The sequence below is a fragment of the Cinclus cinclus genome, chromosome 12 (genome assembly GCF_963662255.1).
Source record: "Cinclus cinclus chromosome 12, bCinCin1.1, whole genome shotgun sequence".
Classification (NCBI taxonomy): Eukaryota; Metazoa; Chordata; class Aves; order Passeriformes; family Cinclidae; genus Cinclus; species Cinclus cinclus.
In genome coordinates, this window is record NC_085057.1 from 15,316,679 (window position 1) to 15,460,857 (window position 144,179).

General features: G+C 42.2%; 2 protein-coding genes across 2 annotated transcripts; both read right to left on the minus strand.

The window, feature by feature from the left end:
- Positions 1-2,077: 2,077 nt before the first annotated feature.
- Positions 2,078-37,780, minus strand: STIMATE (STIM activating enhancer). Its single transcript, XM_062500689.1, has 8 exons — positions 37,612-37,780; positions 19,276-19,324; positions 17,364-17,459; positions 15,107-15,228; positions 8,808-8,920; positions 7,841-7,918; positions 6,942-7,091; positions 2,078-6,074 (listed from the first exon to the last, which is right to left on the minus strand). The coding sequence occupies exons 1-8, from the start codon at positions 37,778-37,780 to the stop codon at positions 5,958-5,960; spliced, it is 894 nt and encodes a 297-aa protein (XP_062356673.1). The 3' UTR covers positions 2,078-5,957.
- A 7,108-nt stretch (positions 37,781-44,888) lies between these two features.
- On the minus strand, positions 44,889-75,734 carry SFMBT1 (Scm like with four mbt domains 1). The gene is made up of 20 exons (XM_062500656.1): positions 75,707-75,734; positions 69,500-69,594; positions 64,801-65,041; positions 64,336-64,424; positions 62,701-62,947; positions 61,905-62,002; positions 61,038-61,139; positions 60,063-60,213; positions 58,224-58,306; positions 56,226-56,352; positions 55,444-55,557; positions 54,022-54,064; positions 53,101-53,165; positions 51,517-51,656; positions 49,552-49,661; positions 47,714-47,889; positions 46,811-46,989; positions 46,437-46,682; positions 46,083-46,211; positions 44,889-45,397 (listed from the first exon to the last, which is right to left on the minus strand). Exons 1-20 carry the CDS (start codon positions 75,732-75,734, stop codon positions 45,257-45,259), a joined length of 2,604 nt encoding a protein of 867 aa, XP_062356640.1. The 3' UTR covers positions 44,889-45,256.
- Positions 75,735-144,179: the final 68,445 nt, after the last annotated feature.

Sequence of the window (144,179 nt, forward strand, 5' to 3'; positions counted from 1 at the left end):
AACGTGGTGTTATCCACTGCACTGGCCAGCAGCAGTAAAACCTTTTCCAGAACTTTTAATATTTGTTCTCTAAACAATTTTTTGTATTAAGTAAAGCCCTGCCATCTCTGAGCATGAATTTTATTTTTCATTACTGGGAGAGGTTTGAGTGGGAGATTGTTTCCCTTTTGGTTTTTTACATTAAACCTTTACCAAAAAAACCAAACCAAACCAAAAAACCAAAAATAAAACAAAACAAAAAAAAACCCAACAAAAACAAACAACCCCCCCCCAAAAAAAACCCCAAAAACAAAAAAAACCCCAAACAAACATAAAAAAACCCCACCCCAGCTTCTGTGCCCGCACTCAACACTTACAAAGAACCAAGATTCCAGACAGGTTGGTTAATATGAGAAGGGGAGGCATGGCAGACCTCCAAACACTCTCCCCTAGTGAGAAAACTGTTGTAGTGGTAGAAATCTGCTATGGCCTTTCCTCAGCCTCTGCCAGTGCTTTTAGGATATGGAGAAGCACAAGAGGTCACTAAAAAATTCACAATGAAAACATGACATCAAACCACAGCTCCAGCACTGCATGAGAAGGACTGTGGGATCTGTCAGCGGTGAACTATGTCCCAGGCCTCCCAGTGCCCAAATTTTCAGCCTTTAAGCTGAAATCTTTCCAGGCCTGAGATCTTCTCCTTTATTGGGGGAATTATTTGTAGGCTAAGAAGCAATTTGGACGTTATGTCTTTAGCTATTCCTTAGGCTGATTTTCTATTTTAAACCCATGTCTTAGTAACCAGAGGAAGCATTTCTGCAGAGCAGCAGTGCCCTTAGTAGGCCAACAAAACAGAATAAAACACTGACTTCAGAATAAACAGATTTTTTTTTTTCCTATTGTACAAAGTAACAGTTCTCTACCAAGACTTTTCTCTACGGTCCCACAAGTATCACTATTCTGATTGGCAGGAAAATAACATTCTGCGTGTTTAGAGCAAATATTTAGAATTCAAGACACTGAACTATTATTTTCCCTTCAGGTTTCAAAATTGCTTCAGTTAATTGGTACTCCATATTCCTCACTCAAAAGCAACAGAGTTGTGCTTTCATAGCAATTTAATCTATACAAACAAAATCAAGCCACTCAAACCTTGCTTGCCATCTGGGGCAGGTGAAACACTTAGAGGCAGGCAGCACATCCTGAGGCTTCTAGAACATCCCCAAAGGCTGGAGAGTTCTGTTCTCTTTAATTACATTTCCTATACCAGCAATTCAACAAGGGGCACAATAATTTTCTTGCACAGATTATGGGCTGTTTTTCCTCACAAAGGAAACCCATCCTAAATCTAGTTACCTGTATTTTAGACTAGAAATCCTGTTCACCTGGTGAGGTCCTTGAGATCTGTTAAATGGACATGAATGACAGTGGAACAAGATGGCTCATTTATCCAACAGTGACTATTAAAAAAGCAAGTTTTAATCTTCTACTGCAACAGGAATTATGGAAAACTCCTTTGCTGGAGGAATGGTTCCAACTAAAATATGGCAATGACCACAGAGAATTTAGTGAATGTACACACGGCTGACATTGTGGCCTCCAAATCTCAGGGAAGATTTGACTTCCCCTCCAGCAAAGTGCTAACAACCTCTCAGGGGACTGACACTTGGTTGAGTGAAGATTATACTCTGATTTTCCCTGTAAGGGTGCAGTGGGTATGGGACTGCTTGGATGTGGTAGGTGGAAAGTATGAAAGCAATAGGAGAATGTTAAAGAGGAGTTACAGAGGCAGGATTGGGTCCATCCTGTGGAGCTCCAGTCCTGAAAAAAAAGCCTTCCCCAGGGAATGGATCTGAGAGGAGCCTGCAAGGATTCTTAAACTTGTAAACAAAACTTGCAGCTTAAGAACAGTGACTCTTCCTGATCACAGGGGCCTTTCCATTAAGGTAAAATGAATACACTGAAATGAAAATCAACAGAACAGTGCACACAATTAGAGGTGAAGTTAAACTTAAGCAGCAGAACCTGCTTCCCACAAGAGCACACCACAAACACTGAAACACAGCCACCTTGAAACAGAACAAGTATAAAACAAGTGTACAAATCTGTAATAAGTCAAAACTTTATTGTAAACCATTATACAATGTAATTACATCAGATACCCTTTTTTTTTTAAGTTTAAGGTAACACCACTGATTAAACAATATGGTCCAAACAGAGGGCAGCAGAATACAGCTGTTGGTTTTGCTCACATTGGCTATACTCTGAATTTACTTACAAACAAACCCCACATTCAGTTGGAGACGGATATCCACACAAGACAAAAACACCTACAAAAGAGTCCCTTTTTTAAAGATACTGTAGTTTTACTTTGTAAAACCATAGTAGTCATTTTCAGTAATTGAACTGGAAACTTCACCTAAAAAAGTTTGCACGCCTATGCTGTAGATGTACTCTGACTTGGTGTGGCTGAATTTATTCGCTTTTGCTACTGGTTTCTCCTGTAAAAAGCACAGCAAAGTTGCAAACGCTAGTTAGTCAAGCACAGTGGCAGAGATTCCTTGTGATGCTCAGCTCTGAGCAGAGCAGGAAAGCCCAGTCCCCCCTACCCGGGCTCGGCAGGGATCAGAGCAGACACCTGCCCGAGGGGATCACTTTGCATTGCTCTAATTTGCAACTCAGTTTCTGAGTTTTCCCTGAAGAAAAGCTATAGTACATTTTAGTTAGCAACATTAACAGACAGCATTCACCTACTTAAAGTAAGACAAGGGGATCTGAACATATTGAAGCCAGAACTTGGAAACCACATATTAGACAACACCAGTGTCTTAAGTTTATGCAGATGTGTCACAGGTCGGATACGAGGAAGAGCTAATGCATTGACCACTCGTGGTAAATTCCATCTCCACCAATATTTCTGTTTCTTCTCTAAGTTACAGTCCCTTTCTCTTACTTTGGCATTCACTACATAGCTTATTTTCATTAAATAGAATCCTATTTTCTAAACACAGCCTGAATTAAACCTTTGCTATGAGTTGTCCTGAAGTACATTTGCCAGGCAGAAATCTGAGTGACAACTGGAGGATAATGCAAATGTGATGTTGCAGTAACACTACTGGATCAACTCTTTATGAAAAGTCCATTTCAGACTGTACTGCCAATACATTTTAACAAGTGGTAAGACATAGTGAAGCACTAAGCACACGCTCCCTTCTCACACATGCAAGCCTGTCAGACAAAAGGATTTATCCTACTCACAATTATTGCAAGTATTCCAATTTTTGTCTTACAGAGAGGAAAACTGCCAGTTTTACATTTTCCATCTCTTTCACAATGATAACAAAGAATGTATAGAAAAAACAGCCAGATTTTGTTATTTAGCTAAAATTCTGAATAAAATTATTGTCTTGGTAGAGAAAGTAATCTTTTCCCCTCTGAAGGTTGTTCCTCCTATTACTACTGTGGTATTTAAAATACTTCTGTCTCTTTGGATCATAGTGCTTTACTACATCATCTTACTAGACATATCTAGATCTCACATCAAGTGACATTTACGCACTTAAGACATGAAAAATTAGGCATTCAGAACCTTTGCTACAGCCACCAAGAAACTGCTCTGTAGCGCTTTATACTGTTTTGTACTTGGTCAATAAGCTTGAGGTCTGCTCAAAACAAATATTTTTACATGATTAAGGCCATAGATTTATACTGACACTTCACAGACTAAATGTAAAACTAGCATAATTTAGATAATTGAAGTAACTGGAGGAGGGAAACGGAAGATAAGATGCAAGCCTGTACAGTTACATTTGTGTGCGCTGCTCAGTTACCTCAGCTGGCAAGGACAGCCATGGCTCTGCACTGGGACATTGCACATGGTCAGTAGCTTTAGTTCACTGTCTGAAATAGAACAAATCCTATGCTAAAAAAATAAATGCTGATGATTGTGACAAGAGCCGGTCCTAGCTCTTAAATCCCTTTGGAAAAGTGAGCTGTAGGAGACTAACCTGTTGATGAATTCCTTGAAGCAGTGTGCTTTTGGAGATCTGCACCCACCCAGTAGTCAAGTCAAGAGAAGATGTGAGTCACACAATCAATCAAAAAACCCCAAAGCCCCCAAACCAGAGGCAACACTGATTAGGGACATTTTCCTATCCCCATCCCCCATGTCAAAACAACTCAGGTAAGCTTCCACTGTCATTAGTTTCTACATTTAGTCTAAAGGAAAACACTAGTACTGTTATTTTTGCAGTTCTTACGTTTCAGTGCACAGTAGCAAAGGTCAGTAGCTCAACTAAAACCTCAGGTTTGGTAAATGTCCCTTTGAGCTGGCTGGACACCCTGAGGTGTCAGAGCATCATGTCCCCTTGGCAGCCCCTGGGAAAAGGGATGCTGGAATAGTGACAGTAAGCACAGGAGTGCATGGTTCAGTATTTACTAAGGCCCAGTTAAGTGGTCTGGATAATAAATCACATTAAGACCTAGTAAATTTATAAAAAAATGTAAAAAATCTTAAAAAGTTCTGAGCAGTTTTCCAATGAAACTGGTTTAAGGCTTGGAATTTTTCTGGTGTCCAGACACTACAACAGATTTGCATTTAAGGTCTGTTGTCACCTCTTTGACACATTGCCTTGTCCTGCACAAGGTTTAGCTAAGCAAGGAAAGCTGTCAGAAAGAATCATTTAGAAAATACACAAAGCAAAAGGATGTCACTGAAAACATGTCTGCTAGGTTTCAGATCACCACGTGTTCTCAATTATCAGAAGAGACACTGAAGATCCCACAAATGCTGTGGTAACAACTGCACTGTACCCCTTGGGGTTGTTCTTTTACTACTGAAGTATAATGAGACTATGAAAATTAAACAGGAGAAATTTTGTTGTTGTTGCTGTTAAGCACATTAACTAAAAGACTGCTTTTCCAACAAAAAACAAGGGACAGAATTGTATCTGCAATATTGTAGCACAAGTGCTTCAATGAGATCACAGTCCTGTAGTGCAGGCCCTGTAATAGAAAAAGTATCAGAAACGTTCCATCTCTTTTGGGTCATTTGAGAGGTATGCACAAGAGACTTGCAGAAACAGAAATAATCAGAGTCATCCATAGATACTCATTTCACAAATAACTTATCACAATGGATTTTTGTTATAGACTAAAGTGCACCTTTGTCAAATACGCAAACACCACCTCCTACTGAAAAAGGTATTTTCAAATTATGTGGTCAAAAACACACACAGGACTGCATTTTTTAGTGATATTTGATGACTTCAGCAGTGACAGAGAGCTTTTCCCTTTGCAATCCCTTTGTCTTAAATCAGGAGACAAGGATAAATAAGATTTTCACTACAAATCTTTTGACCTGTTCTGCACAAAAAAGGGAACTGTACCCTTTTCTGTGATAAAGAGAATCTTTAAATACAACTGTATGAAAATATAACTTAAATATAAAATAGTCAGATAGATTTGAGAAGACTTGGAAAAAAATCTTTGTTCCACCTATTAGTTCCATAGGTACCCGGTAGCAAGTAAACATTTGTACTTAAAAAAATAATGTTAAGTTACAGTTTGTAACCATAAACTATTCTGCTCTAGGAATTATGCTGCAAAAGCCAGTTTTAGTAATAAAACACACTCCTTTAACTTGGTCAACTTTGACGCCTTTTAGAGAACTCCTTACACTGTCCCATCAGTAACTGAAAGATTCTGTATCTGTTCTCTCTGATCTTCTCTGACACCTCCCACACGAATCCTTAGTGACTCATCCATTTTCCACACATGATGAGGAGACATTCTTGCATAATTGGTCAGTGTGTTTGTAGTGCAACTGAACTGGAAGTCTTCCAACTGCTCTGCCTTCCGTTGGTAGACCTTGCTTCTAAGTCAGTTTGTATGAAAAGGGAGATGCAATTGCAACATTAAACCCCACTGACAGAAGTTTTTTGCCACGAAACCTGCAAGTCCACAGGCTGAGGAATGTGTCATACGGGCAGACCGAAGCGATGCTTCTTCTTCTTGATGGGCTTTAAGTTGGTCAGTCTGCGCAGGTCCTCCTCGGCATCCGACTCCTCCATCTCATCATCTGCTGAAATAAGGATCTAAAAACAAATTACAGCTTCTGAGCACGTGGAACAGTCACACTCCCTCTTTATACTTCTGCACTTTTACTTTTTTTTTATGCCTGCAAAGCACCTTATTATTTGCTCAGGAAAGAGCTTACAAAACACATTTAGGATTTACTGCCACACTATCAAACATCACTGCAGATCCTATCAGAAACCTCCAGAAGTTTTGAAGAAGGATGGGTGCATACTAATCTAACTACAGCCACTACCTCTGAACCCAAAGAATGATGCCAGAACAGCAGAGGCAGCTTGAGAGAATATTTGAGGTCTTGATCCACACTGGTAACAAGGCAGTCACATTACATGGCAAACTCCATATAAGTAGCACTGTTTAACACACAGAGAAGTTACATTAACTTACTAAAGCCAAATCAACTCACCTTCAAAGAAATTACCCATCTTTCAACTGAACTAAAAACTGCTCACTTAATGTAATTTAGAATAATGTTATGCTAAGGCAACTATGTAAATAATTCTCAAAAATCAGGTCAGTTGCCTCCACCAGTTTCCTCTCACTTTAAGCTATTAACCTCTCTTTGAATTAGAATTGCCTATTAGTTTTGTATTCCCTGTGAGGTTTTTGTTGCAAGCACTTGCAGCACAGCTCACCTGTGGTATTTACATATATTATTGTACCTTTCTGCCCATCTGGAAGGAAATTAACTACCAGAGCAATACAACAATGACTAAACTGGCTCTCAACTGCCAGTGCTGGGAGCTACTGCTGGAGGTACGCACTCAGAGAATGAAACCCAAGTTGACAGGGCTACAATGAAATCAATGTCAGAAGGGATGAACTGGATTGATATTGCATTAATTGCAATAATTAACTCTACATACTTCTGATTCTGACTCCTCATGTGATGCTGCTCTCCTGTATCGGACTTTACTTCCATTTCTTGAATCTTGTCCTGCTTCCTTTTCTTCAAGTTTAGCTTTTGTCTTTCCTTTCTTCATGAGGAAATTATCTACTACCCAGAACATTAACGCCTGTTAAAAAGAAGGGGAAAGAGACAGTTCAGCTTTCTTCAGAGTAGAAGAATGGTCCAAATACTGACCAAATGAACTTGACAATAATTCTGAACTGGCCAAAAGCTAAATCTTGTCTAGGCATGGTGTCACACATCTTATTACACTTTTCAGGAATGCTCTAGAACACAGCTACTTTATCCCTTAGTGGAAGAGAGGCAAATAAGAAAAGTAGTGACTATTCACAGTGACTGTATATTAACTCTTCATGTAGCAAGGCTTTACCAGCAGTTATTACATGCAAGGACACCCACTGTCTCTGGCTCTAATCCCTAAATCCCAGACTGCTGCAAGAGTGTACTTTGGGAAGCATGACTGCACACTTGCCCTTTTCCTCTGCTCCACCACAGGCCAGCTGCTATTAGCTATGGTCAGACACAGGATACTTCACAAGAGTCTGTCCTTACACCAACTGCTTCCTGAAGTAAATTTCACTGTAATTTTATAATCTCTATGTCAGTCAATCTACTGAAGTCATCAGGCCAAAGGGGTCTATGAGGCATTTCTGCTCCTCTCCTGAACGTGGTTCTTTAGCTCCATATGGATTGCAGCTTTGTAAAATCTACATATCCAGACAATTTACCCATTCTTTAGAAGCCCTTAAATTAACTTAAGTACCAAGGTTCACTGTGTTTCAAGGACTAATGTTAATTAATGAGCACATGGCAGAAGGATATCCAAGTAAACATCTCAGAGTGAGTTGCACTAACGTTAACAAAGAAGGGAACTATCAGCATGACGATTGCCAGCTCCAGCTGGGGGTTCTCTATGGGATTCAATAAAGCCACCTGTGAAAAGAAAAGGATCAAGTTCAGCTCATGGCAGTACGTGCACACAACTGGCTTAGGCAGGGCAATGCTCGTGTACAAGCTAATGTGACAGAAATAACTCAGGTGAACCAAAAAAGGGCAGTTCTGAGAAAAGCAAAGTATTTAGGACAGCTCATAAATTACCACAGATAAGTAAGTGAGGCTGACAAGAAACTTATCTCTGTCATTTTTGTTTACAGAAGTCTGAGGAGCTGCCTTAGAATCATCTTGAACATTTTAGAGCTGCTCCCTAGGAACATGTTGTAGATTCCATCTTTAGGAAATTTAAACAGAGCAGAGTTTTACAAAATACACAGTAATGAGAAGAGAGTTCCCAAAGTAGTCCAGAGCATACAACAGAGCTAATTGGTTTTAATGGGCAGTAACAGCACCACTTTGAATATCTGGTTGCACAGAGTCCATCAAAATTAAGATTAATCCAGTTAGCATCAGTGGATTCACTAATCCACCACAAATTTCTAAAAGTCTACAGTTAAAACCTATCAACAAGGTCAGGTAAAGAAAATTCTTTGAAATACTACAAGAATACAAAATAGCTGTAAACAAGAATTAGAGGTAAGAAAAGAAAGAACCACTTAGTAATTTCAAGGGTACTTTAGACTAGGAAATAGAATTAAATTTTGGATACTTCAGTTTACAAAAACCCCTCAAAATATGGTATGATATACCTGGCAGTAGATAAAGATCTCATCCCAATTAAACTAAAAAACATACCACTACCACAGAGTTAATTGGCAGTGAGTGTAGACAATCACAATGCTTGAGCCAAACCAATAAACACTGCTGGAAGTCTTTACAGTTTCCACCTAAAATTCACTTGTCTGTAAAACGCTGTAAAAACACAAACCTCTTTCCACTGAGGTATAAGCAGCACTATGATGATGATGGTTTTCTCAAATGTCATAATCATGATGTACAGAGCACATTGGCCCATCCAAGCACTGCACTGCAGGGGGTCACCTGCAAGAAAGAAGAAAGGTTCAATAAATGCATAGGTTTGATTTACTTCATAATAAACATCCTTATAAGGCAGCAGGGCAGCTAAAGCTTCCAGAAGTGCCTTCTCCAATTCTTTTAGTGCTGTTCCTTCCCCTTCCTCTGCCTCACCCCAGCTTTCAAAAAGTACCATAAACTGAATCTAACAGGACTTTGCTCCATTCAGCAGTACCTGTGATATGCTCATAATGTTTATATAATCTGATGAAAGCAAGACAAACTTTCACTGTGTTTCTCCTCATATTGTTAATTTTTATCCTCTATCAAGACATATTAAGTATCTTAAAGAGGAAAATTTGAGGGAAACCTGGCTGGGTTTCACACATTTTTCCCTTCAGTCTAAGTGGAGCTTATATTTCCACCATTGTCCCTAGGCTTTCCTCTCTACAAAGTTAGTTAACCAATTGAAGCAACAGGTGCAAGAGCTGCTATGAAAAATTTAACTGAATAAAAGCCTAGGATCATATTTTAGTTCCAGTGTGAAAAGGTGTGAAAGGGTGTTGCACCTCGAGGGTAGAGTGAGAACCTGAATGCATGAAGTTATCTGCTAGGACAGAAGGAAGATCACAGATATTTCAATACAAAAACTTATGCACACTATTAGAATCTTTGAAAGAAGGCAGAGAAAGAAAAAGAAGACAAGAAAATGGAAAAAGGAGGACTGGTAAGCCTAATGAACTTTGCAGGTGAGCTTGAAGCTGCACTTCACTGGAAAAGTTCTGGAAGGGAATGACACATCTTTAGTCTTTGCAGCAGCCTCTGCAATCTCTTCAAAGTCAGCTCCAAAGTCCTAGCTTGGGGATGAATAATGGGCAGTGGAAAATCAGATGCCTTTATGTGTTCGTAATGCATAATGGACAGTTGCTGGTTCCTTTTCTGGAACACTCCTGAAAGGCTTTCAGTACTAATACTTGGTAATAGTCTGAGACTTAGTGTTTGCTGCTGAAATGCTACACAGAGAAACTGATAAGTCAGACTGGAGTCCAAAACAACAAATACTCCCTAACCAAGTTGTACAGGATGAGCTTTACAATTACATACTGCAGTTACAGCTTCTCTTGTAAAAACCCAAAGAGTTAGAAATTTGAAAGGGAAAACATCAGCAAGTCAAAGTCGAGCAACTGTGATTCTTCTGAGGATACAAGGCCTGAATTAGATTTGAGAAGCAAATTTTAGCAATTTATTTCTATACTCCACATTTTTATTAACATTCTCTAGCTCTTCTGACTAATCAGCAAATATTAAAAAAATTCTAGCTTTAGCTACAGCCTTACTATTGAAACTAACAGTTTACTCTAATCTCTTTTCCTATCTTTATTTAATTCCTAAAGCAAAGACAGTGAAAACCATTTTGCATCTTTTGCAACTCTCAGGAGATTCTGTATATCCAGAAACTGTGAAACTCTGTATTAAAAGTATTGTGCACTCTCATCAATGAATGTTTTGTTCCACAATGTTTTTGTGGGGACTGGTGCTGGTTTCTTTGGGGATTTCTTTGGCTGATGACTGAAATTAGAAGTTGTGCATATTAAATTCTACTTGAGGATTTTTGTGTGCCCTACTGCACCTGCAAAATTATCACTCACCTATAATTACAAGTGGGGACAACAGGAATGCTGCCTACTTTGAATTTAGCAAGTGTTTTGGCAGTGTCCCAGTAGCATCCTTGAAGAAAGGTGGGAAGATACAGACTGGGTGGGTGAAGATACAATTCTGATATGAAGAAAAAAAGCTTTCACAGTGAGAGTGGTTAAATCTACTGGAGTAGGCTCTTCAGATAAAGGGGTTCTTAAATACTAAACCATGGATAAATTAAAAACTGACTGGTCCATGCCCTGAGCATCCCACTTCAGCTTTGAAGTCAATCCTGATTTGAGCAAGAGATTGGATTATATGACCCCTGTAGATCCTTTCTAACCAATTTTTTCTATGGTTCTATGACCCATGAAATTCAAGTTAAAAACACCACCACACCCAGAAGGTGCTCCAAAGAATATTTTGGACATTTGTACATTCAGAGAGTCTGTACACAAACCCAAATTAGAACTTTAAAGTTAATGCTGAAGCCATAAAGCTCTAATTTAATTTCCAAAGTATACCTGTCGTGTATAGAATAATTCAGCAAATTAGTGGAAATCTTGCTACTGCAAGAAAAGCAAATAAAGAACAAAAATGAAAAAGTTTGAATCCTCTGCAGTGACAACTGTAGCAGCATTTTTGGAGAATGCTGGGCAATGCCAAATTAGTCTATACTTGTATCTGCCACTGCCATCAGCTGCTTTGTAGAAGTATATTTAGAGACAATTCTTGAACCAAATACCTGTTATTCCTCTATCCTGTAACTTCCTTCTGTTTTTCAGATCTGGAAATCTTTTCTTAAGAAAATGCCAACTCATAGAACTACTCCAAAATAAATTTTAAATCGTTTTGAAGTCAGTGCCATCTACCCCACATGGCTATAAGTAAGTTGCTCTGCAAGTGGCAAATTATGAGCTGGAGGGAAAAGATGCATCAAATACAATTTCTGAGCTCTGCCATGCAGAGGCAGAGCCAAGCAAAGAGGCCACAGCACGATTCAGTTGCCAGTGGAGTTTATAATCACTAGGAGGGATTTATCACCTGTTTTCTACTCACAGCAGCTACAGCAGCTCAAGACAAGAAGGGAAGGAGAACGCAGGGAACATTCTTTTCAGTACAGGTCATGACTGCTTTTCTCCTTCTTACACACTCAAACATACTAACAGATTCTGCACTTCTATTAAAATCCAACTGCTAATGTAATGAATTTGAAAATATAAAACCATAGATATGAAGACAAATCCAATAAATTTTAAAATTCTGATGTAAAAAGCCCTCGAGGGAGCGTCATGGCCCTTTGTTCATAAATCAGACTGCAGTGCTGTTTTGCTGTACAAACAGCCACCAGATATAAATGCTGGTATTTTGGTATCCATTCCTTCCTTGAGGCATTTACGCTTCAAAACCATCCTCCATATAAAGAAGAGGCTTTTAAAACCAGCAGGACACTGCTATTTTTGTGACAGCTTCAAGTAATAAATCACCAGGGATCAAGTAATAGAGCTAAGAAGGGAAATGAGCTCACTGTGAGAACTAACATGAGACAAATGATTATTTAGGCTCTAGAAACACAAACATCACTCAGTCACAAGAAGAGACTTGTCTGGGGGTGGGAGGAGGGCTCCTGTTTGTTTTCCCACACTTACAAACAAACTGAAATCACACTGATCTCCAATCTGAAGACTTGGTTTTACTACTCCAGCTAAAATGCCCCAAGACTCTGATACTTTTCAGTGAGTCATGGGATGGAGAGGAGACGTGTGGAGAAAAGAAGGCTCCAGGATGACCTTATTGCAGCATTTCAGTACCTGAAGGGGCTCCAAGAGAGCTGGAGAGGGATTGTGGAAAAGGCTGTGGAGTAAGAGGACAATGGGGAATGGCTGCCCACTGCCAAAAAGCAGCAGGGTTAGATGGGATATTGGGAAGGAATTGTTCCCTGTGAAGGTGGTGGGGCCCTGGCACTGGGTGCCCAGAGAAGCTGTGGCTGTTCTATCCCAGGAAGTGTCCAAGGTCAGGCTGGATGGGACTTGGAGCAGCCTGGGATAGTGGAAGGTCCCATAGCAAGAGGTGAAATGAGATGAGCTTTGAGTTCTCCCCCAAACCAAGCTGCTCTGTGATTATATACTAAATATCCATATTTAACTTCAAAATCCCAAGTTCTAAACACACTTGCAACCCCAGAGAACTGCATTTTAGTCCCCACTTCTACCCTAAATTAAAAATTTTAAAATTTACTTTAAAAAAATCTTAGAAAAAATAAGAGTATTCTTTGGGTTAAACTGAAAAAAATTAAATTAACTGGTGATAAGAGGGCTTTCACTTCAGGAACAGGGCCACTTATCAGAAGATGACAGCAAGTGAATGCAACTTGTCCTTATAGATGGGATTTCTTACAGAGGGCCTAACCTTACTGCACAGCCAAAACAAATAACTTTCCATCTGCTCTCTAATTCTCTTTATACCAGAAGTGTCTCCCACATGATTAATGGAAGCACAGCTTTGCATTATGCTTTAAAATAGTCCCTACAATAGCTTGATTAAAAACCTAACACACAAAGGGTAGGGCAGCACATTAATAAAGATAGAAAGGTAGAAAAGAAAGTCAGTGACTAATAAAATGATCTGGTACTAGAGAGAACAACTAATTAAAGAAGGTTTATGTAATTTCATACATATACACACACACAGGAGAATACTCAATAAAAAAGTTCAGGTGTTTCAGATTTCCTGATTCAAAGTGATCATACTGAAGCAGCCACAGACCACCTCCACAGCAGAACACAAGTTCATTTGTTGATTTTAAGAGCTTAATCACTGCAGTCAGAAATGCCTCATAACTAAGATAAACTGGGGCTCATTTTGAAAGTCAGTAAGAAATAGAGAAATTTCAGGGGAGTGAACTCCCCACATCTCCCCATCCACACAGACTGCTTACTCTCAAAAGAACATTAAAATGGGAAAGGACAACAGATTACACACAAAAAAAATTCCAAATGTTATTAGAAAGAAATAAAATCTAATATCTAACATGATTACAATTACCTACATATGGAAACTCAAGTTTTATATGGGCTGAAAGCTGCTCAAAAATCTTTAAATGGCTTCAAGCCAAACCAACAATCAGAAATGGGGCTCTGGGCAAGAGGTCTCAGCTCTTTCCTTGCCCCTTTGCCTTCCCTGGGCATTGGTGCTAACCTAATCCCTCAGAGACAAGTCTGGGGACTAATCTGGAGGAACTACTTACTTTTTTTACATCTAGTGAATTTTTGATGGTTTAGCTCACTTGGTCAATTCCCTGAAGAGTCAGATATGCACCAGTCCAAGGAAATGCTGGACTGTGGCATGTGGGATAAATGCAGACAAACAGTGTAGTGGCAGTGCTGATTTAAACAGCTTAAGTGGCCATAAACTGTACCCTGAAAGATACACATTAAATCTCTATAAATCTAACATGCCCTAATGGTATAGGTAATCATTCCTCCTAAGTTGCTTGTCATCATCTCTTAACCTCTGACATTAAAGCAAATACCAAGTAATGCTATTTGATTGCAAACTTAAGCTTTTAAAGTGCTCCAAATTCACAAGCCCTTTATTTATTCTTAGTTCTGTCAGTTACTTAGGATCATTAAAACCAAAGAAATCTACAAAACCAAAACCTCTACCAATAATAATTATAAAACTGCTATGAAAGTTCTTTCTTTGTTAGGCAAACATTTTTTACTTTCTTAAATATCCCCCCCCTCCCAAACCACTGGGGTTGTTGTTTTTCTCTCTGATGAAGAGTCACAGCTCACTTATAAGGCAACATCTCCTCCTATTTCTGTCTCAAGGAGCTTCATATGTGATTTTTAGGCATGCATACAAAATTTCCATTTTCAGCAATCGGAGAATAACACACTGAACAAAATTAAATGTTGATGCTGAGTATTTGTTATATTCAACTGCAGCTGCAAATCCACAACTTCTGCACATCAGTGGACTTCTGTGTAATGCAATGGAAGATAAACTCTGAACTTCACCTGAAAGTGATTTCACACTCTGTCCCTCACACATTTTTCACCAGTGATACAGGCCCAACGTGCACAAGCTCCAGTGATCATTACTTGAGGAGCAGTACAGGCCATCTTGCCATTCCTTTCTCTGAAGGGATGTGGCTTTTTTAAGAGGGCTGGCAGAACTCTTGGTCTGTGTCTTCAGACAGTGGCACATGGTTCAGTGGAAGTTTTAGTTGGAAATGACCTTCCAGCAATCATTTTTTTAGAAGTGTTTCAGAGTAAATTTATCATGCTGGTATTTTTTCCATGAGATTATCCAATATCATAATTTGTTGAATCACTCCTTAAAAAAAAAAATAAATATTCAAGCAGTCATTCCAAACTTGGTAAATGCTCAGAGACTTGTTGAACTTTCTAAGACAGAAGCTCTACATTTAGATATAGAACTTAAAAGAACCCTTGTGACAAGTGAAATACTCAAATGACTACAACAATTTTAGGATGAGTTAACCTCTTGCTGAAATACTCAGGGATTGTACCCTGAGATTCACTTCAGTGCCAGAACAGAAACATTTACCATATTCCCCAAAGCGGAGGGACTCCCACTGCTGCCATTCCACAATACTGCTCACAGCACGAATCCCAATGTAGATCAGCAGCATTCCTAAGGTGGCATCCAGCAAGAAGTTGATAAGGTACCTGAAAGGAAAAACAGAAAGGAAAACAAGGAATCAGAGTCCATTTTCTACAGGTTACGATTGAAAAAAAAAATCTGAAAGTATGTTGAGAAGCCAGAGTACTGAGAACAATCATTTACCCACTTCTGTAATTACACCGAGAGCCTAAAATTTAAATAGTTTTAGCAGTCTCAGTAATTTTGTTCTGTCCTTCAAGTTCCCAAAACTTTTTAAAAATAGCTATTGTCTAATAACTACCCGCCAAACCCGAGTTTGAATTAACGTTGCATTAGCCAAATACGAAAATCAAGGCTGAATGTTTGCAGAGGAACGCTGGCAATCCCGAGCCTGCACTAGTCCCGCCGAGGCCACAAGAGGCTGCTGTAAGCCCGCAGCAGGAAGGCAGCAGCAGGAGCAGGGAAAACCGAGGTGCCAGCACTTCGGCACAGCCAGGGAAGGCTCCCGGCACAGCAGGGAGACGTGCCCGACATTCCCAGGAACACCGACATTCCCAGGAACACCGACATTCCCAGGAACACCGACATTCCCAAGCACGCCAGGTGCTTGGGATTCCTGTCACCCCAGGTGCTCGCCCCAGGATGTGCCCTTAACCTGCCCAGCACCTGCACAGGAGCTGCTGTGATGACAGGCAAGTCTGGACCCTCTTTCAAAAATATTTTTCCTAAGACGGATTTTGATTAATGCTATGTGATATTTCTCCTGCTATCAAGCACCTGCACCTTTGTCTGAGGAATTATCCAGCTCCACACTGTAATTTCGCTTATCCTAAGAACACTGAATAACCTCACTCCCTTATTTGTTTTGTGTCATGCTACACTTACATTAAAAGTGGGCTTTGAAAAGAAAAACATATAGATGCAGGAGAGAGCACACATGTCAGTAAACCCTTTTGAAAACACAGAACAAAGTTATTTTTTATTTAAAATACTGTAACGCACTATTGTGCATTAGCCTCAAGCACTGACAATTTCTGACGTGCTTTTGTTACCTCACTTGAATATATACTTTGAGTTATAAAAATGGAATAAAATTAATTTGCACCTGCCAGGTTTTAGACCTATCAGGAAATTCTTAAATCTCTAAGCAAGGAAAATCCTACAATGATGCCTGGTATTATTGGAACTGTCATAATTATAACTCAAATTTTACAGTTAATGTGCTAAAATAAATGCATTTTTCCTAACAAAATGCTTTGTGGTGGGAAGAGAAAAGCCAGTGCTCTTGCATAGTTCTACCATGCAGGAGCACAGAAGGAACCAAGGAGGAATAAGGGATATAGAAGTGGCTTGTGCAGCAACACAAGCATGTTCCCTGAGCTGTGTGTCTCCTTTGTTTGCCCAAGAACAAGATAGCAGATGCCATCGAAAGGAACTGGATTGGCTCTAAAAGACAAATTACTGGGCTTTTAAAAGTAATTTCACAGCTTCCATTACCCGCATTGTGTAAGCTACTTTGAGCAGGAGCCTTATCAAGAACAAACCCAAACAATTACCATTTACTTCAGGAGCTCCTGTAAACAGCCTGTCGGGTCTTAGTCATAAAATCTTCAGGTTTAATACACTACAGAGAAATGTTTATCTATTTAGTCACACTGCTCCAAGCGTGACATTGCAGAATTAATTTCTGCACTAACTGCCTGGCTACTGAGCAAGATTTCCCATTTTTAACAAAATGAAAATAATACTGCAACAACCAATGTAGGTTTTAGAAGCAAATACAAACACAAATGATTTTTGCTAAATCACCCTGAAAGCAGCCTCACAGCCTTGCTTTACTACAGTGAAAACAACTGGACATCCATTTCCTTTGGTCCCAGCACCTTCAGTAAATAAACTTGAACTGCAGTGTGCATCCCAAGTTCTCATTCATTCACTGGAGAGGGAAAAGTAGCAAGGCTTTGCCCTTTAGGTTTAAAATAGTCCAGATTACACAAAGTCCAGACTCCTGCCAGCCATGAACTGTAAGAGAAGAATCCCGATCCTTGATTAACTAAGCTTAAACCACAGGATTTTTAAAGTGACTGATTTTTACCATGAAAACTGTCTTCTCAGCTGTATCTTGCCTTACCATCCACATACACCAAACTCAGCTACAGAACTTCCATAAAGATCAGTTATTCCGAAATCAAACACTCACAGTGAACAAGGATCTTCTTCTGTAAGATCTGATAAATAGACATTTGCAAAGTGGATGAACAACATCCCTATGGCTTGCTTGGAAGTATCTAAAAACCTGTATAAAGTAAAAACAGTTTTTAAGACACACAAAACTGTTTACAACACAGCCAGACATTGCAGATTTCTGTTAATTAAAACTCCGTCTCTATTAATTGTTTTCCTCCAAATGAAAACACCAGAATAATAAAAGTATCATGGTATTTGGCTTTTATTTTAGCTTTATTTATTTTAGCTTTAGCTTATTTAACAATGTTCCATTTTAACTTCTCCCCCTATTTTTTCTAACAATAACCCAAATCATATTAACTTGAAACCTACCACTGTAAATGTAAAGTCTATGGATATCCTCTTGGTATCATATGCATTATCCAAGAGCTAATCCTGACTAACTCTAGCTAAGTCTTTAATAACCTCCTGGAAACAATGAGTATCCCAGCCCTGATAAGTATTTTGGACCTTTTATGTTTATGCATTTTTAGCAAGCTTATGGCAGAGACAAAAATAAAATCCTCACCGTGTGCTTGTGGGTGAGCAACTTAAAGGACTAATGAGTCGTTTATCTACAGTATTTCCTTTAAAAGCCAGCATATTTTTCACCTGAAAGCATGAAGTGGTTTCACTGGATTTTTATCTACAGTGCAGGGCTTAGAACACACTGCAAAAAAAAATTCCAGCCTTGACAGTATTATCTCCAAAGCAGATGATAAAGTCAGAGAGAAAACTGTTTGTTACTCAAGGGGAAAATATAAATCCCCACTTAGACAGTGATTCAGTAATGACTCCAGCCCTTACCATTCTTTTTTCATCATCCTTTGCACAAAACCAAAACTTTCAGTGCATGTTTTATTAAATGTAAAACATCAGAATCATAACAAGAGTATTCTGCAGACAGGAGTGTGTTCCTTGTATTATACAGGAAAACAATAATTTTGCCTGTTTTGTTTCCACGCCTAAAAAAATCTAAATACCCCAACAGATCCAAATGACATTTTATGCCTGAATTCATCTACCCTCCCTGATAACTGTCTTGAACTTTTATCTCTTTATTCACTGCATGGCACAGAGAGCACCAGAGTGTTGGAGATGAGGCAAGAAGCCAGTGAGTTACTTATCTAATCAGTACACCCTGCTATAAATAACAATACTTGAGTTCCAGAACAAGATTCTTTGCTTAAAACCTAAGGGCTATCAGCTCACTTGTCAGAATTTCAGACTGAGGCAGACTGAGTACACAAAGATTTTGTACTTATTTTTTCAATAAAATAAAGGTCAGTGTTAATTTTGAGAAGCAGCACTGTAAGAGAGGGATTTAAACCACTGAAGTCTTGAACAAGTGGAATGGCAGCCTAACACTTACACCAGTCTCAAAATTGATTCAGGTTATGTTGGCATTATTAAATTTTAAAAATTACTGGATTGAAGCAAACACAAATACATTTAATGGTTGATGTACTTGCATCTTTTATCATCCTGTTTTCTATTTTATAGTAGGATACCAACAAAACATGGAATTTTATTTGTGCCCAGCTGAGATCTTCTTTTAAGCTTGTGCAAGTTTGTAGATGTTTAGATGCATCTTAGGGCTACTCTAAGCTGCCATCTTTAGGAAGAAGCGCAACCTGAAGCCTTATGACTAAATGCACATCTTTACAGATTCCTAGAAGAGTTCAGTAAGAAATGACTACCCAGGAAACACACAGAAGGTAACCTGACTCATGTATTTTGGTAACATTTTTGGCTCCTCACTGACAGTTACCAATTTCTTGTCATCACTTTTCTTTATTTTAATCATCATACACGAACATCATCCCCTCAATTTCTATAACATGCAAAATGAAAAGAAGTTAAGAATAAATCATGCAGGAACTTACCATATCCTCCAGGGACGTCTTTCATGCTTTGGTTCTCTGAAGCGTTTTACTAGGGAGAAAAAAAATAAAAATAATTGAAGACAATCAGCAACTTCCAAAGCAACAAAAAATATAGAAAAGTGAAAGCAAATCATCTTGCAGAAACGTGACATCCATCAATGAAATGGATCTTTCTCTACTGCACTTCACTATCAAACTCCAAGGATCCATTTTTAAAGAAACTCCCTTCTGTCACCTCTAAGTTCCTAGAGCTCCATTATCTGACTGCCAATATCTCTCACACAAAACAATAATCCACATCTAACCACCATTGGTCCAAGCTTTTATGACTGCCCATCCAGAAAATTTAATTTCCAACAGGAAAGCAGGTATTAGAAAGAGCTGTTTCTTTTCCTCACTGGAGACCCAAACCCAAACTGGAAAGTATTCTCATAACATGGGGCAGGTCCATAATATCAGAATTAAATCAAGTGACTCAGTAGCAAGACAAATACATTCTCTGACAAGTTGTCTCTATTTTGCTGGCAAACTGAATTCCAAAAGGAAAGGAGGACAGATTTATTTTTTTTTTAGTCTGATAATCTCTTCACAAAAAGTTTGACAACTGTTAATTGAAAACAAACCAAAAAAATCAGTATTAAAATTCATTACAACTATACACAAAGGCAAAAAAAGTAGGCAAGCTTGTCTATTGCAGTTTCAATGCAGTTTATTACACAGACTGTTTGGGAGTCTGATAGAAAGCTCCTCTCATACCCTGCCCAGCTACTTCCATGTACTTCCAACCCATCCCAGGTCCATCTGGAAGGCTCAAGATGACTTCTGAAGAACAAGTGTGGGAAAATAGAGGGACAGGGGCATAAAAGCAGTTGCTGATGTGCAAACAGTGGCTGCTCCATACATCTGTTCCGTCTGGTCTGCAGTTTGTCCTGTCTTCTTAGGAAATTCCATTTCTAACTCCTTCTGGGTCAGAAAAGCTTTTTTTCCTGCTGGGAACACACACTCAGCCCTGCCACAGGTCAGACCTGGGGCAGGAGCTGTGGCAGCCTCACCTCTGTGAGATCTGGCCTCATATCCTAACACAGATTTATTCTTTGTTTCAGCTGCAGGATACTAAATCCTTACACATCCCAAAGACAGACAAACACAACAAAGTAATGTGAAACTTTTCCACTAAGAATGGGGCTTACATATAGGTTTTACTTCCTTCTGCCAAAAATACCACTCACCTGTTCCTTCAACATAGGTTCTTGAAAAACAACTATTTAGGCTCTTATTCCAGAAATGGTTCTTTTAAAAAAAAAAAAAAAAAAATGTAAGCCTTTATTCCCTTCCACCCCTTCAAATTGCAGAGATTCCAATTCAAGAGGCACAAACAGTAGCAGGTATAGTCAGGCAAAATATCAACAGGTATTTTAACCTGCTTCTCCAGTTATTAGTAATGAATTTCAGTTTAACACAGGATGCTCTGTGTACATCATACTTGTCCATATGACAAGCCTTTAAACCACATTCTGGTTTCTGAACCAGCCATAACTTTTTCACAAGTAAGGCAATTTCCCCCAAAGTCAACTGTCCTCATAAAACAATTAAATAAATCACTTCCAAGGTGGAGGGGCAGCACATTCATGGAACACCAAGCTGCCAACCTGCCATCTCACTGTCTGTCACTGCTTCTGACATTGATTCACCCCCATGAGAAACTAAAAAGTGACAAGATGAAAAGTCTGCACATTTACACCAAAGATAAAGTTGTAATAGCAACATTTGCCAGCAGTTTTCCCTGTGAACAGCATGACATAAATATAAAACTTCTGTTAAAAAGGAGCAACACTCAGCCAAGTAAACCAGTTTGTTATTTATGACAAGTCCTCCCCAGTCACACTATGGATTACTTTAATTAGTGGCACTTTCGTGTAACAACAGGAAGCCACAAAGCATCACAAAACAAATGCAAGAAACAGAAGTTTCAACTTACTGTGGAGTTAGTGCAAGATGCTTTTCTGCAGACAAAATGGCATTAAAATGCTACAGTGTGCATGCTTTGAGCAGGGGTGAATTCCAAGCTTAGGCTTTTGTCTGTTATTGCTATGAAGTTGTGTAATGCCCCTGAATTCATTAATTTCTTTTAAAAAAATCACAAAAAAAATCATTTTGGATATTCAAAAGCAATTCCACTAATAGCATTTCAAATTTTATCTGTACTGGGAAACAGCCTCGATAAGGTTTGTGTTTCTCTGGCCAGTTCTAGAAACGCATTTCATTTGAGTTAACATTAAACAGGACAGCAAGCTTGGAAAGCCTCTGTAGTTGTCTTTTGGGAATGTACTGACTGGCTAATCAAACCACAAAAATGTACACCCCCAAATTAAATGAGTAAAATCTTTAGGAGGTGCAACCTAATGAACATGTACCTGTACACTTGAAAGCCCAGCAGGTCCATATGAAAGTGCTGTTTGCCCAGCCCAGCTCCCTGCAGCAGTGTCTGTGAGCATCAGCTGGTTTCTGACAGATGCAGATATTGCCAGGTACTTCCCAACACACCCCCGATGCAGAATTTGAGCTTTCCCAGTAACTAAACTGAGCAAAAATCCAACAGGCTGTAGACAACCACACTGCTCAGATCAGGGTCCTCGGCACGCTCGCTACTAATACATTCATTTTGGAACCAAAAGCCAGCACGCCTTTTACAGAATCTTCACTGGCACTTTCTGAGAACCTAGCAAACTGGGGAGGGGAAAGTAATTTTTCCCCTCGCCCTCCCCCAAAAGAAGTGAGGATTGCTGCTGCCAGTCCCAGTTTCTCTTGGCAGTCTCAGCACAAAGCAGGGCTGGTGTCAGCTGACAGATGGATCTCGGTGTGCCGGCTCCTGGCTGCGGGGACGCGGCGCTGCACCAGCAGCCAGCACCAGCAACCATCCATCCACCAGAGGTAATATTCATTAACTAATAACGTGCACAACTTCCTGCTGAATTATAAATGGAGAAAGAAGCGCTTGCTTGTTTATACATCCGGTGCCAGAATTTTTCAGGAAAGGAAATAAAAGTACTTCTGCCAACAAGCGTGCGAGCTGCCAGACGGACACATAATAGATAAGCATGTAAGACACAGTATTGCTAATGCAAAATTCAAGATCATTGAATTGTCTTCCCACTTCATTGAAATTCTAGGAATAATTAATGCCAGAGTACTGTGGAAGGGTTTCTAACGTGTACTTTAATGTGGGAGTTTTGCAATCAGAATTTCAGAAGATTCATAGGGAAGACTAAAGGCCAGAATGGAGACAAGAAATGAGATAAAATATCTCCAAGTTGTCGATATGTAAAGCAACACTTGAAATCCAGCCTCTCTCTGTCTCCTGCATCTCCTCAAGAAGTCCCATGGGAACTATTTTGCTGATGGAAGTAACTTCAATACAGATCCAAGAACTCCAAATTTCTGGATGGTTGCTCTTGTAGCAGCACAAACCTGGCTCATCTCACCTTTGAAGTGTTTCTACATATCCATGCACTACTGCATCTTATATGCAGGTTCTATCAGTTCTCAATAAGAATCTTTCTGACCCCAGTAAAGATCAAAGATTTCTCCAGCTCATTAATTTGAAATTTTTTTTAAAAAAAGTAAGATCAACATCTTCAGTGTCCTCTGCAACTACACTATGACAATACTGCTCTTCTGAGGAGAGAGCTAGGAATTTCACCTGTGTTTCCAGTGCTTCTCAAAACTCTTTCAAAGATGGGTCACAGACAAAGCATGTTTGTGACTAAATGTTTTATTTAATAAACCCCCCACATATTTCTGCCAGCAGAGCTCAGCAAAGGGACAGCTGAGCTGGCCAAAGAGAAAAGGAGGAAAGGCTGGTGAGGATCACGTTTGCACACCACATTCACATTTCCTCATGTGTGTGAGCAGTTTTAGCTGGGGCAGAATTGGATCCTTCTCACAAGTGCACGGGCCACAGGAAACAGCCACAAGTTGGAGCCAGGGAAATTCCAGGGTGAAAGAAGTAAAAATTTCCAGGGAGAGCAATTAAATTCTGCAACAAGTTGCCCAAAGAACACACAATGACTGCAGTCTGACAGACCTTGAAAATTACCCTGGACAATGCTCAAAGCAAGGGGACGTGGGCCGGCCCTGCTCTGAGCAGGAGGTGGGAGCAGGTGACATTTGGAGTCCTTCCAAGAAAAATTGGTGAGTAAGTCTAGAACTCATTTTTTCTGTGCTCTGACACTTAAGAAGTTCCAGGATTTGAACCAATTATCAAAGGACTAAATTATGGCTAACTGAAAAATCACACACACACATATGTGGAGGGACAGAATGTCACACTGAGAAATCTGCTGCAGTGTGAGCTTCCCAAATAAGGTGTTTGCAACCAGACAGATCCTCCAACACAGCCCTCACAGTGCAAGACTGCTGGGATCTGCAGGCTACTTTGGTATTGATTCACACAATTTCCAGCATTCCTGACAAGTATTACAAGCTTCCTGTACAAGACTGTTTGATGCTCACAGTGTGTGGAGTAACAGCTGAAGTTACACCAAGCAGTAGCACCCAAGCTCACAATCAGATGCAGATTTTCAGATGGCCGCTCTCAGAGAATGGCACTATTTTCAGAACATTTGGTTATCAGACCATATGCCTCACAAATTTGGACCTACAATTTCCAACCCTGTAAAAAACTTGTAAACTCAACTACGTATGCAGGCCAGATTTTAATTTGTTTTTTAAAATTCTATTCAGGAAGATGTGGTGGTTTGTATTAATTTATTTTTTTTTGGTAAGGTAGGAAAGGGACCAGTTACAGAAAATAATTCCCTGTAAGGACCCTGGTAGCTTCCTTTACACCTGACACCCATAACTTAACAGGGCCCACGAGTTCAGCTGGGGGAAGGCTGAAAAAATGGGAGGGGCTTCATGATAGCAGATTTCTGTGCAGCTATTTGTGAAAATTAAAAGCCACGAGAGAACTGTTTTCTTGTAGAGAAGTCTCCATAGACTGAGAGAGACTCCTCTCCCTAAGCAAACTGGAGAAAGACTATTTTAGAGGTGGTAAACTGGTTTGTTTCTGTACCTTGTCAGTGTGAAAGAAAAGAGGGTCTGGGGGGAGGAGAAAGTGTTTTGAAGGTTTTATCATGATTCTTACAATTTTTTCTTTTTGTTTCTGTTAATAAGGTTCTTCTTTATACCCTTCAAAGTTTGGGCCTGTTTGGCCTTCCTCCTAATTCTATCTCACAGCTGGAAATGATTCAATAATTCTAGAGGGTGCACTGGCAATTTGGCCAGCAGTAAACCTACCACATAAATTGGTGCACTGGTTTGGAAATCTCAAATTGGCAAACTAAAACCACTACAAGAAATGGGAGTTTCTGCCCAGTTGAACTGAAACCACCACAGACGACTTTGAAAAACACTGTTCCACTTGTTAGTATCAACACTTTTCCCACAACAGTGGGAACCATGTCTGTTCTGAACAAGCACATGCATGATAATAAATCCTGAAAATTGACATGACTACGGAATAACAACTATCAGTGAATTTACATGTTATTTGTGATCTTTATCATTAATTTGAACTTACCTCCCTTTACTGTTAAAGCAAAGCCTTTAAGAGGCTGGCCTTGCCATTTCACTTTGTCCCTTTCCCATTATTTTCTCGGTAGCAGCACAGTGAGAATAAGTAATTACATGAAATTACATAAAAGATTTCCCCAAAATAGAATTTTTCTTTTTAAAATTCACTGTGCAAGAAACAACATGTCCAATGAGAACTGGCTACAAGGATGCCTTATAAAAGATATATCGGTGTGTAAACTATACATCACGAAATTGCCAAAAGCTTTTGTGACACTTATTAGCAGGGCATCTCCCCATACTCAGTTTAAAAAATTAAAGGAATTCTCTGTGCATATGTTTTAAAAGAGGTAATAAATGAGATTGCAAAAAGCCACCAAAAGAGCCAGTGTTTTCTGTGTGCTACTCATTTCTCCAGCCCCAAAATGCACTATGCCCTTGGCAATTCAAATTTTGCCCTACTGCAAATTCTTCCTTCTGTTCCTATGTCCCGTTAGCTACGTGCTCAAATGCAGGACACCCTGAAAGACTGCTGCTTATTTACCTGCATAAGGGCCCCAGAATTCTACATCGTATTTTTGCTTAAAGACCCAGACTTCTCCACACTTGAGACATCCATGATACTAAAGCAGAAATTATATTGGACTAGAACTGCTTTTCAGTGATATTGCTGCACTGGAGAAACACAGGAACCATGGTTTCTTCATGATGCAAGAAATTATGGAATAACTCACACAAAGGAAAATTTTGTTCTAGTCAGTATTAGACTGACACACTATGAAGTGGATGAGCTCCCAACTTTGCTGCCCAGCAAAAGGGGTTTTTAAAACCTCTGTAAGAGAGAAAACAGTATTAGCCATGCAAGTACACAACCCCTTTTTAAATTCCACTGTACCCTTGGCCTTAATGAATCTGTAGTGTAATTAAGAATTGGTCCATTAAAGAAGGTCACCCAGGGAGAAACTTTATAGAAAGCTGGACACAATAAAGTTTAACGACCCAGCCAGTTGGTTATTCAGGGACACATCACACTAAAGATGCAGAGTCTGCACAGCCACGAGGTACCTGCAAACCACAGATCTTATCCCAGTCTCTGTTCCACTGGCCACAGTGATGATAATGTTGTGGTTAAGGCAGCAAAACCTTTGTGGCCTGACTGGCACTTCTGTCAGAGCAGAGAACAAGGGGCTCTGTTTCACTGCAAAGTTAAACACACCAGTGCCAAGCATCCATCAAGCCCAGCTATCTCATGACCTGGGCTCCTTTGTCTCAACACAGATGACCTGACTGAAAAACAAGATGTCAGCACTGGATTTCACATTATTTATCAAACGGGCAAAAGTGTTTGCTGGATAAATGCTGGTGAAATACAGTAACTGAAAGCTACCTGTGTAAAAGCATTTACTTCCTACCTGCTTTCACAGCCAGCTAAAAACCTACCTGTAAATTTTGTCCCTTTAAAGGTTTAGTGAGAGCTAAAACTTTATAGTCATTCTGCAGGGAATGGCTATCACAAAGTAAAGCTCCCCTTCACAGTGCAGGGGAGGAGAGGACAAATCATTATCAGGAAAAGAACCCTAAATACTGCTGTCTGAGCTTTGGAATAAATCAGATGATTCTGCTGCCTCAGGAAAGGAAGCCAAATGCATTACATGAGGCTGGCGAGTTTTTTATTCCTAACATGTACGTACTTCAAGCTCCTAAAAACTTTCCTAAACCCTTAGCTTGAATAGATTGGCTGTGGGAGACACAAATAAATCATATTACCTGCATACAACTCAGCCTAAGACAATTTCAGCAAGACTTATCCTGGTAGCACATGACACTGTGGCTCTGACAGAGGCATTAACTCGGCTGTCAATAAAGGAAACAAACAAATCTTAGCAGAGCCAGCAGCCCAGACACACCACATCAATAGCCATTGTCATGGAGCTTTGTTCCCTTTTTTCCTTTTTGTTTTTTCTTTAAAGGTAAAGCTTACTTGTAAAACAGCTAAACAATCTTAGCAGAGAGAGAATTGCACACAACTCCTCACTTTTGATTACTAACCTATTTGCTGTCTCCCCAGAGAGGAGCACTTTAGAAGTCATAAAATGCATCTACAACACACCCTGCAAACAGAAGCATCCAGCCCTGAGCTCCCAAAGGCCATGGCAATACTAAAAATAAAGGGCTGCAAGTAACTGCTTCAAGGTAAATAGCACAAGAAGCTTAGGAAATATTTATCCAAATAATAAAGATAAAAGCCACGATTCAGTCTTAAGAGACAGGTATTTGTTACCTTTGCATTTAGCATACACAGCACTGTTAGGTCAAGGTGTGCTCTGCTTGAAAGTCATCATAAATCAGTTTCCCAGCACTTTCAGAGACAGATGTATTTGCTATTCTGTTTCTTCAACAGGTATGATAGCTAAAGCAAAGCAAAATTAAGCTTCCAGTGAAAATGCCTGTGAGATTGGCTTTAGAAAGTTGATACAAATCTCTTCTGCAAATACTTTTATACTCTGAACCAGGTATCATTAAACAACTACCAAATGAAAAAGCAAGGTTTCTAGAAAAACACCTGTCATGCTACAAAAGCACCCAGTGAAGACTGAAAAATACAGTCTGCTGTGTTCCAGTGGATTTTTTTTCTCTGTTAGAAATCAGAACCATTTGAGAAACATGAATTATTTAGTACAAAACAAATAGAATCAATCCATATTAATGTGCACTAAGCAGCAATTTACGATTCACAACACCATTTTCACATACAGCATGCACAAGATCACTCAATAATACATGAGGCTTTCTGAACGTTATTAGTATGACAACAGATATCAATGAACTTTAAGTCATTCAAGCTGCTTGTTTTAAATCAGCTCTTGGGAATGGGCAGAATTGCCAAAGCACAGCTCCAAACTCAATCACCATTCATTAAAATACTCAGCAAGGCAGAAACCGTAGCAGTTTTAAAAGCAGAAAGCAAACCTGAAGTGTAAGTTCAGATACAAAAAAGGATGTAAAAGGAAAACTAAAAACTTTGTAAAAAATAATAAAACTGCAAATATGTTAAATCAAGGAGGCCAAAGGTAGATGTAAACTGCATGTTCAGAGGCCATTTAAATTCTAAAGAGATTCAGTCTTTCCAGGCTGGAACTATCAGAGCATTGAATTGCAAGGCAGACATTTCATACACCACCAAGTGTTTTAAAAAGAACAAAAGATACACAGCCTACTTTCCTAGATTCTCTTTGCACATGATCAAGTACCATGAAAGTACAGTAAGAGTCCAATTATGCAGACTTCTTTGATATAATGTATCTAACAACTAGGTATACACTTCATAAATTAAATTTATGAAATCAGGATGAAATCATGTAACAATTGCCACCTGCAAAAGGCTTCTTACTCCTTAACACCAAAACCTAATGCCAACACTGAAAACATACTGCCACAAGCAACTCAAGGTTGTAAGATTAGATTGAGGAGGGTGGGGTTCCCCCCCACCCCCCAAAATTTTAGAGCTCTTTAGACTATTTAATCTTCTAACATTACAATTGCCTTCCAAAGAATGCATTTAAGTCCTGTGTATATAAAATAGCACAGGCTGTTAGTCACACCACCTGCCTCAAAGCAAGGAAGGTGTGCTGGAAGATATTGAATAGCAGCTTCTCCAGTACCAGGAAAGAAGTAGAAGCAATTAATCTAAAAACTAAATAAATTTTAGAGCGTGGTATCTTTCAAAATTATTAGAGACAGAGGATATATGCTGGTAGTTGTAAATAGCTGCTTGTAATTAAAAAGTAATCTTTGTTCCATGGAAAAATCCTGTATTTATGAGAAACAGAAAAAAAAACCATAGTGAAACAAGAAAGAGCAAGCAAAGGTTGTTTCTGTAAGTAAAGAACTTACTCAAGGGGACTGGCTAGTCTGTCCAAGACTGCTGTAGTGAACCTTATTTGTAGTTACTTCCATTGGCTCATCCCTTTCACAATGTCAGTGGAGCAATGGAGAAACCTCTCAAACAGAAGCAGCACCCAAATAAACTCCTTGTCACAAATCTTCACAACCTGAGCACTCTGCCACACCCAGCCCAGCTGCTCCCAAGCCTGTTACTGTCCCACCACCAGACAAAACAAGGAACTGTGGCATGACCGTGGGAGGAGGTATTAGTGGTTTTTTGGGCGTTTTTTGCTTTTAGTTAGAGTTGGGGTTGAAGCATGAGAGGCCGAGTTTTGTGTTTGGACTTAGTAGTTTATTAATTTTTACTTATAGTACAGTGAGTGCTACAGCATTTCCAGCTAACAAGCTAAAAATGAAAAAAATGGAGCTGTATTTTACTTGTTACAAGGTCTTTTAAGGCCTAACTGTCCAATTAAAAACTAACATTTATACTATTTATACTTTTGACCCAAATGATTAGACACCTGCGACCCACAGTGCAGTACTTTCTATCCAATCATAAAAATACCACCTAAAACTAAGAAGAAGAAGGAACGAGAAGGAAGAAGTCAATGCCCCAGAACCTCCATCTTGTCCCATACCTATTACTATATTCTAAAACCCCAAATTCCAATCCCTTCACCATGTGATATGACACACTTCTATTCAAACTACACACCCATGATTCTAACTCCATCACTCAATTTTGGAAGCCTTCTCCAAGACCTCAAGACAAAAACAGTGCTGTTTTGGGGGTCAGAGCCAGAGAGCACAGAAAGTTCAAAACTCCCAGGCTTCAGGGTTCCAACAAGGAGGAATGCTTGGTGTTAGAAAGTGGGGTAGCCAAAAATGAGATGTCAGCCAAAATGACCCAAACCATATCAAAATGTATGGAAGTGTGAGAGCTAGAGCTGGTCTATGGCTGCACAGACTATGTTTATTATTAAAAAAAAAGAGGTGCAACATTTAGAGGAAAAAACCCAGAAAAAAACAAGTTTAGTAACTTCCTTGACACGACTTTGCCCTGCTGTAGCTCTGCATGTCTGTAAACTAACTCACATCTGAACTATGCATCTGAACCTTGAACAGTGAGCTATGAGGAATTTGAACTGTAAATCCATTTTAACTCATTTTCATTCTCAACCTTCCTTGCATATGACAACATATGTAGGAGGTTATGACAACAAATACATATAAAATGTGTGATTCAGGGTACGTGGCAGAAAAACAGGTCTTCAGGATCATGACCATCACTGTGAATAGGTTTAGTTATTCCTCACTAAACCCTAAAGCCTTATGCCCACACCACCCCACCTTGCAAAGGCAGACTCATGCAAGCTCTGAGCTTGTATTCAGTCTGCCAGAGATTTAAAAAACTGAGTTTCACAGGGAATAAATTTTGCTGAGATCCAGAAATATTTGAGAATGCAAAGCATTTCCTACCAGCAGGCATGAGAAAGCAGACCTGATTTTTCACTTCAATAACAAAATCCACACAGATAAGACTTTATTAAATACCACTTTAAGAATACAAACTTCATTAATCATGAAATTAATATCACCACAGAATGGAAAACTGCACCCTGTGTGTCTGTACAAATCAGCTCCTTAAAGATTTAATTATAAAACAACAGTCAAGAAGACATTCACTATGCACTTTAGAGTTAAACACCAGCCTAGCTAACAGTCCAGAAGTTCATTCTAATTAAACACAGCTTCAGACTTCCTGGATAATTTATCATTTTAATAGTTTACAAATGTCAACATAACTTATCCTTTTTCTTAAACATTTCATAATGTGAATGACATGTGCAATTATACTTAGAACAATCTTATTAAGGGGCCTACAACTACATCCAGCAATCAGCTGAGTAATAAGAAAAATGTAACACTTTCTGAGCCAGCAAGGCAAAGTAGGGCATCAGACCTCATGAAAAGAGACTTAGAGATTGCAGATTATTTGTCTAAATTGGTGCCTTATTTTCCTTGTCTTAACTTTTACTGGCATGGTGTTTCAAGGATAGTTAGTGGCACTAAAATATTAATAACCTGACATGATCAGAACATGGGGACCAATAAAGTGCTATTTACAACCTATGGAAGCTAAGAATTTGGCATCTTGTAAGCACTTAATAAAATACCAGGTTATTTCCTTCACTTAAAGATGATCAGCTGAGCAGTTCCCAACTCTATTATTACATGCTTTTGTACAGCACGAAATTTGTCAGCAAGATTTGCCGTTTTCTGAAAAGTTCACGATGGACAGAATTTATCCCACATAGATGTTTCATATGTTAAAGAGTAATACGATATTAGCATGGTAAAAGAAAGTAATTTACTTTGCTAATTTAGCCAGGGCTGGATTTCTTTTTTCTGCTACAGCTTGTAGTGCATCTCTCCTATTTGTCTCAAACACGGCTCAGGATGTCACAGAGGCAGTGGAAGGGCTGATGATTTATTTAAAACAAACAGAGCAATGCTACATGGCTGCAAGCGATACTTCACCATCTGGGGATAAGGAAACACTGGATCATTGTAAGACACAATTTACTTGGCCATGACCAAAGTGACCTCACAGGGCTTTTCCAAGTCCTGCAGCTACAAGCAGACACTTAACCTACACAACAGCTACTGCAGTGCACTGCGATACCAATCGTCACTAATTGCCGTGGAATGGGCCCGAAGGAGGCAGAGAACAGCACATTTCTATTACCATCACCCCATCCTGTTTCCTCCCTGGCCCGCAGCCAGACGGGAGGGAGCTGCCTCAGCCCTTCACTGCCAAACCCACCGCACACTGTGGGTCAGGGAACCGCGTCCCTCCCTCCCTCCGCACCGACAGCGCTGCCGAGGGCCGGGCTCTGTCCCCTCCAGGGCAGGGCTCTGTCCCCACCAGGGCAGGGCTCTGTCCCCCACCAGGGCAGGCTCTGTCCCCTCCAGGGCAGGGCTCTGTCCCCTCCAGGGCAGGCTCTGTCCCCCTCCAGGGCAGGGCTCTGTCCCCTCCAGGGCAGGGCTCTGTCCCCCACCAGGGCAGGGCTCTGTCCCCCACCAGGGCAGGCTCTGTCCCCTCCAGGGCAGGCTCTGTCCCCCACCAGGGCAGGGCTCTGTCCCCCACCAGGGCAGGGCTCTGTCCCCCACCAGGGCAGGCTCTGTCCCCCACCAGGGCAGGGCTCTGTCCGCAGCCCCGGAGCTGTCCAGGGTCCTGCCCCGACCCCGCCACCCGTGATTCCCGCTGCTGCCAGGGGAGCTTTTGTCACTTCATACTTTTAAAAAATGCTCTCCCAAACCTCGCCTTTTATCACAGTTCAGCAGCATTTCTTGCAGATCTTCTTCTACCTGCAGAGGCATTGATCCCCGCTGCTGCGATACCCCAGAGTGCTCCTTAAAGTCATTCCCAAGCACACATTGGAATGCCAGCTCTGCACTTAGCTGGCAAGTCACTAGGAGCTTGCACTTGACAGTTCTAGGAAAATGAAAAAAAACAGCTTTGCATCGTGTCTGCGATTTGAAAGCACAATGCTGTTCATATTTTCATACCTAGGAAAGCTCCAATTTGTGATTTGACTTTTGTACAAGACAAGTTTTAACACCAGACACACAAAGGACCCTGCTGGGGCGTCCCCAGGAATACACGTGAACATGAACTGCATCACTCAGAGCAAATACATTCAAGGGTGCAGTATTAGCAAGTCAAAATAATATAAAATCTTTTGAAGAAATGAATTTTTAAATAAAGCTAGCAGGCCACTGCCCAGCATCTCAGGAAACTCCATGCAGAATAAACTAGTTGCTGTTACCCAGAGGTCTGTATTCCACTGCTGATGTTCCAGGCTATCAAATTTTCATATTTTCTAAGCCTGCTCAAGCAGAAAGAAAACTGCTACAGAAAACAGCTAGATCATATGGTTTAGACCTTTTGTATCCAATAGCTTATTTTATGCTTTTTTGTTAAAGGCAACTGGAATTACCTTTAATTCCTTCTCCCCAGAACATTATTTCCATAAAATTACTCCCTTAGCTTCATACAAATATGAAAAAATTCCTCTGAAATGCATATTTTTACTAAGGCATTTCAAATCCTACTAAATTACCTACAAATACAGGGGTTTTTAATGTGAAAAAGCCTTCCTTCTCCTTGGACAGCTTTTTAAGTGGGAAAACCTTGCTGTAAAGATAAGTGGCATTAAGAATGTAGTTTTTAAGGTATTTCCTTTAAGCTATGTAAGCAAAAGAGAGCACCTTACAATATATATATTATTTTCTATTTGAATGGTTTCTTCTTGTTTCATCTGTGAGCCTCAACAGCAAACCCACCTACTCAATTATTCACTGCACCTGTACTCAATCATTCCACTTTTGTAAACCCTTCTCAGCCCTTACAGACACAAACTGTAACAAGGCCATAAAGAAGGAACAGACTCCCACACTCTGGTCTCCTCTCCAGCATATAAATATGCTGGAAAATATAAATATTTTCCCCACAGACAGACACAAACCTTCTACCTGCAGAGAACCAACTAACTCCTCTATTTCATAATTCATCAATACAACTCACATCTGATTTCTCAGCCATTCCTAAGTAGCCCAAAACAAACACTGCCACATCAGATAAGGTACCAATCTTCTGACAAACTCAGTAAATAAACTACTTTAAACAGTTTGTTGGTAAGGGGATGGGCAGTGGATTTTCCCCTTTGCCTTTCCCAGGTTTGGGTAATAAAAATGTGAGTTATTTATACCTACACCTAACGTCATACATGTGTGGGAATACCATGCCAACACCCCGCTCTTATCATTTACTACCAATGAAAGCCCAGCCACAGAATGCTCAGGTGTTTGTAATTACAGACAGAACATACAGTATCACACTAAAGTATTTAAAACCTCCTTTGTGGCATCAGGAAATAAACACCAATATTGCACCAAGGAACTTCAAACACCTAAGGAGCAAAGCCATAATTTTAAATCAAGATCCTATGAAATAAGATACAAATATGATGGCAGCAAACTTTAAAAAAAATATTATCTTCGGCTTAGACCTGTGACCTGTAGCATAAACATGCATTTCTTCCATCAAAGGAAACTCATTAAGACTTCCTCTTATGAAGTGTCTTGGCTTAAATAAACCAAGGTGGAAAACAAATCCAAACGTAAGGCAGGAGGGACAAGAACAAAACCAAGCAATACATTTAAAACCATCAGGCTAACAGGCTTGAGAGTTAGTGACCAGAGTCCAAGAGGGCTGCCAGTCCAAGCAGACTTGCCAAAATGAGGTGTTTTTTCATCAGTCAGTACCCTTGGATAGGGAGTGAGAGCCTGTGGTCAGGAGAGACCCAACAGAAGTTCTCAACCAAGTTCAGTTCAGCTTTTCCTGTACTGGAACTTCTCTAGCATCTGGGTGAAACTGTTTCACACATCTCACAGCTGAGCAGTAAAATTCATTCACAGTAATTAAACACAACATAGGTGGGCTCCGATATTAAGTAAATTCACTACTGATTCAGAAATCAGAAAAGGCCTGCACGTGTTTCACATCAAGAACAGCAGGGTACAATTTGGAATCAGAGAGACTAAGGAATGGATTTGTGAGGCCTTAATTGACAACAGTAAAAACCACATGCAAACTTCTACTCTTCTTAGGGGAGATAGGGAAACTCCCATATAAACTCAGCATAGATGATCACTAGCTAAAGCACCTTCCACAAGAAAAAGGTTAGGGGGTTGTGACAGGTCGTATCTGAATCTGGAAAAACCTAGAAGGAAGTAATTCATTTTAAATGCTAAGGTGGGGTGAGTAAGTGAAACTGATCCTCATTTCCTGTGTCAGAGCAGGGACTCAAGAGCTACAAAGAAAAGGAAACCTAGGAATTCATTTCAAATAAACATTTTGTGGGCTCAAAGCGTGAAATGCACCATTCCTGTCAGTTCTTGGTTGTGCCCATTCAGCAGTGAGGGTGAACACAAGGTAGGCTGATGATGTGCCTGGGGTAAAAGCCTTTCCTATCAGTATCAGAGGACAGACACAGCAGGGCAGATCCCATACTCGCCCTGGCGGAGAGCCAGCACATCTCCCACAAACTAAAAACCTGATACTTGACACATTTTAGCCCTTCAAATAGGAAGTTTGAATGATGTCACTGGAAGGTCAGCTGACAGCACAGCTTTACAGCATCTGAACAGGGACATGAACAAACAGGTGGCACACTGGAGTGTCAGATCTTAAATAACTTTGCTTTCAGAACAGGCCTTCAGTTCTTTGTAGATGAACATCCAGCAGTGAGGCACAGAAAAGGTCCTTCTTCTCTTACAGCTTACGTCTAAAAATATTTTCTTTTTTCCACTGAATGTAAGCATGGTAAAATTTGTCTAGAAAAGGGGCGTGTCTGGGTCAGCCTTTGATTAAGCCACTTACCAAAATTTCCCATTCTTTACATGTCAAATGGAGTATTTTTCAAAGAAAGACAGTTTCTGTGCATAAAGAGCAATTGTGCAATGTATCTCTGGTGCCATTACTTTAATTTCTTTTACTACAGAGGGTTCACTGCCATTAATCACAACTGAAGTATTAGAACATCTCCTTCTAGTGTTTCCTTTAAAAAAAAAACAACTAGTGAAAGACAAGTGACTTCCTCTTTATTAAATTTAAATACCAGACAGTCCTGAGTAAGACAAGAGCTGGAGAAATGATACAGCTGCACACAGAGAATTACTGCTGTTCCAAAGGGGCCTGACTGCAGTCACAAATCTCACACAGCTCCTGCAAACAGCCACTTGTCAGTGCCTCAGTGTCTCACTCCTGCACTCCCTCAGTGCCTCTCTTGTACCAGACAGCTCTAGGACCAGAGCTACTCCAGCTAAAATGTAACCAGTTCTGTGATGCAGCTCCAGCAGCTGTGTCATCCCTCCTGCCCCAGCAGCCTGGGGACAGGAACAGATGTGTAGGTGCCCAGATGTTTGCTGAGGTCATCTCTCCCTCTGTTCTCAGCCACAAGTTCCTGCTTTTCTGTCACATCTTATCTGTCGCAAAAAGCCCCATTTGTTGAGGAAACTTTAAAGGGTTTGGAACAACACATAAGGTGTTTTGCATATGACATAAAAAGGTGTCCTGGGGTGACTTCATGATGCCAGTGGATAGAAACATTCAGCAAAGCAAACAGACAAACAGGATTTTTGCACAAAACAGCATCTAACAGAGAGAGAGAGCTGCTCTTGTACCAGTGTAACAGGCCCAGCTTCTCCTCCTCCTCTGGGAGAGGCACAAAATACTCTGGAGAGAGATGGGAGAGAATGTGGCTGGCAAAGCTGGGACAAACAAACCTATCCTCTGTTTTTCAATATATGTGCTTTTAAGAGTGGTAAGTTGCTATGTTTTTGCTCTAGTCTGCTTTGGACATAAACTCCTTTTCTCACCAGTCCACAGAAAGGACTGGCTGCCTTCCTTCCACTCCCTTCTGCCACAACTGTATCAAGAAACTCCTCACAGTTCATGGTTTAACAGTACTTAATCAAGTTAGAAAGTCAACAGAAGATTTTCATTTTTCTAGTCCTTACTTTTTATATTCACTTTTTCTTGCCTTCACTTAGTCCATTATTACTATAATATGCATAAAGATACCATTTCCAGAGAAAAAGATAACACCCTGACAACTAACATCTGTAGTTCTTAATCTTTTGATGCCCAATCCAAAGGAATTACCTATCTGTATCCCTTAAATCTAAAACCAACACTATGTACCCATCACCTCCTTACACAGAGGCACTTCTGTTTGGAAACTGCTAAAACTTCTAATTATGAGGCTCCTGTCACTGACCAAATGCTACACTGCTGATTACTGCTGCCCTTCAGCCACAGGACGACAGCTACACACATAGTTTCTAGAAGAGCAATATAATTGTTAATAGTGACTGAGACACTAAGGCATGTAAATATAACGTGCTAGCAAATGTCTGAGTTAACCATAATAGTATGACAGCAGGATGAAAAGGCATCAATGCAATTCCAATGTAAACAGGATCTTCCTCTTTAGATACAGCTATAAAACATGTCCTTGATGTTCTCTAGTTCCTCTCCCACTTTTTGCTACCAGCAAGGTCACAGTCAGCTGAGTAATGGAACTGGGTTTCTTTTCCACTCCTGCACCCCAAGGATACTAACTAGACCATGGGATAGAGACAAATGCACCAGAATTGTTTCACGTTGTTGTGACTCCCTCACCACAGGACTGGAGCCACAGACCGTCCTTGCCTTTACACTGCTCTTTGACTGTGGTGGAAGGAGCCACACAGCTCTCGGGCTGCTCCAGCTCCAGGTACGGCCCTCCAGGGAAGCGAGGCACAACTGGAACAAGTGTGACTTTGCTGCTGGTGACATGACAAGGTGCACCTGCAGTAAAACTGATCAGCCAAACCCGTGACTTCTGTACATCCCAAACCCGAGCGGCTCAGCACACACCACCTCCTCCTGCTGGAAGTATTCCAAGCAGAACACACACACACACACACACACACACATACACACACACAATTCTATCAGCACGGGTACGAGCATTAGGAAGGCAAGTTTAAGAAAACGAAAGGACTTGTGCCAGCGCCTCTGAGGCCTCCCCGCACGGCCCCGCTCCAGCTCACCCGGCACCCACAAAGCGGCGCCGGCGGCTGCGCCCCCCGAGGCCGCCGCGGCCCTTCCGAGCCCTGCCCGGCCGGGAGCCCGGGACAGCCCGGTCCTTCCCGGGACGGCCTCGGCCCGGCGCGGCGGCGGCGCCGCTACCGAGCCCGACCCGTCCCGGGGCCGCCCCGCCCGCTCCCCGCCAGGCCGGAGGCCGCGGCCCCGCCACTCACGCATGAGGGTGCTGAAGGCCACGACGCCCAGGAGCCCCTGCAGGAAGATGCCGAATTTGTCCATGAGGGCGCCGTTCTCGCAGCCGCGGTCCCCGGGCCCCGGCGCCCCGCCGGGCCGCGGGGTGCCGGCGGTGAGGCCGAGGCTGCCGTTGGACGGCGGCGCCCCCATGGCAGGCCCGGCCAGCGCCCTCAGCGGCGCATGGCGGCCGTGCCGGCCCCGCTCCGCTCCGCTCCGCTCCGCCCAGCCGCTGCCGGCGCTCCCTGCCCGCCCCGCTCCTCCCGGCCCGCACCGCACCGCCCCTCCCGCCCCGCCGCGTCACCGCCCGGCCCCCAGCGCTCCGCCCGTCACACGGAGAGCGGTCCGGCCCCGGGACAGGGGTCCGGCCCCGGGACAGGGGTCCGGCCCCGGGACAGGGGTCCGGCCCCGGGGCTGCCCTAAGGCCCAGGAGCGCGGCCGAGGAGCGTCCGGTGCTGCGGGCAGCTGCCACACGCTGTCTGGCTCCGGCGTCCACCCCCATTGCTAAAGGCGCAGTCCCCGGGTCACAACCGCAGCGCCTGAGGTTTCGTTTAGCCCACAGCGTACAGGGTCAGGCAAGGCTGCTAATGCCTGGAAAGGGGAAGGTAGGAACCGGGTTTTTTAGCAAAAATGTTTCATTTTTTCAGATGGGCAACCCGCGGCTCAATGGATTGAACAAAGTTTGTCAGCACTTTCATTTGAAAACTGAAACTTGACCTGTTGGCCAGTGAGCCTTGTCTGGCCCCATTGTGCCACAACTGCCTCAAGTTCAGGTTCGTATTTTTAGTGCAGGATCAACCCGGGTCATGTTGCATTGCATTGCTTTCTTACACTGTTTCTTTAATTTCTTTAAGTAATTTAAAATCACTGCCTAAATGTGAATTCACTTATAAATATGACCCAGAAAGCAAAGCCAAGCACATGAATCAACAGTTCTTTAAACAACATTTGTTGTGTCTACATCGCAAACCTACCTACGTGACTTTCCTTCCTGGCAGGTGATGCCAAACAGTATTGGCACACGACAGCGATTTTTCTGATTTTTATGCTGTGTCATACATGTCTGGAAGCTGCAGCTAGAAAAACAAATGCTCTCATCTCTCTGACCTAGAGAATACACAGCCAAAATGCTCTGTCCAGTGCCTCTGGCCCCAGGACAACACTCTTCTGCTTTGAGCTGCCAAAAGCAAAAGCTCAGGAAAGCAAATAGTTACTTAACAGAAAAGACACGGACTGAAGCAGGTTGCTTTTTCTTCCCCTTGCACACAGTAAAAACAGCCACTAAGCACTGCATTTGCAACCTGGACTTGACCTATTTGCTTGTAGCCCAGGATGGATATTTTAGCTTTCACAGCTGCTGCTGAACGTTAGACCTCCCACACACGCACCTGACCAGGACCCCAATACTAGTTAAAGATTTACCTAATGCTATTTACACAAAAAAACCCCGATGTTTCAGACATGAGTCTGGGAAAATAACTCAAGGGGCTTATGCCTCATGTTACTCCATATTCCATGTTTTAAACCAGATCATTCCCCCAAAGTACCCCCTCAAGGGTTTCATCTCATTATGACTCCTGTAATCCCATCTGAAACCTGTGGCAGACAAATCACTGCCTCCTGCTATGTACTATTCACAAGACTTCAGATTTCTCTCAAGCAGACAGTGCTCTGTGAAGGCAAGTAGAAGATTTATGTTAAATCCCACATATTTATAGAGGTCTAAAGACAGTGTTAAGCAAATCAGTTTCATCCCACTCCTATGCATTTTCTGCACCCAATGTAAAATCAGCTCAAGGTAACTGAAGCGCAGCCAAGAAACAAGTACTGAGCACAGTCTCTTGGAATGCCAAGTAAGGAATCAGGAACTTTGCAAGGCAAAGTTTTTTTCTGAAATATCCTGTGGACTCTCATGTTATTCAGAGGAAGCAAAGCCAGCCTATTTTAAATTTTTAGCTTGCTGGGGTAGCACTAACCTTTACAAAACAATCCAGAAAGAGCTGCAGCACTTGCAAGGTTTGCAGTGGATTGTATCAAGCAGCTTCCAAGGTTTGAATACAGCAATAAAATTACTCCAATTTGTAGGTCCTGTCCTCAGCTCCTGTATATTAATTGGATTCAGCACCCTGTGAAACAAAACCTGTTATGTTTGAAGAAGCTTTCATAAAAGAGGACTCCTGCATTTGAGAGAACTGAATAAACCCAATCAAGCTCTTTAAAATGAAGCCTCTCCAAGTGGTATTTATGTGGCTTGCATTTACCTTTTGTGTAAGTAATAGAAGATGCCAGGCAGCTTTCCACAGTTTTCCAAGATGGAAAATTGCTCATGGTGAGCAGCAGTATTTATGATGATATTAATACCAACACCATTAGTAACAGTTTAAGTATCTTTTTTAATTTTCTTACAACCACTTAAAACTGTCATATAACACAAAATTTTGTACACTATTTACAGACAAAACAAGTAAAATATCCATCCAAAATATTTTTTTAAAAAATCCTCTGATTAAATTGTTACACCTGCTCAAACAATGGTGGGACTTAATAGGCATATTTTCTTGTGCATGTTTCTCTTCCATGTAGTACTTCAGTCTCACTGCATATATATATTTTCTTTTAAAAGTTAAAGAAAGATAAAACAAGCAGAAGGGACACAACACAATATGCATTTAAATCTTTGTTTAAGAACAAGCAGCTAATTAAAAAAGGCAAAATACAGGAAAAGTGCATCAGTTCCAATGAGTTAGTATAAGAAAGAGGCCCACTGGTATGGAGCTGGCACCCTTTTGGGTAGAGACTCCTAGAAGACCTCTGATTGTCTATAGAGATTATTTTAAATTTATTAAACAGAAATTATATATTAAAAAAAAAGGAGAAACATGACACCTCCAGATTTTTTTTTTTTTTTTGTTTTGCCATGAAGTTTCTTGGAAACTGGTGCTCAACAATTTTCATAGTGGGTGAGAATTCCTTTGTGCCCAGAGCTCAGTGTCGACCCTGTGCCATGAGCTGTCCCGGAGCCCCAGGGCTGCTCCCCCTGGTTTGTGCTGTCACTCAAACCTTGGAACTCTGTCAGCACAAGACCTGCTCGCCTCCATGGCTTAAAGCTGAGCCAAACACTGCTGGCTGGGCACCTGAACAGAGCAACTTTGTCTTCTCATCAAAAGTCCACTTGCATTTCTGGTGCATTTCAGAACAGATGCCACTCTGAGGAAGCTACAAATTGAGACAAAGTGCCACTAACCTTAACTCATTTTTGTTGTTTCATACAGACTGATAGTTTGGTTTTACAACAATAAAAGAGGCTTGTTGTCTCTGGTGTTCCCAAGTCCCGTTGCAATCCTTCACCCAAAAGGCTGCCTTTGAAAACAAGGCCACATGCATGTTTGGGGAAGGGTAGCAGCACTCTGAAACAAGGGGTCAGCACACAGTCCCTTGGGAGATTGATCCTACATCTGAAGTCTCCAGACCGAGCCTATGTCTTTGTGCTTAGTTACTTTTAGGTAATCTGAGCTCCCAGCAGGCAGTAACCAGGCTGACACTTTGTGACAGGACTGGTTAAGGAGTAGCTTTGTTCAGGATCATATTTTTGGCTTTCTGGTAAGGCTACTTCATCTAGTAACAAGAGATTTGGTCCAAAAGTATCCAGTCTCCAATTCGAGCTCGACAGTTTTGAAGCCTATTCCATTACATTCAAAAATCTCACAAGCCACTGGGCTTTCTGCTGATGAAGTACCAAGACTTTGTACTTCATACAGAAGAATGGAGTGCTCAGTCCAATCAACTGTAAATATATTTACACTTCTGTGGACCTAGCAGCTAAATACTCCTTCCCTCTTTTAAAGCATCACCGGAATAAAGAACAAACACTAGCAAATCCTAAAACAACAACAAAATACTGATAAAAGTTGTGACAGAGAATGTAATCTTTAAAACCACACTCAAACTCTGTATGTACTGTTTCCATTAATCCCAGGAGAGACTGCAAACACTCCTGGAGTTCTATACAACACAGAACTTAATCTGCCTTTTACTTCATTCCTCAAAGAAGAACTTTCAGAAATGTTTAGAGTTAGGAAAAAAAGTAGTCTTCATTCACCAAGATCAGCGCTGTCTGTACCTCTCCTCTCCTGGAAGGACAGCTTTCAGTTTAGGATGGACTGCAAGCTGCTTGTGCTTTGGGGATAATTCAACCACATTAAAGCTCCACGGCATTTTTGGAGGTCAAATAATTCTCTGTTACAGAATCCTTGAGTTGGTGCAGAAAGCACACAACAGTGACCCAACAATATCTTCCTGCCTAACATGCTAAGCTTAGCACAGTCAAAGTGGCACCACCAGGTTTCTAAAGCTAAGATGTGCAAACCCAAGACTGCACAATGCATATGAAAACATGACAAGCAAGAACACAACCCCTCAGTGGGTCAAGCCAAGGGTAAACTCCTGTTACCAGCCATATTAATAGTACATGAGGCTCAGTGGAGAGTTCATTTTCTTGTACTGGAGACATTTGTAGGACATCAGTGCCTTTCTCCTGGACTCCAGCTTTGTTGTACTGTATGGTGAATTATGTGCTACAGGACAGCACAAACCCCTGAACCCTAAATTACTGCAGTCCCAGCAATTTCTGCTGGTGAAACATTGCTGTCACCCAAATCCAAGGTTCAGACACCAGCTACACAAAATCCAGTTTTGAAGAAACAGAGCGACTAAAGCAGTGCGTGAGCTCATTTCAAGTCATACTGGAGTAAGATGAACAGGTTAAGTGCAGTTGTGTCATCTGCCACACATAGAGAAAGAGGAACTTGAAACAGTCAAGTAGAAACACCATCCATCAAGATAAAGCCCCAATTATCCCTTTTAAGTCCAGCAATAAAACAGAGTGCATTTTTTTCCAGGAAACAGAGTGTACAGTACCCGTGTGCAGCATAAAAACATTTCACAAAAATGAAAACATCCCTTTTGAAAAATCTCAACAAAAATAGATCCCATTGGGACCAGACTGTCAGTGCCTCCCAAAACAAGGCAGAAAAATCCAACCTATAAAGCATGCCAAAGGTGACCAGTAAGTACCCCACTAATGGCTGAAACTGCTGACTGCTTTATTTACTGAGAAAAGGAAGTATGACATTTGTATTTAAAACCCCAGGCACCAAGTTAACAGGTGCACTAAATTACACTTTCAGCTCTGTTCTCACCTGACAACTACCTAGCAAGACATCTGACTGTCTATGGGGAAATGTGGAAGCAACATCTCTTGGCTATGCAGGTCAATCCTGCCAGTCATCAGGACAGCAGAACTCTGTGAATTCTACTGCACTGATCCAAAAGCATCATCCTCCAGTCCTGAAGCTCTCTACTGGTCAAATTTCTCAAGACAAGATGCTGACAGCAAAGCAGCAGTGTTTCTTTAGAAATCTTTTCAAGCCTAATGGCTTATAAATAAGTTTGTCCTAAGGGCCTGGAGTACAGGCAAATGATCCAAGCACAATATGAGGAGCCAAAACATCCACTTATATCTGGTATAAGGAGGAAAAAGGTGATTTTGATTTCATTTTAACTGTGTCTTCACACTCTGCTTACAATGTGGGAGAAAACTTGTCCTAGCTACACACTGCCTTCCCTCAGGAATATTCAGCTAACAAATATTCTGACATTTACAATTTGATTCTGGAAGGAAAAAAAAAAATCTGATTTTAATACGTGAATAATTCTGCCTTGACTACGCAGCTACTCTAAGGGGCAAAAGCAACAACCCCCAGTTACTGAGCTCTGTTTAGTCCCAGCAGTTTTCACTGGAGGCAGCTCCCCCTCAACACCAACGTAGCAGGTACAGTCACAGGCTGTGCCAACTCAGCTCTCAGCCTACAGACCACATCCTTGCTGAACCCTGCAGCTCACAGCTTTGGAATAGCCAATCACACTGGGCCTAAGGGACATTTGAATCATTCCATCTGACCAGAGTAACCTCTGTTCATCAGAACCCAAGAACTGCGTCTTTCCTAAACCTATTCCTGCAGCAAGCACTTCCTAACTCAAATGCATTCGCAGGCCAGGGGCTTCCTGCAGAGATGGATTTGAATAGGACATGAAGGAGCAGAGCTGCACACATCCAGCTCCTGCCTGTGCTCCTCCAAATGCTCCAACAACAGGCAGAGTGAATGAACACAAGCCAGCTGAAACTCAACACTTGATGCAGATCTTGAGCCTGGTGCAAGTTTCCCCACACCTTTAATGGAAAGTAATGTAAGCCCTGTTACTTAAAGTGTAAAGCACTGGCCTACAGCAAGTGGCTGATTGCATTTTATTACCCTGGAAAATTAAAATCAGCAGTTCATCCGACTGTGAGTCTACTGATGGAACTAAGATGTCTCACTGGTCCTTTTCTGCAATAAAAGCACACAAATCCCTTGCCAACCCACCAAATTTTCATCCAAGTCTGATCCTGAGCATCTGTAGATAGTTAAAAATACAAAGTCAAGCTCATAAGAGTTTCCAGAATGCAAACACTGGCAGAGCTACATTGCAGTCCTCTATTGATTGCAGTTTCCTTGGTGTATTCTCTAAAAAGATGTTCAGGTAGCAAAGCAGAAGTCTGCTGACAGGCTCTATGTACATGGCCCTATTGTTTGCTAGAAGAAAAAGGAAATAACTTCACACGATAAAGAGAAAAATAAAAATCTGACAACCCAAATACAGAAAATGCAGAGGCACTTTCTCTTTCCTTCCTTATGTCCTACAGCCTGCCTGTAAGAGAAGTGCAAAATAATGAAGCTTTCTGACATCTGAAAAAGGAAACATCCAGGTTATGCCTACAGAAGTTTCAGCTAAAGCTTTGGAACAGAAGCTCTGTGTGCTGACATTGGTTTGCACTCTGGACATGCCCACAGAAGTGACACTGCTGTGCAGGCATGGACCACGTGTCCAGAAAGAGCAGTTCCCTCCCTTTTTAGTTCATCACTTCAACTGTTCAGGCTACAGAGGTAGTAAAAACAAAAGCAAAACCAACAACAGTGAAACAAACCAAACAAACAAACAAAACTTCAAAAGGAACCACACTCTTGCTATACTGTACATTCAGAACCCTGTGGCCACATTGTTGTCCTAACAATGAACAAATTCATTAAAAATCTCAACATTAACACACGAATGTGCAAAGAACACATTCCAAAGTCAGTGCTGTGGTAAAGCAAATGTTCATCCACAGGGAGGGAAGGGGATTCTGTGGAACATCAGGAACAGAAAGGTTACTTCTGGCAGCCTACATGCGAACGTAAATAGGATCTGTTTCTCCTTTTAAAGTTCTGTGCCAACAGAACTATTGAAATGTCATTTCCCACAAGAGAAGACTTTTCTGTAATCATTAAAAAATACATTAAAAAAAGGGAACCATAGAGCAAGAGACTATTGTGTTCCCAAGCTGGCAGATGGTAGAGTAGCCCCTGTGTTTGCATTGGCATTTTGCTCCAGATGTTGTCTTCCTTCTGTTGAAATAGAAAAAAATGAGGCTGACACACACTTTTAGGTCACCAGGGCCTCAGTCTAAGTTCATTTGGCTTTACTTGCTAGAGAGGAAGAAGCCTGTTTTTGCAGTTGTGCTTCAAAGGTCTACTTCAACTTGGCTGCTCCTCAGTTTGCAAACTGCTGGTAGAAGGCAAGTTTGACCCTCTCAATGTGATGGCAGAGTTTAATAGCTGGTCCCAGCTTCAAGTCCATGCACTCCTGAACAGTGGGCAGTGTCAGCAGCAGCAGTGCCTGGCCATCGATTTCCTGTCAGAAGACAAAAATTCCATAGTGACTTTGTTGCTATTCTCCCTGCTCCTTCAGCTTTGACTTGCTGCAATTTCAGATTTGTGAGTTTGTGAATTAGATGTTTCTTTCATGCTCCCCCAGGCAGCTTAAAAATCTCTCTAACAAATTAACTCCTTTTAAAATGCCAGCTCAACTCCACTGAGGCACAGACTCTCAAGAGATTCCAGTGTAAAAAATATAACCTAACAAAAGAAACCAAGGGAATTTCATGCAGAAAGTCATCTTAACCAATCACTGCATCTTTCTACAGAAACAGAGGTTCCACAAAGTGAAGTATATCTGGAACATCTACCACCACAAACCACCCTATCCATCAGCTCTAATAGTACAGTTTTAACAGACACTGGTTTTATGGTGAATTTTAACCAAGATGCAAATAAAATGTTGACTCTTTCATGGTGCTTTGTTGTAGGCATTATTTGTAGTTCTAGGATTCAGATACATTGCAGAACAAAATATCCTCCCCCCAGCAATGAGAAACCTGAAAAATTCTGGTCATTCCCAGAACTCTCCTCTCTGAAAGCACTGCAGGTTGCACAAGTGTTTGTTGTCTCAGAACCCTACTAAAAAAATTCTTTTTCTGACTTCTTAGAGGATAAGAAGCCAAGTGACAGATTCAACATTAACAGACAGAAAATGATACCTGATCAAGGAAAATCCTTGCCAGAGGAGCACAGTCGGTGGATTTGAGGAATCGTACCACATCAGCCACGCTCCATTCCAGAGGGTTACTGTCCAGCTGCAGCTTTTCAGCAACTTCCATCTTTATGTCCTAGACAAGCCAAAAGAATTCCCAAAATATCACATATGCTTAGTCTTTATTACAGTCCTATGACACCACCATAACAAAGATCATGGATTTTAATTATCCCATGGAGTTTTCACAATGCCCTTCATGGGGTAACAGAGAACACACATATTATGGTTAATACTCCCAAGATTTTGGTGCTTGCTCAGCAGGGAGCAAGCCAGGGCAGAAATCCACTTTCCTAGTTACCTTTGGCGAGGGAGGTTTATTTTCATCATCAGAAAAGGAAAAGGTCCTGAGCTTCCTCTTCCGCTTGTCTCGGTCCTGAGCCAGGGAATGAGACAGTTCACTCTGGGTGGGAGATGATGAGAGGGATTTCTTCTCTGACACCTCTGATTCTTCAAGCAGTTCATCTTGGTGCTCCGAGGTGCTGTCCTCAGTCAGAGACTCTTCATCCACCTCATCCGGGTCATCCTCCTCTTCTGCCCCACTTCCCTGATGAGATAGGAAAAAAGAAAAGGCTGCTGTAACCCTGAAGTTACAAGGAACTAACATTTGCTGTTTCAAATGAAGCAGTCAAAGATCACGTCCCACATCTATGAACACTGCTGGCAGTGTCCTACCTGGGGAGATCCAGCTGGAGTGTTATCCACAGACGTAGAAGAACGTTTTTTCTTATGAACAAAGAAATGTTTTCGTCTCTTCCGTCTTTTATTTGGTTTCTTCATGGCTACCTCCAGGTTGCTGTGGCCACCCGGGGGCCGACCTATACGCTTGTTTTTCCGCTTTCCGTAATAGTGTGCTAACAGGACAGAAGAAAGGAGCACAGTGTTGAAATGCACCTTCAGTGGCACTACTTATGTTTACCCCTCATCAGGGCTGGAAAATCAGTAGAAGCACATTTCCCAATAGGAATCCCAGTTCTGCAAAGCTTCAAAATCAGTGTGTCTGTAATTTCGACTTTAATTTGGTTTAAGGAACAAGAGTTACTGATCGATTTTGTTTGCCCTGTGAAGATTTACTTTGTCCATCTCTGGGAAGCCCCCAAATTATTCTATTTTATACAAAAATTATCAAAGATTTGGTCTAATTTAATGCTGCTTTTAATGATGATTTGTAGTTTTTAAACATGGCTCAATGCACTGTTTGTTCTCACAGTGTCAAATGGTTTAAAGCCAGTCTACAAAAAACCAAAAAACTAAGAAAAAAGCTAGAAGGCAGTGCATTTCTTTTCCCCACAACAAATTGGTGAAAGGAATTATATTTTCATTTAAATTACAACATTAATCAGTTCTTGTCCCAAAAGTTGTTTTAAAAAGATAGAGTTTCAAGCACACAACAGAAGTTAAGCCATGGTTCTATCACTTAATACAGAATTAATTTTTTCTCCCCTCCACTTAGGAACATGAATATTTTGTAGGCCTCTGTATGTAGTGTTTGAGCTGCTCCTTCTGGAGTCAAAGCCAAAAGAAACTAAAATATAACACTCCAAACTCCACCTTGGTGTGGATCAGGGAACTACTCACTGTATTTTGTCTTTGTCAGGACAGAGCAGTTCTCTGAACACTTATCCAGCACCATCTGAGGGCCAAAGAGGTTAGGACAACATTCCAGCTTGATGCACGTTTTCCTGCAGAAATCTGCCACCCGATCTGCTGTCCTCACAACCTCCACAGTTGCACGGTAGCTCTTGCCTTTGTACCTAGCATTGAAAATACTGGCATAATAAGGAATCCTCTAATTACCAGGATAAAAGGACTTCATTGAAAAGGGTACAAGAATACTGAGATCAAACTGAGAAAAAATATGAGCAATGATGAACTTTCTGGACTGCCAAGTCCAGGAAACAGGAATTCCTGTCTCTTATGTCAGATCCCCAAATAAAGAAAATCCGTCACAAAGGTGGCTGCAGTAACAAACACAGCAACACTGCCCCATCAACAACTGCAAAACACCATCTGGGAGGACTGTCCCAGAGTTCAGATATTTTGTTTTCTTTGTTCACAGATGATTTGCTCTCTCTTTGCTTTTATGCGACTGCAGAAATGCCCATGTGACATGGACAGCTGGTTCCTCAAACAAAGGCTGAGAGCACGTACTGAGCTCATTCAGGTAACAGCAGACAGCTTTTAGTGAGCCTATCTGTGCTCATCCTATGGAGGCAATAGCACCACTGCCACATTTCCAATCAGCTTTTGTCCAACTGCTGAACAATTCCCCACGACAGTCACTTGCATGACACTACATACTGCTCCTATTTGATTTAAATGAAGAAATTATTCTTTTTTGTTCACCAACTTTGTCATTACACTGAAAGCTGCACTGTGCAATAACTGCCAGAGCTGCTCAGCATTTCTGCTTTGTTCTCCCAGCACAGCTACAAGCATGTGCTGATATCTACCAGAGATCTTTCAGGTCTGCAAGTACCTAGTTAATACCTTGAAAAAAACAGCTGTATCACCACAGTCCAGATACCCCTGCTGCCACTACTGCGGCAAAAGAAAGCAAACAGCAACTTCAGTGAGACTAAACAAATATTTTTTTTCTTTATTCCTCAGCTACACCTTCTATTCACACTAACCTTTATAATTTTCCTGTTGCCCAATTCAGAGCAATCCCTCAATATACAGAAAGATGTCTTTTTCTACATTAAACTGATCCAACAAAAGAATTACTGACACGTTCAAAATGATGTAGGGAAGCACGCAGTGGCACATTGGGAAAATCTAATCTCTAATATGCAAACACAGTGACTTAATTACAAAACCATCCCTAGATTATAAAGGAATATCTGGACTTATCAAATATATGCAAATATGTTCACTGCTTTTTATCCTAGCTGTAAAAGTAATCTTGCAAAGAAGCTTCATCCCAAAAAGCTCAGCAGGAAAACTGGGAGTGCTTTAGGGTAGACTGCTGTAGAAAGACAACCACGTCAGGCTATTTCAAAGCTTCTAACTTTATTTCTGAAGAATCTTTTTCCACTAAGAAATTTGTGTGGAAGTGCCTGAGAAGCTTCCCAAGCAGTACATGTTTCTGCTTTAAAACACTGACAATTATCTTTAGGTGAATTAAATAATCTAAAACCTTGCCTACAGGTCTGTCAGTACAATGTTGTACCAGTGACACACCAGTCTCTAGCTGCTCACATGCCTGTAGCAGAGTACACTGCCATATTATGAGGCATTAAAATCACACGCACCCAACCAGAATTCATAAATTTATAAAGAATTTAACATTTAATGACTGTTGGCATCTTGATATGCTCTAAGTGATTTTTCCTTCCCTGAAATGTAAGATAAAGCACAGACTGCAAAGAATAGCTACTAGGACTGACTAGACAGGGAACAGGACAAGAATTTACTTGGCTTTTAGGGTCTCTCCATGGCCATGCCATGCAGCCTCTTCATCCAGCTGCAGCTCTCGCAGGACACGGCTGGGTTTGTAGGCAGCATTGATCAACAAAGTGAGAACCTACAGCGAAGGAGGGAAGAGCAGAAAACATGTGTAAGTTATTTGTACAATAAATCTGTTTTAAAGTGCCAGGGCAGAATAGGAAATTACTCCTATTCATCTAAATTATCTAGCATCAAAGCACCCATTCACAGCAGGATTACAGACATCTCCTGAGAGTGCCAAAATGAACACTGAGAGCAGCCGACACTTTGGGCCTTCCCTGCCCTCAGAATCTGTCTGCAGAGTCAGAACTGTATCCAGCAATTTCCAAGTCATTGCCCTTGAATTACACATCACTAAATTAATGCCTGGGGCTGAGAACTCCCAAACTTGAATAAACTTGGTTAAATCTGAGCCATTATCTTCAAGGCTGTATGTGAAGATGTGCCAAAAAATGCTGCAGGATTTTGCTGCCTGCTAATCTACTGCTTACCAAAAAAACCACAGTGCAGAATCCTAAGCTCTCATCTGTTTTGCTTCCATGAACCATGATAAAAAGCCTGTATTTTAATAAAATTATAATTTCCCAGGTACTGTAAAAGCAACTTGGAAGTTGTGAATAACCTGAAGTTAGTGGGGAATAGTACAAAACGTGCACTCTAAATGTACTTTTTATGCTCACTGTGTGCTTATTACAAATCATTCCCAACGGGGTGCATAGCAACCTTGACATTACAAATTTGCAGTTTTATTGCTACTAATGCAGCAGTCCAGAAATCAAAGAAAAGCATTATATATAATGCAAGCACCAAACTCTCTCTAGGATTTCTAGAGCGAGCAAGACTCACAACTGAAATGAATACAACTGAGTATACTGGCTGAACTTTCAGCACCACTCAGCACCTGCACATCAGCAGCATTTGTGCACACTTTCTGCTTTCAGGCAACGAAGCAGAGTAAACCTTCAGGATTACATGAAGCTGCCACAGAATTTAACATTTTCTCTTTCGCACTTCTTACAACAAAGTACTGAAACTGGCAGGAAGGACAGGGTACTTTTCTGCATGCAAAAATAGACCTTTTTCAATAATCTGCTTGATTCTTGACAACCAGATTCTTGTTTTACAGCATGTCTGCCAGAAAGTTTTTCTTAAGGGCTCTCCCCATTAAGATACTTGGTATGGAAGGTAAAAATTCCAAGTATGTTGAGGCAATTCTTACATATAAAGTGATCATGACAGCTCAAGTGTGCATATCCAGTTAGTTATGTCTTGGGAAATTTCCAGCCTCTCAGGTCAGATAATAAGCACCTCATGACCTTTTTTGAAATTTCAGAAAAATAACTATTAAAGTATCTGTAAATTTGCTGTGAAACATCTGGAGAAGAAGCTCTCTGGCATTAAAGAATGGCCTCCTCCTCCTTCAATTACATTAAGAAGCCAAACTGCAATTTCACCTGATCTATGCAAATTGTATCCAACTTATAAATCATAGATAACTCTTTTCATTTCCCAATTACTGAAAGTAGTTTCCCATTTTGACTAAAAAAAATCTGTATTTCCTCTGTTTTACCATCAACAGTGCAAACCGTAAAGGAATTTTGGGATTATCTCTAGCTAAATTCTGTTAATTAAAATGGAAACATTTATTACAGCTATAAAAAGATACTAACTCTTTGATTGTGGTAATTACAGGTTATACTGTTTTAACAGAAAATAAAATTTAGCAGTACAAGGCTGAGTGTTACTTAGATAAATGAGAGGCTTTTACTTGTATCAGCCATTCATAAAACCATTCATGATTTATACTTCATTATATGCAAAAAAGACACACTTTACTCATCATCAGCTTAAATTTCTGAATTACCCAACTGTAATTAGATACTGTGGTGTTTAAGACACACTGCTTTTGGCAGTGTATCCATCCAGCTCACCTCCTTCAGCACCAGAACACAGTTCCCAGGTCCCACGGACTGGGGCAGCTCTGCAATCCTGCCCTTGTTCAGGTAAGGCCCTGAGAAGCACCGGTGGTTGAAGTAGATCTTTGGGCAGCAATACTTGACATTAATTACCACTGAGAAGTGAGAAATGAGAAAACAAATGTTTAAATCACACGCTGCAAATGCCCCAGGAAAGAATCTCACAGTACACAACAGTTTGTCTGCTGTAAAAAAAGGAGGGGGAAAAGTCTTGAATGACAGGGATTTGAAGTAGCTTCTGTGTCACATTTTGCAATGGCAGCATTAGTTATTCCACGTTGCCAAAACATTTTTTATACTTCACACCCATGCTTGAAAATTGTCAAGCTGCAGTAAATAAAGATGGTCATGCATCAGAAAAGAAACATTCCTTCCTGGCTAGTGTGTTGGTTCATGGTATCACACCAGTGAGAACAACAAAGACAAAGACAATCCCAACTCTTGGTAGCAGAAGCAATTCCTACACAGCAATTACAGATGAATGCTCCAGTCTATTTCTTCTGCCTCCAGAGAAACTGGCAGTTATTGTCCATTGTTTATCCTAAACTGCAGCATCACGTTTTTCACATTTTTAGATTATTTTCCTTTGATTAGCAAACAAAAGATGCAGCGTCTGGTAAACTGACCTTTGATGAAGTGACATCAAGCTCTCTATATCTATTTAATGGTTCAGCATTGCTCGAAATTCAAGTATTAATATATGTTGCAGCACACTTATGTACAAAACCAATATTGTTTTACCCAACAGTGTTGTAGTTTTTCTTGATTGAGCAACACTATCACTTAAAGACTTTACATTTAGCAGTTGAAAACTGGCAAATAAATAAATGAAGTCATACTTACATTATGACTCTACTAAAAGTCAATTAAATTATAAACAAGCACACATCATTTTTATTTTGCTTTTGGTGAAGCTTCAGATGTGCACTTCACTGTACAGAAAACAGCAGAGGAGGCACTCTGTTGCCAAATGGATGGATCTGTGTGACTGTCACCAGCAGATGTACTTATTCATCACATTCCTTCTTGCAACAGTTCAGAAAATTATTATATTTTGCCATCTGGTACACAAAGCAGTTTACTGTTTGAATTGGTTTTGTTTATCACCATGATGAAGTTAACACAAAAACCAGAGAGATCTGCTTCCCAAAGCCAGAATCCAACAACTCTTGAGCACAGACAGAAGCACACCAGCTTCTCCCACATTATCAAACGTAACAGGTGACAATAAAATGTCACCTGCACAGGTCATAGTACAGGTGACCTGTGCAAGTGACCTTTTATTCAGCTTCACATATTCTCTGCTGGAGGGGCAATGTTCTGGTGTAAAAATCTGATTTCCAGGCTTAATGCACATATGAAACACAGAACACAAGTAACTGGAGGTTTTTGTTTGTTTCATTCATTTTTGCAGTTCAACAAATCATCAAAAGATGATAATTTCCAAACCCTTTCCATCTCTTCCCTCTCCTAACAGGGTTGAGCAGGTGAACTCTTACAGGATTTTGCCTCTGTTAGCCTGACCTCTGTGATCAATACCTGAGTCAGAAGAGTTCAGTTCCTGGTTCTTTAATCCATCATGAACTGTCCTTGAAGACAAAATTCTGAAATGAAAAGAAGAAGAAGGTTGGGAAAACAGACAGACAGTCATAACAGTCATCTCTCCATTACTAAAACGCCATAATTATTTTTTTTTCCTCAGTTCCAGCCTTATTAACCTGCTCTTCACACTTCCCCTGTTTCACAGCATCATGCAGAAACCACCAAATTCCACTTGGAAAGGACTTCTGCCCTGCTACAGCCAGCAGTAATCCTTCCTTGCTTGAAGTCCACGGGCCACCATGGTGACAGACACCTCCCAAGATTACCCACAGGAGTTTACAACCCTTGACTCCTTTTTATGTCACATTTCACAGCACAAGGCAGTGACAAAACACAACCAAAATGACCCCAGTACTCTGGTAAGGATCCCAATTACAAAACATGGGGGAACAGTCTGCTCAGTATTTTAGGAGCAATGCAAACGCTGGCAGGACTACTGACAGCTCTGGTGTTTGTAAAGCTGTAAGTCAATAAAGCCAACTGTAAGCATTCCATGAAGCATTTCTGAGCAGGCTCACAAGACTGAGTTCCACATGCATGACACAAAGTTTCTAGACTAATTGTAGATATTAGTAGAACTCTTCTTTTTGCCTGCTTTAGGCCAAATTTCATCTGGGAAGGAAGAAATACAAAAAAAACCCTAATCCAAGCTTTCTATCTCTTCCTGCTGTTGTGCAAGATGTCTTTTTGAACATCAGCAGAATCTACCAGCATTAACAAAAATGGACTGTGGAATCTCTCAACCCTCAGTACAGCAATTTTGCAACTCCACATCTTCCTAACACAGCATATTTTCCAACTGAAAAATTAAGAGTAAAAACACAACAAAAAAATAAAAGCAAATAACCTGTTACTTACTGTTTCTCTGGCTGAACTACTGCAATTTTTTTCTGCTTGTTTACTGAAAGAAAAGAAAAGAGCAAAATATAAGAGGCAAATAAATGAAGCATCTAGAACAACAGCTATATAGTGGACTCATTTATTCTAAGCTATACAGCAGAAAGGATCTATGTTCCCATCACTGCAGTGTCACAGAGCTGACCCAGCTGCACGAGAGGCACACCGGCCCAAGTAATTAGAAGAAAACCAGAAGGTTTACTTCAACTTCCATTAAAAATTCTTTAAATCAAGCATGCCTAGGTTTCTATGAAACCTAACCTTCTGTACCTCTTTGTTTGCATCAGAGCCCCTAAACCACCTGTACTACCAGCCAAAAAAGGAATGGCATGCTTTCTTTTTCAGCACTGAAAGGTTATGTTCTTCGGCCCAACGTGCCCAAGTTTACTGGCACAGTAACTTCAGCACTTTAACTTTGACATGAACTGAAATCAGCTGGTTAGAGACATCAATGACTTAAGATAATTGCTATGCAGGAAAACACTGTTGCAACCAAGTCAGTCATTTAGATGATGGGTCCACTTGCTAATTCTGACTTTCACAATTGGTTAGCAAAATCAAACAAGGTAATGCAACATTATGCCTCTTCAGCAATTTCAGGCTTTGTCCCCAACAAACTTCTGGATTCTTTTTTCAAATAACCTTTTATGTAATTAGGATCTCCCCTTCTTCCTCATCTGTCCTTGGCAGTGCAAGCAGATTAATTTCTCTTGCTTTGACTTGCAGAAAATGACAGCTCATTTCAACCTAAATTTTTTCTTATCTTACTCAATGAACACTCAAGAAATTATTTCGTTTCTCCAACCCCCATTAAACCTTAATAAACATGCCTCACTAACCAGTTGAGAGAAGACACTATCTTATTCTACCTACTAGTGTAGTTAAAAAGGTAAGGTTTACTCTTCAGCACTTTGGGGATCATTAGGGATCATCACCACCTGGCCCACTGAGAAAATAAGCCCCCTTTATTTTGACTCCAGAAATATGCTCACACTCCACACTGCTTTGTTGTGGCATTAACTTCGCTTTGCACAAATGCAAGTGTAAAATCAGTATCAGGGTCAGACACGTGGCAAGAACAGCTCACACAGAAGTAAATGCAGAGCATGGGGTCTGTTCACACACAGATAGGATTTATTTGCTATGGTAAACAGATTGTCCCAAATCCATGCAGGGGCCTCAAGCCAACACTGTGGGGTTTGGAGTTGTTGTAGGGTTTCCAACTGGCCCCAACAGCCAGGGGGACAGTTGTGCAACACACAGATTCTCCGTGCATGGTGAATGTTTCCAGATTCAGTGATGCCATTGATAATTCTGCAGTAATTTGCTCTGGCAGATCTCACCAGCTCTAACCCAACACTGCAAAGAGAAGAGAACTGGTACCTATTGCTTTTCGAGGAGGCCTGAGCTGATATCCATTCGTCTCACACCAACCCACTGGAAATATATTCATTGATTCCACACTCACTATACACTCAAGGACGGGTTTCTTGGAGCCTGTTCAGTTTAGGAAAGGAAAAATTGAAACAAGTCATAAACCCCTGATTTGGTTACACTTGCTGAATGTTTGTTAGTGAAGCTGCATTTATTTATTGTGTATCTGGAACACAATAACAATCATTTATTCACCCCCTTCTACTGGCCAGACTCTTTCCTGACCTCATTTACTTCCTCCTAAAGGCTGGAGATGGGAATTTTCCTTCCGCAGTTTAGCAGAGATGCACAGTGCATAGTAAGTGCATGCTGATGTACTTCCAATCAAGAAATGGGATTATAATGGAGAACAGCTGACACAGGCTTACTCTATCTTAATGAAGAAACTTTCCTTCCCAGGTCTGGCCAAAGCTTGCTCAGAATGCAAGTCACTCATCTGTGAAACTGTCACAAGGCCCTGCTCAGCACTTTGCACTTGGAGCATGAGCCCAGCACTGACACTGCAATGCACAAATGACATTTCTGGCTTAAATAAGCAGTGCCAGCCAAGGCAAACTGGAAACAGACAATGCAAGTGGGTTTTCATTGTGATTTAATTGAGGAAACTGTGCCTTGCTGCCCATATGCTGCACACAGTGAGCTTCCTCCAAATATTCCTCGGGTTTTGGGATGGCACTACAAGCAAGTGTAGTGGTGGGCAAGCACGCCTCCCTTCCCCCAAATCAGCTTACCCTCCAGCTGAAGCCAGAGGTATGAATCTTTTAACTTGGTGACTGTAGCAACACAAACTTCTTCAGGATCAACCGGGTTCACAGCCTCGAGTTTCATGTTCTCTTTAAATCCATGGTCAGAAGTTAACTAGGAAAAAGCCAGAATACTTCAGTAAGACAGCAGCTGTGTATCCAGAACAGGACATTAATATCCATGAACTGGAGCAACACATAAAATCCTCAGTGCCTGAATACCACAGAAAGATACTCAAACACAGGAGATTTCAGATAATTAGCACACTGAATACAAGTAAGACATATTAGGAACTACAACAAATATAAGTTAAAAAACAAACAGACGTAGCAAAAAACATATTTGTCCTCAAAAAATAAGGATGCTGAGGCTTACTGAAAGGACTGAGTGCATTCTCAGCAATCAGAAATTCTCTGCTGCCTGCCACCTGAGTGATAAGTTTGACAAATAGTCTGACCAGGTTCTCTATTCTATCATGTTAACTTGGAAATCCACTTTATGTATGCAAATAACATTGCTGCCTCATCTGAGTTCTGGCAGGCAGAATAGGAAGCTTTCTTTTCATTCTACATTTTTTGGATAAGTAGGGTCTTACTTTATTCACCAATATAGTTTGCATTTATATAAAAAAAAATTCCCTAAAACATAAGAATAGGTATTTATCCAGCTCTGGAGCTCTTGAATTAAAGATAAGCACCACCAGCCAGAGAGAGGACTCTTCTTCCCAGAGCCACTCTGCAATGTAATTACAGGATCAATACATTATGAATTCTGGAACTAGCCTACAGTGATCAACTCTTCTGAGAAAAGGGATAATAAATTCAATGACCTGTTCTAAGATGCTACAGTTTACAAGATAGAACAAGGGCAACAAGAATTCATAGCCAGCAACAGTCTCTTCAAAAGCTGGTAATTATTCATTCTAATTTTCCCCCCTAAGCACTGCAATAGTCCAAGTATGGTAAATGGAAAGCAGGTGTTAGTAGTACCCATTACTGCTTGACAAGGTATTGTGCTTTGGGGGACAGCACTACTGTCACTGAACTAACAAAAGCCCAAAATCTTGCATGTCCTTCAGGCACTGGTTAATGTAAAATGATTATTTGGTACTGATTTGAGATGACTTTGTATTGATTAATACAATGGAATTAATTTTTCAAGCTGAAAGGATGGAAGATTGAAAGAGTACCCTTAGTAAATGAAAATAAAGTCTATTAAAAGGCCCCGTTTCCACAGCTACAGGAGTGCCAATGATTGATGCTGTTCTATGTCTCTTCCATGGACTCTTACACATCTCAATTTCAAAAACCAAACATTTATTTTCAGTCTGCTTTATCACAACTGAAACATTTGGTCTACTGCTTCCCCACCTAGGAAGCTGGCATGCAGCTACTTCAGGTCATACTCATTTATACTCCCTCATCTCTTCTGCTTCCTGAATTATCACAGGTAAGGTGTTAAGGTACTCAAATGCGTCCAGAGGAGGGCAACAAAACTGGTGAAAGGGCTGGAAGGAATGTCATGTGAGGAACAGCTCAGGACTCTGGGTTTGTCCAGTTTGGAGAAAAGGAGGATGAAGAGTGACCTCATTGTTCCCTGCAGCTTCCAGAGGAGGGGACATGGAGAGGGAGGTGCTGATCTCCAACGACAGGACCCTTGGGAATGGCTCAGGCTTGACACTGACCAGCACTTCTTTATTGAGAGGGTGGTCAAACACTGGAATAGGCTTCCCAGAGAGGTGCTCAAAGCTCCATCCCTGTCACTATTTGGACAACACCCTTAACAGCACGCTTTAATTTTTGGTTAGCTCTGAAGACAGTCAGGCATTGGACAGGATAATTAATCACTGCAGCCCTCTTCCAGCTGAAATATTCTATTCTACTTGGAAAGGCAATTAAAGTAAGAAACATGCAAAAGGCTCCTGTCCCTGGAATGAGGAGAGTCACTGAGGCAGCAGAGGAGATTTTCCTGCAGGAGAACCTTACCGAAGGGAAGCAGCTCTGGGGAGCTGCCTCAGCACCACACTGCTTGAGGTAGTCAGCCCAGTCAAAGTCCTGCCCAGGGTAACCTAGGACAGCAAAGAGCCAAGGGTTAGAGTTTATCAGCTGAGACTCATTTCAAACCCCCCTGATACACAGAGCACTGAGATCTGTCTGGGTCACTCAGGTCCGTGAGAGTAGACAAGAGCAGCAACTGAAACATGGGAAAACAGTTTCACCCTTCTCACAAAGTACAGATGAAACTCAGGAAAAATTTCTGCAGCTGTTGTGTCAGCTCTGAAACTATTTCTTAAAAACAGAACACCCCAAATGTGCATAGCATCAACATGCTACTCCCTCAAAGACATAATCTAATACTAAGTCATTAAAGAGAGCAGTAAGACGTGCCAAGAGCCTCATCAAGTCTGATAACAGCTGTAGATCTGCACAGGTTTGAAGGGAAGTGTCTTAACAAGGAGTGCATCAAGAGACAAAGAATCCTTCCAAGAAAAAATTTATTCTTCTTGGGGGAAATACTTGGCTTCCCTGTGATCTAACAAAAAGCAAATAACTGAAGGGAATGGGGCAAAAAAGTGTGCTACCATGTCAGTTTGAGGTTGGCAGTAAATTAGCAAGGACACAAGTGCTGCACTTATTCCACAACCCTTGAAGGGACATCTGTGACAACAGTTTTAGAAATCAGACAAAATATTATACCCCGTGTCAGAATACAGTATTAACATGACAATCCAAAATTGTAGCGAGCCAAAGTCTCCCCCGAGCCTTCTTTTCTCTAGGCACCCCCTGCTCCCTTAGCTGCTCCTCCCAGGATTGGGCTCCAGCCCCTTCCCCAGTTCCATTCCCTTCTCTGAACATGCTCCAGTCCTTCAGTGTCTGTCCTGCAGTGACAGGCCCAAAACTGAAGCCAGGATTTGAGAAGTGACCTCACCAGTCCAACCTAAATCACTCTGTGACTCTTCTCCTCAGAAAGGGCTGAACCACAGAAGGACTGAATTATTCATTTTTCTCAGTTTTACCAGTGCCAACAGGGCTCTTTGGGACCTCACACAATTCAGAATGTCCACTATGCCCAGGGAGATGAGAACAGAAACTTAAAATCTTTTTCAGCTCCAGTCACATGCCTATAAAGTGAGATTTCATTTTTCACATGCAAAATTCTAGGAAATGCTGGTCAGGCAGAGCCACTTTTCACACTTTATCCAAGGAAAGACAGGAGACAAACATCCTACGGTCTCTGCTCCTCTGATGACAGGAGCAGCTGAAACAAAACATTCTGAATTGTGAGGTGGCAAACAAGAGAGAAGAGGCCCAGGTTTTACAGTATCATTGACATTTCCAGTTTTAGAAAATGAATAAATATTTCAGCAGTGCAGGAACAGTACCCTATTCCCTTATACCCTGAAGCAACATTTCAACAATTTGCAACAGTGCCTGATAGGCTATTGATAAAAAAAAAAAAGTTCATTAACTTCTGAGTGATAAGATGGCCTACAAATATTATAAAATGTTGGATAACAATGTTCCATTCTGATCAGAAGCAAAAATCCAGTGCAAAGACTACAGGCTTCTGATAGCATGTTAATTAAACCTGAGATCAGCCTTTCTTTCAGGCCTGGAACACTCACTCCATTCATTCCAGTGCTCAGGTTGTTATGCATGACCAGCACCCTCATCCTCCCACATCCACGCTCGTGCCTGCGAAACTTCAGCTCCCCAAACTCAAACCTCCTGATTTTCAGAACCGGATCTCTCTCGTGCCATTGCTGACAAGCCAGGTGCTGTCCTGAGCAGAGGGGAGGGCAGGAGGAGGCTGCACAGACATACCTGGGGGAGGGCTGAGGTGCAGCCCGTTCTTCAGGCTCCACTGCACCGGGAAGATGCCGCTGCTGTTGACGTGACAAACGTAGCGCTGGCTGGTCACACGCTCGGGTCTCAAATCATCAATTTCTATCATGAAATATTTGTCATTGTATACCTGCAGTCAGCCAAAAGAGAACCACGGGCTCGTGTGAGATGCAGATTCTGGTAACTTTATTAAACAGCAACATTGCCTGATGGAAACCCTTTACCTTGAAATACCGCGAGGGTTACAAAAAAAGAAAATTAAAAGAATCTCTGGGATTCATAAACTCATCTGCACTATCCAGAAACTTAACAAATATAAATAATAAAACTTAATGTCTGAGCACTTTAAAGATAAGGTGATCAAGTGCTTTAGGGAATTTTCTCATTAAAAATGGACAGAAATCAGCATTTATGGTCTTCTTACTATTCTATAACAAACTGTGTCCCAAGATGGACTGTCACAAATAAACGCACTACACCCCTGAAGCAAATAGAGGCAGGACAAGCAAATAGCAAGGAAAGTAACACCTGATCATACTGGAGAGTTTTCATTTCAAATATGAAAACCCTTGTCTGGAAATCAGGCCATCTAAATGTCATGTATACACAGTAATGACATAACCTTAGCAAAATCAGAACACCAAAATACTATCTTCAGATGGATACTCAGATTATGAGGGATTACACCCAATTTTAAAAAACTGGGTGTAACAATTTTCATATATTCATCTTTTGAGTTTGTATCTTTATGGAACATTTCCCTCCATTGAAATCCAATGGTTTCACCATCAGCAGTTGTTTCATCAGGCAGCCTGTCCCCTGAGGGAGACATACAAAACACTTTGTTTGAAAACCAGCACGAGATTTTAAAACAACCAGAATTCCCTGAGCATTTAAGAACAGAAGTAGCAGTAGAACTGAGTCTTAGCAGGGCTGGTTTAAGAACCCTGGTACCTTGAGAACTGTTGCAGGAGAGATAACAAATGGAGCCATTGGGTCCACAGCTTCCAGCTTCATGCCTTCAGAGAAGGAGTGCACGCCAATCACAGGTTTATCCTGGAAAATTATGTGTTGCTGTGATTACCTGCCCTCCTCCATCAGAAAAGAGACCTACCTCACATAAATCAACTGAAGAGGACAAGATTTTAAGGAGTTTTTATCTGTTCATTCCAAGAAATCAACATGTCCCAGTACCAGCAACTTCTCTGAATAAAAAGGTCAACAATGCCCCCTGAGTTTTTGATGAGTTTTAGGAAATCGAGACCCTATGACTTCTTCCTCTGACATTCTCCACACAGAAGCAAGATTTGATAATACAGAGTGGTCTCATCGGTCGATAGAAATGTTTTGAGGTTTTCCCTGAAACCTTTAGCACTTCTCATGTACTACACTAAATGAGAACTATACAGGTTTCCATTTCAGTCTAAGAGAAACCTGCAGAACAGGACTCCTGCTCCAGAATGATCTATATCTTGCTCTGTACATGTCCCAACAAATTCAAGGGCAACAGCATCTCTACTTCTTTTATAGGTCCAAACAAAGCTGAGAAAAAATAACTAAGAACCTGAAGGACTAAAATATGTGGACCATGACAACTAATGACTCGCATAACTATGACTGGTGCATTGTCTAACTTACCAAGAATTTACCCCAGTATGATTATTTTTCATTATAATTACATTTCTACACCAGAGAGGGAAAGGAAATACATTTTAGAAACCAACAAAACAGAATCTGGAAAGAATTTTGGGTGACTGACTTGCCTGAATCATTTCTCAGGAATATAGCATTTCCATGGTATCATCCACAGCACTAAACTACCTTAAAAAGATCTGTTGGAACGGACGACTCCTCCTCCTCCTCTTTCACCTTCTTCAGGATCTCTTGCCAATCTGCTTCACTCCTCAAGGATCTAATGGCTTGAGGAAAAATAGAGGGTAAGAGTGAGTAGTCATTTTTCTTCCTCTTTTCCCTCAGAACACTTAGCAATAAAGTTTGATTTGTGCCCCTCTAAACTGTCAAATTCTTTATCCCACGGTTCCCCCTCCTCAGGAAACACTTTACATCACTAGCAAGCTCATAAGCCATCCCTCTGTGTTTCTGCCACTTTTTGTCCCCCTCCTCTGATGGCCTGCCCTGACATGGACATGCCTGAAAGCTGTGTCCACCTGTCCCAGACTCTGCCTCCACTTCCACACACTTGTTCCTCCTTTTAAGGGACATTTTCGTATCTTTAAACAGTATCTAAATCAGTCCAGTAAGCTTGAGGGTCTCAACTGCAAAAGCTCCTGCTGAGCAGTACTCCAAAACCATAAAAACTTGTTCCATCCCAGGAAAACAACCTTCCAAAAATAACCAAATCGTGAAGGCATTCCCTTCCTCACTTCTTTCCTTCGTGCAAACAGGAGGAAAGTTTTGACAGACAAAAGCATTTAGCAGCTTTAGAATAAATGGCTGGAAAATCTTGTAGGACTATTTGTGCCTTCACCTACATTTGATTAGGTACAGGACTTGTCAGATCACACGGATTATGTGCACCCAGAAGAACAACACAGAGCACTAAAGCAGCAGCCTCTACCCTCTGATCACCACACACAAGATCTGTGTTTTCAAGTACCTAAAGGTGGTTGCAGGCTGTATCCATGCTGAGCTGCCCAACCCACTTGGTGAAGGAAAGGGTCCAAATAGAAGAGCCACTGGTCAAATTTGTCCAAATCCTCCAGGCCTTCATATCTCAACTTAAGCCTCCCACCAACATTGTCTACCACGGTGACTATCCAGGCTTCCAGGGAGTCCCGGGTGTTCTGCAGTTCCAGTCGGGAGCCAGGTGCAATGAGATCCAATGGATTTTTCCCTCTGTGAAGCTACAAAAAATAATACAAATTGTGAGAAACGTCGCTCACTTTTTTAAAAAAAGCAATCCAAGGGTTTATTAAACCTTAGCAGCAAAAAAAACTCCAAGAAAAGACTGAATAAGGAGGAAAATACCAGCGCTGGGAGCACAGGACTAAACTGCCATGTGCTCACCTACAGAATGGATGCTCTGCCTTTTATGCCCCTGGGCCCTCCCAAAGTCTTGCCAGTTAACCCTTTCTCTGCCAGCCATTGGTGGGTACTACTTACACCTTGATTGGAGGTCAGATGTAGTAACAAGCCAGCCCTCCCCAAATTCCCTGATTACCTAAGCTATCCTGTGACAACAATACAAGAGGGAGGGGAAAGAGAACTACGGGATGATATATTACAAAAACAATTATATATCCACAGAATTTATCTTAACATACACATAATATTCATCCTTTAATTGTGAGAGCCAACCATCACATTAGTCATTTATAACACAAATTATTCTGTACAAGAGAACAAAACAAATCCCATACTTCCACCTCTTTACACACAATCTGTCTGCATTAATAAAGTATGAACACAGAAGCACAGAAATCCATGTCCCTTCCTAACACAAGACAGAAGTGACAATGTTCAGAATCGCTGGTGTTTGTGTCAGAGCTCCTGCACTGCCTGTAGATACAGTCACACATTTCACTTAAGTCTTCATTATCATTTTCAGAGACATTATCATTTATATATTCCAGGTTTGAAGGAAACATGTATAAGCTCCTTCTAAAACTGAGTCATCCAGCATACAAAGATGACTAGACAGAAACATACAGACAGGACTGTTAGCTGTAATGAAGGTGACAAAGGCATTTCCAAAAACCATTATGTTCTATACTTTACAACCAGACACTGACATAAGGTGCAGATATTGTTTTAAGTGCAGAGCAGGGGACAAAAATTTGTTTCTTCACTAGCAAAAATGTAATATTTTAGTGAAACAATAACATGACTGTTACTAAAAAAGGCCAAAACAAACCAATGCAAATTGAAAGGAGTCAACTGAGAAAGGAGACAACATGAAAGCCAGATAAATAAAGCATTATTTTCTTAGAGCTGTATAGAGGAGGAACAGAATAAGAAGACTGAAACCTTAGGGAGCTGAAAAAGGTCTTTCTTTTGCCAGTATTAATGAACAACCCAAACCTGCAGCAGCAGATATGTTTCAGGACCACAATATAAAAATTAAATACTGTAAACAGGAAACACTAGAGAATGGAACTCTAGGGTCAACAGCATATTACAACGCTCTCTAAACTTAAAAATGGAATTGAACTGACAATTCAAATAAGGTACCCTTAATGATGAAGGGCAAAGCCAAGACAAAACCCAGTATGCAGCCCCTTGCAGCACTTACCCCCTCCAGCAGGTTAGCAGGAGCACTGCAGGCCCCCTTCAGCACCCGCTGAAGGAACTCCTCCTGGTCAGGTATCTTGTCCTTGATACCTAAGCAAAGAGTCAAAGAGAAAGACTGTGGGTTTTCCTGCCAGATAAAGATTATTCAGACACAAGATGTTACCACAACCTTGAGCTGCCTAATTCAAGATAATCTGCCACACACCAGCAATAGCTCAAAACAAAGAAACAAAACAAAAAAAAAAACTTAAAGGAAACACTAAAGCCATAGACTTTGGTGGTGATGATTAAGATAAAAACAAACCTCAGCCATGGGATTTCAGGAAAACACAGCAGCTAACCTCAGCTTGTCCCCACAGCAGCAGCATCTGCACCCCACAGCAGCTACACAGGCTGCCTGCCCGGCTGACACAGGAAAACAGCAGCCCTTGGCGTGCTCCCCTGTTTCTGCACACAGAACTGGTACCTTCAGGCACTTTGAGAACCTTCTGGTTCTGCTGGCACCAGCCGATGGGGTGCAGATCAGCTGTCAGGATGTCACACCAGAAGTCAGCCTTGCGGTCCTCGCCGTAGCCGTCGTAGCGCAGCAGCAGCAGCTGCCCGCACGTGGTGATGATGGTGGCGACCCAGTAAGTGTTCTGGTCAGACTTGACAGCCACTTCCAGCTTCATGCCAGGGGCAAAACCATTCTGCAAACTTGTATCCACCTGATGAGGAAGAAGATCAGCACATCTGAGCGCCTCCCAGAAACTTAATAACAGAGGGAACAATTTAGACAAGCTCATGAGAAAAGAACTTCAAGCCAAATGCCATCCAGTCTCTTCAGAGAAACAGCTTTATCACATTATGGGACCCAAACTGGAATGCACAAAGAACCATCATTAATGAAAGATTCTTTGCATTTCAGAGTATCTTTTCAAGCTTAAAACAGTACTATGTCATTCATTTTTTTGCCCTGGACAGTACCTTCACTCATCACTGAAAGGCATTCCCACTCACAGCTGGACTGTCAACCTGAGCAAAACTCAAGGCCAAATTCAGCACTACAACCTTGACTTGTTCTGTCAGATTGTGTCATTCAAGGTTTTTGGAAAAAAAACTCATTTCAAGTACATACACACGCCTTAGGTAACAGTATCTGGCTCTTCCACCTCATCTTCCTTCCTCATCTAAGAAGTCACAAAAGTGCACGAAGTGCAGAATAAGGATTTTTGACCTCTCTGTGCAAAAACCTAAAGAATTCTACATGCAGTAGTGTTACATAAACTGCATGGAACACAATCAGTCTGTATTCTTCATGCTTTGACATGAATAAAGCACCAAACACTGGGAGCTCTGTCTGTGTGTGGGTGTGCTGTGTGCAGGTGACCAATCTGACTGCACAGGACTGACATTGACAGGGGAGACTTAAAAGAGAAGGCAACACCCCAACATTTCTCATATCCCTAACTTCTCCTAACTCAAACAATCCCAAAAAGAGCAGATGGACCCTCTTCTGATCTCTCTATAGAATGTTCTGATCTATGCTTAATTCCAGGACCTCAGTCCTAATTAAAACTCTGACATGTCAACTCTCTATTCTCAATTGACTGTAACTCGTATTCTTTCTTTTTTAAGAGGTCCCAAGTTCCATTTTCTCTTTGAACAAACTACAAGAAAGGCTCTCTGTATGATGCAGATGGAGCAGATATTTTCTGGGGTATTTATCCCCAGTTCTGTGCTGACACCTCAGTAACTGCCATGGCTATTATAGTCTCATCAGCCAGCACATACTGGTTTGCTAAAAATAAAACTTAGACAACTACACCAGAAAGAAAAGCATATGCCTGTGTTAACTGTTCACACCCTTCAGGTTAATACCCTTCACTTAGAGAAATCTCTTCTTAAAAACCTAACCAGCAGGACCCAATACCTGCAGGCATTTTGAAGTGGTATTATAGAAGGTGTCTCTCGAAAAAGACCAAATATTCCCAAAAACTTCACGTTCTGATTCCTGAGAGAGAAGCCTCGAGCTCAGTGCAGCATTTGAAGAATTGGGAAATCTGTGCTGCTCCCTGTACCAGATCTTTCAGCAGAGGCTCAGGGCAGGGAGAGCAGGTTTCAGAAGCAGCAGGAGCAGCGTTCCCTGCCTGCAGGAGCTGCTGCCCACCTGGGGAACAACAACAAACCACGGGCTCCTCCAAGGGGGCACCGGGTCAGCCTGGGCAGCTGGGCACCTTGGACACCCTCCAGAGCATCCCTTGGGCAGCAGCAGGTCCGAGAGGGCAGACGAGCTGGCCAGGAGCTGTGTGACTCCACACCACCCCTTCCCATCAGGAGCTGTCCCCCAGTGTGTGCCACAGCACCAGCCAGACCCAGGGATGGACTCAGTGCAGGAGGAGATGATGGTAAGGCACAGACAAAAAAGATTAAGAGCAATGCAAGAACACGCAGTAAATAAATGTGTTCAGATTATGCTGAATACCAACTTGTTTTTCATGGTCACACACATGTTGTAAAGGGCAGAAGGGAATTTAAAAAGAGCATTCAGTTCTAGACAGAGTGTATTTAGATTTGGGGGAATAACAGCACTGGCATTCATGACAGCTCCAGGTTCTTGGTAATTTCTTTTTCTTGCTACATTTTATGCCAAACAGTCACTTTGATCTTGATATTGTTCAATTTTTAAAATGCTAACAAATTAAACATTAGAACACAATTTGAGAAGTAGCTTACATTTTCCAATGTGTTTTACTGATAGCAATGCAAAACTTTCAGAATTAATATAAGCATGCAAATATAGGAAGTCACCTCTCCCATCAGCAAGTCCAGTGCTTTGCTAACACAGGCTGTGTAACCGTGGATTACATTTTCTTAACCTGACCAGGTACTCTCCTACAACGTGTGTTAGGTATTTCTCACCCAAAAATTGTAACGGGAGCTCACTACTTCAGTATTTAAAAAGAACCAAACTGAAACTGTACAGTCCTATTAAAAAATGCATTTACATTAATTAATTATCATATATGTTCATTTGCTCTTGTGCCAATACCATTCTTCACCTCAGATTTTTCCACTCTGTTTTTCTGAGAGTAAAGCTTGTTAACTCTCCTGACAGTGGATTATAAAAACACGTAATTCCTAAAGTCAAGAAACTGGGACCATGGATTTGAGCTGGAGCCACACCAGTGCCTGCCTGCTCTCCACTGAAAACCACTCACTGATGCATCCCAGAATCACACTAACCTTGCTTCAGTGCTCTGTCACAAAGACAGGCTGGCACTCTCCACTGGGAGGCAGTGAGGCTCTCTACTCCACCTTTCCCAACACATTACCTCCTAATGGACCCAGAAACCCCCAGCATGTGACCTTGCACTCCTGCATTTCTATTAACAGCAAGACTCTGATATAAATACACTCCTCCCTCTGCCTGTCAACTCAGGGTCAGTAATAACTTCTCAGAATTTTATGCCAAGCTTATTACAGAGAACATCAACACTGGTCTCTGGACAAATTCTAAGGAGCTGTGGTAGAAAGTGCTCACTAGTTCCATTCTGAACATTTCCATGTTCAGTGATGACCTCCTTGCAGAGACCCAGGCCCCCTGAGCCCCCAGGGCAGTGTGACAAAGGGGCTGGTCTTTGCCCACACCTCTCCACCAAACCACTCTCCATCACAATGTCACCTCACCACAAAAACTGCACTGTGCTCCTCACAGGTAGAGATTAGTGACAATACAAAATGTGGAGGTTTTTAATACTAATTGAATTTTTATAAACCATAGCCACAGCCACCAGACCTCAGACTTGAAACAGCTGAGCTGGTGCAAGTGCAGTGAGTCTTCCAAAGTGTGTCTCCTGCTAATTAACAAAATCCAGCTACAGTATTAATTCACTTGGCAATTGCTGTAAAGCTGGCATTAGAATTAATTGTACAGTGCCCAAACTGTGATAGAAGGCCTCTTTAACAGAGATCCAGTAAGGGAAACCACACCAGAAGAGACAGACCATTCCTTGTATTACTGCAGAATGCCATTGCTCTGGTTCCATGCTGTGCCCTCAGTGTGAGCTGCACGGACACCACCACTCTAAAAGCTCTTGCTACACCCTCAGTACACCCAGGAAAAATACAGCAAGCAGAAATGAGATACCTGAATTTTTACTTTGAACAAAAAGCTTACAATTATATCCCAGTGTTCTAACAGCCTCTGTGAAGTCTGTATTTTCTGTGCATCTTTACTACTAACACAACTGACATATTTTAACAGATTATTTAATAGTCTTCATTTCTCCAGGTTACCCTTAGACTCAAAAAGCTTCATGATCCTTCACAAACAGACCTCGGTCTGTTTTCCTGCTGATTTAAGTTTCCTCATACTGAAAGTCATGCCATTGGACCCAAAAGTCTGAGCACCACAGGGTATCTTCCAAGCAATGTGTCACACACATTCACCAGTCTGGCAGTCTGGAAGGTGCTTTAATTGTTGGAAGAGAACAAATGGGTTTGGACACCAGCTCTGTACAGCTCACCTTCACTGAGGACCCTGTACAAGAAGGCGTTCACAGATCTCACACATTCAGATCTCCCCCAATGGGACAGTGCTTTCCAGGACTTTACCAGCAAACATTTAAAATCTCCAAGGGCAAAGACAGGGGCTTATCAAGACTTCATCCTACTCAGTAAGCTTGTGATAAACAATTATCCTAATCAGTTTTTACTACAGTCAAGTGTTTGGCAGAGGTGTGATTTTCTCCTTGCTTCCTTGAGGTCTGCTATTAAAGCCTTCTTTGAGAGGACATTTGAATTCTGCTGTTCAAGAACTATTCTGCCACCAGCTTTCTAAAGCTACTCCTCCATAGTAGTTGTCCAGGACCAATCATCAAAAGAAGAAAGAGAGTGGGTATTTTGAGCTTCTTGAGAAAAATCAAGCTTATCTTCTGGTACAGAAAAGACCATAACTCCCTAGATTTCAGCACTTATGGGTGGGGTTACCCTGTGCTATGTACAGAGAGGAAGACTAGAAACCACAGTAAAATGGCTAAACTCTGCATTTCTCTATAAAAAACACGATTCTAGTTAGTCTTCCAAATTTGAGAGCAGCAACTCATCAAAAGAAACCCTAAACTCTTAGTGTATCAAAGAAACAACACAGGAGATACTAAGCACACATATACCCCCTTACTCACATGTTTGAAAGATCCATGGGGTGCTGCAGTTGCTCCTGTGTCTTCTAGATACTCATCCCAGTTGAATTCCATTTCTTCCACACTGGAACCAGCATCTGGAAGAGAATTCAAACACTTTTAATTCTGTAGTTTTAGGCTACTACAAATCACAGCAAAACCCACTTCAAGTCCAAGTGACTGAGTACACAAGTGTGCAGTGAACACATTTCAATAAATGGACAACACTACTTGGCCTTTTGTTGCCTGTGAAGAGCACTTTTAAGCTGGACTTGGTCTGGAAAACAGTGAAATCCTGAGGATTTTGGTTTAGCACAAATTTGCTTACAATTTGTGAGAGGGAAACATAGGCAGAAGAGCCCTGTATTTGTATCAACAAATATGAAAGACTCAGAACTCCAGCTACACTGGACTGTTGCTGTTTTAAACTGAGAACCACCAGGAAAGAGCAATGCCACTAAAGCAAGAGATTTAAAAAGGAAGTCTAAAAAACACTTTGAAATATGACTGTGCTCTTTTTAAAATTAGATAAGTATGCATTTAGGTGTTCTAAAACACAGGACTTCAGGGTAGTTCTAAAGAAAACAACTTCAGACACAACTGAAATAAAGTCCACTCAACTTGGTCACTTTAAAAGCCCAGCTCTTCAGGTGTAATAGCTGCTTTAGCTTCTTCATTATGGAATGCATTTGAAGCATAAATGTGCTAAAACCCCTCAAACCACAGTTGAAAGCTCACTCAGGCTGTTAGGGAAGCAAGCACCTGTAACCAGCCACACTACAGATTAGTCAAATTTTCTACTATTACTGTCAAGCCTGTACCCCAGCCCTGGTCTCCCCCTCAGTTCTGGCTTGCCCCCCTTTTTCCCTGCTCCCCCCCCTTATTCCCATTTTCTCCAACATGTACCCACATTGCTAAAAAGACACCAAAACAGCACAGGGTGGATTTCAGTCCCCTCTTTAGCTCAGCAGGCAGCCATGTGACATTTTCCCTGCAGGAACACAGTGGGATGGCCAGGGAACATCCCAGCCCATGCAAGCAGCATTTTTAACCTCAACACAAGAGGTTCAGGTTCAGCAGCAAAACAGGGAAGCAGTGGCAGCACACAAGAGCAGAACTTTCATTTTCATTTCCAGGTTTGATTCCACCACCTGCACCTTAGCTGTCTTCATGGAAGAACAGGGAGCTGGCCCCCTCTCAGGACCAGGAAACTGATACCTTCTTCCTTGTTTAGATTTGAAAACAGAAATCTCTGGGTATCACAAGCCCAAGGAGAGCTCAGCAGAGGTTACAAAGGCATTTCCTACTTTCCCTGCATTTCCTAGGACAGGCAGGAACTGATTTTCAGTAGCTTGACTAGGAAACATTACACACAAAAAAAATTAACAAATTTCTAGCACATGCCCTTATGAGATCCCTGGACAGGCTAACGAGCTAAGGAAGAGCTGGGACAATTCCCAGTCCTCCAATAGAAAGGAGCAAATATTTGTCCAAAATTCTGAGATATATTAAATAGACTAAAAAACCTACAAGTCTGAGTTTAATAGGTTTGTTTTTTCTTAAGACTGATGGTTAAGCTCATCATTGACTTTTCATTGTTACTCTAGGAGTTATCACTTCCCAAAACTTAAAAATGTATATTCAGTTAGCTGTTGTTTGCTGATGACATTATCTATTTTAAAAGAGGCACTTATCTCTCCAGAACCCAACTTTGTTTTTAACCAACCACAGCTGGTTATTTTGGCTTTTCATAAGACCAAGAGCTCAAAAGATTCATAGCTTGAATATCATCATCACTTTTAAACAATGATTTTTAACTTATTAAAGAAATTACCAGGAGAAATAAATAAGGAGTTTTATTTAGAATTTTTTTGAGGAAATAAAAGGTTAAAACACAGACTACAGTTGTTGGCAAATTAGGGTGGAGCTGATGAAAGCTTTGGCTGCAAGCCATTCTCAGAAAAACAATTTCATTGCAAAATGTTGTTAAAATAGATTAAGGTTTCTCAACTAATTTAAACAGAGTCTTATTTCTATATGACCATAAAAACGCTGAAGTTCACACCTCTAGAACCAAAAGGGAATAAACACCAGCTCTGGTCAGTCAGACCCAGGAGCAAATTCTAATTTTCCTCCCAGAGAAAACCATCTCACCCTTCCCATCAAAAACCACCCTGCAGGAACAACCCCCCTCCCCTCCAGCCCCAAAAAGTAGGTCCTGCATGGTGTGATATTGTTTTTGAATTTTTTTTTTCCTTGTTGCCAGGGTTGGGATTAACGGTATGAGAGACTGAATTTTGTGTTTGGACTCAGTTGTTTATTAATTTTTATTTATGTTACAGTAAGTGCTACAGCACTTCTAGCTAACAAACTAAAAATGGCAAAACAGTGATGTATTTTGTTTGTTACAAGTTTTTTTTAAAGTATAATTGTCCAATTAAAAACTAACACTAAAATTATTTTTACTTTTAACTTAATGACCAAACACTCATGACCCACGGGGGGGGGGGGGGGGGGGGCATTTTTTTATTTAATTAAAAAGTACTATTTACACGTATGAAGAAGAAGGTGAAGAAAGACAGAAACTTCTGCTCTAAAACTTCCATCTTGCCTTCTACTTATTACTATATTCTAAAACCCCAAATTCCAATCCCTTCGCCGTGCGATGTCACACACTTCTATTCAAACTACACACCAGTGATTCTAGCTACATCACTCAATTTTGGAAGCCTTCTCTGAGGCCTCCCATCAAAAGCAGCACTCTCTTGAGGGTCAGTGCCTGGCAGCACAGAAAGCCCAAAATTCCCAGTTTCCAGGGCTCCAGGAATGTGTCCCTGTGCTGCTGGAAGTGGCACTGTGGAAGCAGAGCTCCTCGATCCCCTTATGGTCAGATAACTGCAGCAGGGGCACTAAAGCGCCTTCAATGAGCCACAGGTCACTTCACACACTGAAAGGGTCAATTAGGAACTTATGGTGACACTTAATTGCTACAAGGAGCTCCCAGGAAAGCCGGTTGCTGCTGCTCCAGCGAGCCTTTGCCTTTAGCTGCAGCTAAAACCATTCCCGACAGGATCAGCCACCTTTGGCATCCCGCTCATCCCTGCCCCACGCTCAGAGCAGCTCCTTTCCCTTTCCCTTTCCTTTCCTTTCCCTTTCCCCTTTCCTTTCCCCTTTCCTTTCCCCTTTCCTTTCCTTTCCTTTCCTTTCCTTTCCTTTCCTTTCCTTTCCTTTCCTTTCCTTTCCTTTCCTTTCCTTTCCTTTCCTTTCCTTTCCTTTCCTTTCCTTTCCTTTCCTTTCCTTTCCCTTTCCTTTCCCCTTTCCTTTCCCTTTCCTATCCATGTCCCTTCAGCCTGTCCCATGCTCAGAGCAGTCTCCTGTCCTCAAAGCCACATTCCTGAGGGTCCATAAGTCTGCACAAAACACCCTGATCAGTCTGAGTTCAGAATGTTCAGTAAAACCTCAGACATTTACAGCAGAGGTTCTTGCTACTGTGAGAAAACTTGCAAATCAGTGTGACAGATGACAGCAAGCTAAACTATATTTAATGCGTTTGATTCCAAAGCACAATTTATTCATCTAATGCTGCACAGGTGTATATATTTATGCTCTCTCTTTCTTCCCATATCCTTAATTGCTACCAGCCTTAAATGAAATCAGCTTTCTACTACATGTACACTTATTTCTCTGTATTAGACAGGATGACTGAGCAGCACCTTAGCCAAGAGGCAAAGCACAACTTTGGCAAAGGCAGGGGAAGAAATCTGACAAATCCCATCACTCTAGCCCTGCCATGCAAACAGTTTGAGTCAGAAAAATTTCAAAATCAAGTTAACTTTTTCTTAAGTAGAATCTGAGAAGTGTCCTACAGAGGTTCTGTAGAGAATAGTCATCCACTTTGGAGGTGAGAAAATTCTCTGTAAGAGTATCAGCAGTTTTCTAGGCAGGTGCATCACTTCCCATTTGTCACTATTTCTACTAGCATTATTGGGAACACTCACTCTTTCTGAATTTTATCACAAATTACATCCTGCTGCTCTATGATATATACAGGTAGAGAAAGAATATGGAATTATACCATTTGGACAGGAGAATGTAGTGAAATATTAAGGAAGTTAGCCCTTAAAAATATCTGAAATTGAAACAGTCTACAGTAGGCTGTTCTCATCTTTGGATCTGAGCTAAATTCTCACTGCAAATAACTTTCATGCATCTTTAATGTGATTTAGTTGAAGACTGTCACATTGGACATTTAAGTACATCACAACTAAAGGTCTTGCAGACTTCAGTAAAGCTAACCCAAAGGTTTCTCACCCTGAAATGTAGATATAGTTCAATCTGATTTTAATAACAGTTAATCTTTTTCGTCTCCACCAGCTGGGAGGCCATGAATAAATAAAGACAGGTTGGAATTTCAGGAGTTGAGAAAGACTGTGACAAGAATAAAAGTTGTCTTTTTGCTTCATGGTGCAGGGGAGCATCACAACCAACAACCCCGAGCTCTGACTGGGTTCTTGGAGCCAGAGAGCTTGGATGCAAAACCAGAAAAACAGAGGAGAATCTCCAAAAGCTGCTGCAAATTATTAAGTGGAAGAAAATTACACCAGTCAAAGGATATGAAGGCAATATTCCAGCAGTGGTTTGGACTGGTGTATCTCAAAAGCACTTCAGAAAACAATATTAGAGGGCACAACAAGACCAGTGTGCTTATGCTTACACAGACATTTGCTGGGAACTAGCTCTGAATGCAAGTAAAGCTCTCATCATTTATTATTTGCTCTTCACAGCCTCCTGTACTCAAACCTGGCACAAAAGGATGCTCAGGGAAATAGCTGCTGAGTAATTTCAAGCCAGTATCAAACCTTTCCTTAGTATTCAAAAGCACACAGTGAGAGAGGACTCTGCGACCCTGCTACTTTTTGAGGAAGATGGAAAAATGTCAATAAAGGTTTTAAGACCGAGGGATGTGCTATCACAGCCTGTGGACACACCACTGCTGACCACGTAAACAACTCCTCACTCTCCTTGTCACTGCCTCACACTCTGTGACAGAAGCCTGCAGTTTCCACTAAGCAAATAAAAAAGTATTTGCATGTGCCAGGAGGAATTCTACATATACATCCATGATGCCTTTTCTTGATTACTTGAGGATGTAACATTGACAACAACTTGACTGACTTGATGTAAATTAATAATCAAAAAGCATATTTCAGCATCATAACACAGATGATAGCATTCTTCTAAAAAGCCCTATAGATTAAAATTATGTTTAACATTTCTTTAACAACACTGACAACAATTAGATTTCCACAAAGTAAAGATACAAAAATTACCAATAGTGAATTGTCCTGTCAGAAGAGCAGCTTGTTGGACAAGTACCAAAGGAGAGCAATACTTAGATAAAATCATGATCCAATTGTTTACACTGACAATCACAAATTAAAATTTGCTTTATTATATAAACTGCAATAGGTAGGAACCTCCTCAAAGAAAAGGGACAAGCCATGGCAGGCAAGACTGAGAAAATGGATGGTCCCCACAATTCCAGAACTGTTTCAGAAAGTTGGTAGTACTCCCAGCCATCCCAGACTAACACTCTCCCTGGCCTGGTTGTCCAAGGTGATCCAAATCCTGTGCTGATTTATCATAATACACCACTCTGCAGGAGGTTAGGAATTGATATCACAAAGAGAACACACCGAGGCACTTCAGCAAAACAGGACAGATTACAATGGCTGCAAACAGCTTCGGTTATCTGACTTTTTCAACCAGCAGCAAGAGCTTGCCAAAATATTAAGATGAACACAAGGACAGAACTAGGTATTAACCACTCTGAAGGATAAATGCCTTAAAATAATAAGTGTTAATACCACCAAGCTTTTCACAAGCCCATCTCATAGTGGTACCACAGAAAGGAAAGTCACAGCTTCTTGAAAACACAACCACCAGAAGGTGGGCCAGATTTTGTTTCCCTTTAAGCCAACAATACACCCTGCTCTGATACAGAACCATGTACCAGAGAACCATGTATACAGAACAAACAGAACCACGACAGCCCCACAGACAGAACATAACCCAGAAACTATGAAAGTAAGTTTCTCTCTGTGTGCAGCACAAGGCACATGCACTGCGAGGCACTCACTGCGCTCATCTCTCTTCCACATTGCTAATATTTTTAGAGAAGCTGGTCAGGGAGCTGGGCTGGACTGTTACCTGCATCATACTGCTGTTCTCCATTCATCTCCACAGGAACCCAGTGGTTGTTCCCAGAGCCAGAAGCAGGGCAGTCCAAGGCTGTCACTGTTTGGTGATCATGAGTTACCTCCCGCCTTCGACAGCAGCCGGGACATTCGGGAAGGGATCCTGGAAAACACCTGAAAGGAACAACTGGTAAGAAAATCTCCATGGGATTTTTTTAGCTACTTTTAAGAGAGAATCTAGAGTGGTTTGGGTTGGGAGAGATCACAAAGATCACCTCCTTCCAACCCCCTCCCACTATGCCAGGTTGCTCAGGATCCCATCCACCCTGGCCTTGGACATTCCAGGGATCCAGGGGCAGCCACAGCTTCTCTGGGCAGCCTGTGCCAGGGTCTTACCACCCTCACAGGGAAACATTTCTTCCTAATATCCAATTTACAAACCTATTCCTATAAGCAATTAAATAACTAGCTCATTATGAATGATAGAAAATAAGTGAAAACAGGTCTAAAGCAAGCCCACCAGTTCATTAACAATGAACCACAAGTTTTGTTTCTTTACAAAATGCTCCACAAAAGCAAAGCCGTAGAGCAAATAAGAGCCTAGGTAACATGTTTCTTTTACAAATAACAGACTGTGACTGACATCTTTATATAAATCAAAGAGATCAGTGGCCATAAAACAAAGATTATCGGCTTGAAAATTTTTGTAAGAAAAAGGTAATTTCAAAAAGCCTTTGCATTCTTGTTGAATGTGAAGTACCTGTTTTATTTAAGTGAGATACCTGAAATAATACAGAGAACTAAAAATGAGGTTCTAGAAAACATAGGCTGAAATAAACACATTTTGAGTAACAATGATTTATCAAAAGGAAATCCTACACATTTGAAAAGTCTCTGATTTTGAGTTTTGTACAACTATAGTGTCTATGCAGACTACCTGACAACCTTTAGAGGTGCACAACACTGGTAGCTTCCTTCACACACAAATAGATCAGCAGACTTGAATAAAACATCCAGCAGCAGTGCTCAGTCACACAGGAAGTTCAAGTACAAACAAAACTACAGCCAACTTCAACAATTTTCATTACATGTTGTACTGGTTTGAACAGCAAAACCAGTGAGACTTCAAGTCAGTAATACAATTTTTAATAGGGAAGAGGAAAAAAAAGAGAAAAAACAAAATACATGCAATAATAAAAATAAAACCACTGACAGAGTCAGAATACAACCTGATACCCTGTCAGTCAGGGTGTTGGTGCAGTTTTCCTCCAAAGGGTCCAGCGATGATGTGGATAAAAACCTGGTTCTTCCTCTGGAATCCAGTGGAAAAAGGCTGCCTTTGGCATTCTAAACCTCAGTTTTTATCTAGGTAGGAAAGGCTTGGCTCGTCCTCCTGGCTGGAGCATCTCCATCCCATCTCCAATGGGATGATGTAATCTTATCAGTTATACAGTAGGACTCAATGGCCCATTAACAGAAGACATTTCCCACAGAGATAAGGATGATCACCCTTCTCAGATGGTAATGGAATATGTATCTTGTATTGTAAACCAGGACACGTGAAAATTTTTTCAGAGTAGCAAGAGTTATCATTAAGAGCTCCTACTGAATGGCAGCTTAATGCCACAAAAATCTACTGTGTAGAAGATACTAACAACTTTTATTCATTATAGCTTCACAGCAATGGAACCCAGCTGCCAGTTTCTGCTATATGCTTCTCACCTGCTCCACTCCAGCTCACAAAGTCTGTGCCCAGCATGTCACTACAAGGGCACACCTTGACTCCCAGTCCAGCTCTGCCTCTGGGAAAAAGTTACTGACAAATTAAGCACAGGCTGCACTCTCACTCTGCACTGGTTCCTCACAGTTCTTCCAGGCTCCCAGGACAAAGCAGTGCAGGGTAAGGGTAACTCAAGCACATGTTCCCAGATATCCTCTCCCAAGACCTTCCTCCTACACAGACTGAGCTTCCAGCTATTCCAGCTTTTATAAAGTGATGCTGGAAGATGATGTCACTGGCACCATGCTCAGTACACAGAGAAAAACCAACGAACAAAACACATTTTAATCATTAATCAAAACATGCCTTGGTAATGGCCTATCCCAAATCTATCAGCTGTCACAGTGCTAAGCCAAAACAAAGGCAGTGCTGTGAGCAAAGCACCTATTTCAACAAGTCTGGGGATATGCCACTGCTTCAGAATAGTGTAGCCCTGGCAACGTATACTCAGAATTAATTGCAATTAAGCTATTTTCAGTTTATGGGATACAGCTCTCAATTAGCTTCTATAACTAAACTGTGTGACGCAACTACACTTTTTTTTTTTTTTGCAACATGAGAATATTTAGGACACAACCCTCCCCATGAAAAATACCCCAAAACAAACCCACAAAACCAAACCCCCAAGAGCCAAAGAAGCTGTTGATTTAGAAGATGCCAAACACTGGCAGCTCCTGTTGAAGCTGATTGATATTCTGCCCAAGTCAAGTTGGGTTTTTATTCAGGATTTCATAAGCAGTTGTGGTGTTTTATGTACACAAAATTGAGAGCACTTGCAATTAGCACCCACCATGGCTTGCTGCTTACAGTCTGGCACCCCAAAGATTATCTTTTGATAAATCTCGAGGGAAGTGGAGCACAAGTGCTGCTGGAACAGAGCTGATCTGGAAATACTTTGGACTTCTCAGTCTCACTTCAGCATCTCAAACCTCCTTTCAGCACATGAAATATTCAGATGTTAGCAGCTGGAGGCAGCATTAAAAACAGTTACAGTTCATTAAAGTCAGATGGCTCACTTGAATATGAAAAGAAGTCAAACATAAGTTGGATGTTGAATTAAAGTAAATCAGCTGGTGTCTGAGGCTTAATATTATTTTAAAACAAAGGCGCATGAGACAATGGGGACAGGAGACATCCCTTAGGAGCTCCAGCTATGATCAGGTTTCAGTGAATTCCTTCATGCCAAGGCATCCAGTAAAAGCTATTCAAAGCTGTGTCCACCATGGAGCTGCTCTGGGCAGGGGCACAGCAAACCTGTCCCACAGGGCTCCTTCAGCACCCAAAACTGCAGCTCTGCTCCCAAAAATCTGCTCTGCTCCCAAAAATCTGCTCCCAAGGGAGGCGAGGATCCCTTCCTTTGGTTACTCTTGGAGGTGGGAGGAGAGGGGCTGAATGTCCCCCTGCTCCCTGTGCCCACATTCACCTGTGCTTTTTCACCTGAGAAACAGCAATGATGCGTTTCCTCGGAGGGGAAATGACACCTGCACTTCTCCTAAAGATTTTTTGTAATATTTTCTTCCCTAGGACTAGTGGTGAGCCCGATTGTGGTGCTGCTCTGGATGGGGCTCCAAACCACAGGGCACAGACGACCTCCCCCCCCCCCCCCCCAGTCCCAATTCCTGATTCTGCTGTGCAAAACTGCAGCTAAAAAACTACACCTCATTCACCTCTGCTTCTATTATTGCTGCAGAAACCAGAAACTTCCCACAACCTACCGAAAAACCAAGCTCTTTTCCCAAATCTTCTTCCTAATCTAACACCCCTACAGTCCATCATAAATACAGCTGGCCCTTCTGCTACAAGAAGATGAGACAGTGACTGCAGGGGAAAAGGGGAGCATGTTGGAATCAAGATTTGTGTGCGACTGGATACTCACAGGCCATACACCCTATCAATATATGAGCAGAGCTAAGGTGGAAATGCAGTTCCATGGGGTCCTCTGCCCTAGGAGATAAGCCAGAAATATCAGCCCTTCAAAAAACATCAGCCCCTTTGGGGCAAAACATTTGCACTGCTCAGAGGACAGAGACTCCATCCAGCCTGCCTGAGACTCTGCCCACTCCTCACTGACAGAACCAAGTCAAAAATGGAAAGGACTTTCTCGGATGACAACATAAGTTGAAGTGTTTTATTTAAAAAAAAAATTCAAGTTCTACAGCACAGTAAAAAATCAATGCAATAAACTATTTGGGTAGGAGCAGACTTTATTTCAGGTTCAACTTAAAACGTGCGGTACTTGATTCATAAACATTTTTGTGAAATGCATTCCAGGTATACTGACGAGTTTCATATCACTCTTAGTTAAGTGTTTTCAGCACAAAACAAGATATATTGTGCAAACTCCTCAACCAGAACCAAAGTCAGCAGTACTGAAGAAAATTAATTTTCAAGCTATTCAGTGTGAGTTTCATTCACCCTTTTGTAGCAATACATTTGCAGTTACAGAAATACCCAAATTCCCACACTGGGGTCAGTGCATTTCCACATTACCTTAAAACAGCCCCATCCTTTTGGGGGAAAAGCCAGAGATGCTGGCTAAGCACTGCTGCCAGCTCAGTGGAAGGACACAGCTGATTACCTGCCACAGCAGATCAGCAAACACCTCCATCAGGACATCAGCAGATTTCTGCCTCCTTGGAACAAAAATCCCACCCTTGAAATCAGGGCTGAGAGAGGCAAAAGCAAACATTCAGAAGAGCATCTGGTGTAAGAAATCTTTAATACCTGTGAAGGATCTATTTAAGATTCAGAGATCAGCAAGTACCTGCAGGATCACTGCTGCTGCACTTGGATGAGCAGCTCACCAAGCCCCCAGAGCTGCAGGAACCTGTGAGACACCAGAACAGGGGTGTTTAAAGCCACCAAGGCTTTGCCTATCTCCTCTCCTCCACCTCAGGGATTTTTAACTCCAGTGACACAGTGCAGGAGCCAGGTGGGGACAAACCCAGCCCCTGTCTCAGCTGCCACATGGAACACGACTCGTGTGTTGTCATTCAACAACCACATCTATTCATCTGTCAGACAGGACATTAAAAATATTTTCTTTTGGAGTAAAGTATTATTGTACACACATCTATGCCCTTCCCTCTTGCTCCATTCTCCCTGCTGGAGCCCTTGGCAGAGGTCCTACTTCTCCAATAAATGGTCTCCAGAGTCCCATACTTCATGCAAGCTCCTAGTTCTCAAAGCCTTTTAGAGTCAAAATAGGGTTTAAGGCCTTCCTTATAATTTTGTCTTCTCTTATTTAAACCCTACCAGCTGGAAGCCTGGATGATATTTTAGAATATTTTCTAACTTTCAGTTGTATAAACAAAATAAGTATTTCACAAGCCTTCCTAGTACCTGACCTCCCACAAACAAAAGACTAAGTGGAAGATTTCTTACAAGCTCCAATTTAATTGCTCTTCTGTGACAAGAAAAAAAAAAATTCAGGTTTGGTTGTTTCTGTAGGAAAGAAAACTACCATGTCACACAAGCCTTGCCTCAGCATCGTTAGCACACCCCAAATCTTTCCAAGAACTGCAAGGCCCAGAAAGCAGGCAAAATAAAAGTTTGATGCCTCTGCAACAAAGTAATAAAAATACTACCAATTTCATTAGTCACAGCAGCTGAAAGAATTATCCCTCCCAATGTGCAGAACAGAAACCTTTGGCTGACTTGCAGTTCTTTAAAGCATTCTTTTTACACACACAGATTAAACAGCTGGTCTGTAAAAAGCAGCTTATTTGCCTGCTTCTGTAAGGATTTATCAAAGACAAACAATCCACTGAATCACTTTTTATGCAGGTAGGACCACCAATATTTCCTTTAGGTTGTCTTATCTGGACAGCAGAATTCTGCTGATACCATTGAACATGAAGATTATATATGTATATAAACACAAATAGGAATTATCACCAGAGTTAGATTCATTATTAAAACTTACTACAATTTCTCTCACACCTGCACTGAAATCCCTACTCATGGACCAGTAGCTCTAACAACTCCCTGCTGCTCCCATTAAATCTGTTTTAGCAAAAGAGAGCTCAGGTTCATCCATTCCATTGCAACAGCAATGCTGAGACTCCTCAAAGAGAAGTGCATTTAAAGAACACACCTTCTGCTCTTTCACTCCCAAAGAAATTCTTGTAAGATGTAAAAGGGGCAAAGAAACTGCTGTGGAGGATCCAGGCCATTGCCAACAACAGCAAGCCAGGCTTGCAGGGAGTTGTGTGCCTCTGGATCATGCTTCACACCTTTTCCACATGGAAGTAACCACAAGCAAGCACCCCTGCAGAGGATGCTAAGCCAGCCTGCACCACTAAGCAACGCAACAAGAAACGCGTTATTTCTATTCCAAGGGTTTATTCCAAATAAAAGGCTTGTGTTTGTGACAGCCTCCCTGCACTGAGACAAGGAGCATCACCAAGGTGGGCAGAACCAGCACAGGCTGCTCTGGGCACGCTGAGCCAGGACAGGGCAGGGGCACCAGGGAACAGAGCCACTCACCTCAGGTTAAATACAGCAAGTGCTGGCATCACACAGTCAAATAAACAGGAACCTCACAGCAGACTGAAAGGTTACAACCTGGCAGTCCTTTCTGCCTTGAAAATGTGGAGATGTCTGTGAATGTACGTTTTATTAGCATAAAAATATTTACCAGAGAAAAGGAGAATCTGTTTGGTCACAAAATGGGACCCGTGCTCATGCCTTTCACTGGATCTTTCATTAGAGCAATTGTACGTAACAGGAAAAAAAAACAACTAACAATAACCTATTTAGCAAAATTTTGCTGATGCCATATGTGAATTTTGTATTTTCCACTTAGATTAGGTCAATTTATGTTTGTTTTCAATCCTGACCCCTGCCTGAAGTCCAGTGGCTTCCAGGATTTGACTCAGTGCCTGGATCTGCCTGACCATCCTGGTAAGACACCTACAACTGGGAAGCCTGGTTAATGAGTCTTGAAACACAGGTCCAGCTCAACAAATTACAGGATCTGACTTTACAACCCATGCTGTGCTACCCAGCCAGTAAAGCAATTTCCATGGGACTGCAGGTCAAGTCCAGGTGAGAAAGCAAAAGTCACAGCTCTATTCCCAGCTAATTTAAATGCCTCTGGACAGAGAGAGCATTGACTTGATAGGGGAATAACACACAACAGGTGTCCCAACAAGTTCCCTTGTTTGTAAGTGGTTGCAAATAGGAGCTGTTAAATACACATTGCCTCTTAAATTTAAGATAGCCAGGAGTTCTGTCAAATCCTTAAGGCTTGTTTTTCTTTTTTAAATGCAAAACTTCCAGCATTATTCTCCTCTCTTGATCTACTTTCATGGCATGCAGACTACAAGCAGTTGGGGGTTATGGGCCAAATAAAGAAACCAGACAGAACAGACTGCTCTGTTTTCATCGCTGATTTTTTAAGCTCATATCCTATTGCATGAATACAACTGCCTGAAGTTAACAAGCTGGAAAAGATGAAGGAAAAACGTGAAGTTCCTGCTGCTCCCAAGTCCCAGACAACAGCCTGGCAGCTTCTTATCCTCCATACAAAGACAAGTAGCATGAACAAGCAAATACTCTACCAGTAAAATGTAGTGTGATTTCATGGTTAGATAAAACAGAGCACTCAGATGGAAACAAACTGACTGGATCTGAATCCCTGGTGAATATAAGCATGGAATCCCACAGGACACAGTGATGGGGAAAGGGATGCTGCCTGTGAGGAATCAACAGGCAAGAGTTAATCTGCCAGCAGAGGAAGGAACCCTTTACACTCCTTTTGAGGAGCCCATCCCCAACCTGAGAGAAAAGTGATTTAAATCCAAAGGAACCTCCATTGCACATACATTGAGGCAATCAACAAAGATATAAATCAATCTGTAAGTGCCTGAAACATGAGAATTACAGGAGAAATGTCAGAACACCAGGTTTGGAAACTAATTTCAATCTATAAAGGATGTCAGGCCTACAGACAACATATGAGGGTCAATGCAGCCTTCACAAAGTTACAATAAATAGTTAAATAATTCCCTAACATTGCCATGAGGCTCCATTTATTCAAACAAATCCTCGCTGCTGACTCATATTCTGTATATATTTTATAGGAAAATCTTTGAATAAAATCTGAATGGGACACCCAACTTGGCTCGGCATTCAAGTCACATAAAAGGAAAGAAAAAACACTTGGCACAATCTTCCAAATCCTTCTTTGAAAATGCTCCAGTTTCAGAGAACCAACTAATGGATGTCATCACTGCAAACAATACAACAATTAAAGAAGAAGACTGCTGGGGGAAGGAAGGTATTTTACAAGTAAAGCATTTAAGAAAAAAAAAATCCATGATATAAAATACCTTTTGTATGTAAAAGCACACTCCTAGTTGTTTCCTTCCTCTGATATGCCATTGAAATGCTCCACTCTGAAAGGGCAACAACTCTCCCCTGAATGCCACCACAACCACAGGACAACTCAGATTTGGGTTTAGAAATTGACTCACTTGTTGAACTTTATGTTCCTACTTTTAAAATATTGGCACTCGTACTAGGGGAAAACACAGGGAGGGGCATTCCATTTCTATTTCTTTGCATACATGGATCATCAGACCTTCGTCCTTGAACAGACAACCTGTTAGTCAAATTGTCAGTGGCAGGTTGGAGTGAAAATTAAGACAGAACTTATTTCAAAGTTTTCAGTTTTGGTAGCATGTAACTTCAATCTAAGTAATTCAATCTTAAATAATTTCAGTTTAAAAAACCCTTAACCACAGCATCTTTATTTGTTTTTATGCCTACTAATGGTACTTGAACATAAGGTCTGTACAGACAGATGCAACTGTAAATCAAACTGTCCCAGAGACAGAAAACCTATTTTAACAAGCGGTGGCACTAAAAAAAGCCCTCCATGATTGCAAATAAAAGCTACAGAAGCAAACAGGACAGAGTTTTAGCAAGAGCAGTCATCACAACAAATCAAGCTGGATCAAAACATACTAAGAACTCATGATTTTCCTTACAAAGAATTAACTTATTCCTGAGTGGCCAGCACAGGGCACAGAACAGGCAAACAAGCAGGGAAAGCCTGGGGCTGCAGAAGTTGTCTTTGGAAAGTGACATCTGAACTCCTTTTCCCTAACAAGGATGCTGTGGTATCTACTAGCAGGAAAATGAACAGGACAGAGGATTCTAAGGACTCTTAAAGGTGACAACCACACCCAACACACACAGACCACACTCTACAAAGCCACCTCATCACCAAGGCCATCACTATTCCAGAAACACTGAGAAGCAGTTCTTCATTTCAGATGAAGAACTGAATAACCTGAATAAATGAGACTACAAGTGAGAACCCAAATAAATGAGACTACAAACTTTGAAGAGTCAGGTCTCAGGGCCTGCCCTGTCTTTTTTTCACAAACCCACGTTTCAGAGTCCAGCACCACTTCAGGACTTGCCTGCCTCAGGTTTTTATTGTCGTGGCTTAATCTCGCTGTTTCTTTACTGTGCAAGGCAAGTCTGATGAGCAGAGCAGTCCTGGAACATTCCCAAACAGCTCTGCAGGCAGCAGGGGCCAGCACCAGCACAGCATCTGCAGAGGGACAGAGAGAGCCCTGCCCTGCCAGCCTGGGGACAAGGAGCACTGGCAGGACATCCCTTCCTCCTCTTCCTCGCAGCTCCTGCAACCTGGGACTGACCCACCCTTCCCAGCACTGCAGCACAGAAAATTAAACAGCAGCAGGTTTCACTTCTTCTGTAAGGATATGCTCTCTTCTCCTCCCCAGCAGACCAGGTCAACTCAGTGCATGTTACCTATACACCATCCAAACATTATCCCTGCCAGGACTACAGTGATTTCCTACTGACAGGCACTCCTCAGTTTAAAAAGTCAAAACACGCCTGTCAATTATCACCCTATGACTGAGGGGAAGCCAAAAACAAAACCACGATTCTAACATGCATGGACACCACTGGGGAATGTATCTCAAAGCCTGTGTCCCTCTGCTTGAGCCTCCAAATGTGAATATAAGAACTTTTTATTCCATTTTTATTAAATAGAATCACTTTCCATCTCAACCACTGAGTAAAAATTACCACCTCAAGTCAGAAATCCTAGATGAGGCAAAATCCAACTTCCTATAATGCATATTTAGAGATCCCTTATCAAAGTAAGTGCTGAGAGAAGGTTATCCTACATCCTAAGTTCCACCAGTTGTACAAGAAAAAGCCCTCTGCAGTCTGGGTTCAAAAGATCTTTACTTTGATCCCCAGCCTGTTTCATAGGTCTCCTGTGCACTCTTGAACACCTCCTGTGCTGTTACCATGAGATGCAGTCTGACCCGAGCTGCTCCGTATCTTTCAGAGATAGTGTCGCTGATGAGCAAGCCTTGAGTATATAATCACCTCGAACTAATCTAATCTAAGTTACTTTAGGACTGATCCAACAAGATTCCCCAGCCCCGTGCAGGATCCATCACTCCCATGTGAGACACGATAAAACTGCAGAGGAGGTTACATGATTTCCCTGCAGGTACAGGAATGCCCATGGCAGGAGCAGGATCAAGAGCAGTCTGAGCTGTGCCTGTGTGAGCTGCTCAAGTGCAGCATCTGGCAGATACTGCTGGGGCTTCAGAGTGCAACAGCAAAAATAACTGCATTTTCCCTGATGGTGACAAACACGAGTTTACTGACACCACTCAAATGCTAAAAGCAAAGCCAGTGATACTGAATAACTAGATAGAAATATCTGAATTATTTAGTAGACAGTGCAGAAGCACACAACAAGCCAAAGCATGATCTGACCAAGAAAAGAACAAGGAAAAAAAAAAAAAACCCAACAGCTATTAGTTTCCTGCTGGAGAGAAGAAACAGCTGACTGCAGGATTAAGACAGCAGCCATGGCAGAGAAGAGGGGAGACTGCACGGCCAGGGATGGTGACAGGCAGCACTGCTGCTTTTTGATTGCCAAATACTAAATTGACTAAGCTGCAACATGAGATAACATCCCCAGCCTTTTTTTTTTTCTCTTGGACAATCTTTCTGAAACACTATCCGAAACCCTGAAGTATTCCTTGGCTAGTATCAGAAAGGAATGGAAAATCTACATTTCAACCACTCCTTTTAATAATCCTGTAGAGAAAATCCTGACCAACTGATCACAGCTAATATTTCTTCCTCGTTTAATTTCCAAAATTCTGCCTCCTGCAAATGACATTTTATTTATAGCAGTGGTATTTGCTGTGTAACTGATTGGGGAAGGCTGGAAATGAGCATCATTGCATATATATGGAAAACAATGATAAAGCAGTCATCAGAAAGCTACAGAACATTTAAATATTCAAATAAGGCAATCTGCATAACCAACCCCCCACCTGAATTTTAATTTTACAAAACTTATTTCATACCTTTGTGCCATAGATGATCTGTACAAGCTACTTCTGTTCCACAGAAAAATGGCACCCTTCACTGTTAGATGTGCCCAAGTGCTGTTAATTTAATTCTTGGAGTGAAGGGTAAAGGAGGCTTTGCTGTAAGAGACAGGTTATTTTTAAAGTCTAAGTGCTCAAGGCAAGAGGGCAAAGGTGGAGATGCTGATGAGCCACAGTAAGGGTGCAGTGGCACTGAACTGCATCGAGGCTCCTCACCTGCCAAGCAAAACAAGGTCATGACTTGCAGCTCTAAAATGGGAGCTATCAAAATAGGAAGGAGAGAGAAACGGTGATGCCAGGTAAGGGAGACAGACATCACAGCAAATCAGCCTTCACAGTGGAGTGAGAACTTCCAAGGGAAAACGAGGATCAACTTGTGGGGAACCCCATAAAGAAGCAGCTTTTACCAAGCTGGTCAAAAAGATGCAATCATGAACTGGAAGGCTGAATTAACACCTGGCAGCTCTGGAGCTGGGATCACTCAGAAAGCTCTCTTTACTTAAAACACACAAAACAAACCCAAGCACGATGCTCTTGCAGCCTTGCAATGCTGAAGTCAGAATATTCAAAAACTGTGCCTTTGCACTTCAGATGCTACAAATGTAACAGGTAAGGGAAATCAAGAGCTTTTCTTATTCAAACCTTACTCTGAAATCTTGAGCAAGGCACATTTTAAACAGTTTTTCTTTCCATGGGATTTTAGACATTATCTTACACACATGCTCACTCAGTGGTACCAGTTACTTTTTTACCATATTTGATTGTGGAGATTGCCTACTGCCTTAGAAACAGCACTGTTCCATCCTTACTGCTGCTTGGGTTATAAAGAGCAAACACCAGAATATTCCTCAGACAACAAGATCACTTTTAGCACCATTTAATTCCCTGACCACAGCCACATTAGATCATTTAAAGAAGTAGCATGCCTGAAAAACTTAAATTTGATACAAGTCTCAAGAAGGAAAGGGTATTAGGCTCTTCCTCCAGGTACACACACAGCTGGGGAGAGGTGGAGCAAGGGAGAGAAGAGGGAAAAGAGGGGGGTCAGTAAAAGAAATCACTGCAGCTTAGCCCTCAGCATCAGAGAAACTATGGAGAAAAGGAAAAGTAAACACCTAGAAAACAGTCAGTTGCTTCAGAAACAAAATTTCCTTCTTTAAACATTAACCAGTCAGTCCAGAGATTCCCATGAAGAAGTTGGGGACCAAGCCCACAAAAGCTCCCAGCAATAGTTCTGGTAATTTATTTTACTGACCTACACCATGGTGCTGTAGCAAATCTCTTTTTACATTTAAAATTCTTGCACTACAAGTCCAACTTATTTATACCCCAGGGTTACAGTGATTATCACCTAGATCTAAGGATCATAGGGGATAAAAAAAAAATCAAATTAACGTGAAAGTTGTTTATATACGTCTCATTCTGTCTAACTCTTTGAAAAAACAAAGAGCTAACAAAAACTCTTGCTCTTCCTCACACAGTAGCCACCTCAGGTCCATATAAACAGTTTCTAGAAGCTTTTCTTCCCTTCAGCCAAACAAATCCATGGCATCATCCTCTGTGATGTGAGAAAAGGTTCTGAGAACAACGTCTCCAAGAGCTTCTTCATCTTCTGCATCCATGAACTCTACAATATTCATTACTACAATAAACACTGTAAATATTTCCCACAGCCTCCTAAGTTGCCAGCTTTCAATGATTTTTACTCTTACCTTCTACTTTCCACACCCTGTCTACACTACATGACGGTACAAAACACCACAAAGGCTGCTACCAAGATTACTGCATTATTCAAATAACAACCAAGCTAAATTTCATTGACATTAATTACAGGTTGGTTCATTAGAATGGCAGTTACTGTGATAAAACTCAGCTACTGAGACGAAGAAAACTTTCTGCCAGTTTCCAGCCTGAATTTGTTGTATGCATTGTGGCTTTATGCTGGTTTAGGGCAATCCATGAGGCTGGGGATGTGCTCAGTGCCATTTCTGCTTCCAGCGCTCAAAAAGGACAATTTCTGAAAGGGAGAAAGGGGGAAGAGACTTTGCCTCTCAGAATTCAGCATGAGAGGGAAAAATAGAACAAATGTAAAATTTTTAGAGTTCTTTCCTCTCCTAAATTTTATTTCAGTCCAGCACTCACGAACAGTTTAGATTTTTGGTGAGTTAAGGGAAGTGAAAATGCAGAGCTGTCTCAGGCTTCTGATTCCAACTATTCTGACACAAACAGGTGTCTTGTGCAATTGCTTTGTTCACCTCCATACCTGGATTCAGTTAAGAAATGGTGGAATTCACAGTGACCCTGGGTCTGCACCACAAAAATTTTCCAAAAGCACCATGCTTTTACAAACAAGTGAGCAATAATGAAGAGAGCAAAAAATCAAAGTGCTAACAGTAAATGTCCAAATAAGTTCTTGCCTCAACATGTGCTATGAGAACCTTTGATGTTAAAGAAAGAGGAGGAACCTGAAAGAAGAGGTCAGGCTTTTCTTGAGAATAACAGCTCCTCAGGGCTCAGCCTCAGCATGGAACAAGGAAACATATCTCCAAATGTTTGTTTCCAGACTTCACCACTTGCATGTTCTTAAAAGACTTGTGAACATTCTTTATAACTTGGCTGTAGTTCCACTCATAACTTAAGCAAAATAAGGCTGCACTACTCTGAACAAGGCAGTTCCACACCCACTCATTCATCCCTACCCCACACTGAACTTTCCACTGGAACAAACTCACACAGCAAAGCCAAAGAGAAGACCACGTCTGGGCTAAACCTTTATAAACAACTACTACCCCTTCATCTTCCTGATCAGGTACAGTATTTAATTCTAACAGCAGAGATGAATGAAACCTCCAATCTTCAGTTATTTATAATCCTGTCAGGGTCCCATCATCCTGGCTGTCACCCTGTGAGCTTTGACTCCACGGGATGATGGAGCAGCAGCTCCACGCTGATGGAGCACAGGAAATATCCAAGCACAGACCAGAAACTATGGGTCTTGAGTAAGAAAATGTTCACTTTCTAGATTCACCTGAACTCCCCCAAGTTCTCTAGCAGGTATTAACTGGCAACATCAGCACTAGCAGCATTCAGCACACGGGTCAGTGACTGTTTTTGCTGAGAAGGGATGTGCAGCAGAGGCTCGAGCACAGCAGTTTGGCACTGTTCTGTGGCTCTCACATTTTGGAAATCTCCCCAGGCATCGTGCCAGCAGAAGCCATGGGAAGACAGCTCTGTTATCTAGGACTTGGCTGATCAATGCAACTTGGCTTTGGAACTACACAGAAGCTTTCAGTGAGTTCTGAAGAGCAAAACAGGAGTTTGGATCATACTTTCAGAGTACCTGCACTTACAGCAACAGCTGAATTCTTTGAGTATCAGCTCCAAATAACGTTTGGGAAGCTTTGAAACCCTTTCCCCCCCTTCTAGCTGTTTGCTCTAGATGCTTTGCACTCACCAGAGCATCACCCACATGCTCCAGAGGTTCTGTGCTGTGAACAGAGGAGCAGTGCTCTACAGCTCTAGGAGATCTAGACACCACAGCCCTCAAAAAAGCCAATTCACAACCAGCACGAGGGAATTCGGCCTTGCTATAGAACTTAAATGCTGGGGTTTAACAAGCTCCACGTATTCAGTCATTGGATGGTTTCACACACAAAGCTGACCTGTTCTATTTAAATTATATCATAGTTACCCTAAGGACAAAATTTCATACTGCACTTTTACTTTTTTTAATCCAAGATTTTGCAGAACTGAGACACATCTATGGGATCAGTCTCCTTAAAGCTGACTCTGATGAGAGAACCATTATGCCCAGATTGTCTGAAATAAGCACAGCCCATGCAGATTCTCATTTATCAGCTAAGCTGTATCACCACACCATTTCACTATGCATTGAATAAGCTGTCCTCCATAAGCCAAAAAAAAACCCAAAAAACAAACCTATCCTCTCTCAGTAAGAAAAAGAGCCACAGGAAACACAAGCACACAGTAACCAAAAAAAAAAAAAAAGTAAAAAAAAAATAAATTCAAATTTCCATATATATATATATATATATGGTGGTTACCTCTGCTTCCCTGACACCAGCAGTACTGCCAAGGGCTTGGAGGAGCCATGTCCATCAGCACTCCCCAGTACTTGATTAATTGCTCCTGACCAGTTTCCCACTCAGTGCTGAACATGAGATGACCTTATCTGTGCTGATATTTGAAGTACACACCGACACTCAGGCATGTTATATAAACTAACTTAACCAGCATAAGTAACACGGTCTGCACATCATTCCATGGATTCTTCCAACACAACAATCTGAGGAAGGAATTCCCCCTCTATCCATGCTTCGGGTGACCAGGAGATGCAGGTTTTCCCAGGGAAGCTCCAGCATTACTCTCCACGTGCATCCTTTATCAGCTAATGGAAGGCCAAGCGCATGGTGAACTTCATCATTTTAGCCTGCCAAGGAAGTCTGCAGGCAGACTAACAGTTAATGAAATAAGCATCTATTATTGCACTAACACTGAACTTGTATACTTCAGAGAAGACTGAAGCTATTTTACTCAACAGCAGCTGTGTTTACACTATAGCACAGTCTGGTACCTCTGAAACTCAAGTGAACTTATATCTGACAGTAACTGTGCTGGTTCCAAGGGGAAAAAAAGTGTTAAGAGGAGAAACATGCTTCAGCTTCTCATGTCAAATGAAAATCTTTACTTTAGCAGCTGCTTTTAAAGGTACAACATTTACGATAGATCAGGAATACAAACTGAACCCCAAATATAGGCAAAACAGTTGTTTCATTTATCCACTTCAATATGTTTCATTTACTTAGATGTGAAAATTCATCTGTGCTCACCAGATCAAACTTTTAAGGTACACAAATACACTTTAATCAATATCAAAGCCAGTTTACAGTTTAGACTCTGAGCTGCATCCATCAGTCACTGTCAAGAACACAGCACCCACACTCCAGCTTTCTCCAGATGAAAAAAATGTCCATTGTCAAGATAATTCAGTGTCCCTTATTAATGATTTAGGTGAGTGGGTATCTTCCTTTATCCTCTTAGCACTCACCAAACAGAATGGGAAATAACACTTTTATCTAGAACCACCAAAAGCCTCAGACATCTATCCTGCACGATGCAGTCAGCTGGACCAGATCGGTGAAACTCATGGCTCAGAAAAGGAAATATCTCCTTGCTTTTACCTGAAAACCACTGCTCATGTTACAATGATGATGCCAGATCCATCACAAGAGTACCACCACAGAGCTAAGTCCTCAGGTGGGGAAAGCCATCAGCCTTTGAGCATCATCATCTGTGAGCCTTCTGCTTTGGCAAAGCAGAAAAACCATTTGGCATAGCACTGGCACAGCCACCAGTGCTCTAAACCCGCCACCTGGCTCAAACAGCACCAGTTGTTCAGCCTCTGAAAATCGACCCTTCAGCCTGGTCATTTCACTCCTTGCTCAGGATAATATAATGTCATTTTGTGGGTTTTACTTAATTGTTCTTCTTGGGCAATCACGCTTTAATTTTAATTGAGGCTTACTCAATTTACATTTGGTTTATGGTGCCAGATCTGTTTCAGACTGGCAAATAAAGACAGTTTCCCCTGAGCTTAGGGCAACACAGGTAGAACAGATCTAAAGAGCAGCAAATTCTAAATTCAGATGCCTCTATTGCCCAGCACATCACATTACCCTGCTGCCTCTAGAGAGCAGCAAGAGGACGGCTGCCTGCTGCTGCAGCTGAGCTTTGGAGAAGGGAACAAGACATTCCAACTTTCCTGCCATGCCCTGCATCCCTAGCACTCTTCTCTAAAAGCAAGGCAATGAACCCCAGAGCACTAGTCAGTTTGTCTACATAGTCTTGGTTTTTTTCTAAGCCAGCAGAGAAGACAAAATAACAAAGCAGAAAGATGTGAAAGTGCTGCGTCTAAATACAGAGGGATGCAATTCTCCCACCCATATATGGGAAAACACAGTGAGAAAAATTAGGAAATATGGAATTTGCGGCTGGCTTTTTTCCTCGGGCTGGCTGTTTCCAGATACTTCCACTGCTCTAAGGGTGATCAGAAAAGCTTTCCCAAAAGGCCACTGCCTTCCTAGGAGGCAGCTGGGGACTAAAGATGCTGAAGCTGAATGCTGCTCAGGAGTTGAAGATAAAATTCAGAGCTGCTCTTAAGTTTCCTGCCCTCCCTGCTCCAGAGCCAGTTCATTATTGTCCCCACCAACACAAATTAAACCAAGCAAGTGGTGCCACTGCCACCTCTGTAGCACCATCCACGCTGACCTGTGAGTGGCTTCCACTGAACTGAGCCACGAGCCAGAGACAACCAAGAGCAGTCAGGTGGTGACAGCCAGCACTGCCACACAGCTGCTCAGGCAACACAATCTTCTCATTCTTTAAATCAAAATTACTAAAAGTGTAATGGGTTCTGGTTTTAGCTGCCGCTGAACACAGACAAGGTGGATTAGCTCAGCAATTCTGTGTGATGTTCAGCATGCTCTGGATTTGAGTGAACCTACACTGGCTCTCTGCCTCTGCTCTCAGTACCTTTTCATTTAATGCAAAACCCCAAACTTATTTTTTCCATAGCTGATGCATTTATAATCAGTTCAGACAGAGACCACATCATTAACATCTATTACCAAAAATTTGTAACTACCCAAAAGGCACACATAAATGACAGTGTCTTTAGAAACAGCCTGATCTTAAACAGATGCCTACCAAAAAAAAGTCCCCAAAACAATTCTGTTACAGTGATTCTTAGTCATCACTGTAGCACAGCCTATAATATTTTGCTATGAAGAAATTGTGGGCAGAGGACACTCAAAATTAGCTTCCACAGTTTATGGCAGCACTGATGTTGAAGACAATAATTGTAACAGGAAGAAATAAAGTGGGAGTTAAGTTGAACGCCATGAGGGCTTATTAATTTATAACGTAACCAAATTAATCCACTATCAGTATCTAAAGAAAAACTACTGAAATCAAGTGCTCTTGGGAAGTTTAGAGGAAATGAGAAATTTGGTTTAGTCTTTACTGCCACTTCACTGTTTAAGCAATATGGGATTCCAGGCTCACACTCCAGATCTCCTGTTTTAAATAGTAAAGCTGAAAATAACCTCCTACTCCACCAGCATGTGCTTTTTGTTGTCTGATGCACCAAGCTAAAGATTTAATATAGGAGTGTTGTCTGCAGACAGAAAACAACATGTGGCAGCTTCCTGAGGATCCTATCTGAAGTGACTGCTCCCACTGCAACTGCAGGAAATCATCTGGTGGCAGAGCTGGGTAATGCCCCAGGTATGATCCAAGTCTTCACATCAAATTTCTACTTACCAGAGAATTCTAAATTGCTGAACTGCCATATCAGGTGTCCCAAGAGGGGACAGGTGCCTCCCCCTGGTTTGTATTGTACTTGTACTTCACAACAGCTTCTCCTTGTAACACAGAGCTGGAAAATTCAGCTCAGGTGTGCTGGGGCACGTGGGACTTGTGTGATAATACCTGAAGTGATACTGCTGTACAAACACCACTGTGCCTTGCAGTGCCAACCTTTTAGTAAAAAGAGGGCATTCTTGCAAAGACACAGTACTTAGGGTGATTTTTAAAAGGGAAAGCTAATAAAGATTAAAGTTATTTTGAAAGCAACTCCATGAACACAGCAAAAGTTATACAAGCAAGGACACTTCTACCACTGAATGAATGACACCATGCAGAAGTAGTCCCAGTAGCATGACATCATGATGTGATGTCACACAGCAAATCAAAATTTAATCAAAACTTGGAGGACTTGCAGAGCTTGGATTGGTCAAAACAGGCATATTTCAGCACAGCTTCAAGCATGTGGAACATGTCAGCACTTCCTAGAAATCCACTATAGTCATTCATATCACACCTTCGTTATTCAAAATTTCTACCCAATTTTTCAACATAAGCTCCAGGGAGCAGTTATTCCAGCAGCAAGCTCAGACTGTCACTTCAGTTATTCAAAGGTATTAAGCTATAAACCTTAAAATGTTTACTAAATTATTAAAACATATTTATCAACAGCTTTGCTTTAGATATCAGACTAAACAAGACCGTTATAACATCTAGCTTTTCACTTGCTCAGTGTAATACCTCTCAGGGTTATATACATAATAAAATGCCAACATCAGAGAAATAGATGATGCAGATTTAGGAGGAGAACGAGACATTATCAAAAGAACAGGGAAATACCTGGTTAAGGAGAAACAGAAATCAGGTAAAGGGGAGACAGAAAATTTGCACAGCACACAAGTTTCCTCACACTCTTAATCAGTCACGGTCAAGCAGCTGAAAAGGCCACCTGACATATTTATGTGGAGAGAGCTGGATGGCTCAGGGGATTTGCAAGGCACTAAATCTCACCTAGAACTGCTCCCCAGTTTGATCAGTGCAAGTATCTCACTTGGGCACTCAGTGCAGGCTGGGAGTGCTCCCTGCAGCCGTGGGGTGAGCACAGACAAGGAAACCTGGTACTGAACCAGTTCACAGCAAAGGAAACCCTGCACACCCAGGCTGGCAGCACCAGGGCAGCTCAAGCTGGGAGGTCAAAAGCCACTGATGGTGTCTGTACAATAACACAAAGCAAGGCAGGTACCACAGGGCACTGACAACAGCTCATGTGCTCCCTGCATCCTTCATCCTGGCCAGAAATGGGCTCAGCTGCCAGGAAAAACAACTCCTTTCTGCTCCAGCTAGAAGAGACAAATGGGTTTGCTGCAGCTACATACACAGAGCAACGACTGAAAAGCTGCAACAGCCAAAACCAGGATTTTTTAAAAATGTTTCTTCTTTTCTGGTCTCTCAAAGAAAAGATTGCTAAGGAAGGTCTTCAAGTAAGAAAGAACAGGCAGGTATCAAAAATGGATCATTACATTTTGTCTATGACGTGCACATTAAACCAAGTCCACCCCATTTCCAGGCTCTCTCCCTCTGGCAGCCTGTTATTTCTGTTAACTCCAGTCTCTCCATGCACTGGTACCTCCCCTTCCCCTGATCAAGGCTCAGACTCTTTCCTCCAGCCATGGTATTCACTGTAGCACTCTTCATCTTGTGCCCAAAATCATACTGATAGCCTGAACAAGAAAACATGAATTCTCAATTTTCCTCATGACACTTGGTACAATTTTTCAGGGTTTCTTGTATTTGGGTAGATACAATCTTGCTTCTATTCTAAGAATATTCCATTCTACAATACCCTATTTCAGTTCTTAAAATCTGATAGGGAACCCACAAAAATACAGAAGGCACATTACACCTCTTATCTCCTGCAACTCTGAACTAATGTTACTGCCAACTGTGCTGTTTTCGTGACAGGACAAATGGTTTCAGCCTTTTTTGTTGATAGAAAGTCTGCAAAGGCTTTGTCATTCTGCAGGGGAGACTGTGGTAAGAGGATAAAGAGGTAAATTCATAAAAGCTTGGTTTTCCAATCTATCTAGCATGATTATAGTGTCCACATCAATGAGAAGAGTTTTAGCCTAAGCTCAGTCTACTTTCCAAATAACAGTTAAATGTATAACGGAAAATTATCAGCAAACATTAGTTACAACTCTTAACAGAGGACTGTCAAAACTATCTTTTCAGGCTTCCAGCAATTTATAAAACTGATTACTGTGATAAAATCAGGCTAATGAGCAGCCACATACGAAGTCTTATTGACCAAAATAAGGGAATAACAATACAGAGAAGTTTAAATAAAGTTCAAGTTAAAACCATCTTGCTACAAGTTCTCGGTTTACAGTTGATTGGCTGTTGAAAGACACAGGGTAACAGGTCATGAAGACCAACTCTGTATTAGCATATCTCCAGCAGAGTTAAAGCTATGCCTTTGCAGTTTATAGTTCTTTTTAAATTTTCCAAATCACCCTTCCTCAAGTTTTTCAGGGGGATGAACTTACGGTAGGTTCACTTTCCATTAACTTCCACTTGCTTCCCTGAAGCAAACTTTGGACAATAGAGAAAGAAAAATATCCCACAAATTTGGAGACTCCTTGTAGCATGGAAATGATTCAGCCTGTTGGCAGAGAAAGAATTTTATGACCAAGTCTACAGCCTGCAAACACAAACACATGGGAATGCATCATGCATCTCCTCACACACGAATAAGAAAACAAAACAAAACCACTGCTAAAAGTGAGTGTTGGCAGAAGTGTATCCCCAGCACTGCAGTGACAATAATAATCAGATTACAGAATTAAGAACTGCTCATCAAAACTGGAAAGATACAGATATGTGGGAAAGGTATGACAGAGTGTGGGTGATTATTAAAAAAAAAACACAAAACAACCAAACAAAACCAAACCAAAAATAGCCTCCTCGTATAAAAGAAAGTGGCAATGGTAAAAAAGCAAATTGCTGTTGTTGGGAAAGAGAGCTATCTGTGGGCATGTACAACTGCCCTGTATTTAATCTGTTCTGTAAATCATTCTCTGCACTTCTTTGGCACCTACAGCAGGTGAAAACTGCTGAGCTGTGTAAGTCTTTGTGTGAGGAAGCATCAGAAACATCTAGAATATATTCACCCAAGACGACACTACGCGTAGCAACCCTTCAAACAATCCACAAAAACTTTCAGCATTCCGACTACGCGAGACCTGCTAAAAGCAGAGAAGTTTGTTATTTTATTTTCAGAGTTCTCTACCTTTCCCTTGATGTGGTTTTCTACCAGCACTCAAACTTCTCTTCAAGATATTTCATGAAATACTTGAAAGTCACTGTTACAGTCTCTAAGACCCAAACATCTACACTGAAGTTGCATCATTAATTCAGTCCATCCCAAAAGTGGATTTAGACACCATAGAGACCTTCCCTGCAATCCCAGCTCCATTCCCCAGCAACACCAGCCCACTGCCAGCAGCTAATTATCAAACCCATCATAGATGGGGCTCCTCAAAGGACTACAGCCACTTAAAGGCATTTAAAAGCTGCTGTGAAACTTTTAATGCAAAACACGTTTGGCAAAGGCCAGTTTCAGACTGAAGCTCAGAACTTCTCAGTCTGACACAGCTGCCAGAAAACAGGTCCTGAGGGAAGGATCCGAGTCACACACAGCGTTCCAACCCATGAAAAACATTATGAACATGTCCAGGTTCCTTCAATTCTATCTCCCAGCAGATCAGGTGAAAACAAGCAAGCTCATCTCTTGCAGAAACAGGTTTTCCACTGACTTTTTCTGAAAGGATTGTGATTTTTTTTTTTTATAGATTCAAAATGCAAATGCACTGGTTGCAACTTGAATTCAAGAACCTGTTCTCTGAGCAGTGATTACACATTTGCTCTCTCCAGCTGAAAAGCATAGCTCCTTTTAGTTTCTGATTGCATATCTTCTAATTATTACTTTTATCAAAGGACCTAAATTGATGGCACAAGCTATTTTTACAAAAGCAGACAAACAGGACATAAGGTATTCCAGGTAAAAGATGAATAGAGGCAAAAATGGTTTTTGACTAAGAAACTTAATGACATAAGTTTACTCAAGCAATTTTTCTTTAGGCTTGCACACAATACTTAGGCAGAGAACAAGGCATGCACATAAACTGCTATAAGACAAGTATGCTTTCTTTACAATAATTCAGAATAATTCCTTAACAGAGAAATTTTTTGTACAAAATAATTTATGAAATAATACCACTAATATTTTATCAAGCTATCAGCCTAAAATATTAAATAATCCAAGGAAATTGTAGTACTTATCTCTAGAGTATTGGGAAAGAGATGAGTTTCTGAATGGTGTTAAGAGCAGAAGAGAAGAACACGTTCAAAAGACATTCTGCAACCTCTTGACTGTCAAGTTCAGGTTCAAGCCTGATCTTCATACTCATCTTCATCTTTCTTTTACCAGTTCCCTCTCCCATTTCCTTCCTCACAGCTTCTCTCCCCCAAATCAGACATCAACCCTGTCTGTGAAATCAAACCAGCTGCAGTTCCTGAAGGAATGAGCTCTGAAGATGGACAGCCTGTCAACTTCAATTACTCCTGACCACGCACAGGTTCTCCTTTCTGACCCAGCTGCAGAGCAGGTCAGTGTGTGCGAGCACCTCGCCCTGCTACAGACACTATCAGAATATTCCTGTCATAAAAGCCAGTCCTGATAAAGATGTGCTTTAACTCCAGACAGGGAATGCCTCACTACCAAGAAGATAGGTGGTCTAACCCAACTCCTGCCATCAGCATAAGACTAAGCTGCTAATTAGCAGAGAAACAGCAGATGTGCATTTACTACAACACCCCGTTAGCACAAAACTCCAGAGAGGCTTCTCAGTTCCCAGACTAACGTGGACCTGGTGCATCCCATCAAAGATTTTTGACAGTGGTGTGGACCACTTCAGTGGGAGCTGGACTTCAAATGCTCTGAAAACCTAGGTCCAAACTGCTCAACTTTGGGAACCGAGTGCTGGGCTGGATGCAAGAGGGGAGAACGAGCTGTCCCTGTGCTGCCTCTGGTTCCTCCTGCTGACAGCACAACTGCTGCTGGCATGAGAAAAAAGGAGAAGCAGCACTTCATTTCAGCCCCTTTTTTATTTTTTTCCCAAAGAAAGATTAGCAAGCAGCGAAGGAAAACTCTCCAGCAAAACTGCCTTAAGTGGAATGCTCGTGTGAAATCGCACCAGCAGACATCATCCTTTTCGCATCCTCTCAAAAGTGTTTCCCCCAGGAAACTAAATCAATAATCTTAAGCAATAGCAACTGCACATACAAAGCAGACTGCTTTAAATATAACATGAAAAAGCACTGTTCATGTTGTTTTTAGGATTATGTGTTTTAATTACACCCCTTCGCCCTCCTTCTTGCTCTGTAATTGAATTTTCTTTTATCTTCAGAAGGCTAACTTTATTCATAAGAGTCTGTGGATGGCAGAGTTCAATCCTTTCACTGGAGAGTCCCAAGGTCTCCCACTGCTTTCCAACACTTTATTCACATTTTGTTTTAAAAGGGTTCCTGCTCAGATTAGCAAATGGGTTTTTAATGGAAATGCATGCATGTCTAGAAGAGGTACATTATAAGGATAACGTACCAAAATTTCCCTTTTTAAAGGAAGGAAACCCAGAAATATCAAAGTCCCAGGCTCCAACACAAACCTCTTAGAAGTCGTCTGCTCAACCAGCAGATATTTACAGGATACACTGTTCTATGTGAAACTACAGATCTGGGTACCATAACATATTTTTCACTCTACCTGTGAGATCCAACAAATCTCAGAGACAAGCTGGCTCGAATACACTGCCATTGTGTCAGCAATACATGCTCCTGGCTGCCTGAAGCCCTGACACAACTTCTTGTGTATGAAAAGAAAATCCCTCTCCAGCTATCATTACTGACCGAGCAGAACCCAGCCACTAGTTCAGCTCCACTGCCAGCACATCTCTTAACATTATGTCCAAGCAGGAATAACAAGAGGCTTAAAGCACAGAAATATGGTTCCTTCTCACCTTACAGCCTCGATTACTTCATATACTTTAGGTGTTAAAACAGTACCCAAGCCTTTCAAGTTTTATACCAGGCTGAGAAAACATCTCAGAGTAACAAGGCTTTAAATGTGGCACTTTAACTCTAGAAAACTGAGAAAAACATACATGCTAGGCTGGCTATAATGCCAGTATAGGTCTTCCTGGATTGATTAATTCCAAGAGACTTCACGCATCAACATAAATAATCATCTTAAGTCCCTGCATATGATCTTGGAACATTTTCAACCAACGATGATCTTCAAACCCTCTGACAGGGAGCTGAACAGACTCCCCTATTTTCACTGTAGCTCATGAGCTGTGCCTGCACTATCCACTGAAATGCTGTTTTAACTTGCCACAACTCCCTTTGAGTCACCCACTGCTCCTTGCACATGCAAACTGTGATGGCAAAACACAGATTTCCCCTAAATCTTTTCCCCCAAACAGAATTATTGTATTACGAGCTGTGCTAAATCATGGAGCTCTCTCTAGGCAATGCCACAAAAATATGACCTTGCTTTTTTTATTGCTCATTAACTAGCGTGCTCCCTTCTCATTCCTCCCTTTGAAAAGTACTGAAAGCTTAAAAAGAGAGGAAGGGGGGAAAAAAGGAGAAATAATAAGAAAAGAAAGACAACAGCTTTCAACAACACATGTGAAATCACAAGAACATTAACTGGCCTAAAGGCCTAAGAAGAGTTAAAGCACAGGGTTTTAGTAAAGAGCTCACAGTAAGGGATGATGCTCTTATTACCCCAACATCAGGAATAATAAAACTACAAGAAAATCTGTTCTCATTTAAAGATTTTTTTTTTCCTTCATGTCTGTTCATACAGAGAGAAAAACAAGACTTGAGCCTAAGGGCTCAAAAGACAGAGTGCAACTGAAAGATATTTCTCTATTTTTAGGAGTACAATTTCAAAGCGTGATCCAACACTGGAACATTTACACTGTCATAAAAAGTGTTTTCAAATTCATACTTTTCCCCCCCCACTGAATTATTTTGGCAGCCTTTTCCCTGCAAAGTTCAGTACATATTTTTTCAGACATCACTGTGCTGTCACATACAACCTTGTTTCATTAACCCATATAAAAGAGAGATAATACTCTTCTATTCAAGTTCCACTTTAACTTTTGAATAGTTAGTTATGATCATTAAATCAGAATTTTAATTCTGTAGAAGGATGTAATAAAAACAGTGCTTCAGAAAAACCAAAGGATACCTTTATCCTGAAAACACAACCTTAAAATGTTATATTATGAAGTGTCCTGCATCTTCTTCCATGTCAGTATTCTGCATCTAAGCGTAGCCCATGGAAGTTCTTTAGAGTTAAACCCACTAGAAATACCTGTATGTATTATAATCACATGCTTCTGCTGTGACATTCAATTTTAAATATACTCTTGATTAAATGGAAAAGAAAGCCATTCATCTGGTTGTGTTTAAAAAACACATCTCTGCTGACAGCCCAAGTCTGTTTTGATTTGCTCCCTATAGAAATGGAGCTGCTAGAAAACATTAAGTGGCAAGTGCAGCACTGGATGTAAATTACACCATCTCCACTTAAGTGCTGCCCTCAGCAGCCTCCGGAAATTGCACAGCCCAGCACTGCCACAATCACTCCAGCAGCAACAGGGATATAAAAAAATGAATTATCAGATCTCTATGCAAAGCAAGAACGTCAACTGAGTGAAGAACTGGCCTAGAAAAATACTCCCTAAAAGCTTTCCAAAGCTGAGGTCAACATCTCTGCAACATCTTAATTTTAATTCTCAGTAAGGTACTTTGTTAGCTTTTATGGTTGCAAAAAGGGTCTTCTAAACACAAAAGATTAAAAGTTCCTTCTCTGATCCGAGGGCTGGGCACACCCAGAAGTGAATGGTCACCACTCTGCTGAGGTACAGAGGAGTGAATGGATTTTTCTAAAGGGCAACACAAAAACACTCATTAACAGCAAAATGAAATCACATTTATAATTCAACAGTCTCCAACATACTTTACCATATTACCTTATACCAAAGTAAATCACGTGGAATATAAATCCTCTGGCTTGTGGCATATTCCCATACAATAGGGATTAAATGCAAGATCCATTTTCTCCCGTGCCCATCACACAGGTGTGGCCACAAGGCACGGTGGAGCCACCACAAGGAGCCTGATTTGGTCTTGTTCCTCCCTATCAGGGATGTTCCTCCTGTCCTTGTCCACACTGAAGCACCCACTGATCTACTCACACCACAGCACAGCAGGCTTGGTGTCTGGGCATACATATCTGAATTACCAGCATTTCAAAAGCTTCACAACCTGGCAACTTCAGAATAGTATTTTTTAAATGTTGAAAATACCAGTGTTAAATTCCATACCATACGCTGCACAACAGATCTAGTCAAAGATCACTAAATGGTAAAACTTCATTAAATGAAGGTAATTCATGAACTAATTTGTCAAGAAGTTAAGAGTTTTAGAAAGCAGATGATACAATCTGGGCATTAAGGTCAAACCCAAGTCCAGTGATCACCTCAGAGGGTGCTCTCATCCAGTGAGAACTGAAATACTGTGGGGGTTTTTCTAGAACATCTCCTACTTAAAAAGCTGATTATAAAGATGTGAAATAATGATAGAAAGGAGAAGCAGTTGCTCACAATACAAGGAGAACTAATGACTGTACTGTGTCCTGCTTTTCAAGGGAAGCCCACAAATATGAAATCAGTGCAAAGTTTTAAGACAATACAGAACCATTCAAGAGGTAAAAAAATGCTGTTTGCTAAGAACTGCAGAAGGATAATAGCAGATGAAATTAAAGGCAAGATAGTAAGATATAAAAAAAAGAAATAACCTCTCCTATACAATACGATCTAAATTAGCTACTGCAACTCAGAAATTTGAAACTGTTACAACTAATTCTCTTGGAACATCAATTTCATACTCGTTAAGAGCCCCAAGGAATGGAGAAGGAAACAACAAACACTGTACTACAATTCTAGAAATCCAGAGCCCCTTGAGACAGCCTGCAGTGCTGGTGTCAAACAGCCATGGAAATACCAGAAGATGCACAGAAAAAAAAAAGGTAAGAAAGAGCATCGGAGGCTTGAAATAATTCTATACTCATAGGGATGCATGTATAATTCAGTTTTATAGTAAAGACACACTCAGAACCAGAAAGAGCATCCCTGTCCAGCACTGAACACACAAGCTACAGATCAGCTTCAGCATCTCCTGTACAACACAAGAGATTTCCTTCTTTGAGCTGAACAGTGCAACTATGGGAGAGCACAAGAGCTGTGCAAAAACCAAAACTAGCATCAAAAAGAAGTATAAGGAAAGGGTTTTTTTCCCTATTTCTCCTGCCACAGGAATCAGAAAACACAGACTGAGCACCTTTTCACATGGCACAGAACAAACTGCAAACCCAAATGCACATTTGTGGATTCAGAAGGGATCAGAGAAAAGCTCCAATCCCTGGTTCCTGCACAGCCACATCACCACCAGAGCAGAGTGCTGTGCTTTACTTCACTGCCTCTCATCCTCATTTCAAGAGATTTCTGAGCTGAGACACAGGACTAGGTGTCTGACCTGACACATTATGGCAATTCTTATGCTCATCCCAATTTCAGCTAGACTTGAAGCCACTCTTCCTCCAGCAAATGCAAAGAAACGTCTCAGCCAAGCCCAAGAGCCACTGCAGTGGTATTTTTGTTCCAAATCTCACTGCTAAGTTAGAATCTCAGAAGGGTGAATTTTACACACTGAAGTGGATTTTGCCATGCTATTAGGGGATGTATTAAGGTAAGGCAGATAATGAAGAAATCATACACCATTAGTCTCTGAAACCCAAAAAAACACTGCTTCATTCAGAAACTCATCCAGCCTGACCACTGTGACCTAGCTTTCTAGAACCAAACCTCTTCAGAAGCATCAATGCTGCTATTTTTCTATAAAGATGCCTTCAGTAATTGATAGAAAGTTATTTTTTCTGCAGTATCATCTACAGTCACATCTGCATGTAAGAATGATCAAGACTAACAAAGTGTATTTTGATGTCATTATCTACATCACAAGAGGAAGGCATTTATATAAATTACTTTAAATACAAGCATACTAAACTACGCAACACTGCAATTTCTCAACAACCTAAAAATAGTTCCCACAAAGTGCAACCACTGTTTGGAAACAAAACATAAATGCAAAAGATTAGACCTGACTATTGAAATAAAAACTTAGATTTACTATTAAAAGATAATTTCAACACTTCTTATTGGATAATCATAAGAATTATATTTTTTGTCAAGTTGCTTTTAGATGGAAATTGAACTTCAATTAGAAATAAAAACTGTGCTTTCATTTTAATTGGATAATGAGTATTCTTACCTTAAAAGCATATACAGAGAAGGCAGAAACAAAGAAAACAATATTCTGGTATTCATTAAGTAAGAACACAGAGTTAAAGAAACATTAACTTCAGTTTAAAATTTTGTGGCTTTTATTGTCAACTTGCCCTTCCAGCTGTTACTCTGCTGGCTTTTTTTTTGTTTTGTTTTTGTTTTTTTTTTTTGGTATGAAGACCAGAAGAAGAAACCACCTTCCCTGATCCTTCAGTTTCCAGCATTATTTCTTTCTTATATAAGATGAACCAGAAAAAAAATCTAAACCAGACAAAGCAGCTGTTGGACACATTCCCTCTACACTCGCAGTGAGACTAGAATTATCTAGAACTGGCTTAATATCAAAACAAACTCATGCACTTCAACAAATCACTTCCCTAAATACATTGGTTTTCATTAAGGGGAGCAACAAAATACATATTTAAATTTGTTGAGGAATAAGTTCAAAATGTAAAATTTGGCCACAAGAAAAAGAGGAATTCAAAATTAAGCTACTTCTCCCTCCCCAAAGTCTATTTTAAAAGTTGAACAAGTAACTTATGATATAATCACATCAAAAAGAAGACTTTTGCTCTTGGCCACTGGACTAAAAAGCCTCACAGCTAAACGGATTGGATTTTGTTTTGCAGAAAGAGGAGGAAAAACTTCCCTGGAAGAGGGGAAGATTTCCCCATGCCCGTGCCCATGGTCACATTCATTTAAAAGGAGTTGATTAGCTCGGTTCAATTGGCCAATTAGTGCTGTATCTGTAACACTTGTGACTGATCCTGTGCTTGCATTATATCTTAGGGCCATTAGTTTAACCCTCGTGGTAACACTTTAAAGAGCAATGAGCAGAGCTAATCCTGGAAGGAATCGCTGCCTCCTGCAATAATTTCTGTTTTAGAATGTGCATTCTGTGAGATTTGCTGGCCCAACTGCATCTCTGTGTTCTCCCCCTGTCCATCTGCTTGGCATTCCCTACCTGGACATTTCTTTAGGAATCTAATGAAAGGCCCTGTAATTTACTTGAAAACACAATTTGAGCAATTTAGCGCTTAACACATTAATGGGGACGTGTTTGGAACTTGACATTAGGGAAAAATAAATTCTAATATTTATATATATACTTGAGGGAAAGCCTGTGTCTATAATATATATATCCCTGTCAGGCTTCACTAGCATTTTTCCATACTGCTGTGAAACACCACAGCTTTTTCAGCATCACGTCCTCACTCAAAGTTATTGGGCACTAAAGCCAGCATTGGTCACCTTTCAAAAGATGCTTTAACACAAAAGATACTCTCAAAAACACACTGTGGTTTCAGACAAGGCTTTACAGTATAATGGAGTTTCACAGTCCTTACATTTAAAATTCTTTTTAATGATTTCAAGACAAATAACTTCCTTTTTTTAAACCAGAGGCCACGGCTCCCCAAGCAGAGAGCAAAGTGCATGCTTGAGCTGCAAATGTGCACATTACTACAGCTTCCCAAGGAGGCAGGGAATTCTAAATGGATTTCATTCAGTCAGGCAACAAAGAGAAAAAATATAACAAAGAATTAAAAAATTAATTGTACATTTGTATGTATTTTCCCAGGTCAAGAGATCACAAAAAAGATAAGAAATGCCAGAGCATCACTTGCTCCAGTACAGAGAGGTGAGACCCCCACAGGACTGGCAGGGCCATTGGTAAGAAATGTGCACCCAGCATCAGAGGGGAAGTGCCTCCACTTCCTGACTTGATCGTTTTCTTCTGGAAACAATGACAATTCTGAAGGTGCTATTTATGGCTTTCTGTCACCCATTGCTAGAAGAAATAGTGACTACAGCCTCTAAATACATCAAGACAGAGTTCATCTTCTCCAATCCAGCTGATACCTACTTCAGGATCACTGCTGCAGTCCCTCACATCTTTGAAAAGGACTAAGTGACAAACAGCAAAACCTTGCAGGGTTCCCCACCACCACCATCATTTTTTTCAACCAATGACCCACATCTGCAAGACAGAGCACTTCTTGAGATATGCTGAGAGCCCTCAACTCCAATCAGCTAAAATGGGAGAGGAGGTCGCTCAGCCCTGCATCATTTACTCTCAGAGAAAAAAAAATAATCCAAGATGCATCTCTTCTCTCACTGATCAGTACTCTCAGAGAATCTCAAAGATGGTTTAATAGCTGCATCATTTTTAGATAACATCACACTCACTAATGTCATTCCCAAATCATCTGTTTGAAGAAAGAGATCATTTCTGTAGTGAACAAGAGTGTCCTCAAGTGTAACAGCAAATAAACCAGTGTAAATGAAGTGCCACAGCAATATAAACAATAACCTTGAAAACCAGCAATCTGCTGCTCTGGATGACTCTGGGGACAGTAATCACATCTTAAATGTCCACATAATCTGAACAAATTGCTAAGATTACCTCTGTAGCTACAACTCACCTGCACTGTAGGTAAAAGCATCTGCAACCTGTCCATGTGCCAAATCCCAATGGGTGGAAAAAACCAAAATGGAAACATATACTTATGTCTCCCACCAACTTAAAGTGAAGGGAAAACACTCACTTGTGCATTATTTACCACAAGTAATCAGTGCAGCAAAAGAAGCTTCTGTCACTTAAGGCTGTTCTGTCTTATTTAAAAAAAAAAAGACACTTGAAAGAGCAGAAATCCCAGTACCAGAGCAAGGCATTACAAAAGAGATGGTTGTTCTACTGCAGACCTCATTGAAGCCCTTCTTACTTCAAGTTTTAACAGTATTGATTACCTGGTTATCCTAGGAAACGAGGCTCAGTGGATTAATACACAATCCCTGCATGTGTGCAGTTTTTAGCCTCACCTCTCACAACTTTTCCCCAAATTGAGTCAACAAAACATGACTGAGGGTCTGGGGTTTCTATGACACTGAGATCCAGCAATGTTGTACTAGGATGCTTATTTTCACAGGGAAGCTAAACCTAAACATCACTGCCTCCATTGAAAGAACCCCAGACAATGCATAAGACATAAAGAAAGGGAAGAAGAGGAGGGGGAGAAGAGGAAGAAAGAGACCTTGGGACCTGGCCTTTTCCAGTCGTGTGGCTCCCTGGCCTTCTTTATGTGCACAGTTCCCAGCTGAACACTCCTCAGTGGTGTCTGTGGGTGACAACCTGACATTCCCAGGCCAAACAAAGCAGAAAACTACCCCAAAGATTTACAGCTTTCCATCTTCAAAGGTTATTAAAGCATCCCCCTACCACTCAGTAACTACCATGCAGCTTGGCATTAGTTAAAATTCCCTGATTTCCCAGAGACGTGGAGAGTCACCTGGAGAGTCCCAACTGATAGGCACGGTATCTTCCTCCAGCCTAAGCTCACACCCTCCTTTGTCACAGGGGAATGTTTAAACTATTCCAACATGTTGTTCCCCTAAGAGAAGCCCTATAAGAATGCAGAGAAAAATCCATGTTGCAATGTTTTAATTCTATAGACTAGCCTTTACTAGGAACACTTAAAAAAACACAATCTCCCCCATAAATAGGGGCAAAATGATGATAATTGTTACTATGATTATTATTATTATTACTACTATTATCATGTGACCACCACCAACCCACAAAGTTTGTCAGCAAAAGGGAAAAAGGAGGAGAAAAATCAACAGATTTTTGATTTCAAAATCACGGATCCAAAATGAACAGAAACCGTGCGTCTTACATGCACCAAATCTAACTTAAAAAAATGTATTTATGTTTTGTACCCTGGGAACCAAAACTATTTTAAAATCAAAAAAGCACTCATTAGCATCTCAATGTTTTCATAGGTTTTATCAACAAAAAGAAAACTGTGCGCACCGGAAAGAATTATGGATTAGAGCCAGAAAATATATAATTACAATAAAATGGCATTGCACCGATGTCATGGCTTTAAAAATCATAAGATACTAATATAAAATTAAGATAAAAATTTACTCTCATTTTCAACTTTTTCTGAACTTCGAGAATGTGAACTGCTAAATCTCCTTTTCAGGATCTCACACACTGACACAGTGTTTGCCTTCAGCACCATTTCAACAAGCGTTTGAATCAAAACAAAACAACAATAAAAAAATCAGTTCCTTCCCCCTTATTCTATCCCTTCACTTTTCAAGTAAGAAAGTAATCCTGAGAGGGAGAACCCCCTCCCCACCTTAAAAGCTTTAGATAACACCCACTTCAAGTTTAAACATATGACCTAAAACTTGACAGCCACTTCCCAAAAGCAGAAGGAAAAGAGCACAAAGTCAAGTCCACTAGCAGCAGCAAAGCAACACGGATGCTCCAAGAGTCCAAAACAAAGATGACACACAAAATCTGCTACTCATCAAGCAAGATGAGTCAGATGAACAACACAAAAGAAAGCTGTTTTAGGTCCAGAAAACATTTGTAACTTGCACAGGCTACACTGTTTCATGTCAATGACCAATCTACAAGACGCAGAATTCCACACTTCAAAAGTGGAGAAACCAAATCCCAAGACAAATCTGTAGCATTAAGGCTGCCATGTCATAATAGGAACAATGGATGTAATGTGGTTTCAGGCACTGGAAGCTCTCTCCTCAAAATGCCCCTTGCTAAGCACCTCCAAGTTTAATTTTCCCATGCCCTTAAAGGACACTGTAGTGGATTTAACATGAATCATTTCACTGTCAGCGGGCTCCTGTAATTAAGTTGCCACGTGCCTCAAGTGCATCAGCTGTAGGACAATTACTTAAGTCAAGCCAGCACCAAAGGGCTGTATTGATGTCTGCATCACTGTGTGATGATCATGCCACAGCCAAACTTCACAAGTGGAAGCACAGCAATGATGTTAAGGTGAATCCCAAACACGGTGGATTCAAAAGGCAACCACTGCGGAAAGGTCGGGGTCTACACTTGTCACAGGTCTGCCATGAAATGACAAAAAAAATCCCCTGAAAAGTGTTACCAAAACATACTATGGCACATGTTGTTTTTGCAGTACTCATTAACATCTTCCCCATGAGCCAGTAAAAGGGTTCCCAGAAAATAAAGATCACACCATGCAAACTCTATCAGTCATTAACATGTTAGTTTACGCTTAATCCACCTCTTCCACACAGCAATTGCTTAGGAGATTTGCCAGGTTTAAGAATCAGATAAGATAACTCGATACCGGCAAATGAATAGTAGAGGGGGAAAAACTAGCAAAGGAAAACCCATAGAGATGAGTACCTGCCGAGGTACTACACCGTGTCCCTGCTCTCTGCCTTGCAGGCTGTCACCTGTGAGAAGCAGCACATCAGCTCTAACGTGACAGGATCCTGCGGTGTCCCAGGGTAAGCGCCTGGCACAGACACACCAAACAACAGCAAAGCCATTCTCCCAACACTCCCCTGCCACCTCCTAACCATGAGGCATTCAAAAAGGCAGGGAGATCAGTTTTATTTGGTGTCCGTCTTGTCCATAAGTATCTTCCGACACAGGTTGTGGGAAGAACCAGATTTCATTCTCATCCCTCAATCACGGCAACAATTCACAAACCAAACACAAAAGAGGAAGTGGCTGAATCGAAGGCGGGAAGGCCACTAAGCCTTCTCCCTAGAGATGATCTTTTAGATAGACAGATACTTCTAAACTTTTTTTTTTTTAATTGTAAAATCCATGTCAGTAACACCTACCACACAAGAAACCTAGGCTTTCAGTTAATTAATCTATTTTTATCTCCACATTGATTCACTTTGTCCAAACAGTTGGCTCTCCTGAAACAGTAATCACAGACCACGGCCAGACCAGGCATCCATCCTACTGGATGCTGTAGATGCAACAAGTTACAGCCCCACTCCTGAAGGAGAATGACTGCTTGCCATTAATAACTTTCCCTGTAAGTATCAGACGTTTTTGACCAGTTCACACACATCACGAACCTTAAGCAGGTTGCAACAATGATATTTCTGAAGATACAAGGTAGAATATAATTTTCTCCAGAGTGAGATTTGCGTGGTGCACCTTATATTCTGCCTCATGGAATTGTTCACTATGGTAACCTCCTGGGCTACTGACAGCAGCCAGCTCCCAAGAAAGAAGGAACAGCAAAGGAACAGCAAAGAAATAGCAAGTTAGGCCTTTTTTGCTGCAAAACCTCTTCCACCAGACTTCTGCGGTCAGAGTGGGTGAAACCGTCAGACACGAGGGTTACCAGGTACAATCTTCTTATAATGGCAACAAGTTTCTCCCAAGTAGATATAGTTGTTTTGCTAAAGCACGCATGTGACCGTGAAACAGGCATCGCTGGCCTATTTCTCAATACATAAGGGCCTTGCGGAACTGCAACAGCTAATGTAGTTACAAATTCACAATTAACTGCCCGCGCTGTTTTTTCCTTTCATTATTTCCAGCGTGCAGGGGGCGGGGGGGGGCTGGCAGCAAGTTTGCAAAAGCCACAGACGGAAAACTTGCTCAGTCCTTCCGATGCGGGCATTCCGCCCTCCCGCTTCCAGCCGGCGCTGCCCGGGCGGGAGCCCTCCCGCAGCCGCTGCCCCGGCGCCGCTCCCTCCCCAGCCCGAAGTTGGCGTCCCGGGGCATCCCCGGCGGCCGCCCGGGCACTGTCACCGGCGCCTGATTTACGACTTCAGGTGCAGGAGCGGCGGGCAGCGCACACCGACTCCCCGAGAGACAAAGGCTGCGCGTCGCTCGCCGGAGCGCCGCCGGGCGCGGAGCCGCCGGAGGTGCGGAGCGGCGGCGGCGGGCGCGGCGCGCACACAATGCCCGGCCCCGCGGCAGCGCAGGCCCCGCAGCGCGGGCGGAGGCGCTGCGGGAGAGCCGGCGGCGCGGCCGCGGAGGCGGCGCCCGCCCCTCTCCCCCCGCACCCACCCACCCAGCCCGACCGGGAGGGGAGAGCCGCTCGCTGACGGGCCACTTGACGGGGACCGACGCCGGCCGCTGCCCCGGGCGGGACGCGCGCCGCGCCGAGCGGAGCGCGGCCGCGCCCGGCGGAGGTGCGGAGCGGGGTTTAAAGGTCCCCTTCCACCGCCATTTTGAGGGGGAGGGGGGCGAGCGAGAGGCACTCGGTGGGCTCGGCCCCCCGCGGGCGCGGGGAGGGACCGGCCGCGCCGGGGCGGCGGCAGCGGCGCGCACAAAGTTCCCGCGGGGGCCGGGCGCGTCCTCGGGCGGGCGCGGGGCCAGCCGGGAGGGCAACTTCGGCCGAGCGCGCCGCGGGACGCCGCGGGCCCCCGGCGGGAGCGCGCAGAGTTGCGCGCGGGCAGTTGCGCGGCGGTGCCCGGCCGGCCCCGCGCATCGCTCCTCGGCGCGGCACAAGGCGCGTCCCCCCACCCCGCGCTGCCGCCGCCGCCGCCTCCCCGCCGCGCTCCGCCTGCCTCTTTCCTCCTCCTCCTCCTCCTCCTCCTCCTGCCTCGCCGCCTTTTTCCCGCATCCAAACTTCGTGAGCCCGGAAAAACCCTTCGGGCCCCGCGCCCCGCCGGCAAAACGCCCCCAGCAGCTGCGTCCGGGGACGCTCCGCCCGCGCGCGGGCACCGCCGCCGCCCGCCTCACCTGCAGGGAGTTTTTCCAGCCCTGCGCCGCTGCCGGGGCTCGGGCTCCCCGGCGCTCCGCTCACTGCCTCATTCCAATATGGCACGGCCCGCCAGAGCGCATGCGCCCGCCGCCCGCCCGCCTGCCTCCCCCCTCCCGCCCCTCCGCCCTCCCCTCCCCTCACGGCTTTTCGGGCGCTCCGGCTCCCTCCTGCCGCGGGCGCGCCGAGCCCGCCGCTGCCGCCCGCCCGGCCCCGGAGGGCCCGGCCCCGACCCCGCCCCCGCCGCGCTGCCCCGGGTTGCTGCCCCCGGACACCTGCTCCCGCCGCGCCGGGGGCAGCGCGGGCTCGGCCGCCGGTAACGGGACGCGCCGCCGCCGCGACTCTGCCAGGGCGGGCCGGGCCGGGCGTCCGCGCCCTGCCCGGTCGCCGCGGGAAGGGACACGGCCCGGCGGGCGGTCGGTGCCCGCCGCGGGATGCGTGGTCCCGACTCCATCCTCCTCCCCCCCCCCCCCGGCCCCGGCGAGGATTTATCCCCCTTCCCCTTGGAGAGAACCGGCCCCTTCGGTCGGGGCGCGGGGACCGGTGGTGCTCCCCCCGCGGGGCCGCGCAGCCAGCGGGGCCGCGCCAGCGCCGCAGTTGGCGGGGAGCGGGCGGGCGGCACCGGCCGTGTCGTCCCCCCCACCCAGGGCGGAGACCGGCGCCCCGCGCACTCGCCGCCGCTGCCCGCGGCGCAGCGAAGCGAAAGAAAAAGGAAGCGGATTGTGCAACACCGCGCTCCTGCCCGTGCGGCGGGGACGGAGGGGCGGAAAGGGAGAGCCCCCCCCCCCCCGCCCCGATCCGCGCAGCCGGTCCGCACCGAGGCGGCGGCCGGCGACGAGCTCGCCGGTCTGCAGCGGACAGCGGGAGCAGAGGACGAAAAGCCTTTGCGCTCCCCGCGAGCGCATCCGCCCGCCGCCGGCGGCGGCCGGCGACGGGAGCGCTGCGGCCGCGCTCCGGTCCGCTCGCCGCCGGGAGGGACGCGCTCCCGGGCCGCGGGCTGTCGGCCGGTTCGCCCAGCCCGCGAATACCGGGATTTACCCGTGCGTACGTGCCCTCGCGGCGTGCTGGACACCAGTTGCTACCGAGCCGAAATGAGCGTTGGAGGCGAAGAGCAGGCGGATCGAGTGAGCTGTATGGTCTGTCTCTGGAGCAAAGAAGTGCCAACAAATAAACAGAGCGGCAGTGCCGGAACAGCGGGCAGGAAGAACGAATGGAACCATGAACTTGCTCGTTACGCATCCAGCGGGCAGATCGCACGCACCGCGGAGACGCGCCGGGCTCCGATTACTCCTGAGCGATGCGCTGCGACGCCAGGCAGGACGGAGCCGGCCACGCAGCTGCTCTCGCAGGAGAGATGCTGCTCTCCACGAGGATAAGAAACCTCCGTTTCCCACTTGCTTGAAGTACAAAAGGGACGATGTTTCCCGTGGTGCTCGGGAGGGAGCACAGCGCGCCCGCCGCCCGGGACGGCGGGGCCTGGCAGAAGCCGCCCCGGGGCTCGCAGCGGCCGCGGCGCTGCCCAAGGACGGGCCCCGCGGGGCTGGAGCGCTTCTTGCCCGCGGTTCCGTTTCCCGGAGCGGCGGCCCGCCCGCTGCCGTTCCCGCCGAGGGGCGGGCGAGGCCCGGGCCCTCCGCTAGAGGGGGGTCTCGCCATGCCGATCCCAGGGCCCCGCCGAGCGCTCCCGGCCCGCCACCGCGCAATTAACTATTCAAACGAAACCGCTGCCGCACCGCCTAATTGACTCCCAGCGGACACCGCCTGCACAAGCGAGCGCCGCTCCAGGCAGCCCCGGGCCAGCCCGGCCTGACACCGTGAGTCGCCCGGAACGTCTCCGCGGCCACCGCCAGGCACGGCAGCCACCCCCTCGACAAAGCACAGCCGCTAAGAAACGGAGGGACTCGTTCTGCAAAAAAACCCGAACTACTGTGCAACAGGAAGAAAACCTCAAAAGTCAGGTATCGCAAACTACTCAGGCTGACAAGAGCAAGAAGCACGCCCTTTCAGACTGCTCGTCGATCCTGGGAGTGAGTCCTTGGTACACACCAGAGAAAGAAACGAGATCCACAGGTCTGATCCGTGAAACATCTAAACGATCTTCTATGTCCTATTAATCGTCAGTCACAGGAGGACAGCTGTTTACAGAACCTTCGCGTGGCCAGTTCCATGATACATTAACTTTGTGTCATCTCGGGTGATTTGGGGGTTAAAAAGGCACGGAAAGGAAGTGGAGTCTTGCTGGACCTTCTGGCATCTTAGCAAACTCCTGAAACACGGGGCTAACACACTGCAAATACACATTTCATCACACGGGGATTAAATCTCTTTATATCCCCTTAGCAGGAATGGCAGTCTGTGAGAAACCCAATACCATTTTATTATCCAGTTTGGAGGATGAATTGGGTAACTAAGCTGCCATCAGACAGCCAAGGTGCCTTACCTTTGTCTCCAAGGCTTTTCTAGCCTTTCCACTCTTCTGAAACTGGAAACTTTCTAATTTCCAGCATAAATGTATTCACCACCAATTTATAGCCATTAGGTCTTTGCCATTTTGCCCTTCTAATTAAATAACTTTGCTTGTCTGATATTTATCTAAAATGTCCCTGTAAATAGCAATTAGATCATCCATTCTCAGTCTTTCTGCTTTGCTTTTAATCTTCTCTGCAAATAGGTTTTCCACTCCTCCAGTGTCCTTTTATACCTTCTACCCTGTGTGCCGTGTTCTAAACAAGGTCTTAACAACTGCTTTGTACCATGATATTAATATCTCACCATCTCCTGAAAATACCTCACTCGATGCATCCCAGAATACATTAGCATTTTTAAGACCACATTACAGTGGCATCATAGTTATCCAACAACCAATAATGTACCTGGATTCCTCCTCTTGTAATCTCACATTTGATGAACCTCTGAGCTCACTCACAGGTACTCTAATTAATCTTTAAGTGCATGACTTCTTGCTATTACATTCCAGCCCATTTCTGGTACTCCAGGCAATAGATCAATTGTGCTAGAGCAGTTTAAGATTCTGTGCCTTAAAAATATGCATGTTGTCCTATTTTTAAGATTATTTACCATTCAGTCCATTCAGAGGTTTCCCCTTTTCCAGCAGCTCACTCTGTAACTTGTCCACACTTTTGGCCACATCAGGAAGGTGGCAAATGTCCCTGTAAAGCAGCCTGCTCCTGAGCTTCTGTGAAACGTCCTGGCTCCAGACTACCCACAAATTCCTCGGTGTGTCCCATTTCTTCAACCAAAGCTATCCCTGGCAACACATGAATCTCCAAGAACCACAATGGTTCACCTGTTTCCCTACAACCCCTCACTGTGTTTTGGCATTTGTTTTTGTTTTGGTGCTGTGGCAGGCCATTTCTTCTACAAAATTAAACTGGAATGCTTCATGCAAAATAAGCCATGTGTCTTTTAGGAACCTCCTAATCATAAAAAACTTACTTTCCTTGTTTACATTAAGTGATTAATGAAGAAATCTAATTTTTCCCTAAATTGATCCAGTAAGTCACATGTGTTGTTAGCATCACACCACCTTTTCCTTCGGTTATTCTCTCATATTAGGGATGACCTGTTTTGAAGCTGAAGTGCTCAAGCTGTGTGAACAGCATTAGATAATCAGTACCCAGGTTTAAGTGCCAGGCAGTTTCTCTGAGCAAGGCTTTCTGCTTCTTCCAGTGAAACATTCAGTTTGCCTTCGTTTTGCTACATTAATTAGCACCACACTCCTATAGCCTGCAAGTGCTAAGAAGTCCCTCTGAACTTTTTTGTGCACAGACAGCAGGCTCAAGCTGTACATCCCTGCACTGAGAACAGGACTGGTGTGTTTGCAGTTCTGTGCTTGTACTCAAATGAAACTCATGGAACAGAGTAATTCCCTTCAGTGAAGTGGGGATAATTAATTTACAGGAACACTGTGTCTGTGGGAGCAAAACACAGAGAAGAATGCTTTGAGTTACAGGTATATTCAAATTAGTTACAGGTTGGTTAAAAGTTTTTGTCCCTACTTATAGGGTAGATTTGGTTGAATAAAGGTTGTGAAACACATGAACATATATTGGTGTTATTGGAATTACTATTTGTGTCTTACGTAGGGAATCCAAGAGGGCTTCTGAAATCCTTGGACTCCTGGTGATCTTCATCTGCAACCCAGCCCAATAATGGGGCAAAAGTTGGTGTTTGTGGAGGAAACAGGAGCTGCAGGGCAAACCAACCTTGCCCAGGATGGCCAAAGGTGAGCTGAGACCAATCTGAGCCAGTGTGACTCTCCACAGAGAGATGGACACAGTGGTTTGAACTCATGAAGTTTTCCATAACTACAGGGACTTTCTCAGCAAATGCTGTTGGTCTTTAGCTGTTAGCTTAGAAATCCATGTCTTCTTCCAAAATGTACAGTATTCTACAGCAGTATTAAATAACAGTTACCAAGGGCTCTTTAACAGCTGGCACTCTCCACAGCAGGTACTTCTGAGATAATAACCAGAGATGTGCACTGAAATATTTGCAGTTGCCATTTCTGTGTCCAGTGGATCAGACTAACTAACCCAGAAGAAAACCTCCTGTGGGTGACTGAGTGACATCCCTGGACTTCTGCTTTGCTCTTCCTATTTTCAGACTTTGGTTGGCCTGAAAATGATGGCAGTTTTAGCACTGGTGAAAGGCTCAGCTGACAGCCCTGTGAAAGACAATCAGTTCATCCTCAAAGGAACCCTACTACAGACACAAAGGAAGAGCCACTCACACTCTTCTCTTTGCTGTTGCAGACACAAGGTGGTGCAGATCAGACCATCCAGCTCCTTCAGTGGCCTTGTTAAAGATGCTCCTGCTGGCAGCTGCAGGTGCCAGGTGTGCCAGCAGGGTATGGTGTGGACACTGGAGGTGTTAATAGTTACTGAGGCAACACTTTCAAATATTAGAGACATCTCTCTTTCAAAGGCATTTTGGTGGCAGGCAGGTTTGCTTGAGCAGGTTCTGCTGTAGGATGAGGGGAAGAAACTGATTCAAGTGATTTGCCCCATACCTTCCCCAGCTGCCTGCTTTCTGCTTCAGAGACTCTAAACTTGGCTCAAGAAGGCTTTAGGGCTCATCATTTTAGTGATTTTTAGGTAAGTGACCAAAAAAAAGTTGGCTACAGGGCGTTTAGTTACACATTCAGCTGGCAGCAGCAGCAAAGCATCTGTAGAGTGGTCTCTGCAGCATGGGACACCCATCTTCCACCTTCTCTGTTCAGCTTCTGAGCATCTCTTTTATGTTTGACTTTATGTTTGACTTTATGTTTGCTTTTTCCACCCACATTTTTGCTTCTCCTGACTGCTGTACATCCCATTTTATTAGTTCCTATTAGTGTCTGTTGTACCTCTTTACTTGGGTTGTTTGGTTCATTTTACACTTCAAATTAATCCCCAAAACTGTAGGAAGAATAAATTCATGGAAGAAACCTGATTTTTACCAGCCATGGTGCTGTTCATTTTACATATGTAATTTTCCCCTGCCCTTTGTTTAGTCTATTTAGACTTAGCTTTTCAGAGAGCTTTAATTTCTACTTGTGCAACAGCTCCCTATATATGAAGTCCAGTGTTAGCTGTGTTCCCCAGGTTTGTGTTAGTAATTAAGATATTAGGATATTTGCCATACTGTGAAAATCTTCTTAAGTTTTAAATTTTTAACAAATTTGAAAACTTTGCATGTGTAAGTCACATCATAGAGGTCACAACAGAGGAAAAAACTTCTCAGGCTAAAGCCTGGGAGGTATGAGGGGAGAAACTATGAGTAATCTTGCAGTTTTCCTAAATTTCAGGCAGACGTGTTTGATGCCCTTTCCCCGGCTCACTGTGTACCAAATAGGAAATTACTGCTAACTCTGAAGATCTGTGATACCTGATAAAAATGCAAGGAGCTCTATTCCTCCATAACCTAGTTGCTTCCAGTCCTCTTTGTTATTTTTGGTAAAAAAGACCTTTTCCCAGGTCTCTATGCATCTCCTGTTGCCTCTGGAAGCTGAGATGGCACAAGTAAAACACCTCATCACGTAAGAAACAGTCCCAAAGACACTCTAACAATGACCTAACAAAAAGCCATCACCCAGCTCTGAAGGTAAAGCTGGTCTGGGAGCACTTCTGTTACTGCTTAAATACATTTTTTTTTGTCCTTGGCATCAAAAAGAATGAGAAAGTGCCAGAGGAGAAGAAGGAATTTTCTGTCACCTTCTTCCAGTACAATTTTTGTAGTAGGCACCTGTGTAACTATCATAGAAGACTGAAATATGGTTTGTGCTTGTGGCAGGCAGAACACATGAACATTTAGGCACCACTTGCTTTTTCATGTCCCCATGGTTTTATATCTCTGCAGTGTGGGCTGTCCCTGTGTGCATATTACTGCAACAGAACCAAGGCCCAGTAAATTCAGAATAAAAATGAAGCAGAGGGATAGGAACTGTGGTCACACCAATGGGAAAAGTTGAGTATAGAAATATTCCATAAAGAAGATACTATGAGAACGAGAATATTCACCTTTAAAGAAAAGCAAAGCTCCTCTGTTTATATGATATTAACTGTGTTCTTTTCTGGTTCTCTTTAACATTCCTATCCACTTCCCAGATTCTCATACAATTAAAATTAACCTCTGTACAAGACAGTTTACACCAACACCCAGTGCTGAAGTACCCTCGACTTCAGTCAGGCCATACCCTTCCCACTGTTAGCATTCAAATACTGCCCATATTGTCAGTATTTTCACTGTATTTGGGATCTCACCAACTGCTTAGTAAGTGTTTACAGGAAGAGATACAGGGAATGCTTTGGGTGGGGCAGGGGTTTAAAGTGATATAGATGGAAAAGAGAGGCAGACAATATGCCTTTTAGTGATAAAATTTAGATACAAGGAGATAGTGCAAAACCATAATTTATCTGAGAACAAAAACCCAATTTACTGCTTTCAATTTACAGGCAGAGTGATTTTTCAACCCCAGAATAAAAATGTTTATGTAGTTTTGGGAAACCCTGATCAGCCCAAGTACAGAAATCCATATTAGAAGACCTGTTGTAAACAGCAGTAAAGCAGCCCATCTTGTTTCATTATGCAAGCCAAATGAAACACAGAAATTAAGCCAAGAGCGGGAAAACAACTAAGACTTAAAACTGTGTTGGGAATACTCCAAAGACTCATTAACAGATGAAAAAGTATGATTATCTTATTAGGAGTACTACCACCCATACAGAAGCTCCGATCAAAACAATAATTAAACCACCAATAACAATCTCCCTGCATCATTAAATACTTTTGTACAAATAAATTAACTCTGCCAGCCAGAAACATCAAATGGAGATAATTTACCTCAACCAGTTAATGAGTCCAAATACTCAGAAAGCCTTTTGCATTCTTACCTGGGAATGTGCTATCATTCTTCTTCCAAAAAAAAAAAAAAACAAAACAAACAACCCTTTTAAATAAATGATTTTGACAGCATTCCTATAAATTTTTGTATTTACTCCACCACTGATAAATCAATGAATCATGTGGCTTCAGATAACAACCTGTCCCTTTGCCAGTGGTGAAAACAGATTCTCTTCCAACACATGCAGCTGAGCAGGAATATTTATTTCTGAGCAAAGTAAATGGACACTCAAGTGCAATTGTTGATATGCAGAATCTGGCAACAAATCAATACTGACTTTAAATACCCAATTTATGCCATTACTTTTTAATACCCATGAATCTTGTTAAAATCCCATAGCATGGTATCCTGAAGTGATACAGCCTGCTTAATTTCTTTTGGTTTGTGGGTTTATTGAATTTGAGGCTTTAAGAATCCTCTTATTGGTGAGTGTCAGTTTCTAGCTTTTCTCTTTTACTGGCTTCCTTTGAAATATCTCTGGAGCTCTTATATCTTCAATTTGATTTTTTTTCCCTGTGTCTGAGAAGAGTGTAGGTCTGAATTTGGCAGGTGTGTATTACTGCCTTGACTTTGCAGAGGCAACCACTACTGATATCTGAGGTTTTAGAGGCATTTACACTGCCTTTATTTGTGCTCCTTTAAGCAATCTAAAGAAGTGTAAATATATTAGACAATTTGCCAGATCATTCAAAACTGCATTCTTGGGCTACATATATAGCAGTGCTCACATATGTGTACTAGGTTGTAGTATAATTATCAAAAATCCATGATTAGGATGAATAAATTTGGCTAGATTTCCTAGGTCAGACTCAAAATTTGGACAAATATGATACAGAAACCAGGAGCTGAAATGCCTATAAAGCAAAAACGAACCTTTCCAGATGCACTGCCAAGAATGGATCAGGGCTAAGATTTATCAGCAAAGCAGCACTTGTGAGGAAGTTCAGGCACTCCTGCCCATGCTGGACCTGCTTTGGGGAAAGCAGAGTAAAGTAGAATCAGGGATGTATTACTCTGGAAGCTTTTACTAGCAGAAAGCTCAAGAGAGTGTGAAATTTCTGTTTTGAAATAGATTGGATCCAAGAAGCCTTGTGTTACCATGAAGGTTTAATATGTATTTTTAGGAGCACCCCACAAGACAAGTTCAGCCTGTTCATGGAAGTGAGAAGACAGGAAATCCCACTGGAAGAACAGAGGAGAAAAAGAACTTTGTTTTCTGGTGTTCTAGACTCAACACCATCTTTGACTAACTATTTCTTAGCCTTGATTTGTGAATATATTAAGTGGCTGAACAGGTTTACATGTTTATTCATTTTCTCCTTTAAGAGAAGTTGTACAACAAATCTGACTGTACTGCCCTAGGGAAAATCCAGGCTGTGTCCCACAGGAGATGCAGTGATCAGCACACAGAACACCTGTATTGTACCTGCTGTTCCTTAGGTAATTCTACCCAATTTTTGGAGCACTTGTAATGTGCATAATACAGTGCATAATATTGCTCACTGGTGCAACACAATTATTGCTGCACCGTAAGAAAGCAGGCCAATCCCTGGAAGTGTCACTGAACATTTAACTGTTTTGGGGTTTATTTTGTGTTTTTTTGTGTCATCTCTAAGGAACTGTCTCTGAGGAGAAGATAGTAAACCAGGAGGACTGGTCTGATCTATTCTAACAAACCCAATATTCCTAAATCATGCTCTTTAGTTTCCCAAATTAACTTACCTCACGGTTTCCCTTTTGTGCCTGGAAAGATTTATTGTTTTTATTCAACCTGAAAATCTGCTGGCATTAGATATATTAGGATACCCAGAGGTGGTTCTTTTGTCATCCTATCACTGCAGTGGGAAGATAGCAAAATAAATCAATAAAAACAATGTCTTGGCTGATGCTTGGGGAAACCAATCTGTGGTTGAATATATAGCTCAGGAGCAGACTGCCCTATGCACAGGCAGCACTAGGTACCGTGTCTTCCACTCACTGGAGATCTCAAATAAGGATTCTGGGTTTTATTTAGTGTTTTCCCACCACTTAAGTTCCCAATTCTGTGTCCTCTTTAAAATAACAGCGTCTTATCTTTTTTTGTTTCAGATACACACCAGAGTGAGGGTTATTTTGTCACAAGGGCAGGTTTTCTTTCTTTGACTTGAGCACTGTTGCAGCAAGAGCCTGATATAAAGCTGGTTTTCAGTTGCCACTGTCTGAGGCTTGTTTTCAAAGACTATATGCAAATCATGCCAGTGCTGCCTTCTGCACTTCCTCCATTTTATTTTCTATTGAGACTGAATGTGAAGAGCTGCAGTCTATTTAGAACACCATGGTTCTTGCAGCAAAAAAACCAAAGCTATTTCCAAAAGTGGAATTTCTTAGAATCAGTGTATTCTCGTCTTCTTATAATAGAAATCAGTATGGGCATTCTGAGCCTTTAGTTATCCTCCCAGGTCTGAGAAGATGTGAGGAGGAGCAGAGTGGGTATTGGAAAGAAAAACAGTTGATTAGTAAATCCATTTGAGGATTTAATCCTTTGTTAAGGAAGCAGCATTGAGACTGCTGGAGTGAAGTGAAATGTAAGAGAAACAAGTAGCAATTTACCCTGTATTTGCATTCTCCAAATAATTTTCTCCCGGAGATGTAGTGGACATTAACAGGCACAGGCAGCTCCTGTAGGGAACAGCCTCTGGTTGAGCTTGTACCCCAAGACCCCCCAGCTCCAGGGCACACAGGGCAAGGGGTGAGGCACTGCCCACCCTGGACAATACCATGGCTCGTGCCCTACACAGGCACTAGTGCTTCTTGCCCTGGACTATGGGGGTCTTCTGGAGTCCAGATTAGCATGAGGAACATGGCCCCGAACTCCAGCTAACCCAGGAAGGAGTGCAGCAATGCCTGTCAGGATCTGTGCCCTCTGAAGAACGGTGCTTTGTCCTACTTTTGCCATAGATTTCATACTTGAAGCCACGGATAACTGAAAACTCATAAAGACGTAACTGAAACCATTTAACAATCAAAGCCATTGAAGAGCCTCTGCTGGGAAACACAGCTTTGGTGTTCTGGTGTCCTATTAAGGGAAGACTGGCACCGTGTGCTTTGCAGATCTGGGTGATGAATTTCTATTTTTTAGCTTGAATACAGTGTGCAAGCGCAGATCCGAAATGTGAAATACAGAAGGGACAAACAACGGCTGTTTCCTTACAGGCTCCCATGCCTACTATACAGAATATTTTTTACCTTGTCAATCAAATATAGGAGGCATTCAGTAGAGGTAATCACACAATAGAAACAGGCCTGTTTTCCAGAGCTTTTAGGTTTGAATTCCCCTGACTGCAGAGCCCAGGTGTCCCATGTTTCTGTTGCAGGAGTGAAGCTCTGTGTCTGTCAAGGAAAGCATTTGTTAATTGCTTCCAAAAAGACCCGGAGTGAATAAACATTCAACTAAATAGCTAAAACATTCATGAGGTGACCTACGCATTTTTCAGCACTCAGCTGCAGCACAAGATGCTCGTGTAGCAAGAGCAGCCGTGCCAGATGTTAGGTGGGAACTTGCTTGTTTCCTCTGTGGTGGTTTTGACTCAGTGATAATTGTGCAGAGCCCTTGCTGAGGCAGAAGAAGCCTCCTCAGCGTATCTGAGACTCCTCCAGCATCAGAGTCTTTGTGCTTTGTTTGCATCCAGCCTGAACCATCAGGAAGCCTCGCAGTGGATTCAGAAGCCAAAACTTGGTCACCCCATTTATGAGAAGCAGAGGCAGTGCAATTATGCAATTACTATTGTGGAGCAGGAAAAAAAACCCTTTTTTTTTTTTTTTTTTTTTGTGTGTGAACATTCACTGCTTGCATCAAGAAAGAGTTGGGGGGTGGGGGGGCTGACCCCCAAAACTGTTCACTCAACACTTTGATTTGCTCTTCCGTGTCTCCCGCGCAGTCCGATTTCCGGGGTATTTTGGGTTTTTTTTTTCGTTCAAAAACTGGACAGCAGAGGGTGCCAAACCCCAAGAGGGAGCGCCCCCAGGCCAGGAGCTCTCCGGCATTCCCTGAATTCCCGCTGGAAGCTCCGCTCCAGCAGCAGCGCTCCGGCTGGAGCCGGGACAGCCGCAGGCTTTGGATGTGTCAGCGCTTCCAGCCCTGTTCGAAACCTTCTTCGTGGATCAATCCAGGCTCCTGCGAGACAAGCTGTTTTCTCTCTGATGTGCAACTGGCACTCAGTGTTATCTCGGGAATCTTTTGCTATCAGGATGCTGCAGGAGCGGCTCACTAAATTAAAAGCAAGCACTTGATCACAGAGAGCTGAGCACAAACTCTCCCCCACCTTTAACACGTGCTGCAAATATGATACAGCTATTGAGAAACTAAATCTGTTTAACTTGACATCGTTCTTACGCATCTTTTTACTTTGGACAGGGAAATGAGATTAAAACATCAGCAGCTCTGAAAACCCATTCTCATCCTACAGTGAATTACGAAATGAAGTGGTGTTATATTAGCAGGCATTTCTTCCTGTTCTAGTAAAAAGATATGCATTCTACATTTTCTGCAAACGCTGCTCATGGGAATGAGATGGAAATTGGTCCTTGAGTAATAACTAGTTACAATAGCTTCTAAACAAGCCTAAAAATTATTCTGATTGTATTTAGGAGCCAAATAATGAAGCGTCTATTTTTTTCAGATTCCTGTTCTTTGCTGGAGTAAAAAATTTCTCTGCTTGGTCCAGGCAACATCTTTTTTTTTTTTTTTTTTTACTTTCTTGCCAGTCCCTGTCCTGAGGATGAGCACTGTCAGATGGCCAATTTTACTGCTCACATACCTGATACACATCACTGGCCCATTATTTCTACACAGGAACGAGATCCATCATTCCTAACTCAAAACTGTGCAGATAACAATTGATAATTTGTAAACAGTTATTCACTTTGAATGAGTTATGTAGGCTGTGTTTACTTAATCCAGCTATCTGTCAGCTTTATCAGTCACTCATCACCAGAAGCAGAAAGCAGGGCACACATAACCCATTCATCATCCCTCCTGTTGCTGCAACACACACAATATATATTGCACATGCCACAGCACTGGTGAAATAGCTCACAATGCTACACTGCCAGCACAATTCACTATAGGAGTTACTTTCTCAATGCCAAAAACTTGTGGGATGCTTCACAGAGGGGTAGTGTTTCCACTCAGCCCTAACATTTGGGCCAAACAAAGGAAGTGATTGCACAAGTGTGGCAGGAGGGAGGGCGGGGGTCTCACCTGGATTTGGAACAGCCAACACCCTATGAAGCAATGTATGAGAATTATTTTATAAATGTGGAAAAGAGCAGAAGACTCAGCTCAAGAGGTCCTTTGGGTCCTCAGGATGTACAATATTTCACTGTACTACACAAAGGTTTGTACTAACAAAGCACCCCACAGGACTCAGTTATCCCTGTCCCCTCTTCCCTACCTCACACTTCACCCTGTGCATTTTTTTTACCTATGAAATGTCCCCCCTTGTCCTCCCTGGCAGGCCCTGGCCTGGCTTCATCCAGCCCAGGTGCTTCTGTCACAGCTTCAATCAAAACAAAATCGTTGTGGGCCTTTAATAAAAGGACTTAGTGGAAAACCAATGTTAGAAAACCCTCAGCTTGCCCCTGTCCAGCAGTAAATAATTCACCACTGCAAAAAAGCCACATACCACCAGCCTTATGCAAAGCCGGGGCATTGGGCTCAGCACACAAACAGTAAAACACCAGGAAAGAGGCATTGGTGCTCAGTAACCTTTTAAATAAAGTCTGACAGGGAGATGGAGATTTAGAAGAGCTTTGAAAAATAAGCCCTTTCTCCCAGGTCTTTACAGGGAAGGTGGAAAGCTGTATTAAGGATTTCAGATATATTATGGCATGAAAACATTTTTTGCTTGGAAAAAAACCCTCAATAACACATTTTTAAAAGCTATGAGTTTGTAGTTCTCACAAATTTGCTATGATGAGATTTGCTCCTTATTCCCCCCAAGACGTTCCTTTGTTTCACTTGAGGAGGAAAGTTGTGTGGGTTACTACTGTGATTTGCAATTTCCTTTTCAAGGGAAAACTTCTGCTATGTTTTAATCCAAGAATCCACATTCCCCTTTTAAGATGAAAAAAAATTAAAGCTTACAAATAATTTAATAATATCTTCAAATTAAATAAATCACTCAACAATGAGCTAGTTATGGCACAGAAGCTGACAGGCTGAATTGGTTCTGCTCATTTTTCACTAGTAGCCCCACACTGAATTAGGAAAGGGGGATCTTGCACATCTCCCTGGGATTTGTGACTCCCAGGAACCCAACTTTGAGTAGGCAGAACCTCCTAAAAGAGAAACTTTCAGGACACTGCCCAAGGGATTGTGGAACAATGTTAAAAATCCCTTGATATGGCCGTGCAGTCACTGATCCTTAGCTCAGTTCAGACACTTGTGAATTCTGCAGTGTAGATGAGCCCTTTGGAGAGCTTCATACATTAAGAGAATCCATTACTTTTTTGCTGATTTATTTTATAATGGCTCATTTACATGCACTAAGAAACGATATTTTTATACTAGTTAGAAAGGCACAGATTGCCTCTCTGCAGTCATACAGGTTTTCAATTTTAGACAAGATCTTTAAAAAATTGACAGTATTATGAACTTCCAAGAGGCTTTTCAAAGTCACTTAGGTTTTTAAAATCTATTACGGTTATTTTTTCTGTCATATTCCAAAGGTTTATATTTTTGAACTCATGGTACCAACAAATCCTGTTATATATGTTGAGCAATATGAAAAATAGGGCACTAATGTTTTAAAGTCTCTAAAACATTTCTCAAATTGACTGTAAAATGTGGCATTTCTACAATACACGATTGTTTGGCAGGATATAAAAGCTTACTGGTTCTCATTTGGGTGATTTGCATAACTTGTTCATGGCACCATTTGCAAATATTACACCCGTCCCAAGCTGCCACTGATAAAAAGAGTAAGATTGCTTTTGCCAAAGCATGTCATAATATAGATGAGGGAAAAACCCTTCCTGCCTAAAAAGAAGGAAGTTATACAAAGTGAGTTACAATTTTATACTGCATTAATCTCAGAAATCACTTTTCATGTCTGTTAGAGAAAATAAAAGTGAAAAAAAATTTCCTTATGCTGTGCAATGTGGTCGTAGAAGGGTTGGACAAGCCAAGGAGCAGTGGCTGCTCCCGAGGAGGCATTTGCTGAGGCAGGGTTTGTACCAGCATCCAGAGAGCCCCTTTGCTGAGCATCAGAGAGGGTGGGCTGGGCTGAGAACGTGCCTCTGGCTCTCCAGGCTCACTGAGGGTGAGCACAGAGTGAACAATTCTGTTTCAGGCAGACAGATGACAATTCAGTTTGCCCACTGACCTGTGCTGACTCCTCAATACTAACAAAACCAAAGCACTGCAACAAATCTATTTCACCCAAAGAGACTCAATACAGAGGGAAAGCTCATTTTACTTAGCAAGGCAGAGCAACTTCCCTACAATCATTGTAGAGCTTGATTTAATATTCATGACTGTTCTAGAAGGTGGCAATTTTGACTCATGCTACAGAGTTGCCTGTGCTTGCTTAGGGGAAGGCCCTTTGAGAGATGCTGTGTTTCTTGTGGATGAAGGCTGTGGGGGAATGATGCTGTCTGTCTTTGGAGGATCTGTCACAGTCACCAAACAGGTGGATTTTTGGAAAGCATATGTATTTGTTTGCCTTCACAACCAAGAATATGTCATTGTGGTTTTTTGTGACCACCCTGATAAAGAGCTCAGATGAATATTTTTGTCTCTAAAGTTATTTAGTGGGATGGAGGAAGAGTAACTGGGATGCAGAGGATTACCATGTCTGTTTCTCAGAGTTTCCAACTCACTGTTGGCAGCTGTGTCAACATTCTTGTGCTAATTTTTATGCAATTAGTTGAACTGGCTGTTGTAAATTTTAAGGTAACACAGCAGGCCCTGAGAGATGGTGACATCTGTAGGTGTGAAGGTACCACTGTAACAAGGCACCATTCACACATGGCCTGTAACTGAGCTCTGAAGTTACCATTGCACTGCTGAGCAGGGATGGTAATACACTGCTCAGTCCCACTAAACCTGACAGCTGGCCTAACTGAAGTGTTTGTCTCCTCCACAATGACCACAACATAGCAAATATCTCAAAAATATGCTCTGGCTTCTGAAATCAGTGGAATTTAAGGGCTTGCTTTGGATACTGCTTTTCTCCCACACTTTGCATTTTCCTACTTCCTAAATTGAACAGGATACCACTAAATGGCTTTTTTCAATCAGACCTTAAAGCAGGAAAAAGAGATTGTGAGCCAGCAGCCAAGGCAAAGGAATCTCCAGGGAAAGCACTTGGTGTTATTTCCTGTTGTGAATCTTTGCCTGCCAGGTTGAATTTGGGAAAAGACATAGAGAACAAAGTTAGAATTTGTCTTTATCATGGAAGATGACAAACAAGGGTTGGTTACTAATTACATCTCTGAGCTGATGCATACTCTACTGCTTTAGTATAGAGATGCCAGTAATAACCTCAGGTATAGAACAGTGCTGGCACTTCAGTAAATATAGCAAATGAAAATATTATAGACTGTGTTCTTCCCATCTCGGCTGCAACAAGAGTCAAACAATTTCAAGCCCTTAAAGCCACAGCATTTTGCCAAAGTGAGACTGGAAGTGGTTCTAGGGACATAATACTGGATATAGCTTTCGTATTTCCTACACAGCAAGATTAACTCAGGTAATGAATGTATGCTGATGAGTGGAGTTCAAGGTTAGGGGTTTTTGAAAGCAATCTCACTATCTGGGCAATAAAGCTTGGAAGTACGTAAAAAAAATCTACTTTTTAAATAAGTGTTCTAATCAATAATGCTACCTTGGAGTGTAGAAGGTGCAATTAACCTGGTTCTTGGAGCTCTGTATGGCTGATTTTTAGGTCAAGCAAAGCTTTTCTTTAAAAGCTGTGGAGAAGATGAAGCTTGGTTTGTGGGAGTATGAAATAAGGCAAGATAAAGATTTGTATTTTAGAATTTGCTCTGAATTCAAGTCCGCTGATTTAAAAGAGGAAATTGAACCCAAGACTTTCACCTTAGAAACCAGCAGCTGGTTATTCAGGAGGTTGATCCAGCTCTCTAGGTTTAATCAGAATCAGATCCACAAAAATATTCTTAAAAGTCTTCCCACAAACACTTTGCTTTGACGAGCCCATATTCTTAATGAAAAAACAGGGTATAAAAATGCTTCTGAATACTGGTTCTCTAGATTATACAAATAAAGTTACTTCATGATCCCCACTTAATTCCTGCTATACATGCAGATCAGCACTGGGTCCAGAAGACACTCAGAACAGAATTAAAACTAGATAAGGGAATAAGCAGCTAAAGAATGGCTCTGTTAAGGGAACTTGAACAAAACCAAGCAGCAGAAAAGCACAGGACCAGCAGTGCCACAGCAGTCTGTGCTGTGCCTTTCTGACCTGGTTCAACAGAACATGAGAGGTCACTGCTTGTGCACAGCAGCAGCCACACAGAGCAGAGGTGATCCCAGGCATGGGTATTTCCCAAAGGACAGGTTCTGTTCAGGTGTGCTGCAGCCAGCTCAGCTGAAAGTTTCTCCTTCAGGCTTTGAGCCTTAGGTGGGCTTAGTCCTTCATCAAGCTTGGGAATGGGACCCAGCAGCAGAAAGGAATACCAACCTGAACCTTCTCCAGCAGCTCAGGAGGGTGCAGCTTTCAGGAGAGCACTGAACCTTGTCACAGAGCCTCTGGAAAGAAAGACCTCAAATAATTAGCCACTGAGAGCAAAGCCCCTGCATGCAGGTGCAGAGCCTGATCTTGGACCACAACAAAGTGCCATGATTATTCACAGTGCTTGACTGGAAACATGGCAGATGAAAGAGAGCAAAGCCAACTGAAGCTGTTGGTGACCTGGAGTGGCTGGTGGCACACAGCATTACCTAGTAAACAATTTCATGCCACAGAAATGAAGGGTCAATACTCAATAAAAATAGAAACATTCTGGAGTTCATAGTGGCTAGCAGGTATTGCAGTGACATACACACATATCTTCAAAAAGCCCCAAACACCACCCTCCACACTGTTTTTTCCCAGCAAAACTTACCCTAAACAGGCAGCTGGGAACAGATCCATTCCCAGAGTTAAGGTGCCCAGTTTGCAGGGGGCTGCCAGTGTAACTCAGGGTCCATGACATGAAAAACAAGGCTGGCCAGGTGCAATGAGTGATGAGATGATCCTGGCTTCAGCACAGACCCATGGTCCTGTGTCTGAGAGAGATTCAAAGCACCTTGAGCCATTCCCAAGGAGCCAGTGTGGACCTTTTGTTTGACTAAATCTCCCTCTGCACCAAGGCTTAGGTAGAAAGGGAGCAGCTGGAAATCAATAGATGGAACCACCAGCAGGAGGAAGATAAACATAAATTGCACCTGCAGAAAGATAGTGATGTGCACGTGTTAATCCTCCTCCAGTATATAAATCCAGGAGCTATTGCAATTATCATGTTGAGCAAGAAGAACCAAAAAATGTAATGGCAGAAGCAGCTTGAGAATCTGCTACATGCTACAATGAGATTTTTTTGAGGAGTCCCTCACTTTCATTTAATTCTTTCTGAGCACAGAATGTTTTCTGGTTATTTAAACTCCACTGGACAGAATGGAACCTTAAATTAAGGGAGAAGAAGGAAGCACAGCATCACAGCTGATACCCTCCCATCTTAAATCAGCTGCAAACACTATTTTTGTAATGCTCCTCAGTTCTCACTAACCTTTGGGCTGACTGAGGCACCCCATAAATTGGTGAGCTGTGCTGTGGATGAAAGGAGAGGGATTAATTCTTTGAGCAGGACTGGGATTCCCTGCAGGTCTGTCGTGATAAAGCATCTCAACTCCCTTGTCACAGCACTCTGTTGAAGGACAACACAGTTTGATTTTTCTTTTTTAAAAAATTTCCTTATTACCACCAAAATAGTTTGAAACAACAAAAGAAACTATAAACATGTGAAAACCAGTCTGGAAGGTCTGATTTCAGTATATCAATAGTTGCTATTCTGACAGTTGTAACACTATAGGTTGTACTTTCATTATATTTGATTTTTCTATTCTTAAAGGACTGGCCAGAAAATAAACCTTGGCATAGCCAAAATTGGATGGTACTAATGAAGCACCCAAGAGAACACCATGCTGCTCCTCTGTGTGAGCAGCAAATGATTGATAATTAAATAGTTGTCAGTGGGGTGTGCCTGATGTATTTTTATTAAATTTTTGTGTCTGCAGCATACATGCTACTGAGTGATCAGCTAAGGTAGGTTACATGGTATTTGAAGCTGGATTTCCTGAGGTGAAAACCTAATAACCTGGCAGAGAACAGCACTAGAGGTGCTTTTACCTGTTCGTTTTCTCGTGGTGGGGGCACAGTTAATTTCTGGTCTGGAAGGGCTGACTGACATTTACAGGCAGCACAGATACAACTGCTTTAGAGCAGGGATTTCTTTCTGTTCCTATAAAGTGCAATACACAGTTCAGCTAATATCAGATAAATAATGTCTATAGAAAAGGTTGCAGGTACTTAGTGGTATCGAGACTTTTTTTTTCTTTGATAGCAGAAAATGAATGTACCTGGTACAAAAAGGGTTTGGTTTGGGGATTTTCTCAAGTGAGAGTGTTGTGCAGTACAAATAAGTTTTACAGATAAATGCCATAATATTTTACACTGAAATCCAGAGATTAACTGAGCCCAGCCTGTAGGATACACTGTTAAGGAGGGAATATTTAAAACAAAATCTTGTATTTTCATTTTGTTTTATTACTGCTTAGCAGAAGGCATAGAATGATCCAAGAGAACAAAATGGGCACACGCTGTTTTAAAGGCTTTAAGCTGTTAAGCAACCTGATTTGAAGGGAAGATTGCAAAAGACAGGCTGGCTTTTAAAGGAAAATACCAAATATTAACACAGTAGCAAGTAAGAGATTTTGATAATTTGCCAAATATTCTCAACATGAATCCCAGAATGGCCTGGGTTGGAAGGGACCTTTTGAGATCCTCCAGTTCTGACCCCCTACCACAGCTAGGAAAACCTTTCACTAGATCAGGTTGCTGAAACAGCAGCTCTTGTTGCACTCAAAGTAACACTTGATGAATAAGGACTTGTAATTCCTCCAGGAACAGGACCAGAAACACAGGCAGGGGTGACACGTCAGGAATCCCTTGAACACTGTGACAAGTCTGGTGGGCTTTGTTAGAAATGTCTCAAAGGGAATATTCAGCACATGGTCCTCAACACAAATGCTCTACTGATATCCTGCTTTTCCAACAAAAAACCACAAAGCACCTTAAATTCAGGTTTTGTCAGCACTTCTCCAAGGAATGCCAAACTAGGTTTGTTCTTTACCATGAGATGGGACACAGCTTCCATCTGTGTGGCTGTTTTAATGGATTGAAGGGGAGTTTTTGCCCAGGTCCTACTGCTGTGGCATCACTGGAGAGTGGCTGATGCCCTGAAGGATTGTCCTCGAGGAGTGGGCAGCTCTTCAGGAAGTCCTTTATACACAATACATTGCACTGTACCACTTAACAATCTAATATTCAACTACTAAAGTGCCACATTTCCAACAAGTCCTTGGAGAAATGCAGGAATCCTATCAAAACTGCGGCCTTATCACTCCTTGGAAATTTTCTGACGTGCAAGAGTGCAGAGGGCACGCCTTACTTTGAAAGTAAGATCAGACATTTCCGTTGCCTGACAGCTAACTGTGCTTAATGGGATTCTAATTTAATCAGAGTACAGAACAGGGCAAAACAGGGCAGATTGTAACACTGACAAATTATAATAGGGATCAACATGTAAGAGTAGTGCAGGTAGGACTTGCCTTGGAGAGTGACAACTGCAGGGGAAACTACAAGTGTCTAGAAAGGACTTTGCATACAGCTGTGGGTCAGTTCCACAACAGAACAAATGGAAGCACACCTGGATTTTAAAACTGCTCTGAAGTTCTTATGTACTGTACTCTGTCCAGCCCTACCTGAACAGTCACATCATTTCTCAAAGGAGGTTGAGTTGTTTCACACAGAAAAGTCCACCTACCTTTCTTTTTTTAAGCAGACTAAGCTGCAAACACACAGCAGAGAGAAAATGTGAGACTAGAACTCATCCAAAACCTTATTATTTTGCTTCCCAGCTACTGTTTGCTCAGTGAACATGAGTTACTCCTGCTTGCAAGGCTTGGATGTGTGGACATCCCCTTTATGCACCCCTGAAAGCAGCCCAAGATGTTCCATAAGAGTTGCTCTACACCTTCCACCACGTAAACCCTGTCCTGGAACTGATGCCTCTGGCAGGCAAGCAGGATAAGCTGGAAGAAGATCCTTGACACTGCTGGACCTCCTTGCCAGATGAGGTTGTAAATGCAAGAAAACAGGGATACACAACTTCCTGGGCAGATTAATGGGAGAAAGGTTATTCAAAACAGGCACGATCACTGGTTTGGGCATTATGCTGCAGATGATTGTAGACTGGGAGGGTATTTTGGGTAGGATCACTGAATGCTTGCCCTGTCTCTAGGCTGTTCACAGCACTTGCTGCAGGCCACAGACAGATTATTGGAGTAAATGGGTATTTTCCTGACTTGATGGCTTATTATTTTCTGCAGTGATACTAAATGTCCCTGCCCAAAGATCTCGGTGCTTTACAGTAAACACGTGGAGGTGTTTTGCTTGCAGTGATGATTAGCTGACTCAGCTGCATAAATTAACCTCCCCAGGCAGCAAAGACAAGCTGAGTGCTGTGCAGGTACCTGAGAGGTTCAGTTCTGCTGGGCTGCTCAGGGAGGTCTAGTTGTTAAACTTTAGCAAGGCTTCTTTAATATATGTAAATAGGCTTTTTACAATGAGTAATGTTGCCAAATTTTCCAGATTACTAGCACTGTCCTCCATTAAACTTGGAGGACAAATTCACAAATACATTATTAGGGGAGGCAGCAGTAATGTTAGTGAGTGAATCTAGCAATGTTCTTAATCTTGGAAAACAAAGAAAGGATACTCTTGCTTCTTAGCAAGGTCAATGTTATATATTGTCAAACTGCTAGAAACAGTCCATGGTATTGTTTCAGCAGGTTTAGTCAGAATACACAAAATTAAGTAAATCCCCAAAGAACACCATCATAAGGGCTAGAAGAAAATATTCCTGACAACAAAACTGAAATTATGTTACTTACAGGACAATGCAAGAGATCCAAGCCAATATTTCTCTCAAAAGAAATCTTTAAGTATGAAATATTGCAAAGACACATTTAGACATACCACAAAAAGGAGAAAACATTAAAATTGCCACATTGCTAATATAATTTATTCTAATCGGGAGACAAAATCTTCAACCATCTTAAACATGTTCCGTGTGACTTCACAGGGCAGAGTTAAATTTCTTTAAATGCTAGAATTATGTATCTGAGAAGCCATCCTATATGGTCACTTCCCTTCAATTTCAAGCTGGTGAAAGATAAAAACGTAGAAGAAACTTGTCTGTGGTAAAGTAGATATTTGAATGGAGGCAGCACTTTCAGTCAGTAGTGTGTGAAGAAAGCAGAAAATTAATGCTATGAGCATTAGCCAAAACAGATTTTGGATCTTCTTTCAACACTCCATTCATCTTTCTTAATCTATTTCATATTTTATTCATGATTTGAATTCAACCACAATACTTACCTAAATTGGAATGTTGCCAACAGACCTTTTAAAAATCCTCATGAACTCTTTTTCAAGGTGGTATCAAGGAACATATTATTGAAAAATAGCTATTCTATAATCCTTGGGAAAGCTATTTAATAACTGCAATAATGCACTGAAATGTAATAACACACGCTATTGATCTGATTATCACCAGGCAAACACACTCCTTGGCTGGCTGAATGTGCCAGGCATAATGCAAGGAGCTTGGTCTGAGTTCTTTGTGACCATGTTACCTCAGAGGCTGTAATGGGACAAGTCTCCTCCAGTGATTGCCAAAATTACCTCCCTCTGGAACCTTTTATGAGTAGTAACAACAGAACAACCTTGTAAGAGCACCAGAACTGTCTCATTCAGGATGCCTTTCACTTCAAATAAAAGCTGGTCAACAAACTGCCTAAAATTCCAGCTGGGCTACATCATGGTAGAGGATCTCTCATGCAGTAGTCAGGTAGGCAAAGTATGGTGGGATGGCAGAGCTGGAGGATCACTAAAGTCCACAGTGCAGAAGTGCCCACTAGAAAAGAGCCCATGACAGGCAGGAAACTCATTCCTGCTGCAGGATCCTGCAGAGTCCTGCTCTCCACAGAGCTGCTGAAAGACAAGGCCTTCAAGAAAGATCATGCTGGTATAAATACTTCATGGAGAGGAACCTTATACTGAGTGAACAAAAACCTTTTACCTGACAAGTCAGAAGTCTGGCCTAGCCATATTTTTAACCCCACTGACCAGGGGATGCCAGGGGTGGGCTGGTCCCAAGGAAGGAGTTCGGCAGAGTCCTCAAAGCAGACAGCACAGAGTGAGGGGCTTTGCTTTTACAGCTACCAGTAAAGAAAGGAATCTTTGTATTCTGGCAAATTGTGCCAGTTCAGTGCTCAGGGACAATGCAGATTTTGGGATGTATCATGAAAGGAACAGGGACACCCACAACACATCTGAATCTTGACAGCCATGAGCTGTTCTGGTCACTAACCCTCTCAGGAAGGATTTACTAAGTGGACAACACGTGAAGATGGGCAATAGTCAGAGTTATGGAATGGCTTCTGCTTGTTAAATGACTTCACATAATTAAACTAGGACTGCTGATGCTGGGGAGGATGTAACTGCAGGGGGTTTGGTCACCCAGTGCACAGCTCAGCTGTGGAGCCTCTTGCTGAGCTGTGCAGAGGCTAAACTGGATGTGAGCTCAAACACAATTAGGCAAATTAACAGAAAAAAAAAGTTTGCTAGGCAAATAAAGACATTGATACCACCTCTGACTCAGGAAAGCAGATCTGCAGCTGCTTGGCCACAGGAGAGTATTTCCAAAGCTTCTGCATCCCTGTTGTCCTGCCTGTGGACCCTGCTGTCAGTCTCCAATTATAACAGGTACTGCTCTGGATGGGCTTTGTGTTACCCATTCTGTCTGGTTTCATGTTCTCCCTGCAGCCTTTCTGCATAGAGCTCTGCAGTCACATGCTGAAATATGCCTTTACTCAGTTGTTTTGCAGCTGGAGAGTGGCAGAATACCCAACCACCAAGGAGGAAACTTTCCCCAGGCCCCTTGGCTGTATGTCAAAATGCTGATCCCCTTCCCTACTCAAAAACCTGACAGCCCAGAGCCACATCAGGGCAGGCTGGCGTGTGCACCCAATTTCCCCAGAAGAGCCCAGCAGTGCCTGCTGCACCTGCTGGAGTCCAGCATTCCAGCCCCTGACAGAGAGCAGCACATCTGAGCCCGGCAGAGGGGAGAGAGGTTCAGGCAGCTGCAGCATATGGGCTGGTGTTCTGAATCTCTCCTACTAATTTGTACAGCAAACCTGCAATTTCTGTGGTAGCCATGGAAACTGAGGTACTGGAGCACAATGAAGCACGCGTGTGAACGCTGTTGCCACCACCGAGCGTGCATCACTCAACACTCCTCGACAGCAAGGGCAAACAGGATATCTGTGCAATCACAGCTTGCTTCTGGGCACTGGGTCTGCACCAGGCCAAACAGGTACCCGACCACAGCAGCTGTTCTGCTGGGACCAGGGGTGAGGATACCTGCTGGAAGGCAAGGCCAGGGTCAAGGAAAACAGCCTTGTTCACTCCAGAAGAAAAGAAAACCAAGGAACGGCTGGGAAGAAATGCTTTGTGGTGAGCTGTGCAAAAAAAAGATAGAAATCTGCCTCATTTTGTCTCCCTTCACATTGCTAGTAATCTCAACACCCCTAAATGTTTGGGGAGTTGGTTTCTCAGTCAGTGAATTACAGAAGTCAATGGAGTCATCTCACCTGGAGTCACAAGCAAAAAATATGCCCCATCAATCAATTTTCTTGTGAAAAAAAGTGTACAGAAGCTGGTGAAGGACCTTACTCCATGTGCAGCATAAAACTGTAAAGAACTGCAAATAAGGGAGGCTCATCCTGTAAAATAAAAAAACCCAATAAACATGATTTCCTTTAGACAAGTTCTCTGTAGATCACACTGTAGATCTTTTGCTTAAGCACTGTTATTGAAGCCAGTGTAATAATTCTGCCCGGACTCATCAGGTGTGTTGGTTTGAGTGGGCTGTGCTGCTTGGGATTTTATTTGCACAGATCAGGTTAGTCTGGCCAAAGGGATTTGAGGCAGGCCTGAAAATGGAGATGGTGACTTCTCAAGGTGGTTTACACCAAGGAACTTAAGCTGTACAGTCTAGATAAGAATTTCAACAGGAAAAAAAACACTGACAGCCCTTCAAACAAGTTGAAGTAAAGCAAAAAGGCCCCAACCTGTATTGCTTAAATAATGAGGCTGTGTACAGGGAAGTGACAAAGGGGCTTAAAAAAAGGCAAAGCATGAAAGATTCCTTATAATTTCCAGCAGTTGCTTGGCTTGTAGCTGTAGGCAAGCTGACACAAAAGGTGTCTGACAGAGGTTGATGCAGGCTGAAATGCTGCTGGCTGAGCAGAGAGGTGAGCAGGGAGCCAGCTCCAGGGTCAGCCCAGCACAGGCAGCTGTGCTCAGCACTCCCACCCCACAGCCTGCAGCACTTGCTCTCGGACACAGCAATTAAGATTTCTAACATGAAGAGGTCCTTAACATTCAGCAGGTGGAAGCTGAACACCGTGGTGGGGATGCCACATCCTTGGCAGGGAACCCCTGCATTGTGGCTCCTAATTAGGGACCCCTGAGTTCACCCTCTTAATGGGTACAAGCCTTGTTACCTACTTATATCCTGAAGATCAAAACATAAGAAAGAAACTGCTACGTGCTCAGTTTTCATTTTTACCTTTGAAAAGGAAAGATCTCTGACACCACTGCCCACCTGTAAAATCTAATCCTGGAGAGTCTGGATGTGACATTTTTTTCAAGCAGTGTCACTGCATTCTGTATCTGTTCTCTAACCAGTATGTGTCTATACATTAACTGTACCTGCACCTGGGTGTGAGGTGGGGACTGAGCAGAATGGGTTCCATTTCATGGGTTTTTTTCATACTTCGGCCTCCCTAACTAGTTCAAAGGTACCTTACAGGGTATCAGCCTCACCAGTTGCCTGGTATCTGCAGCTAAAGAGTACAGACACTGTAATTTGGGATGCCAGATTTGCAAACACAACAGCTCTGTGACTGGATGCTCTCTCCAGCTCTGCCTGGTGTGTTGGCTCATGAAGGGGCCTGACTGGGGATTAATGTCACAGCCTTAGAGAAGTGGTAAACTGGACATCGGGAAAGGAGGATGGATTATGAAATGAAATGCATGAAATATCACAGTATTTCATATGGGATCCTCTAAGTCGCAACAGACTCCTCCAAACAACTTTATTTCTGCCAACACTAATATTCCTAAACAATGTGCAATTTCAGAATTAAGGCAAGATTTAAGTTTATAAAAATAACTGAAGTGTTACTTATGATCCAAATTCTGTTTACTTTACTTCTACCTTTCTTTCTCTTGAAACTCATTTAGCTGAACTTTTATGTCCCTGAGTACACTATTCACAATTTTGGGGAGGTTGAAGACTGTCCCATTTCCCCAGAAGCACTTTCCCCACCAGCCCCTGTTTCCTGCCTGGCATTTCCAGAGACATGTAATATTAAACCACAGCAGAGAGGAGCAAAGCATTGCCATGGGTTACAAAAGAGACACTGAAACTGGATGAGCCAAACCCTCAGCTCTGCCAAAGGGACAAGGCTCGACAGGAAAACTACAGTAAATATTCCCTGGTAGCTGAGGAAGAAAAAAAATGGGCATTTAGTTCACTGCAGAGAAGCAGAGGGAAGAATCACAGGTTAATTCTGCTCTGAACTTCACAGAAGCTAAAGAGATCATGGATCCCTTGTTAATCTTCTCCTTTACAGCTTCAATCATGTGGGGCTGTGGCAGGAGGGATGTGCTTAGTGATAGCCAGGTTAGTCAGAAGAGCAGTGGTGGGAGGGAATTCCATGCAAACAAGTTCCTAATTGCTGTTCCTTTTCTGCTGAGGACCATGCAGTGCTCGTAAGCAAATTAAGGTTCAGATTTTAGCAAATGCACAGCCCCACTGCAAGTGCCCCATAATTTCTAAAGTGGAATAAATAATTTCCAGTGAATTACTCAGTTGCATTCTGCCTATGAAGCTCATACAGATCACTGTCCTCAAATTATTCCTGGTCAATTAAACTTCACAAGTTTGACTTTACAAGCTGTGAATATTTGAAATTTGAGCTGCTTCTCGGGAGTGATATTGATTCTCTTCTCTCTTTGGTTGAGTGCACAAGCTTGTCTATGAACACTTACATTTAACAACTGAAAATTCATCTTTTGCAAATACACAGGTGTAACTGAAATTTGTTGCCTTCATAAAATTTGGCTACTAAAATTCAATTACTGAAGTTAGGGCATAATTTGATTGTAGCTTTGTGTTACAGAAGTACCTAGAGTCAAGTCCAGCCAAGGTTAAGGTACTCTGGGTGCTACTAAAGCATTTTGTGTCTTGCAAATAAATGTCCTAGAGCCACATAAACATTTTAGAAATGGCAATATGTTTATACACATAAGACATCTCAGAAATTTGGGGTAGTTGCATTTCTTCATATATTTTATGGCTACTGAATAGTCACAGAACAATTTTGCATACCTTGGGAGACTAATAAATTACAGTGTACGACACAAACTCTCTACACAAAAGTCTCTTACTGAGTTTTCAGCAGTAATTCAAGCCTCTGCTTAAGCAGCCTCAGCCTTCACAAATGAAAGCAATATTTTGTTATTTCAGGTAACCAATCAGGCATTTTTAACAGAGAAGTTGCGCTCAAACAAAATGCAGTTTTGTCTCAGTCTCAGTCAGACCAGACTGAGATATCCAGTGAGCACTTTTGTAGTGAGACTGCAGAAGTTTCTCACTGCAGATTAACTGAGAGAAATAGGAAAGCAGCCCATGTGGCATCAGCAGTACCTGGCTGCAGCATGAGGATGTCCTGGGCTTGTGGCCAGTGGGTTGGACCTGCAGGAAAGCACGGAGCTGGTACAAGGTCAGGTGAGCAGCTCAGCAGGGATTTCCTTCTGGCAGACACTAAGACACAGCTCTTGCTCCATCTCTTGTTGTCTCAGTTGAGGCAGGAAGCTTTCAGGGTCCCTCCTGGTTTCTCTGGAAGAAGGGTCCCCCTCTGGCACCAGGGTAGGGATGAGGATGCAGCCAGGAGCAGCAATGAGCACTCCATGCTGTCACTCCTTTGTTACCACTGGAGCGTTCCTCAGTCTGGAAGTTTCTGGGTTTGGAGACGAATTTGCAAATGTTACTATGTACAATGGGATTGTAATGGCATGTTTTCTTTGTCATACCCTTTCCCTAAACACAAAACTTCAGTCTTTGTAAATCCCACCTTGTTTATTCAGAATTAAGAGTTTGGAGTTAGTGAATGCAGATGTTTCTGTCCTTCTCAGCTTTCTCATGCCCTCAGAAATTTGCCACTTGGACAGACTTCTTAAGAGAGACAGTTTTTGAGCTTAAAAATGTGATTTGGAGAGGGACAAACACTGAGGTTTGGACAAAGAAATGGAGTTGGAAGAGTGTGAAATGCTTATATTTCCTTTATTTAGATTCCTTCACTAGATGGTGAATGGAAGAGGCAAACAGGCTTGGAGGTACACTAGGAAAGAGATCTCTTTAAACAACAGGGTCTTTCTGCTTGCTCAAGTGGCAGTTCAGTCATTATGCACTTGGTTTTGACAACAGTGAAATTTTAGAGCACTAAGATCTGACTTATTGGGAAAACAAAGCAAGAAAGACTCCAGTGATGGATGCAGGATATGGCTGTGGGAACTGACCTCCACAATTTGGTGGCCTAGGCTCTGATAACCAAAACATGGTTTTGACCCCATTGAGCCCATTTGAGCCCCAGCCAGTCCCTGCAGAAGGGGACTCCTGACCCAGCTGTGCTGTGCTGCTCTCCTGCTCCCCAGTGCCCACCTGATGGGACCTGTCCTCACACAGCCCCACCACCCCACTCCCATCTCTTCTTATTAAATTCACCAGATAACCAGAACTCTTCTGCCCTTTGAAAGTTATTGCCTCCCAATAACCTAATAAAAGAAACATCTGGCAACCTTTAGAAGTTCAGATACGTCCTGTTTGATTTACTGCATGAAGGGAAGAGGATCAGGACTGGGAGACTGGGAAGAAATACAGGGATCAAACTTGACAACTGCAAAGCTACGCTCTTAACACTGTGTCTGAGCAGCTCTGGTGGCTCTAAATGAATGAGATTATTATGCGTTTTGTATTCATTAGCATCTCCTCTCTCTTTTTCTCCAGACTACATAGGCCACTGCTCAGCACTCCTTGGTGGATATATAAAAACTAAGCAGCTCCTTTACTGTACAAAATCATCCATGTGCATTTAATGCCACATTCAAATTTCTGGATCCTGGCCTCTGCAGTGATTGAGCACAACGAGTTTATGGGAATGGTGGCCCTATTACAAAGGAGACACCAGCTCAGAAGTGCTCCTGCACCTGATCTGCAGGGTGAGTCCCTGGCAGTGCAGCTGCAAAGGAGATTTCTGCAGAAAAAGGCTTTCTGCAGCTGTTTGAGAGCTGGATGAGAAACCACCAGGCCATACAATCCTGTGCACATACACCTCTGCTGGAAATACAAGCTATTTCAAATACAAGGTTGTCTAGTTAGTGAAATCCTCTGCCTTTACCTCCGGATTTATTTTAATAGTTTTTAATAGTTGTTAGTAAGGGAAGCTTTACCAACAATTTGGGCCTTTAATATTTTATATTTTTTCCCTAAATTCACTTGTTATTCAGATTCACTCAGCCCTGCAGTTACCACACTGAAAGTCCATAAAATCTTGCACAGGCTCCCACAAATGTGGTCTTTGTGATGTTTCCCTCTCCTCTGTCACGATACTGAATGTGCTCAGCTTTTAAATATTTTCCCTGTTTGGTCTGGGAGTTCTCCAGTTAACCTCCTGACTCCTTCATTCTTACTTGCTCATTTTTTAGTTTCCCACTTGAATGAGAAGCTTTTGCACATACCAGTGCAAGGAATAAAGATAGGAAAAGTAGTTATACTTTAATTTAAAAAAAAAAAATCATAGTAGATTGCCTGCAGAAGGGCTGCTGTTCAAACATAGCTGGGTGACAAGATGGAGCAGATGATCCATCTTCACACCTGAGCAGGAAAATGCTTTACTCAGAGATTCCCACCTAAATTCCCTGCTTGAAGGACTCTTTCCCTCTTGAATTTAAGTCCAGCCTCCTAGTCTGCACTGTAGCACACTGTGGTATTTGTAGCCATCAGGATTAAAATATTCCACGATTTTTTCCTAATTCATTAGAAGACCTATTTTTCCTAATTTGAGGAACAAATAAAGCTGATAATACGCATTCTCTTGACCACAGCAACAGAGTATTGGAAAGAATCTGTGCAGCAATAAGGTTGACAAGAGCAGGGGCTTTGCTGTGGTCATAGATGAGCTGTTCTGATGTGTGAGATTCACTTAAGAGAAAGCCTAACCTGGCATGAGCTAAGTAGAGCTCACACATCTCAGAAATTGAAATCACATCCTATTTTTGTACAAAAAGTAATTAACTTCTGGCACCTTCATTTTCAAATCCTGAGTTTGGAACCCCTGTGGGCCCAATTTTGAAGTGCTGAGCAACGGCCCATTGAAAAATCACTTCATTATGTCATAGGTTGGGAACTTAAAAGATATTTTGGAGAAGCTAATCAATAAAGATATACCAGCCATTAGACCAAGAAGACATTATTCTAGCTGAGACATCAGCTTATGTCTTTCTCCCCATGAAGAGTTAGCAATTTTATTTAAGTGCATGATGAAGAGAGATGTTCCCTGTAACTGGAAGAAAGAGGGTTGGATTTTGTTACACTGGGATAAGTCTAAGAGGAGCTCCTCTCAATTCACCAAATAAACTTTAGCCAGAGATTAATAATGAAACAGGAGATATGGCAGATGGTGGTGCTCATGGAGTAACGTGGTCCTATTTACATTTTCTCCCACTGAAAGGAAGCATTCAACAAAAAGAATTTTTAAAAAGAAAGCCCCCGGCAATGGATTTGGAAACTTCTTAGAAAAATCCATTTAATACAGGAGAAAAAAAAGAATTATTTCCAAACTGGGATTTGACATTTACACTAGCAAGAATAATATCTCTAATAATACTGAGGAGTTTGAAGACACAAGATCTGTTAATATTTTCATTTCAGTCACAAACTTGTCATCAGCTGGGGGTAAAGAAATCACATCACACTTAATTAAACAAATTAGGGAAAGGGTACAAGTGGAAAGAGAAAAGGGGAGGGAACAGGGAACAAATCATTCTCCTTTTATCTGAGTCCACCCATCACTGGTTGCAGTTAGCAACAAAAAAACAAATTAGCACCAGTGGTCTGTTCAGACCTGACAATTTCTGTATTTCTAGTTTAAATTAGAGTAGAATCAATGGGAGTTTTGCAAAGATAAGTTAAAGGCAAAGCTTACATGGCACAGTGTTCAATCTGCCTGGGAAGACAAGGTTTAGCCTTACAAGAGTCATTAAGGTTAATGGAATCTATACTGATGTGACAGGGAGATGCTCTATTTTCATTACAGCAGAAAGCAGCTTTGATTCACTGTGCTTAGAGCTAATTGACAGTTTCCAAATCACATGGCAGTAATTGTTTACAGTTCTAGAAAGAGAGTATATTGTTTTCACTGCTGGTTTACTTGATACATTTATCCACTTAATCCCTGTCACTTAATTTTCTTTGATAGGTGGAAATAAAAAATAATTTAACTGGAGTATCCTTTGACACTTACTTTTCAGCTAAGAAGCTGGTTTGCTTTTCAACCAGGAATTCAGGTCAGGGGAAAAGCTTGAACACAGCTGCGTCTTCCTCTTGAGAATGATCAGCCAGTTCACCCAGCCCTTTGATTAAGTTTGTACAAATCAAAAGCATGTTCAGAAAACTGAAAGATGCATTCAGAGTGCCACGAGCATTCTTACTAACAAAACCACAGTGCACACTCAGCCTCCTGCACATCTGACTCATCTCCCCTACCTCCTCATCCTGCTCCTCAGAGCCAGCTCACAGCAGTCTCTGTTTGGTGTGCTCCATCACTGCTCTCCTTGAAGGAAATCTGGTGCTGCACCGCTGAGCTTTAGAAAACCCTGAACACACAGAAGAACCTGTTCATGTTCTTGGAGAGCTGTTCAGAGCAGCTCTTGAAGCAAGGACAGGCTGATGGGGCACTTGGAGGAGGTGGTGGGTGAAAAGCAGCCCAAGACCCTGTGTGGCTGAGGCTGGTGAGAGAAGAGCCCAGGAAGAAGCCCAGCTCCCATGGGGTGTGGGCCTGGG

Excerpts from the sequence above, each read along its gene's own strand:
- STIMATE (XM_062500689.1), bottom strand. The coding sequence starts at position 37,780 with ATGGGGGCGCCGCCGTCCAACGGCAGCCTCGGCCTCACCGCCGGCACC. Across the intron at positions 19,325-37,611 it reads GGCCTTCAGCACCCTCATGC|TAAAACGCTTCAGAGAACCA; the intron begins GTGAGTGGCGGG and ends TTTTCTCCCTAG. Across the intron at positions 6,075-6,941 it reads ATGAGGAGTCAGAATCAGAA|ATCCTTATTTCAGCAGATGA; the intron begins GTATGTAGAGTT and ends ATTTGTTTTTAG.
- SFMBT1 (XM_062500656.1), bottom strand. The coding sequence starts at position 75,734 with ATGAATGGAGAACAGCAGTATGATGCAG. Across the intron at positions 54,065-55,443 it reads GCCTCCTCGAAAAGCAATAG|TAAACAAGCAGAAAAAAATT; the intron begins GTACCAGTTCTC and ends CTTTTCTTTCAG. Across the intron at positions 45,398-46,082 it reads CAAGGATTTTCCTTGATCAG|GAAATCGATGGCCAGGCACT; the intron begins GTATCATTTTCT and ends GTCTTCTGACAG.